A 123,905-nucleotide genomic window follows, 5' to 3' on the forward strand; every position below is an offset into this window, starting at 1 on the left:
CCAAAACCTGGTTGTGCTACTAACTGTGTGACCTTGAGCATGTTCTTAACCTCTGACTTCTCCTCTATGAATAGGCGTAAGGGCTCACATATGATTATTAGAAGGACTAAATTAATAATTATGTGATTTTCTCATCATTATATCTAGTAAAATTAAACCAATCGTTATTATTAGAAAAGCAAGTTCTAGAGTGTACAAACAGCTCACCTGGGTCATATGGGTACCTGGGACTTCTATGTCCCATTTCAGGAGACTACTCCTCTGTCTCCCTATGGCCTGGGATGTTAAATCATGGGGTTCTCCTTGCCTTGGACTTGGAATATTTGTGGTATATTGTTGGATTGGGGTGTTTATCAGTGTTGTCCTGCAGAACTTTCTGTGATGATGGAGATGATGAAAACATTCCATTTTTGCACCATCCAATATGGTAGCCACTGACTACATGTGCCTCATGAACAATTGGAATGTGACCAGTGCAACCAGGAAAGCAGATTCATTATCATGTTTACTTTTAACAAATGTAAATAGACACATACAACTAGTGGCTACCATGTGAGACAGCTCAAGTCAAGGGACGGAGGATTGGGCAGTGGGGAAGAATCTTAGTTCTTTTCTTTTTCCTATTCTCTCTTGCTGCCTGTCTCCTCTGTCAGCCTGAGCTATTCATCCCCCTCCCATAGCTCTCTGCCTCTCCCTCCTTTGTATGTGCTGGGTTCCTTGGAAGGAAGCAGCAGGGACTGTGACAGCGTTATATTTTCATACACAGCAAGGTGAAACAAGCTCTTTTGTGATTCCTGAGCTGAAAGACAAGACGAATACCTGCTATAAATACAGCTGAATAAAGATCTTTTTTCCGGATGGCTTCCATTGTTCGCTCTTCCCTTATAGTATCACACTGAGATAATTCCCAGCTTCTCAGAGCTTCCATAGTTATAAAACATACCATTACCTCATTTTCATTTCATTAGATTCACAGGTCACAAGACTTCTTTGATCCTTACCAAGTTCATCATTAATGGTTTCAAAATAATGGTTCTTTCTGTTTCAGCATGAGCCCAACACAGAGCTTCCTACTTGTGAATTCTTTTATCTCTTGCTTCCTACTTTTGACTCTCCGTCTAGACGACGATGGGGGTAGTGGAGCTTTCCAAAGGCTGGTGTGTATTTCACATTCACCAGGATGCTCCCCCGCCCACCCCCGCTGTTCTGTAACTCCACTGCAAAAGCACTAAAAGTAGTCATTTCTTTCCAAATCATCTAATCCTGATGGACACCATGGAAAGTTTGCCTGAGTCATCTATATGATCAACCTCCAGCTCCCCAGGATACGTTTCCATGGTACTTTTAATTAACTCTGCCAGTAACAGAACACGTGGGCTTTGCAGTCTCCTGGAGGTGAGTGTGAATCCTGTGTCACTTTTTAAAAAGATTAAAAAAATGGATTTTATCTTTTTGAGTCTCAGTTTCCTCATCTGTAAAATGGAAGTAAGAGGTACTTACCTTGCAGAGTCCTGGCAAGGACTCAGAGGACTTACACAGGACTCAGAGGATTTATATGTGGCAGGCCCTCCCTGTTCTAAGTGTTTGCCAAATATGTGATAGAGCACTGTATGTACTTCTTTATTAATGGATATTGAAGTTGGACTCAGTGGGCCACAGGGGTATACACCTGTAATCCCAGAAACTCTGGAGACTGAAGCAGGAGAATAGCAATTCAAGGTCAGTTGGGGGGCTGGGGGTGTAGTTCAGTGGTAAAGCACCCCTGGGTTCAATCTCCAGTTCCAAAAAGAAAACACAAGAAAAAGAAAAAGTACTTTACCTCACTAGTAAACTGCTCTGTGACCTTGGGTAATTTACCTACTCCTCTGAACCTCAGTTTTCTCATCTGTAAAATGGGGATAATACCTACTTCTTAGGTCATTGGGAGAATTAAATAAAGAGATATTCAGATATGAAGTGTTAGATTTAGATACATCCTCAGCACGGTGCCTGACTCAAAGAAAGTACTCACTGTTTCACATGCTCTCAGGAGAGCTTCTCACCCTAGTCACTACTTTCTTTAGATCAGAATTCTTTAGTGTTTTGTGTGTTCTGAACTCCTGTGACTCTCTAGAGAACCTTTTCCCCCTTGAACCCAGAAGCACTCTACCACTAAGTTACATCCCCAGCCCTTTTTATTTGAGACAGGGTCTCCCTAAGTTGCTGAGGCTGGCCTCAAACTTGTGATCCTCCTGCCTCAGCCTCCCAAATAGCTGGGACTACAGGAATGCAACACTATTTCTATGGACACTTATCGGAAAAATATTTGTAATATCATAAAATATGAGAGTGCCAAAGCAAACCAACTATATTGAAATGCATTCATCGAAATATTAAGAAAAATATGTGCTGTAACACTATATGTGCTTCCTTATTAATAAATTAAATAACAGAATCTAGTGCTAAGTCTAAAATTCCCCTAATGTCAAAGTAATAGTGAATGCAAACAGAAACTTGAGATAACTGCAGCAACCGTAATGTGATATGAAACAGAAACATCTGTGATTTCCTTTGGTGGCAATGTAGTGGCCCTGTTAATCTTGCTGTAGTTTATTACCCACATTTATAATAGAAAGAAATGCTTAATCTCAATTAGTCAAAATAAGGACAGGTTTTTAATCCAAGTGCATGGACCCCAGGTTATAGGCTCCTGCTTTATTTTTAGGACCCCTTTATCCTCAGTGGTGTCCAAAGTCACAGATTAGAAGATAATGCAGGGGAAAATGTCTCATATACCATTACATGGCCTCTGATTGGACAAGAGTCCAATTAAAGGGCACAAGAGATTGGCAAAATGCTGTTAACCTTATTGAGCACTATGTGGCAGACACTCTTCTTGGTGTTTATCTACCTTAACTCATCAACATTTGGCACAATCCTTTGGGGTAGGTACTATTACTATCCCTATTTTACAAAGGAGGAAAACGAGACACAGAGAGGTTAGGCAACATGCCCAAGGTCACACAGTAAATGGAGCAGGTAACCTGAATCCATAATCTTTTCTCCTAGCTACCATGCCATTCTACCTCACTGCAGGAGGTAAGAGCTAAACTAAAATCTTCAGGCTGAGCAGAACTTACAGAGTTGAAAGAAAAGGGAGGATAGAGGAAGGAGAGGTGGGGAAGAAGCTGGAAGATATTTCCAGCTGAAGCAGTGAGAGGGATGAAGGCCTTGTGGTGGAGAAAACATGGTGAACGTGGGGTCGAGAGAATCAGTGGGGCTGCAGAGTGGAAACGAGGCCACAGTGAACTCACCTGTAACCCAGCAACGCAGGCTGAGGCAGGAGGATTGCCAGTCTGGGCAACTTAGCGAGACCCTGGCTCAAAATAAAAATAGAAAGGGCTGGGGTGGAGCTCAGGGGTAGAGTGTTCCTGGGTTCAGCTGCCAGCACCCCTCTCCCCAACCAAAAAAAAAAAAAAAAAACAACAGGTGGAAGGGACAGCAGCCTAAAAGAAGCGGGAAGACAGACAGGGAGCAGAACTTGCAGGCCCGTGAAGGCAGCCTTAGCCTTATCTAAGGACAATGGGAGTGACAAGCAGATTTGTTTTTACAAAATATCACTCTAGCTGTAGAAGAGAGAAAAGAAAAAGTAGAAAGAGCGGGGAGATGGCCGTTGCTTGGACTAGATGGCGAGTTGGGAGGAAAGGACCTGGGCTCTGAATGTGGGGGGAGGGACGCGTCCACTCTGGCAGAAAGTATTTCACCACAAGGCCACAAGGACATCACCCTCCAAGACGCTCTGCTGAGAGCAGGACTTGGCTGTTCCTCCCATTCAGAGACAGAGGATCCATGTTCTCTTCCCTGGACTCTGGCTGAGCTTGCGTGACCCCTAAGGCTATGTCATAAGGCAGTGCAGCTCCTGCTGGTTCTTTGGGCCACCCTCAGAGCCTGGCATAGGCAGCATGATGGCAAGGCCACCACGAAGCCTGAATGGCCTTTGCAGAAAGACCACATGGAGACACGTGCAGAGAGGCGTCTCGCCAGCCTCCTGCCGCTGACTCTGAGTGAGAACTGCCCAGACAAGCCTTCCCAAAACACTCTTTCCCAGCTACTGTACACAAGATGGCAGCTTTCCACCATTAAGTCTTGAATCTGGAGCTCCTGTCCTCCCAATTCAGTCTCTACCGACTTGGCCAGATTTCCAGTTGTAACCTTCTCAGGGGAGATTTAACATTCTTAGTTTGCCTTATTTGTGAGGGACCCTGAAACTTGGTGACGCATGGCAAATGGCTTACGTTATCTCTCCAAATTTAATTACCCAGCCCAGTGGTTTGCAAATCTAGGAGACTGTATTAAAAAAAAAAAAAAAAAAGTTTTTAATACAGAGTCTCAAGTTCTACCCTGGACTCACAGAATCAGAATCTCCTAGAAATGATGAGCCATTGACTAGCAGACCTGTTTTATTTTCTGTATGATTATTATACTTATATTTTATTTATAAACCCCATGACATAGAGACAACTTAGGAAAGGGACCTTTTGAGAATTTTAAATGAAGGTGAGCACTAATCAGATGGGTTGTGAATACTTATTAAGTATAACACACTTTAAATGTTCTCACGAATATATTTCACATGGCTTTGGAAACAGAATGACTAAATATGTAACAATAATTGAAACAGTGTGAATTGCCTCAAAAGAGACAGATGTGTTATGGCAACAGTGGGAAGCCCTGAATTTGATCCTCCTATAGAAAATAATGTTATATGACAAAAAAGAAATGTAAAAATGGTTTAGAGTTGAAATCACCTTGGAAGAGAGGGGATCTAATTACACCTACCTGTGACATTACAATTAAAATAAATTTAAGTATTTATTTCTTTTTTTTTTTTTTTTTTTTTTCCGGTGCTGGGGATCGAACCCAGGGCCTTGTGCTTACAAGGTAAGCACTCTACCGACTGAGCTATCTCCCCAGCCCCGGTATTTAATTATTTCAAGGGAAATAGTAAGTCCTGTTAAAACTAGAAAAGAAAAAAAATTATTAAGTTTTCTGCAGAGAAGAAAGTGGAAAGTCACAATTGGGTCAGAAGGGCCATGTTCCTCCAGCGGGGTGGGGGCGGGTTTAGGGAATCTGTTTTCTTGCATTTTCTGGCTTCTGGAGGATGCCTGGGTTCCTCAGCTTGTGCCCCCCTCCATCTTAAAAGCTAGTTATGCAGCACCCGTGCACTCTCCTCCTTTCCTTCCATCCCTCCCACTCTTCCTTCCTGTACCCTCCCTGCTCTGCTTCCTTATCACCTCCTTCCCTGACTGTCACAAGGACCCTTGTAATCACATTAGGTCCACCTGGAAAATGCAGGGATATCTCCCCACGCCAAGATCAGCGATCATAATGCAAAGTCCTTGCTACCAGGTAAGGTGACGTATTTATAAGTATCAGAGATTAGGACTTAGCTATCTTTGGGAGACCATTATTCTGACTACCATAGTTGTACAGAGCTATACTGACATGGGTGGTGGTGATCAAAAGCAGTCTCCAAACCAGGTGACTCTGCCCAAGGGGGTTACCTGATGACTGGAAGGGACACTAGGGTGGCCATTCTGCAGTTCTCTGAGCCACCTTTCAATGTACAGCAGAGCTTGCCAAATGGGAAGAGTCCCATTCTGATCCACTTTGTTTACGGAATCTTGCTTCATGGAGTCATTAGCCCTGTTGGGGCTCATCATATCACTGTACCATTACAGAGAGTCCCCTCTACCCCTATGCCAATATCCCAGGGGACAAGGACTAAATGATCCGCTTCCACCTATGACAGTGCAGATTATGAAAACTTAAGGGCCTTTGCCTTCTGGGGCGGTCTAAATTACAGCCCAAGCAAATCTCCAGAAAGTCACAAACCATGATGTCATGAAATCCACTGAGAGAAGATGAGATCCGTGAGCTGATGAGTCCACAGTACAAACCAGGCATGCTTCTAAGCTATTTCCCGAATGAAAAATGCTACTTCATGCTGACCTAATAAGGTATGTGCTATTTTTATCCTCCTCTTTACCTGGGAAGAAAGTGAGGTGCTGGGGGGTTAAAGAACAAGCCCAAGTTTGCCCAGTTAGGAAGTGGCGGAGCAGAGGGATAAGCCACGACACTTCTGATTTCACAGCCTGTGTTCTGATCCACTGAGATTTCATAAATGGTAAGTTCTCCTAAAAGACTTGATCCAAGAAATCTGGAAGAATGGAGATCTGTTTGCATGACTTGCGAGGTAAGGCCCCCAGGAAGCGCTGGCAGGTGCTGGGGACTGTGCAGCCTGAAAACTTCAGCTGCAGCCCTTCTACCCCTGCTTTCCACGCCTCTCTCCTCGCCGCTCAGTCAGCCCTGTTGTCTCCCACCAAGACCAGCAAGAAAAGATGTGGAATGTCCTGCAAGCCCTTTGAGAATTGGATAGAAGAGATATTAATCCCTTTGCCTAGAAAAATGCATTTATACACAGAATGTGGCAGGGGGGTCCCAGTCAAAGAAGTTTTTAGGAAAAAAAAATACTGGCCAAAAATCAAAAACTCAAAACCACAATGAGATATCATCTCACCTTATGTGACCATTGCAGCCTTGTGCTCAAACATGCTCTTTTAACCATAATTAATAATATCTTCTGGAATAAGAAATTTCCTTTAAAGCCAGGGGGTACCCAATAGGTGTATATTCATATATGTGTGTGAATATGAATGTGAATATATATTTATATTTATATGTGTATATATATATACAAAATATATAAAACTATATATCTATATCTATCTATATATACATACAGGTAGATATAAAGCAAATGCTGGCAAGGTAACAAACTCTCATACACTCACCGTTGGTCAGAATACAACTTAGTACAACTATTATGGAAAACAGTACAGATGATCCTGAAAAAAATAGAAATAGAACTACCATATGATCCAGAAACTCTGCTATTGGTTATAGATCCAAGGGAACTGAAACCAAAGATCCACCTGACATGAACCAGGTAGTTTCCATTGTGGAAGATTTTTATTTTATTCACTGGTCAAATTTGGGGGCACATAAGTGAAGGGTTAGAGGCTGCACACCAATTGGGTACCCCCTGGCTTTAAAGGAAATTTCTTTTTCCAGAAGAAATTATCACTTATGGTTAAAAGAGCATGTTTGAGCACAAGGCTGCAAAGATTTCATTCTGAACATTCACAAGCTCTCTGTAGGACCAGGAGCAAGTTAATTAATTGACCTCTGTTGCCACATCTGTAAAATGGGTATGTAGAGCCTATATGATAGGGTTGTTTTGTCATGAGGATTAAATGAGATTTATAAAGGATTCAACACATGGAAAGCACACAATAGATCTTACCTATTATGTGGAGCAAACAACTAAATGGCGGAACGCCAAGGTCTGAGCACTTTCTTAAGTAAGACTCTCTCCTTATACAATTAACCTGATCATCTATCACCAAAAAACCATCATACATTATGTTATTATAGTCTGTTTATCACTTGTATTCCCTAATAGGTTGTGAGCTCCCCAGGGACAAGAATCTCATCCATCTTATTCTCCATTATCCACAAAACCAAGCACCTTGTAAACACTCCTTTGATGCTTGCTAAATTATCAGTGAGTACATCCTTTGGCTTAAGTCCACACCCAACACAAGTGCAGGATTTAAAAAGTGCCATATACCCCCAAACCCACAACATGTTCCCTTTAATTACCTTAATAGTCTAATTAGCATGATTCTTTTAAAATTTTCATATTTTAGGACCTACATTAGAAAGAATAAGTATGAACATTTGGAGGGTATCTGTTATTTGACATACTTTGTGTCTTTATCCCTAAAGTCACAGAAAAAGGGGGATTCTCATACACTGTTGGTGGGGATACAACTTAGCACAACTATTATGGGAAACAGTGTAGAAATTCCTTTAAAAAGCTAATAGAAATACCATATGATCCAGCAATCCCATTATTGGGTATTTATCTTATAAAGTAGGAATTTAATCATTACTTTGCCTGTGGGTAAACTGAGGTTCCAGTTACACCCTCTGAGAATCCCTATTTCTTTCCATCATAGCACATACCTGTTTGCTATTACACACTCGTGGTTTTTGTTTTTTTCCTAAATCCTATGTTTCCACTGGCTGTATACTCTACAAGAGCAGAGATGGGTCTGCATTTGCTTAGGACAGAGCCTAGCAAGTAGGTGTACACATTCAGTGAGTGGGTGGAGGAGTGAACCTATGAGCAGGTGTCAAAGAAACTGGGCCACCATTTTTACTTAGCAGGAACCATTATTCACAAGGAGAAAGACTAGGCCCCCTGGGGGTCTGGGGAGTTCCCTGACTAATAAAAGAGCCTACCCGATTCGTATAACATGACTGTGATTAATAGAGTATGTTTATAATTGTGTGGGCAAATTCCATTCCCTGTGACAAATATACTCTATAGATTAAATGAAAAAAATGCAACATTTCACATGCTTCACGGTCGACGGTTACATTCTGGGAAATTTGTTTTTGACATTGAATGAATATTCCAGGAAGAAATAAGTAACTCAAGAAGAACCTGTGAGTATATCTCCAGAAGACTTTTGCCTCCTGTCAGTGAAACTAATAGGGCACGCAACCTATTTAAATGTAAATTTAAATAAAACATTTTCTCCGCCTCTCTGCTCTCTTTGTTCCCTGCCATCCCGAGGGTGCAGGAGCAAATACACTGCTCTCCAACCCACAAATATACTATTCTGCCACACGCGTCTACAGGTACTGGGGGGGTTCGTTTTTAGCTTCACGGAAGACTAAACCAAAGTATTTGGGGATTTAAATGTTCTATTTCCAGAGTAAAGGAGGAGACGGAAAAAAAGGCTTGACTGAAGTCCTTTGAGGTGTGAGCAGGCCTGGGGCCCTTCCTCAACCTGGGACGCCGTTGCCAGGCAACCTCTCACATCCTCAACCGCCGCCCCAGAGCCACTTCCCCGCCCCCGTTGTCAAGGAGATCGACGCTCCAACTCAGCCCTGCCGTAAACCTTCGCGCTCTTGCGACACCGCCGCACCCGCCGCTGCGTGCGCGCCCTCTGCCCCCATCTCCACTCTCCGCCCCGGCCGCCATTGCCTCGTGCCCGCGCCGGTCGGTTGGTGGCGCCTTTGTCCTACGGCGGGCAGGTGGGCTGAGGCGGAGGGGGCAGCGGCGGGCCTGAGGCGAAGGAGCGGTCGGGAGCCCGCCGCGCTGGTAGCGGTGAGTGCCGGGAAGCGGTGGCCATCCGCCCAGGCGTAGGGCTGAGGGACAGGCGGTTGAGGGGAGGCTGAGGCGGGAGGGCCCGTTCGACGCGCGGCCGCGGCCTCTCCTCTCCGGGAGCGCGCGGCGCTGCGCATGCCCGGTGTGGGGCGCGGCCGCCTCCGGCTCCCGTCAGGCCCAGGCCGGGCAGGCGGGCCGGCGGACCGGCGGGCGGGCGGTGGGCTGTGGTCGGCGGCGCGGCGCCGCGCCGCAGCCGCCTGTCTGTCGCGAACCGTCGCTTAGCGCCCCGGCTTCTCTCGGGGTGGGGCCGCCTGCCCCGCGCCCCCTTGTCGAGTCGGCGAAGGCGCGCGCTCGCCTGCGGGCCCTCGGCTGTCGGCGGCGCAGTCGGGCTTCGAACCGGGCCGAGGCGGCGCGGCCCGGCGGGCGTTCTCCCGGGCGTGCGGCGCTCGCGGCGTTCGGAGCGCTGTCCCGCGTCGCCGCTGCCTAGCGGCCCTGGCCGCATCCTCCAGGCGTCTCCCTGTCGTGCGACTCCCCGCCCCTTTTGTAGCCCTGGACCCCGGGCCCAGAGACCCGGAGAAGAGCGACGCGCCAGCTGGCTTTGCTGGGTCCTGACGCGGGGCGCCTCCCGCGCCCCCGGCGGCAGGGTCCCCTCGTCGGTCGGAGTCCCCGCTGGAGTCCCGGCCCTGCTCCTCTGTGTCCGTGTGTGCCATCTGTACCGTGTACCGAATGTTAATTTTTTCCTTTAAACTGACTCCCCCCCCCTTTTAAATATATTTTGTTTAAGGCGGAAGTTCCAATCACAAACCGTATAATGGAAAGCCAGTTATTTTTCTAATGCTCATAAAAAATAAATACCTATCTATTAAAATAAACAGTGCGTCCTTGTTCCTCCGAAGTTATTCTGCGTTCCACGCTTTGGGAAACGCTGCCCCAGGAGTTCGGGGTGCATTGTCGTCCTTCTGGCTTTCATTCTGTGCACATGGCAGATCCCGTGAAGTGCCCTGGGGTCCTCGCGGGTGGTAATATAAGCTTTCTCGTGGTGAACTGTCCTCCGTTCTTACAAGCCTTAGTCCCAGGGAACGGCAAGAACGGTCTGCTCGAATGCATTCGCTGTGCCTCCTCAGTTTCCTTATAGCATTGTGATGTGGTAGTCACCTGACAATTCATAAAAAGATGTTTCTGCAAACGCTGATGGAGCTTTCTTGGGTTTTGACAACTCTGGAATGTTTTCTGTATGAGTCAGAGTGTGAAAACTAACTTTGTGTCAACTTTTTGGAACCAGTAAAATGCAGGCTTTGCACTGTGGAGATTAGAGATCATTTGGCTATTTGTTAACCTCAGTTTCTTCCTTCATTCAGGTTTTCTTTGTTTCGTGTTTTTCTTTTTCTTCTTTTTTTTTTTTTCTTAACCTTTAGTTCATCAGTCACCCTTCAGATATTTCTTGAATCCTCTAACACAGTCTCTTAACCTAAAACAAACACTGATTTTTTTTTTTTTTCCTCCTGGTAAAATGTGCTAGAGGAACCATATCGCAAAACCCAGTGGAAGGAATTTTTCAAGTTACAGACTGCTCAGTGTTGCATGCCTATGAACAACACGTGTTTAAAGGAGACATTGACAGATTAACTTAAATAAGTTAATAGTCTATTCCTAAGCTCTGTGTTTGTGAGAGCACATTTACTTAATTCATTGAAAGGAAACAGAAAAGTCAGCTCTGGCCATTCAAGTTCCCCCCATCCCGAGGCTGTTTTTTTGTTCGTTTGTTTGTTTTAATCCATATTTAGGGATTACCTTGGTATGATCACAATTATAGAGCTGATTTAGGGACTAATCATCTTCAAACTTCTAGGCAGCAGTCCTGTGTAGAAAAGAAAGGAGATTTTAATATTTCTTAGGAGTCAGTTTCAGAACTTCAGCAAATAGAACCTCTTCTGTGGGTACTCAGAAACTAAAAATAAACATCTTTTGGAAAGGTTTTAGAAGTCTCATGAGAAAAAGTTTGATGGTTTGAAACTTCATTTTAAATAACCATTGCAAGCATTCCATGTCTGTGGCCTGCAGATGGCAGTGCCTTTGTAACCTTGTTACTACTGTGAGAATTATTGGAATTTAGTTATGCTTTTAAGAATAGAAAAACTTATAAAAGGAAAAAGAAGAATGGAAAACCTTTGGAGGAAATATATTTAACTTTTTATTCCCTTCAGTTTACATTGTTCTCTTGTTTTTTACTCCCCATCTGAAGCATATAACCTCTTCCTAAACTCACTGCTACTAGTAATGGTAACATAACTAGCAGTGCATATGGCTAGTGCCAATTCATTTGCCCCGGCCAGTCATTTTGTGAGATAGGTAGACTGATATTATTATTATGGGTTTTTTTTTTTTTTTCACGTAAAGAAGGAACAGCTTAAACAGATTATTTACCCAAGATCACATATTTAGTGGAACACATTCAAGATATTGGTGTAATGGCTCATTCCTGTAATCCCAAATACTTGGGAGGCTGAAGCAGGAGGATCACAAGTTTGAGACCAACCTCATAACTTAGCAAGACCTCAAGAGATAAAAGAGATATCTCAAGAGATAAAAGGGATTGGGGGTGTAACTCAGTGATAAAGCACCCCAGGTTCAATCACCCGTACAAAAACAAACAGACAGACAATGCTAATGTTGGAGATAAAAGATTTCCTAGTCAGGCAAAATTGGGAAATGTGAAAGTATTTCAGAACTTCTCAGAGGCTTTTGTATGCTAAATATGTGCCATGTAGATTTCCAGAAGAGTATGATTGTATTATGCCTTTCTCTTGCAGTCCTCCCACGAACATCTTGAGATAATAGTGTTCCCCCAGACTGACTAAACTGTACTGTTTCCTCTTTGTACCTTGTATTCTATTAATGATTGCCATGTGTCTTCAAGATAAATACTTTGCAAGTTCAGTGTCAACTTTTTTTTTTTTTTTTTTGCCAAAGGACTTGTCCAATGAACATAATACACATTTGTTTAGACTGTTCTGCTTTAGCAGAGTTAAACTGTCAAGGAGTTAAAAGGGCAATACCCAGCAGAAAATTACCATCTATGTTACTCTCATTAATGAAAGGATCAGGGTCAGGCTACTGTCTGAAGCAGCAACACATTAAGGAAATATGGAGTATACTGACAACTAAATATATAATATCAGCATGCCTGCTGTTTTTTAAATGGTAGTTTTATTACCACTAGATCTGAATATTTATAGGGATAAGATGGTCATTCTTTGTTCTGTCACTAAAATTTAAGAGATAATATAGGTCAACTGGACCAATTACTTTAAGATTAAGAAAATAACTTCCCTCATAAAAATCAGAACTTTTCCAGACCATAGGACTGAACTCATTTCCCCTTATTTCATGTTCAGAGCACTATTGACTTATGTGAAAAGACCAGGAGTCTGCAAACAAGAATCAGTGCAGCTTAAGTTGCAAGGTCTTACATCTTTAGCTTTAGAGTGTGGTTTGGCTGTACAGTGATTAAATTACTGAAGATTAGGCTGATCCTGCCATTAGTGGATGAAATATTGAGAATTTTGAATTATAAGTAATTCGACTTTGAGTACACTTCGGTATGTAATTGGATAAGATCATAATAACCTGTTTTCAGGTGATATAAGTTTATTTTTAATCTTCCAAAGTTATTTTTTATATCCAAAAGGAAAAACTGGAAAAACAGGAATTTAATAAAATTTTAAAACTTAGAACTATTGGAACTATAAATGTAAGCTTTGGGAAACTTACTTTAAGACAACATTTATCAAAATCTGATCCCTGGGCTGGGGATGTACTGTGATAGAGCTTTTGCTTAGCATGCATGAGGCCCTGGGTTCAGTTCCCAGCTCTCAAAAAAAAAAAAAAACTGATCCCAAAAAACTGCCTGAGAGTCACCAGAATAACTTGTTGAAAATAAATTCTTGGATGCAGTTCCCTGTCCCCAACTCCTAACTGACTGAAAGTAGGGCCCCAGGAATTCACCTTTCAAAAGGCACTTTGGAGGAGGATTTATGTATCTTGCAGTTGGAGAATCCCTGATACAGTACATTTTAAAAAACAAGTTTTCACTGGAAAAAGGAGGTTGAAACAGATTCTAGGACTAGGCTAGTCATATCCCAGATTACTTATTGGCATTGATAACTCTGGTTCATAGTTAGGTTTGCTTTAAGCAAAAACTTGACCACAAAAATGTTTTTGACTTCATAGTTTGAACTAGATCACTTCCTGGCCTTTTGGAGAAGATCAAGTGCATAATTTGAAGTAGAAATAATGAAATATTTAAAATATCTGTGAAGCTTTAAATATTTTAATTCCTTTCCTTCATAGTATTAGAATGCTTTCACCTTTTTCAGAACAAAGAAGGTGTATCTACCAAGAGGTATGCTTATTAACTTTAAATTTTTTCCACTATATTTTTAGTGATGCTTGGGGTTTGTTTGTTTGGTATTTTTAATGGTGCACATGTGAAATTATATGTGTGACCTTTTTTCTCTTTTTGCCAAGAGTTGCATATTGGTATGAAAACAGAATGCCTCAAAGAAGAATCAAAACTTCTAGCCTCCAGAAGGAAAACCATACTGACAACTCTGGTTTGAAGAATTTAGAGAACTTTAGTTGGCAGTTTGCCCTTCATTAGCCAAATAAGTGAATAAAAAGTGATCGAAAAGTGACAATCTCAATAGTTAATATATTTCCTGCCTTTTATAACTAGGTAATTGGAAGAAGAACAACTTAACTGTTTAGTATACTTTATAAATGATCAGATGAAATTAAAAGTGGTGGATTGCACACTCCTCCTGTGGTAGGGGCCAGTAAACTTATAATTGCATATTATTAACTTCAGCACTCTGGAAACCCAGGTTGATGATTCGGTTTCCTCTGGAGGTAGCATTGTGATTGTACATTTTATACCGTTTTCATGGATTATATTTTTACAGATTTTAGCCATTGTCTTGACATTTTCTTTATAACACATTATGTTTATGGGCTATTTCCCCTTGAATACAGGCTTAAGGATATTTCCAAATGGAGGGTCTAAGTATATGTTATGCTGTTAAAGCTAAAGGAATAAATCGATTGGAGTAGTAGTCTCCAGACAGCTACCAAGAATCACCTGAGAAATTTGTTAAAATACAGATTCCTAGGCTCAATACTCAGATTCTGTGGTTTGAGACAGGGTCTGATTTTTACTTCTCTCTCCAGGTGGTGCTGATATATCTTTATTAAAGTGATATATGGAAAAAATAATTATATATAAAAGGAGAAATGGAAAGTTGTTCAATGGACATAGAGTTTCAGTTTTATAAGATGAAAAATTTGTGACACTTTTCTGGCACAGTAATGTAAATATACTTGACATATTGACTGTCCACTTAAAAATAGTTAAGATATAGCTCAGTGGTGAAGTGCTGCCTAGTATGTGGTCCTGAGCTCATACCAAAAAAAGATAAAATTTTTGTGGTTTTTACTACAATCTTTTTTTTAAAAAGAAAAAGATGTTGAGAAAATGAAGGAGAATGGTTTGTTGTCTGTTCCTTAGCAGTGAATTGAATTAATAGATTGGTGAATATTAATGACTGACTCCTGACCATAATCCATTTTATACCTTTATTGAAGGGAATCATGTCTTTCAAATTTTCCTCCCACCTTTTCCTTTAAACACCAAACCAACGTTCTTTGATGAACTTTAGTATAATGGGCAAAACTTTGAACGTCTTAGGTTTAAATAACACCCCCCCCCCTTGTAGGCTGATATCTGTACAGTAAAGCTTCATTAATTTGACTTCACTGAGACTTATTTATGGTAGTTAAGGTCATAGCTTCCTAACAGGTCTTCTTACCATGAATTTCTTCCTTTTCCATAGCAAAGTGCTTTATATAAAGTCTAGCCTAGTCTAACTCTAGCTTCCTTTGTCATTCTTTTTCTTTCTCCTATTCCCACATTCCCAAAACTGAATGCATTATAGTTTTTAATTTATATGTTCCTCATACCATTTCTTTACCTTTGCATGTTCTGAAATGAGTTCATCCCTTACGTCCCAGTTTAAATGTTTTCTTTTAGGTCTTCACTGCCTCCTCCATCACCCTATACACACTCACATTCATATTCATTTGTGTGTGTGCGTGTGCGTGCGCGCACCTGCGCCTCTCTCTCTCTCTCTGCCCCAGTTATCATTTTTGCCCTGCACCTAGTTCTTCTAATCTCTGTAATAGTCATAATTTATAATTTATCTGTACACATGTGCCCCTCCCCTTTATTAAACAGTGGGCTCTTTTAAGTTAGCGTTTCAAGCCTCATCATTTCTACTCATCTAAGGCCTAGTTACAGGTGTGACACATAGTAGGCATTTGGCAATAGGTAAAACAGTGAAGCATTTAGTGTACTAATTATAAGCTATCCTTTTCAACGGCTTAGTTTATTAGGAACACTAAGTTCTCTACTTGTACAATTTAGTTGAAATTTTGCCTGTTTTTAATTAAACCCACACTAAAATTTTTGTAATTCATAATTTTTTACTGGTGTATATTAGCTTAACCTTTGTGAATCCAAATTAGTGAGTTTTTCTTGTATTCGCTTTTCTTCTTGAATCAAAATAGTCAACACAGGCAGAATATCCATTTTATCAAGAAGGACATGAAGATTTAGAGAAATCAAGCATCTTGATTAAATTCTCCAGAGTAGGGCTGCAGCTCAGATATGCTGATCCCTGGCAAAGTGTTCTTTCCAAAGAAAAAGGAAGGATATTATGTTTGGTGAAATAAGCCAGACACACTGGACATGGTAGTGTGCACTATAATCCCAGCTACCCAGGAGGCTGAGTCAGGAGGATCAAAAGTTCAAGGCCAGCTCTTGGCGAGAACCTGTCTCAAGAAGGGTGGGTGGATGGATAGATAGATGATAGAAAGAGAGAGAGAGAGCTGGGCATGATGGCACCAGCCTCAGCAACCTAGCAAGACCCTATCTCAAAATAAAAAGTTTTATAAAGGACTGGGAATGGTGCTCAGTGGTTAAGTGCCTCTGAGTTCAATCCCTAATACCAGAATTAAATAAGGACTGGAAGGGGTAAGAGTATAGCTCAGTGATAGGTGCTTCCTAGTACATACAAGATCCTGGAGTTAAATCCCCCAGTATGAAAAAAAAGAGTGTTAGTGATGTAATTCAGTGGTAGAGGACCCCTGGGTTCTATCCCCAGTTATAGGAGTTGGGGGAACCAGGCACAGAAAGACAAAAACTGCATTTCCTCACTTATATACAAAATCTAAAGCAAACTGGCAAGCAGAGAATAGAACAGAGGTTACCACAGAGTGGAATTGGGGCAATAATGGTCAGTGGGTAGAAGGTTGCAGTTAGGAAGAATAAATGATAAAAATTTATGATGATTGATGATATTGTGATTCAGTTATTTCACACTATACATATATGCACACATATAACGTGTATATACAAACATATGTCATAACATCACTAAGTATCCTATAATTATATATGATGATAATTTATCAAAAAAAAAGAAATAAAAAATTGAACTCAAAAAAGAAGAGCTGGGGGTGTATCTCAATGGTAGAGTGCCCTAGCATGTAGGAGGCCCTGGGTTCAATCCCCAGCACCGCAAAAAAAAAAAAAAAGTAATAGTAATAGTAAAAAGGGCAATAAATTAATGTTGATAAAGAATTTTTGTCTGAAGAGTTGAAGTGCAGAGAATGTCAGTAGCATAAACCAAAAACATTGGAGTGGTGATTGAATATGTAGTCCCTACCCTATTGAGTATCTGTGAGGCATTTAAACATTGGCAAGCGTAGACTGGGACTTTTCCAGGTTCCATCAGCATTTGATCATGGAGTCCTAGCAAGAGCGTTGCAAATGGAAACCACATCTTTTTATTCCCTGTTGGAGGCAGTGTACGTAATGTTTAAGCACTTTGCGTGAGAGGGACCTGGGTATGTATCCCACCTTTGCCTCCTGATAATAGTGGCCTCAGATGAGTCACCTAATTTACCTAATCCTCAGATTTCCTTATTTGCAAAAAGAAATCATGATAGTACTAAACTCCTAGAGTTAGAATAATGAAATCAGTGTTCTTAGTATGGGCCCAGAAATGGAGCAAACATTTTGTAAATACATTTTCATTTCTTCATCCCTATTCTCAGGAATATTATGCTAATACAGTTGAAGATATAAGAATTATTTTAACTGAGAATGAAAATCAAATATGAGGTGAGCTAACTTAAAGGGTTGCTCAGCTTTGAAACTGAGCAAGCGTAGCTAACTTTTACATTTAACTCATTACAGTATCCCTGATGTCACAAGATATCATCAAAGTAATCTTCATGAATTGAGAGGCCCTCTCATTTCTCCTCCTCATTTAGGGAATTTATTAAGTGATATTTGTTGTCTTTGTCAGTATGTTTTCCAAATGGCATTACCTTTATCTTCATATAATTCAAATTTAGTCATTCCTGACTGTTAGTTGGTTTTCATTCAGCCTTTTGGGAAGTTTTATTTCATTTGTAGGTAATTACTGAAGTTGTATAGGCTTCTGGATTATTTCAACAGTCCATAGAGGTACTGTCACTAAGCATTGTTATTCATATTGCTCTGATTTCTTGTCCTGGTTGTTTTCTATTACTATAGCTGGTGAAGTATAAATTCTGGTTTTAAGATTAAAAGAGTTGTTTTATGATGGTACAATTAAAAATTAGATAGAGCAAAGCAGTTCTTGGTACTATGAATGAAACTTGCATTTCTTTTTATTTATAACATTATTCAAGGACCATTTTTGTGAACCTGTCTGGCATACAAAAATAAAATTGTACATTAGATATTATATCTTTCTTTAAGAACTCTTCACCCATTCTTTCATGGTTTAATAACAGCTCTGCCACTTCCTATATAACAATGTTTTCTAGATTGTTTTCCCAGTTTTTTCTTTTATATAAATCTCTTGAGTTGGTGCTATTTTTCTTGACTTAAAAATCTTTAACTGAAAAGTGATTTAAACTTGAGAAGGTTTCAGAAGACCACTTGGAAATTATAGCTATTCAGGCCAAGGTTAAGCATCTCATAGTGATTATAATGATTTTGAATATCATTCATGTTGCTAATATAATTATTAAAATTGTAGAAGTACTTCCCAAGCTAGAGTGGAGAAAATACTGAGAGACCAACTGTGCCTTAGAGGCAGTTGGCCAAGATATGGTCAAGCAAAAAGGATGAGAAACACCATCTCCCCTCTTCTATACAAAGGAGTCATTCCACCTCTTCTTAGAAAGACTCCTAAGTTGCTACTTGTTACCTCTTGTTGACTAACTTCTTCCCAATCATAGTTCCCTATCTAATATCTAGAAAGATCTCCAAATTGACTACCCTTTTCCCTTCTTTACATTAACATCACTCCTATTTCCTGCTGTCAATTATATAGTGCTCTAAGAATTTAATAATCTGATAAATGAATACAAATGTCCCTTTACCAGTCACAGTACTTGCAAAGAAAATTTTGTTTAAATGAATGTCGAGGTGTAACTTATAGGAGCCCAGAGGTTTTCCAAAAGTTCTGTGTTCACATCTATTAGGATTTTTCTATATGAGGGTTGGTGGTTGTATTTCATAAATGTCACTGAATACCTCCCAGCCCTACTCTAATCTGGGAAATCCTCTTTGATAGAGATGAGACTTAACAAAATTTTCTGGGTCTTGGGCTAGGGATTGCACCTCAGTGGTAGAGCACTACCTAACATGCACAACACCCTGGGTTCAATCCCTGTTATCACAAAATTATTAATTCCACTTCTCATTTTTTCCATATCTCAGCCAAGATGGAAGTTTAAGGAGTTCTTAAGTAAAGGTAAATAGACAGACACTTGACTTACCACACTAAAAGTGTGTTAGCCTCTAAAAATAAAGAAAATGTTCTGAAAGTCTTTTTTTGTAGATGAAACAAACCACATCATCCAAATATACTTGCTTTGGACTACTCAATGAAAATGGATAGTAGGAGGCAAATTACAATCCAAAAATGATTTAAGATATAATCTTGAATATTCCTTCAATAATCTTTCAACTAACTGGAAAAAAAAAAATTATTGCTGGGCACAGTAGTGCACACGTGTAATCCCAGTAACTTGAGAGGCTGAAGCAGAAGGATTACAAGTTTGAAGCCAACCTGGACATCTTAGTGAGACCCTATCTCAAAAATAAAAAGGGTTACTGTAGTAGAGTGGCCCTGGGTTCCATCCCTAGCACTGCAAAACAACAAAAAACATATATATATATATATATATATATATATATATATATATATATATATATATAGTGTGTGTGTGTGTGTGTGTTGACATAAAAGTAAAATGTTTATCTCTTTCATTCTATCTGGAACCAGTTTTGCCTCAAATAACTTGATCACTTTGGTCTCCTTGGTCCTGTATGTAGGCACTCACAGAACTGAATATAGTATAATACCCCTTTTCATATGTAGAGGACAAATTATAGCATTAATATAAATTTACCAATTAAAGCAAACCATATATTCTGTACTCTTACCTAAAAGCTTATCAGCTCTAGTCAATGTGTAGTTGAAATTGTGTTCACAAGACCATTTAATAGTATATGGAATCCTGCTGAAGATTTGACTTACTTAATAGAAATCTTTACACACACACACACACACACACACTGTATTCCAATGATACTTTGAAAACTACTTAAATAATCAGAGACTTTACATTTCTTCCTGAATCATAGCTGTCCTATATTAGAAAGTGATATAAAGTAAATGAGCAGCCTAGGTCAGTAAGCCCTTCCAAAGCTGAACTGGTATTCTTCACAGTTACATAATAAGGGATTAGATATTCCCTGTAAGGCCTGTCATTATATAATATGCAATTCAGACGTTTGGGAACTTTAAGGGTTGAAAACTATTAGCCAGAGTGCTGGTACACACCTGTAATCCCAGCTGCTCGGGAGGCTGTGCCAGGAGGAACTCAAGCACAAGACCCTTGGGCAACTTAGTAGGACCCTGTCTCAAAATTAAATAAAAATAGATGGGGATGTAGCTCGGTGATAGAGCACTTAGCATATGGAAGGCCCTGCATTAATCCCCAGTAGTGCTCCCCGGAAAAAATGTTGTAAGTGTCAAAGCCATGGTCAGAAATTACTAAGTTTTATATAGGAATTAAAAAAAGAAGAATTACATCCTTTGCTTACTTGAAAAGATAAGAAGCAGCTTAGGTGAACTATACTTCTCTGTTTAGACAAGTGTTCTTCAGTTTCGTCAAAGCCATCCCTCTCCTAGGTATCATAGAGATTTCCGATTTAAAGTGGAATTGAGGATCATTCTCACTTGAACAGGAATTCAAAAACCAGCAATGTAGCAGGATAAAGTCTATTATAACAGATCCCTAAGTTTGTTATTGCTGTAGTCTCACATGATAGGAAACTGCTGCTAGATTTTTAAAATACATAATTACTATTTTAAAGCACTCTAATTATGTGAGTGCTTAATACCATTTGAGTCATTAGATATGCTATTAATTGCTTAATGTGGAGCAAGAGGAACAAAACTACACTGCAGCAAGAAGCAGTTTACTTTTCTATTCATCTGAAGTACAAAATTTTTATTTATGTATAAGTCATATAAAAATTGTCAGGTGTTATTTTTGGGTATAGATTGGTATATTCTCTAGAACATCTCATCAGTTCTTAAAGCATGATGTTTTTATTATTAACTTCAGTTTTTGTAAAGCGGATATGCTTTGTTTTTGGTAAAGCAGGCTTTTACTGAAAAAATTGGTTTATAAGATTCCCTTATCTAGTTGTATATGCTGGCCTTCTCTTAATTAAAACTTCTATGAGGAGTCTTTTATTGCCTAACTGTACTACACCAAATGCTAATTCTTACTTGTTTACCAAGAAAAAAAATTTTTTTTTCCTATTCTACACCTTATTCCAGAAGATTCTATTTGATGGAATGCAACACAAGGCACACTAAAAGGAGACCCTGCTTCATGAAATATTGAAAGTCTTAAGACAACAGTTTCTACCGATTACTTCTTTGTAACATAAAACAGTTATTTGCCTTTACTCCTTTTTGGTTTTGTTTTTTTCCAAACTCCTTTTCTCCACTTTCTTCCCTACAAAGAAATCTTAAAACTGATTCCCCAGTAGTTTAGAAGACAACCTTTTCCTTCCTTTGAAGGGGGGAATGATAGGTTTAGGGCTTAGCAGGGTGTTATAGCAATCAGTTTTATACAAATTTTGTGTTCGATAGAAAACTGAGGGACATTCTTTACCAAGCTATGACAATGTACTGCCTTAACTTAATAATAAAAATTGCCCAAGTGACACTGTCTCTCTGCTGAATGCATTTTCTCATACCATCTGGTTGTCATTGTAGTTTTTTGTTGTTGCTTTCATTTAAAATGTGCTGATGATCTTGTTTTTATTCCGTAGCATTGAACAGATGGGTTGATTATTCTTTTCAGATATTAATAAGGCAGCGGAAAGAAGAAATATGAATACGGCTCCATCAAGACCCAGCCCCACACGAAGGTAAAGTACCCTGAAGCAGTGAGTTACCTTGGGAGAGTTGGGCTCTGGGGAGTTAAGCCCAACTTCATACATCAAGGGTCTTTTCTTCCCCCCAACAAATCAGAAACGCTCAAGCAAACAATAAGAACATGAACCTTGTGTGAAGGGCCTTGCTGCTTTTTTTAAACAATACATCAGGAGATGCAGAGGAAGCTTTGTGTTTTCGGTGGCAAACCCAGCAAGTTCACCTTGCAACATGAGTTGCAGGCAATTGGAAGAGGATAAACCTCTGTCTTTCCCCAGCACATGTGGCATTGGGAGCCTCCAGAGCAGAAGGAGTGCCCCAGGGTCGTTGGTGTGTGCCTGCTGCAATGCAGCAGGCAGCAGAGATTCGACTCTTCATTCCAAATGGCTGCTGATCCAGATGTTAACCCAGGTTTACGGGAAGAGCTGCTTGAGAGATTGCTGCTGTGCCTGTGCTGCAGATCCCCTGTTTGCTCGCATGCTTGGGTTACCTGTTTGAGGGGAAATAAAAAGGGCAAAACACTTCACCTCTCAAAAGTCTCCCTTTTTCTTAGCTTTCCTGGAAATAGAAGACATTTTCCCAATGTATTCTTTCCAGTACATACAAAAGAAATAGTCCTGATGTATTCCCTCAAGATGAGAATTAAATTGGTCCCTTTTCAGTGAAAAGCTTTTAAAATATTACCATTTACACCAAAGATGAGCATATTACATTCAAGCTTTCTGGTTCCATAACAACACACAAGTGGATGCAGTGTGTGCAGTTTGTGTGGAATGCAGACAGATATAATGTATTTCATATCTGTGTCTCTTCAAGGCTCAAGTGGATACTCATTATGGATTTGCCTTTGCCCTTAGGTAATGCCAATTTTCCACAGAAACTACATAACTAAACTACATACCATAGTAAACCTACGTTTCCTACAGTGAACTGAACAGTGCTGAATACAGTGACTTGTAGTCTATACTGGTAGTTCCAAGAGACCCAGCAATATATCCAGCTAACTGAGTTCTCAAACATAATGTAACTGCCCTGCTTTGGGGCAAAAACACCTATCTATTTTATTATAAGAAAGAATAGTTGCTATATGTTTCATGTACATTCTCCTACTTGAATGTGAAGGGAGGGTATTTTCTAGTTACCAGAAATAGGTTATATGTGTCTACTCCGTGGAGTTCAAGCAGACCCCTGGGTCAGGGTAGTGCTGCTGATTTTGGTTGGATTCTTTGTCCATTCTGCCTGGGCAGAGAAGTTGAATCCAACACAACAGTTACACCACAACTACCATGCAGATGCCCTGACCATCCATTGGTTTCACTGTAGAGGTTTGCATATACATTGGCGTTCTGTCTGTCCTCTCAAACACCAGAAAGAATGCCTGCAACTTGCAGGTAGATATCACGTTGGTTGCTTTGTGAGTATGTGAGTAGCCTGAAGAACATAAATCCGTAGAACTTCAGAGGTTCCATATGATATCTGCTTCCATTAGGCTGTATCTAACTATGCTGCAGATGTTGGGCAGTCCCATCTGTATCATTTTCCACATTGCCCCAATAACATGGAATAGGGGTGGCTACGTGTTTGCATCTAATGATCAGAAATATGGGGCTCCCATTGGAAACTAGTTGCCACATGGCTTAAAAAGAAACATGATGTGTATGTCTAATTTCTAAAGAGTTCTGATATGTATGTTTCTCAACTAAGTGGCTTATCAGAAGGAGTAGGAATTTGTAACTATAAGGTAAAATCGTCCCTGTTTCATGATGTTTGTGATCTCTGGGTAATGGTATCTGTATTTTTAAAGGTTAAAGAAAAGAAAAAAAAAAGCACACACACACACATACACACACACTACAGAGTAGAGATGAGTACTTGTTTCTTATATGCATTGAAAAAGTATTTTATATCATCCTTACAATACTTAACCAAATGCTTTTAACATTTTCAGTTTAATGTAGATAAGATATTCAACACACATTTCAGTGTTGGGGAAATCACCGACTCCCCTGGTTGGAATCCAGCATAACCATTGCTGGTTTAATTTCATCCCAACCTAAAATGCAACTCCATAATTTATCTCTAAGGGAAGAAATAATTTTATGCTTCTTTTCTTTTTTAGTAATAGTACCTTCACAAACATATAAATAGCATTGGGGAGGGCCTTTTAAAATGAGCTCCTAGCCAGGTGCAGTGGCACACATCTTAATCCCAGTGACTCAGGCTGAGGCAGGAGGATCACAAGGGCAAAGCAAACCTCAGCAACTTGGCAAGACCCTGTCTCAAAATAAAAAATAGAAAGGGCTGGGAATGTGACTCTGGTTACGCTTAAGCCCATGGATTCAATCCCTGTACCAAAATTTAAAAAATAAATGAAATAATAATCTTACCAAATATATAAATATAAAAGTCACCTGTGTATATGCCTCTTAAAAATATTACATTCCTCAGAAATAATTCTAAAATGAAGTTCTTTGGGTATGGATAGGGGAATGACTTCCTACTTTACTTAATAGGACAGATAGCTAGGCTAATTCAAATTCAATTAACAGTCAGTTTTCCCCTTGGTGATAGGTTCCTAACTGGGTTCCTCAGCATGTTATTTAACATGATGAAGTTCCATACAGTCATGCTTGCTTGCTTCAGAGAAGAAGAATGACCACTTTTAGTAAAATTTGTTCTGAGCAAAGAGCCCTAGATTTTTTATTAAAAAAAAAAAAAAAAGACAAGTTGAACATCATATTCAAAATAAAGAACCAACATTTTGGCCATTGCCCTGATCACGCCTTCTCTCTTAACCAGTAGAGCAGAAGTAAAATGTGAAAAATAGGCTAGATGGGTAAGTGATCAACCTGGAAGCGGCTGATGGTTTCTCTGAGAGTGAATACTGCATCTTTCTCTATTTGGGTACCTGCTTCCAGTCAAAGCCTTGAGGTAATCCCAAATGTACCAGTATACTGACAACAACCAAACTGCGTTTGACAGCTCTATGTGCCTCCAACCATAGTGAACACATTGTTCACAGGAAAGGGGGGAAACTATGACCACCATCTGTGACAAAGCCTTTAATGTCTTCAGTGTTGTCTACTTTTAATAAGACTGCTTTTTTTAAAGCATGCTGGCAAGACCTTTATAACACCTTGTTTTGCTGGACTTTAACCTTGAGTGTCAAAACACCTAGGTATCTTCGGGAGTTTTCACAGGATTATCACCTCTTCAAATGTCTCTGTAAAACAGTTCTGCTGGCTTTGCTCTGTGTTTCAGTATCGTACCTCCCTAATGACTCCAGCTGTCAGTGTATAATTCTGACAGTATTGACCCAGCCAAGCACAGAACTCTGCATGAAGGATCCATACTCCAGATCACATTTCAGCCTGAACTCTTGTCATTTAATCCCTGGGCCACTTCACTGGACTCCTTGAGTTCATTGCAGGTACCATAAAAGTTGTCTGGCATTGATACTGGGCATTAATCCTTCTTCAAAGACTGGATCGTGATTCTGGTTGTGCCTTAGTTCTTTTCAGGAATCATCCCCAGTATAACACCTTGGCAAACCAAGCCTTAGAGTATCCCTCTATGCAATTGTCGCTTCCAAGTGTTAGAAGTTAAGACTATCTGGCATTTTCTAAACCTTAAGTTAGTCTACACCAAAAGCTGTGCAGAGGATTTCCCCCATATATATGTGAATGATATTATTAAGCCTGGTACCTCTTTGGTGAAGAGACTGGGGGTTGGCTCATTAGACATAACCTGGCTATGGGTAGATTTCCTATGTAACCTGAGATGCTTTTCACTTGTCCACAGGGGTCTTAATTCCTTTGGTAAGTGCTTGCTCCTTGGGTATGAGACAGATGTAGCTCTAGGTGGGCCTCACAAAGATTCCAGGCTATGATTACTTCAATGCTAACACTTGAAGAAGACAAGTCATCAGTTCTCAGCAAGTGCCACCTCTACCAAGAGAAAATGTGATACCTGTGCTTGAGAAAATCATCAGCATGTTTACTAGGGAGATACATGAACACTTAAAAATTTGGATCTGCAAAGTGTGACTCATTGTACTCCATATCCTACCTGCATCTAATGGCAAAACTCTGCACAAGTCTTTTCTGTTTCTAACAGCATGGAGCCATCATGATGAGAGATCAACATCACATAGCAACAATACATTAAAAAATATTTGCAGACAGTATCTCTGACAATTTCAAAGAACCGATGAAGGATTTTTGTCAGGGTCAGAGGCTGGCCTTTCCAAAGAAAATGCCAGTGAACAGAAAGGAAGAAAGGAGATGCCAACCTCTGCAAAAAAAAAAAAAGTAAAAGACCGGCCTTTCTTTCCAACCTGTACAGCCAAGACCACAGAGCACCATGCTGGATCTAAGGTTTCAGTCTCTTGCTGAAGAAGAGAAGCTCAAGGTTCATCGCAGTCTTTCACAATGGTCCTCCTCTTGTCAGTTCATGCTGTATAGGCTCTTGGATGCCTTAGTGCTCTGCAAGCTCCTTTAGTCTCCAGCAAACGAAGCTCTCCTACCAGAAGCACAACGCCTGCCATCTGAATCATGGTTTTCCCCTTCACCCATCCCATGTTTCCCAATGATATGGCTATTTCTCTCTTGAGGCAAAGAGCATTTGCCTCCGTTCCCCCGCCCCAAAACCCCTGCTGTTTAGATAAAACAGCAGAATTTTAGTTGTTTGTCACCTTTAGTTTGTGGACTCTGGTGCTGAAATTAACTACTGTTCAATTTCTTTTTAGCCACTAGCGACATGTATCTAAGGGTGTGCTGCTTTGGTTTCCCTTAGTAAAATGCCTCTGGTGCCATGCAGTGATATCGTGAACCTTATTTTGCTCCAGGAACCTCTCTGTAACCTTATCATCAGAGGTCAGGCTTCTCATGCAGAAGGTTCTGTGTTCTCTGCACTCTGAATCCTGCACCGTACCATCCTTTTGTGAGCCTTGTTCTTGTTTTGAGAAAGATGGCAGGGCCAGCAACAGGAGCCCTTTTGTTCTAATGAGTTGTTTATTTGGATCCTAAAGTGACCCTGAAGGGTTTTTTTTGTTTTGTTTTTGTTTCCAGAAGAACAACAGTCTGCCATAGTGTTCATCTTTTGGATATAGGGAAAAAGCTCCACATTTTCATTTCAGAGAATTATTATCTTCTCTGTCCCTACTTCCAGTACTCCCTTACCCTTAGTTCTTTTCCACCTTGTGAATATCACCTCTCCTACATTTTTCTACAGCAGACAGTTGAGAGGGAATTAGCAGTTTTGTTGCACAAGTACTTTAGATTCTTTGAGAGAAGGAGAGGGACCTGTCTCAAACTGGAAGCATGGACCCAGATTTTACAAAAACAGGGTTATAGTCAAACTGCAAGGATGGGTTCTGACAGGTAAGTAAGGTTTTTCAATTGATTCAAAAGAACGAAAACCATGGGGTTGGAGATGTAGTTCAGTGGTAGAGTGCTTGCCTATGTGAAACCCTAGGTTCCATCCCCAGCATCTCAAAGAAAGAAAATCAAATACAGCATTTACTATCCTAAGTCTATGAATAACATGCTGTGACATGGTGTTCTTATCTGCATCCCCACCTCCATTTCCACCAGCTAAAGGCACTGTGCATGGTCTGTGGTCTGTCAGGTTCATGATAGTTCAGTCCTGATTGCCAAGAATACTTGAAATCTGATTCCACCCTAGTGACTACTTCTAACTGCTCCCTAAGGCAGGTTTATCCGCCGATCATTAATGATACAAAAATACTTCGCAGTTGTCGCTTCCTGTTTGATCCCGAATGTTGGTCCACATTGTACACTATAATAGGTGTTATACATGTAAGGAGGATTATGTGACATAATAGGGAAAATTGAAAATTTTGGTTAGTCTGTACTTCTGATAAAAACTGATGTTTAGCTATCCTCATTTAAATCCCCTGGTGCTAACATATGGTTGCTTTCACAAATCACAAATAGAGTGAACCTTAAGATATATGACAAAACTGCATGCCTGTAGTCCCAGCTACTTGGGACTGAGACAGGAAGATTACTTGAGTCCAGGAGTTCAACATCCTGAGCAACATAATAAAGACTCTCATCTCAGAAAGAAAAACACACATATTTCTTTTTTTCCTTTTGAGATAAAAACTTCTCTTAGAAGCAAAATTGGCATTTATATTGTTTGTGCTGTGTCCATCAGGATGAAGCAAAATTGAGGTTTTCTCTGAAGCTAATTGCATTACGATTAATGCCTCGTGTAATCACAGTAAACGATAGAAAGTAAAATACGGTGCCTACTTTTGAGAGGCTTATAGCTCAGTAGAATAATTCAAATCATTAACCATTTACTGAACTCCATGCTGTGTTCTAGGGATACAAAGCCTTCATGAGAGCTTACTGTGTGGTAGGGAAGCTATGTGGACAAGCAATGTACTATTAGGTGATTTTAATGCTTTGTGAATATTGTAGTATACTTACACAAACTAAATGGCTACAGTGCCACTATGCCATCTTATGGGACCACCATTGTATACATAGTCCATCACTGACTGAAGTGTGATTTGGTGCATGACTGTAATTACAGAACAGATTGATAAGTTCAGCAATAGAAGCATGTACTGGAGCAAAATTCAGCATATTTATAGAGCATCTGTTGTGTGCCAGACGTTCTACATAAAGGAGGATCAAACTGACATAGCCCTTGTCCTTGTGGAGCTTGCAATCTAGTAGGTCAAAGAGACATTAAACACATAAATGTATAATGTCAATTTGTGGTAAATTAATAAAAAAGTACTTTGGGGACTGCAGATGTAGCTCACTGGCATGATGCCTGCTTAGCAAGTGGGTGGCCCTAGGTTCAATTCTCAGCACCACAAAAATAAACACCAAAGTACTTGAAAATTTCAGGATACAGGTAAACTTTTTTAAACTAATAAAACCAGGTAGAAGGGATATTTCTATGCCAAGACCTAAAAAACAAGCCTGGGTTCATTCCTGTTGTTCAAGTAATGGAATCAGGAAAGTTCTGGGCTAATTGTAGATAGAAGTTTAATATGGCAAGAAAGTAGTGCACTAGGGAGAGACTATGACAGGATTGGAATAGATTGGAGCCAAGATTGTGTAGGACCTTTCTAGCCTTGGTAGGGATTATGGATTGAATTCTAAATAAATGTGAGAAATCAGTGAAGTTTTTTTCAATAATCACTCTAGAGTGATCTTTTTGGAGAAAGATCAGAAAAAAGGCAAGACTTAGCAAGGTTCTAAGCAACTTCGTTAAGACACTAAAAAAAAAGTCCCGGGATGGGGAGACATTACTGGGGATTTAGCTCAGTTGGTAGAGTGCTTGCCTAGCATGCACAAGGCCCTGGGTTCAACCCCCAGCACCATCCAAAAAAAAAAAAAAAAAAAAAAACTCTGGGGATGTAGCTCAGTGGTAAAGCACCCCTGGATTCAATCCCCAGAATAAAAAACAACAAAGAAAAAAAGGAAAGCGCAGAAATGGAAAGACTATCAAATGTTCTTACTGTGGGTTTGGGGATGAAACGATTATGGGTTGACTTTCAGTAGTACTAGTGGAGTGGTAGTAGTGGACAGGACGATGCTAACCTCAGAACAAATGAACAGAATTTGGAAATGTGGATGAAAGAGTGGATGCAGTTTTAGGCAAAGAACAACATCTATTTTCCTGGTTTGAGCAATTAAGTAGTTTGGTGTGCCATTTACTGAAATGGGAATTCCCTGAAGGAAAAACCTGGGTTTTTTTTTTTTTGGTGGTGGAAGGATCAGAATTCAGGGCCGGTTTCACAAAGGAGATAATCTTTAAAGTGGGTCTAATATAAGACATTGTTAAAAGCAAATCTATTACAGATCAAGATGAGTAACGGAGATATAAAGAGCTCTGAGAGTTGAGCAGGAATAGAGCTCAGCAGTTAATAGGAAGGTTTCTTGGAAGATATGGGATGTGAATTTACCTGTGAGGATTGAATGGTATTTGGATTAGTCTAGGAGAAAAATTGCAAGAAGAGAAACCATATGAACAAAAAGCAAGACAGGCATGTTATATGAATTAAGTCATAAGAACAATTTAAGTAGAACAAAGGAGATTGAACCAGGAAACAAAAAGGAGGTAATAGGGACCAGATTTATTTATTTATTTGAGATGGGGGTTCCCAGGGACATGAAAATTATGCTGAGATTATAAAGGGTGAATATTGGCATTTTCGGATGGTTAGGATGTTGGTTATGCGTCAAATGAATTAAAATAGAGAAGATTGGTCTTTGTTTCACTTTTTTTTTTTGGAAATTCCTAATAGTGCCAGCATAGAAGTAAGGGCTTTGGTTGGATTTACAAATCTAGAGGGAATGAAAGAAAAAGTGAACAGGACTTGGATGATTTAATGGAACTAGGGGTGGGGAGAAACACAGTTAACTTTGTAACTGAGTAGTTGATTTTTGACCAAAGTGAAAAAAGTTGGGAATGGGACTAATTGAAATAGAAAGCTTGATTTTAAATATGGTAGGGATGGGTAATGGAGTAAAGTGTTTCATGAAGAACATTAAGTCAGAGCAAGCCAAGTGTACTTGTGATTTCAAACACTGTTTAAAAGCAAAACCTTGGGCAAAGAAAAAATTGGATTCCGTATAGATCAAGAAAGACCACTATTCCATACCTCTGTAAGACAGGGAAACTAATTGTTCTTGATTCTTTACTCTGTATCATATTGTGCTTGCTCTTCTTTCCCTCAATTTGATTATCCTGCTATATATTTTAAGTGAGGTTTTCTGTACTTTAACAACTTCTTTTTTCGCTTTTTATGAGATTGTGCCATTTGCTTTCTTTATCGTCATGAGTGTTGGCCCTGACTGTGTCCCTTCTGCTTTTTTCCCCTGCAAAGAAATCCAATGGGAGAAAATAGTTTTTAGGGGAAAGGCACTTTCACTTTAAAAACCTGTTGAAATTGAGATAACAGTTTGGCATGTGCAAGGAATACCAAATTACCCCCTAAAGCGTGGTCAACACTGTTACCCCAGTCAAAACTTTTGGCTTTTGATCATACATTCCTCCTTTGATGTCATAATCTTTTGAGATTCTTCTAAACTAGTTGCTGACCAGATGGATGAATGTCATTTTAGTCATGTTCTGTGTGTTATTGTGTTTTAGGAAAAAACTAGAGGGTGGGGGCTTCCTCCTATAAAGAGCTAAAGAGTTGGCTACCTGCAGTTTCTTTGTCTTAACATCTTCTTACTACCTCCTACAGGGATCCATACGGCTTTGGAGATAGTCGAGACACAAGACGAGATCGATCTCCAATCCGAGGAAGTCCAAGGAGAGAACCCAGGGATGGCAGAAATGGCCGGGATGCCCGTGATAGCAGAGACATTCGAGACCCCCGTGACTTGCGGGACCACAGAGACAGCAGAGACATTCGGGATCACAGAGACAGCAGAAGTATGCGCGATGCTCGGGACATGAGGGATCTTAGAGACTTTCGTGACCTAAGAGATTCTAGGGATTTTCGAGATCATCGGGACCCCATGTATGACAGATACAGAGACATGAGAGACTCCCGAGAGCCTATGTACAGGTACTTACATAGCCATCATGCTTCCTTGTTTGTTAACAGCCTTTGTGTGTTTTGCTTGAATTAAGTGAAAGCTCTGTGAGAGCAGTGACTTTATCAGCCTTGCATTTTCTGTGTCTATCAAATAATAGACATGGGGGTGCTCAATAAATTTTGCTAAATGTGTGAACAATTAATTAGTTATGCTTAGTGAATGAATCTGGATCTTTCTCTGTCTTGTAAAAGACAATAAATATATGAAATATATGTATAATAGCCAATAAATATATGAAAAGATGCTCCATATCATTAGTCCGCAGAGGAATGCAAATAAAAACCACAGTGAGATACCATTTTATATCTTATGTGAATGGTTACAATATATATTTTTTTTAATACAGAAAATAGTATCTGCAAGGTATGGAGAAATTGGAACCTTCTTACATTGCTGGTAGACATGTAAAGGGTATATGGCCCCTGTGGGAAAAAGTTTGGTAGTTCCTAAAAAAGTTAAATATAAAATTATCATGTGATCCATTAGTTCCATTCCTGAGTACATACCCAAAAGAATTGAAAAGAGAGGCTCAATTATATATGAATGTGCATAGCAGCACTATTTATACAAGATAAGAACTAGAATCAATCCAAATGTCTGTCAAGAGACAAATGGTTTTTTAAAATGTTATATATACATACAATGGAATATTATCTGGCCATAAAAACTCAAGAAGTTCTTGTTTTTGTTTTGTTTTGTTTTGTTTTGTTTTGTTTTGTTTTGTTTTGTTTTGTTTTGTGCGGTGTAGGGGATTGAACCCAGGACCTTGTGCTTGTGAGTCAGGCATTCTATACTGAGCTATATTCCCAGTCCAAGAAGTTCTGATAGATGTTAAAACATGGATGATCCTTGAAAACATGCTAAGTGAAACAAGCCACACACACACACACACACACACACACACACACACAAAGCCCAGTTATTGTATGCTTCTACCTGTATAAAATATCTGGAATAGGCAAATTCATGAAAGACAGAAAGTAGAGATTACCAGGGGCTAGGGAGAGGAAGGAATAGGGAGTTACTGCTTCACAAGTAGAAATTCTGTTTGAGGTAATGAAAGTTTTGGACATAGAGAATGGTGACAGTTGTACAACACTGTATTTCCACTGGATTTTACACTTAGAAATGATTAAAATGGCAAATTATTATTATATATTTACTGCAACTTCTACATAGCATAGAGAAGAGAGGTGGAGGCATTAAAATCATTCCTAAAAATTATTATCAGTAATTATCACTGGGTCTTTTGCATTTACTGTATACCAAGGACTATACAAACTACTTTCTGTAGATCATCTCTGTTCATCCCTCTGTCCTTAACTTAATTACAGCCACAGAGATGATAAGCAGTTAGTTCCAGATACAAAGCTTTTTGTCTGAATCCAAAGTCCTGTGTCTTACTTAGAGGGACCTGGGTCTTGAAAATTTTTCTAAACCTGATTTTTGCAGGATAGGACAGAGTTTTAACTTGGTGAAAACTTCCCTAACTTTTCAGGAGAGAAGGCTCTTATGATCGATACCTGCGGATGGATGACTATTGCAGGAGAAAGGATGATTCTTACTTTGACCGTTACAGAGACAGCTTTGATGGACGAGGCCCTCCTGGCCCAGAAAGTCAGTCTCGTGCAAAAGGTAAAGTACCAGAAATAGTCCATTCCTGTTACCATCATAAAACACTACCAAAGAAAGGTGATACTAATAACCAATACCCCAGCTGGAAAGGGGCTAATGTGTTGGCCAGGCAGTTCATAAAAAGAAATATAAATAGCTTGTTAATGTTTAGAGAACATTGAGTTTGAAAATAATTTCAAGTTCAAATTAACACCATCGTCTTGTTTAGTCATCCATCAAGAAATATGAAATTCCAGAAATGAGAAATGAACAAAAGATTGGAGCTGAAGACATTAAATGCTTGCTTTTTCGCTCATTGACGAGAAAACTATGACTGTCTGCAATATCTATACAACATGAAATTTTGTTTTGTTTCTTTATCATTTTTACCTGATCACATCTCTCTTTTAGGTAAAGACAAACTCCGTTTTTAAATTTAGTTTTAGAAAAAGCATAAAGGGTTTATTTAGTGAAAAGAAATATACCCCAGGGAAATGTGCAGTGAGCTGTCTCAAGAGAGAAAGTGGATTTTTCTCAATACATTTAAAGTTTTTTAAATGAACTAGGCACAGTGGCACATGCCTGTAATCCCAGAGACCCAGGAGGCTGAGCCAGGAGGATCACAAGTTTGAGGCCAATCTCAGCAATTTAGAGAGACCTTTAACAACTTAGCAAGACCCTGTCTCAAAATAAATAATACAAAAACTGGGGCTCAGCGGTAAAGTGCACCTGGGTTCAATCCCCACTACCAAAAAAAGTTTGTGCCTTTTAATCAGTTTCATTTTTATAAACTTAATAATAAAAAAAATTATTATAAAAATTATTATTTTTAAGAAGTAGATATAAGAATTACTTTGGAGAGTCCTCTGGCTTTTTTTTAATAGACAGTCCTTATTTCAGATTTCTCTTGATGGTATCTTGCAGAGCGTTTGAAACGTGAGGAACGGCGTAGAGAAGAGCTTTATCGTCAATATTTTGAGGAAATCCAGAGACGCTTTGATGCTGAGAGACCTGTGGATTGTTCTGTGATTGTGGTCAACAAGCAGACTAAGTAAGACCCCTTGGATATCTCTCTCTATAAGGAAATGTGTCAGAAGAGAAATTCAGGTTCCTGCTTAGCTGCTCTACCCCACTGAACTTGGGCTGTGTATTCTGGTATTGTTATGAGGATTAGCTGGAGTTCTTTGAGTTGTAGGTGACAGAAACCCCAATTCAATCTGCCTTAAATCCAAAAGGGAAATTTTTAGTTTGCTAATTGGAAGTTTGGTCATGGCCACATTCGTGGTCAGACTGTATGATCAAGACTTGGTCTCTGTGTTGGTGTCTCAGCACAGCTTCCCTTGGTGTTCTTATTCTCATACAGGTTTTCTACGAGACAAAGTAGAATAGCTAGATATGTGAGCTTATTAACAAACCCTTTGAAAGAGAGCTTCTCTTTTCTGATGCTTCCACCGAAAGTCCTGAATTGTTCTCATTAGATTGGCCTGGCTCACTTTTCCTTTCCCTGATCTTGTCACTTGCCAGGGGTGTTAGAATGCCATATGTCTTGTGCCCATCCCTAAAGCTAGAGGTGGAATTAGTCCTGTGGACCCATGTGAACTGAGAGTGGGAGACGGAGTAGATATTAATCAAAGCAATAGATCCCCCTTCATGGGACAGTCCCAAACCCCTAATACTTTGGGAAGTACGGCTCTGTTTTCCAGCCAAAAACTATGCCTACTTTGTGAAGGGCCCTGGCCTTGCAGAACTGTTAGATGACCATGTTAGCCATGCCAGAGTTGATAGCACAATTCTGTTTCACCTCTGTTTACATTCTCACCTGGGAAGAGGCAGAGCAGAGAAACAGAAAGGGAGATAGCAGCTGCAGTCTTGACAGTAGCTGTGTTCCCTTTCCCCAGTTGGTTAGTAAATAACATCATGTATTTTCTAGTAGTTTGGGGTTAAAGAGCTAATTTCAAGTCAGTGACTAGGGAAATAGGTGTTGAGACACCACGCAGCAGGCAGAGTTCACAGACTCTGGGTAACTTGTTCAGAGATAGATGCTGCTTTAACTATAGCTTTTTCTGGATACATGATAATAACAGCTATCATTTTCTGACCACCTACTTTGTACTACCCCATGCTAGGTGCTTTATGTAAATTATTTTTAATCTTCACAGTAATCATATTATTGACTGTATAGTTGTATTCATTCAGCAAGTGTAGATGCTAGGTTCAAGGACTATCTGATAGCAACAGTAAGCAAACACACACAGCCCCTTTCTCTTGTTGATCTCACAGCCTATTTGGAAAATGAAAAAAAATAATATGTGGTGATGAGTCCTATGAGAAAAGTAGAGAATATCAGAGCTCTAATTTAAATTAGAAGGAAAGTCAAGGAAATGACAATAGAGCTGAGCCATATTATTCCTATTTTATTGGTTAAAAAAAAACAGGTTGGTAAGAGGTAATTGGATTTATTTAAATGGTTACAACTTTGCAAACAACTGTTGGGGCTGAGATTCAAACATGTCTTTCTAGCATCAAAGCTCATGTTTTTCCCACTGTTATGCAGACTCCCCAAAGGCAGATAAGTGCTACAAATCTTAGGCAGCAGGACGATGTTAAGGAAGGACCACTGGACTAGAGAATCAACAAGAGTGTATCAAATAATAGACTACTGTCAACTTCCTGTGTGATCTCAACTAGATCACAGCCATCCTGGAAAAGCTAGCGGAAGGAAGGCGGTCTAGATCCTTGGAATCTCAGGAGGGCACTGGGGAGCTAGAATTTGAATTCTCTACAGGCACATGTGCAGCTGACTGAGGTACAACAGTGTGCAGATTGAGAGTTGGTCAAGAAGCACTGATCTGGATCCTCTTTATTCTTGCAGAGATTATGCTGAATCTGTGGGGCGGAAGGTGAGAGACCTCGGCATGGTTGTAGACTTGATCTTCCTCAACACAGAGGTGTCGCTATCTCAAGCCTTGGAGGATGTTAGCAGGGGAGGGTCTCCTTTTGCTATTGTCATCACTCAGCAACACCAGATTCACCGTTCCTGTACAGTTAACATCATGTTTGGAACTCCACAAGGTACGGAACCAAGAAGGCCAGAATCTCAGAGGGCCATTGCTGGTGCTTTAACTCTTCTATGCCTTACTTCTACAAAATAGGTTTTGGGCAAATGACTCATATATCTGCTCAAATACAGTAGGGCCCTTCCCCAAGTTTAATGCACTGGAGGAGACTTACATAGTCATTTATTAGTCTGATTTTTTCTCAGCAATATAGTTCTGGGTCTACTTTAGCCATTAGGTGTATGCAGTAAATATGCTGACAAATGTTAAATCAGCTCTGAGGTAAGGGTTTGTAGCATTCACTGATCTCTATGGTGTAAGTATTCCCATTGGGTCCCATATCAAGTCATGAAGGTGAAGAACTGAATGGAGAGTTGGAAAGAAATACATCCATTGAGCTCTTGCCAGTGAGAGCTGACTTCAGCATACCTCTGGTGCACGCTGCACTGAATGCAATAAAATCCTTGCTTTTGCCTAACTCTCTAACGGGGAACAGAGAATATCACAGACAGAATCCTGTTAATGTGCTAGAGAAATGAGCAGACGGATTGTGAGAATGGGGAGGAGGTTCTGATTCCCTAGATGTCCTTCAAGTCCTTCTCCAAAGTAGCTTTTAGTATTTTGAGGCCCAAGTGTTGAGACTTAGCCAGCTGATGTCGTACTCAAGGCTCTTATAGCCTGGACTTTCCTTTCCCACCACACCCAGGATCTCTATCAGCCAGACTAGTTATGCTCATAGTCTCAGAATATGTAGGGATCTCTAGTGAGTCAGTTGTCTCCCAGGAAGTCTTCAAGATTTGTGAGGACATTTATATAAAGTTCTGAGAAGTCTTCCCTCCATCCTGCAAAACTGTTGCCCACTGGTAGGAGGAGGGATTATTTGGGGTCACAATTTGATCTTAATCCATGACTTTTGAACTGACGAATTACAAAACAGTAGGCCAGCTCTGTCCTCAGGAGCACAGTGGAGAGCCAGGCTTTACAGAGGGCTTTTTGGCCTCCTGCTGCTGGTCTAGAGGCTGCCGGCCTGCCTCCTATGGTTATTCCCCACATGATCTGTTTGAATCTGTGGGAGGCTGTCATGTTTCTTTGGGTTTTACTACAAGTCTGTGATCTAGGAATTTCCCCAAAGAAAGAGCTCTATACAAAGGTGTGTATTTCCCACCAAAGATATCCATTTACCTCTCATCTCCCTCCCCTCCCCTGCCCACCCCACCTCCCTCCTAACCTCAAGGCTTTTTGTCATCGAAATGGTTTTCTTGCTAGTTTGAGGCTAAGAAAGGCTTGGTAGAGTACAGCAGGTGGGCACTCGGATCTGTCATGGGAGAAAATAACTCATGTCGTTCCCTCCTACAGAGCATCGCAACATGCCCCAGGCAGATGCCATGGTACTGGTGGCCAGAAATTATGAGCGCTACAAGAATGAGTGCCGGGAGAAGGAACGTGAGGAGATTGCCAGACAGGCAGCCAAGATGGCTGATGAAGCCATCCTTCAGGAAAGAGAGCGAGGAGGCCCTGAGGAGGGAGTACGTGGGGGGCACCCTCCAGCCATCCAGAGCCTCATCAACCTGCTGGCAGACAATAGGTACCTCACTGCCGAAGAAACTGACAAGATCATCAACTACCTACGAGAGCGGAAGGAGCGGCTTATGAGGAGCAGCACCGACTCTCTGCCTGGTGAGCTACGTGGCAGGGCCGAGGTGAAGTTCTGACTCTGCATTTCTCTAATCCCAGGCTCTGTTGGGAGGGTGTCAGGCCCAAGGCTCCTTAGGGTGGGTAAGGGAGATGAACCCATCCCTTGGGTTCTCCCATGGGCTACCCGTGCTAATCTGATTAATGATAACTTAAGATTTGAGTACTGAATTCTGATCCCTAATCTATAATTACTGTAGTAGAGTAGTATTGCTGCTCCCTGGTAACCAAAATGGATGCTACTCTTTTTTTTAATTTTTCCAGTTTTCTTTGGGAACTAGGCTGTTGTCTGTAAACAGCACATATATACCATGAAGTGACCCCTTTGGGAAATTGATGTCATTGTCTGTGTACTGTGTGATTCATGTGACTCAGTGATTGTTTTTCTTCCCTTGGCTGCTAGGCCTCCTGCCCTTGGGGGGTACTTTCAACCAGATGCCTCCCTCTTCTGTTTTCCAGGCCCGATTTCCCGCCAACCACTCGGGCCGACCTCGGGTGCCTCGCTGAAAACACAGCCAAGCTCCCAACCGCTCCAGAGCGGCCAAGTGCTCCCCTCTGCTACACCCACTCCAGCTGCACCCCCCACCTCCCAGCAAGAGCTTCAGGCCAAAATCCTCAGCCTCTTCAATAGTGGCACGGTTGCGGCCAATAGCAGCTCTGCAACCCCCTCAGTTGCTGCCGGAAGCACCCAGAACCAGAATTTTTCCACAGCAGCGAACAGCCAGCCTCAGCAAAGATCACAGGCCTCTGGCAATCAGCCTCCAAACATTTTGGGACAGGCAGGATCTGCTCGGAACATGGGTCCCAGGCCTGGGGCCCCTTCCCAAGGGCTCTTTGGCCAGCCTTCCAGTCGCCTGGCACCTGCTAGCAACATGGCTAGCCAGAGGCCTGTGTCCTCCACAGGTATCAACTTTGACAATCCAAGTGTACAGAAGGCTCTGGACACACTGATCCAGAGTGGCCCTGCTCTCTCTCACCTGGTTAACCAAACCACAGCACAGGTGGGGCGGCCCCAGGGCCCCATGGGATCTTACCAGAGGCATTACTGAGGCTAAATTGTTCAGCCATCCCTAGTCCCCTCATCCCCTGGCCTCCTTCCACTTCATTCTAAATAGAGTTGTTTGGAAGATGTTGTTTGCGGCTCCAGGTCTACACCGAATGTCATATAAGTTTCTACCACCTGCTCTCTCTTCTGCCCAAGGCTGTGTTGCTTACTCCTTACAGAATCAGAGTTTATACTGCATTGGGGGTGTATCTTTTTTGTTTTTTGGTAGAAAATAAATATCTCTGGGGTCACTTAGGCAGTACAGGTGTCTGGGCTGTTTATATTTGATGGGGTTTCCCTGGTTCCTCTGTCTGCTGGATTGTAGGGGAAAGGAAGAAGCCACGCCCGAGCTGGCATCTGTCATGACAATAGCCACCACCTTTGCTTATTTTGAACCTGCCAAGTCTTTTCCACCTTGCATATGTTGGCCAGAGCTGGAGCTCCTACCAGTGTTGACAGAGAAGCAGCCTGGACTTGGCAGGCACAGTGTTGTCACTATGCCCCATCCCATGTGTATGGGGTCCTGCTCAAGGCTTGGATCAGCACCCAGGATTGGTGAAGAATGACCGTGACAGCCACAAAAGGAGGGTCTCCTGCCTGCAGCAGGGTGATAACGAACTGGGGGTTTGGGGGGGTATTTGTTTCCTTTTTTATTTTCATTTTGTTGGAGAGTCCCCAGTGGAGGACTGAACAGCTCCAGTCACCAGCAGTTTGACACTAACTGTGAATCTGGGCCCCACCACTCTTCCCCGGAACATCTCTGTCAGCACCTCCCTCTCCAGCGGCACTTCATGGAGTTGGATTTGAGAAGGCAGCTCTAGACTCTGGCAGTGGACTCCCATCTTTTCAGTGATTTGTTTTGAACCTTTGGCTCAAAAACCCAGGCTTTTGTTTCCATCTGGACTCTTGTTCTGTTATCTGAGCAGCAGGAGGTAGGGACCATTTTGATGTCATACTTTTGGTAGCTGGACATGTTCTCAATGCAGACAGTGTTCATAACTTTTGAGCCAGAGTGAGATTGTTGGAGGGCTTCTGGCTGCTGCTCTGAATGGAGCCAAAAGAAACCACCCTTTCCCTAGGGACTGTGCTCATTAGAGCCCAGTGGATCAAGTCTCAAGGGGCCCCCGGCAGAGCTGAGGGCAGAGACTTCAGCCGAGTCCCTGCCAGTGGCTGAGCAAACAACAGTTTCAAAACTCAAAGGTCCCCAAATGACAGCATTTTATGTTCTGACATGTTTGTGTTATATAGTGGTTTTTTTTTTTTTTTTTTTTTTTTTTTTTTTCCTCTTTGGAACTCTTGTGTTGTTAATAAAATGAAATGATTACTTTTTAATTAAAGTGAAAAAGTCAAAACTGTGTTCATCTTTCTTGGGTGTGAATGACTATCTGCAGCACCTCTTTGCAGGGCACTTTTTGCCAGGGTTAGGTGAGGGCTGCTTCCTTGAGGACTCCAGTCTGCCATTGCTTGTCCTCAATTTAGGGTCAGGCCTCAACCTCTTCACCCAGCCTGAGCCTTTGTGTGCAGCTCACCATAGTGAGGAGCTTTCATAATGGTTCAGGGCAGAAGCCCACTGCCTAATTATGCTGTTCAACATCCTGCTCTTGGCAGGCATGCAGGGTCAAAGGTGTGTCCTCTTGTTCTAGGAAAGGGACATGGTTGTGAAGGGGTTTTCTCTGGCAGATAGGGGGACATTTCCGTTTTGATTTCATCTCAATTGGTACTCTGTCCTCATTATTGTGCAGATAGTTGGTAAAATCCATAGTCAGGACCTGAAAGCTTTGGAGAGCTTTTAATAAGCAGAGTGAGTGACAAGAAGCCTCTGATGGGTTAGGAACCAACATTCCATCAGTGCTTTTTTTTTTTTTGCCTCCCCTAGAGGGCTTGCCACCTCCTAGGAGAGCAGATACCTCCCAGGTTGCAATGCTTGCTGGGACAGGGCCCCAGTGCTGTCTGCACACAAATTGGACAACCAATTGGACCTAGGGCATCTGCTCGTCTCTTCTGTCAGCAGAGTTTAGTGTTTCTGACAGTCTGGGTTCCTCCTGGAGGGGCCCCCTGGATTTCCAAACAGCACACCTCAGGCTGTGAAGGGTATAATAAAATTATTTTTATTGCATTTTGTGCAGACGGGAGTCTAAAAAATTAATACAGTAAAAGCCTTAAAGCATTAAATGGGAGCATTCAACAATAAAGGAAAGAACGAAGTCTCTCCTTTTCATATTGGCACAAAGAACACAAGATCAATACTGAGGCAGGATGCGGAATACTGAAACACACTGAAAATTAAAGGCAGGCCTAATAATAATAGTAATAATAGTAATAAATACTCTGGATTTGGTTTGCAACCTCTCTATTTACAAGGTTTTCAACTTCATTGCATTGCCCTGCACATAGACCGTCTAAAACAAAAGCAACACTAGTTAATCACTACAAGGCTATTGAAATATTGCACTCAGAATAAAGTCACTTGAATGAACATGAAACATCTAACTACAGTGATTATAAAGATAATTTGATGAATGACGTGATAACATTCATAACAAATATTGCACATGTAGCACAGAAAACTTGGGTTTTTGTTGTGGGATGTTTGTTTCATCAACGGAAACTTTGCTCTTGCCAACCAGACGGTCTGGGCCCAGATAGTGCAACTTTGGTTCCCTAATTGGTGTTGACAACCACCACTGCCCAGCCCCACCACTTTAACCTAGAATGCTCAGGTCCCCAGAAAGCAGGACCCATGGTTCTCAAAGGGAGGTCTTTAGAAAGATACAGGGGGCTGGTGTCTAAACACTTCCAACTTTCTGACTAGTACCTGGAAGAATCTATCCAGGACCCGATTAAATCTAACTGGCAGACCTCCAGACCTATCCCCAACCACACCTGACCCTGTCCAGATGGCACCAGCTGCAGCTCTCTGCCTTGGGCTCAAAGGAAAGGAGGTGGTGAGGTCAGTGGCCCCAGCTCTGGGAGATGGGCAGAATGTCTAACTAGGTGCGCAGTTCAGGGCCCTGGGGCTGGGGATGCTGTACCCAGTCCCAGAGGGCGCTGGAACGAGCATGCAGTGCCTGTATCCCTCAGTGTCCTGGGGGAAGGGAACTGGCCAAACGCCTTCTCTATGGGCAGAATGCCCCTCTGACAGGGCTCATAGGGAGAAGCGCCAAGGACGAAGGGGAGGAAGCCAAAGGCCTTGGGTCCTAGTAAGAGGATAGGCGCTAAGAACAAAGCCCAAGTGACGCCAGCCCTCCCCCAGGCCCGGATGCCTGGGAGATGCAGCTAGAGGCCGCTGCTAAGCAGGGAGGCCTGGCCCCAGAACACGGAGTAGGCAGGGTGATACCCAAGACTGGAGCTGTGGATTGGGACAGGGGAGGGAACATCAGGGGCGGTGCTGGGGCCGCCCAGTGGGTCTGACCCCTAAACCAGAATTGCCCCCTCCTCCCTCAACTGACCCAGGGAGGAAACTGGGGAGGGTGCGCCCTCCAACTCCACGATTTCAGTCTTTGGCGAGGAGCCATGGGATGGGGGAGCAGGCGACAAGCCAACTGAGGAGAGACGCCTGCTCCCCAGCGAAGGCACCGGGGCGGGGCTTCCTCGGTGGGGCGCGGGCCGCTCTTGGTTTCTCCGTCTTGAGGAGCGCCCCTCCCCTATCCTGGCCCCAACTTGCATAAGAGCCGAAGAGAAGAGGTTGCGCACGCGCCTCTGCAGCCACAGTGGAAGCTCACATCCCGCTGGGAGGCGAATCCAGGGGAAGCTGGACACGTCTCACTTGTCTCGGAAAAGAACTGGAGGGAAGGGAAGGAAGCCAAGGGCACGCGGAAAGGACGAGCAGGCGAGAGCGGACGGGGCGAGGGTGTCGAGGGACCAGGACCACGACCCCCGCCTGGGCCTAAAGCACTTTTGCTCTCAAACTCTCGGACGTCAAGGAAAACTCAGCTTCCCGAGGCCTCCGCCTCCCCTGGGCGCCCCCAGCGGGAGAGCTGGACCGTGGCGAGAAGTCCGTTGCGCTTCTAGTTACATAAATATGGGGACTTTAAAAATACACGCGATGTCTCCTGTACACTATGTATAGGCTCGGCCGGCCCGCGCCCCGCGGCTCGGCGGAGACGTGGAGCGCCGCCTTCCCAGCCCGCGCGCCCGGGGCCGCTGGGAGCGAGCAGCAGCGCGGGGGAGCGCAGCGCGAGGACGCGGCGGGCGCGGGAAGGGGACGGGGCCGCGTGGACTGCCTGCGGGTCCTCAAGGCCCCAGTTCCTCTCCTTTCCGCACCTGCTCCCGAGCCTTATTGCAGCGTCTCCTCCGGCGGGGCGAGACCGGGCTTAGAAAACGGGCAGCGCAGCCGGGCCGACGGACCCGCAGGCCGACCGGGCGCTCGGGGCTGTATTTCCGCACTCCGGGCGCCCTTTCCGAGTCAGCCCCAACGGGCGTGGCCTCCGGGCTTCAGGCAGCGGGGAAAGGGGCCAGGGCACGGGCACAGGGTCTGTATGTAAACGGTGACAGCGGCGGGGGGCGCGGCGAGGGCTCCGGGGCCGCGGGCCGGGCGCGCTGGGGCCCGGGTGGAAGGTCCTGGCCCTCAGGAGTAGATGGTGATGACCTCGCGGCCGCCGCCGCGAACCAGCATCACCCGATCCAGGTGCTCTGTGAGGACCTCGAGGAACTCCATGTCTGCGCGCCGGTCAAGGAAAAAGGCTCGCCCCTTTTCTCCCTACGGAACAGGGTCTCCAGGGCACTCGCGCGCCTGCGTCCCTGTCCGAGGTGCTGTCCTGAAGCACGACGGGCTCAGACCTTTCATCCCAGGACTGGGACCAGATTCCCTGAGCCCGCCTCCCTGCCCAACCCCCAAATTCTTAAATCCAGGATACAGTTTTCATCACCATTGCGGTTTCGGGGAGGTCCAGGCATGTTGAGTAAAACGAGCTTGGCGTCCCGGGATTTCTTCACGATGACCTCGTTCAGCCGCACAGCCGTGTGCATGCGCCGCACGTTGGATTGGTTCCTGCGGGAGCAAGGAGAGGGGAACGCATGAGCTGGGGAGGGAAGAGTTGGATTCAGTTGCCCTCCCAGCCAGAACCGGGCTGGTGGGGGCTGGGTTCTTGCAAGCCCGTGACCACCAACCCCAGACCTCTCCAAGCTGAGCTATTAAGAGACTCCAGAGGTCAGGGCACCCCTGGGGGCTCGTGGGAGAACGAGGAGAGTAGAGACCCTAGCCAACCTGGGGGATAGAATGAAAAAATGCTGAACCACTTACAAGTTCTCCCACTCCCTTGAGGAAACACAGAAGCAAAGAGAAAGACAAAGAGGTGTCAGGAAAAGAGGAGGCTGGGTCATGAGCCACCGTCATCCACCCTGAACCGACACTGGTCCCGCCCCCTCGGCCCCCACATCCTTTGCCTTTCTACTTCTTGAACCTGGAAGTTCTGATGCTTAGAATTCAGGCCAAACCCTGCAAGTTCTCAGATGGGGAAAACGAGACCTCCTTCCGGACCTTCGGACTCACAGACCAGGACCCCTTCTGCTTATTTTTTCTGCCATGGTGAGCAGGACCCTTTAGGCTCACCCCACCCCAAGCCCGTAGCCCCCAGGCCCATACGGCTTCATGCTGAAGAAGTCCTTGATGCCCTCCGAGGAGACAGGACTGGGGCCCTTATTCTTCTCTGCCACGGACTTGTCCTTGGTCCAGGTGAGATGCACCTTCTCAGGATCTGTCTCGCCCTCCCCCTCAGGCTCCTCCCCTGGGGATGGCGAGCTGCTGGGGCAGCTGGGAGCACTCTGATCATGGATCAGCTGCACCTGAGGGTGAATGAAGCGGAGAAGGTGACTCCTTTGGCAGCCAAGGGTCCCGCTCCACCGGTTGGGGCCAGGCCCCTGCAGCTGCCCACCTCCTCCTCTGGCTTCTCCTCGCTGTCACCAGCCGTCTCTTCTGGGACATTGAGGCGGAGCCGAGTGTTGGCTGGATTCTTTCTCCGGATGGAGCCTCGAGACTCATCTGTGATGCTCTGAATCTAAGGAGTGACACAAGTTGGCACCACTCGTGCCGGCCGAGAGCTGCCTCCAGAGCCCGCGTTCCGCCAGGAGCCAGCCGCCTGTCAGAGCAGCGCAGGACCTCACGCCCCAAGAGCGGCTGCACCGCTGACTGTGCCACTGCTTTCCGGAGCCCGGGCCCTCCCCATCCCACAGCCAAAGGGCTAACCCTGCCCGGCGAGGTTCCAGCGGAGCACGGTGGCCCACCTCCGTCCTGGCTGGCACGTGCACATGCCATTTTTACTATCACCCGGGGTAACCCCCCAACTTTGGAGATCCTGCCTTCTCAGACAAAGGGGCACCCATTACTCATCCCTCTGAGGCTCCATCACCCACATTCTTTCTGGGGGAGGGGGCGCTGGGGGTTGAGCCCAGGGGCTCCTTACCCCTGAGCCCATCCCCAGCTCCCTCTACTGTTTTTTGAGACAGGGTCTCACTGAGTGGCTTAGAGCCTTGCTGAGTTGTGGAGAATGGCCCTGAACTTGCAGTCCTCCTGCCTCAGCCTCCCAAGTTGCTGGAACCACAGTCATGTGCCCCCGTGCCTGGCCTTCAGCCCCATTCTGAGAAACGTATTAACCACACCTGGGAGACTCATAACCCAGGTTCGGTCCCCCTCACCTGTACAATCTGCCACCCAGAGCAACCTAGCGCCACCTCCAGGAGTTTTACCCCCAGTCCTGGGGTGCCATCACTCATTTCCCTAAGGACTCCCTGGGTGGGTCTTTCCCCACAGCCCCAGGACCAACGGCCCACGCCTGAGAGGTCTCACATCCACACTCCACGGGGACCCATCGCTGTGCTTACAAACATCTGTCATCCGCTTTCTGAGAGTGTTACATGAACCCTTGGCATGTGGCCCACGCTGGCAGCCCACAGCCCCGAGGGTTCATCATCCCTACACGTTTAGCATCCATTACTGCCCCTTGGGCCCCAAAGTCACATAGAGAGGACAATCCACTCCACATGCCAAGGTCCCTCTGCCCTGTGACTTTGGGACCTCCCAGTGCCAGGAGGTGGGGTTGAGGGAGTAAGGGTGGTGGCAGCCATGCTGATGGCCAGGGGCACCCAGCCTGGGCCACCCTATGCCTCGGCAGACCCCGAGCTGGCAGCACTGCAGGCTGAGCCCGCCAGGGCACCTCACCTCCCGCTCGCGCTCATTCTTGGTCAAGTGCATCTGCTTGAGGATCTGGGAGCGCTGCTCCATGACCAGCGTCTTCTCGTAGGTGTAGGCGGAGATGTCGCTCTCGTGCTGTGGGCAGCGGGGCGGGGTGAGGGGAGCGGGAGGAAGCGTGAGCCCCAGGCCGGCTGCAAGGGCAGGGAGGCGGCCCCTTCCTCCGGCCGGCCCAGGGCTTCCCTGCCCACGCCCTGGCTTCACCCCTGGTGGTGGAAGGAAGGTTGGAGCGGAGAGGGCAGCAACCTAGGACAGGAGGCAGCTCAGGACCAGGCGGGAAAGACCAGCGAACGCATGAGTTGATCAATGAGTCGCCTGGTGAATGAAGAAGACGTGACAGAAAGAACGAAGGGCCACACGCAGGAATGAGAGGGGCAGGAGTGAGTAGATGGGTCCATCAGTGGATATGAGGGTAAATCAGGGGACACAAAGAGGGAGCGGACAGAGGAACAAGGGGCTGGACAGTGTGACCATGAGGAACACACGCTCTCAAGCCAGCCTGCCTGGGTTTGAATCCTGGCTCTGCCACTTACTGTGTGTTGTGGGACAAATTACTTAACCTTTCTGTGCCTCGATGCTCTAATCTGTAAAAAGGAAATTCTGATAATTAAATCTATCTCATTGGCTGTTGGGAGAATTAATATATATGAAATGCGTAGAACGACGGTGTCTGGCGTAGCCTGAGCTTTATGAGACAAGCCGGTTCTAAAAGGAGCGAGGGATGGGTGGATGGACGGAGGGGTGGACACGTGGGCACATGTGTGAGAGGCTAAGACGGGGGTGGGGGCGGAGCCAGCACCCTCTGCTGTGGGTACTGGGGCTGTCCCAGGTGGCGCTGGGGCCAAGAGGAAAGAGGCCCAGGCGCTCCTGAGCTTGCAGGAGCCCCGGGGACTCACCATCTCCACCACCTCCACCTCGGCGGTGATCCGTAGGTGGTACAGAAACGTGGTCAGGTCCTTCTTCATCTGGATGCTGTTGTCGTCCATCTGGGCCACAGTGAAGATGCGCATCTTGCACTTCCGCCAGACCTGCAACGGACGGGCACCCAGAAAGGTCCAGCCGGGACACGACGAGAAGACCCCGGTCCCTCGACCTTCCCTCCCACCCCTCACACACTCGCGGCCCGAAATCCTCGGCCTCCGAGGCCGATCCCGACAGGTACTCCTGCGTAGGCCTGAGGTCCCCACGAAAACGTCACTCGCTGTCCTTTACAGCATGCGCTCTAAGGGAGACACCACCTGTTCCTCACCTCCCAGTCCGAAGCAGGGATCAGAGCCCTTTCCCAGGAGCTTCCTGGGGAGGCCCAATGTGGAGGCCCGCCGAGGCCCGACGTGGAGGCCCGCAGAGGCCTGGCGTGGAGGCCCGGCGGCGCGCACGCGCACCACACTCACCTTGTGATGGCGCAGCAGGAAGGGCAGCAGCATGAGCATGCCGCCGTCGTGCACGATCCACCAGACGTCGATGCTGCCCTCGGAAAAGCGCTCGGGGTTCCCAGGAAACATGGACACGTTCTTGGTGACCAGCAGGGCCAGATGGCCAGCTGTGGTTTCCCGGACCAGTTCTGGAGGAGCCCAAGGAAAGAACCAGACAGGGAAAGGGTGACTCTGGTCCCTCAGCCCAGTGGCAGCCAGGGGCCTCCTGGCACCCAGACTCTTCCCCACTCCACCTGGCCTTGGCCTTGGACTGAGCCATCAGAAAACCAACATCTACCTGGTCCTGGTCGCATAGCCTTTGAATCTGAGAAAGTCCCTCAACCTGTCTGGACCTCCGCTGTCCCACCTGTCAGATCACAGTGACCACCACCTACCCTTTCTGATTCTTAAGAACCCACCAGGCTTGGCCTCGCTGGATCTCAAAGGAGACAGAGCTGCTTTCAGCGAAGAGTGCAGCCTCTGGGGTTGTTCAAACTTGGCTTCTCAGCTGTGTGACCTGGGGCAAATTCCTTAATCTCTCTGTGCCTCAGTTTCACACCAATAAAAGAGAGATGAAAATGCCTAGTCCTCAGAGGACCCTTATGAGGTTGGAGAAAGCCACTTGTCTGGCAGCAAAACGCATTCTAGAATGTTAGTTATTGCACTGCTATTTCCAGCTGTCACCAAGGATTCAGATGCTCAGAGAGGGTGAGTCATTTAGGCACTATCCCACAGCCAGGAAGGAGCAGAGTTGAGATGTGGAGGACTCAGTCACTGTGACTTCAGAGCTGTAGCTCTTCCCCTGCTCTGCCCTGTCTTTCTCTCAGGGTCTGGAAGTCATGCAGGAGCCAGGATGGTCTCATTCACATCCGAGTCCCTAGCACCTAGCAGTGGCTGGCACATGGCCAGCCTTGGCCACGTCAGCTGCGTGTGCCAAGTGACGCTCCTGGTGCTGGGCCTGGGCAACTCCTCAGGCCCAAAGAAGCAGAACCCAGCACCCTGGCCCCGGCCCCGGCCTCCGCAGTGTTACCGATGAAGTTCCTCCACGTCTGATGATCTTCCTTCTGCCGCCAGTTGCGGGGCCAGCCGACCAGCACAGTGTTGTGCTGCAGACCTCCGAGGCCCCCGGACTGAATCAGGTGGGACACGCCATCACGCAGGTTGGAGGAGATCACTACCTGGCAGAAGCCTTTCACCTTCTCTGCCTCCATCAGGCGTCGGATGGACTGGGGGTGGGGAAGGACCAGCCTCAGGCCTTCCTGGCCCTGGGCGAGGCCCTGCAGCCTCCCTGCCTCTGTCCCTCCTCCCCATCCAGCCCCATCTTCCTGAAGCTCAGCTCCGATCACGTCGGGCTTTGGCACAGAATCTCACTGCCGTCACCCACGACCCCATCCCTGCAGATCCTCCGTGTGCCCCACCCTTCCCACCACCCTTCCTGGCTCACAGTCCCCTGCCCACACCATCCCAGCACACCCCTGCCCCTGCCCTACTCAAATGTCACTTTCTTCAGATAGACCCTCCACCCAGACTGAAATCAAACTGCTCCGCAGGACCAGATGGTTTGTTTTAAGAATTTGGGGTGGGGAGGGTATTGGGGATTGAAGAATGGGGCACATTACCTCTGAGCCACATCCCCAGCCCTTTTTATTCTGTATTTCGAGACAGTCTCACTATGTTGCTTAGGGCCTCACTAAGTTGCTGAGGCTGGCCTCAAACTTGCAATCCTCCTGCCTCAGCCTCCTGAGTTGCTGGGATTATAGGCATGAGGCACTGCGCCCAGCCTGGCAACAGTTTTTTAAAGTAGCAGAAGGATAAGCATTTTAAATGCACATTTAACCTGCATTATAAGGGGAAAGTTCTTATTACTCCCATTTTATCAATGAGGAAATCGAGGCTTGAAGAAATGAAGACTTGCTTAAGGACACAGCTAATGTTAACCTGGGACCGAAGACAGGGAAGTCCCACTCTAGACCCCACTCTCTCGACTGTGTCCTGCGGTCCTACAGAGAGAGGTTACTTTCCATCCCTGCCACTCCCCGCTGTGACCTTAGGGAAGTCATCTAGCCTCTCCTCTTCTCTGTCAAATGGAGGTCGTGACAGCCACCTCACCTGCAGCAGGGAGCATTTCAAGCATGAGGCGCTCAGTGCCCTGCCTGGTGACCCGGCCCTGCCTCCCTCCACGGTCCTTGGCCCTGACAGTCCTCATCGACCGCTGATGGGTCCGAGGCCTGCTGTGGACATCCCTTCTCCCGCCAGCCTTGGCCTCCCGGAGGGCTGGCACATGCTCTTAGGCACCTCACGGCCCCATGCCTAGCCGGGTGCCGGGCACACGGCACATCCGCAGCCGCCACATGTTGGACTGCACTGGCCAGCGAGGCCTCCAGCTCTGGGCCCTGACAGATCGGTGTGAACGGCTCAGCGAGGCGGAAACAGCAACTGTCACAAGCCATTAGGGCGCCCCTCCCGCCTGCCCTCCCTGCAGCTGACTTCCTGCCTCCACTCCCGCCGCAGCCTTGAGGGGAGAGAGGCCCCACCATGGTGGAAGCCACTCTCTCCGGGTTCACGCTGCCCACTGGCTCCACAGCTCTTCCTGCACACACGGTGGCCCTAGCCTGCCCGGATGCTGCTCTGAGGACGCTGACCCGTGGACAGGGATGAGCACGTGACAAGGAGCCACGGACCCCTTCAGGTCCTAACTGGGCTTTGTGACTTTCACCAAGCTGCTGTCCCTCTCTGGGCCTCAGTTTCTTCCTGGGCCAGATGTGGGTACTCACCACGCCAACTTCATGCAGGGTGGGGGTGGAAAGGGTCCACGGATGTGAAAACAATTTGAAATATTTGTACTTCGGCAGAAAAACTCTGAGGTAGGAGTCGAGCAGTCCTAATTTGAATCTCTGTTTTCTGTCCTTAGATAAGACCTGACTGCTCTGTGCCTCAGTTTCCTTATCTACAATATGGGCCCTTCGGGTACAGTGGGCTTTGGTTTGGTGGGTTGAATTCCAAGGAGCTCGCTACCTGGGCCCTCGGCCTCCTCTTCTAAGGGAGAAGGCGGGAAGCCTGAGGCCGACCTGGTCCCAAAGGTTTAAGGGCAGAAGGCAGAGGGGCGGAGACTGTCTTCCGGAGTGTGCTGGCCGGCGCCACCCACCAGCGCCCCGCTCACCTCCTCTGCCCGCTGGGCCTGGGGATGGTTGTCCAGGAAAGTGCCCTCGAGGACCGAGCCAACAATAGTCAGGCCCTTCCCCGCCTTGAGCTGGGAGGTGAGGGAGAGCAGCTGCGGGTGCACCACATTCTGGTCCTGGTCCACGCGTACCAGCACCAGCAGCTGGGGCCTGAAGAGGGTACGGGGTCACGTGACCCGTGTCCCTCCCCACCAGCCGCCCGCCACACACCCATCACAGTTCCCTTGCCCACTGTCCTCGGTAGCCCACCCCCTGAGCCCCACCACCCCGTCTGTCTGGACACTAAACCATCCATTTCTCCAACCATCTCCCCAGTGTCCACCCACCAGCCCCCACCGCCCATCTGTCCATTCACCTCGCTCATCTCTACCCGCTCAACCACCCACTCACCTACCTTCTCCTCAGTCATCGTGCACCCAGGTGATTCACCTGTGCGTTCTTCACCCCACGCCCACCCACCCCCGTCCATTCACACACCCCCCTCCGGTCTCCCACGCACACGCATCCCGCCTGCGTGCGCCTGTCCACTCCGTTCCTCCCCTGCAGCCAGTCCTCGTCCACTGAACAGCACCCTCCGAGACCTACTCTGAACTAGACCCTGTGCTGATCATTGCGAATTCAGACAAACAGCGTGAAGCCCTGGTGTCCGGAAGTCCCAGCTTATTCAGCGTGGGCAAGGGCGAGCAATAATGTCCTGGGCGTAGTTAGAGTTCTTGCCTTACTCTTGGCAAAGTGGGGCCTAGGGAGGTGAACGAGGGGCCCGGCCTGCAGAGCAGCCAGGTAGAAGGCACCTGGGCTGAGAGGTGTGCAGGGAAGGTTCTGGCTGCAGTTTTGCCTTCTGTGACCCTGAGGCCCTCGCTGGCCCTTGACCTCCATGCAAAATTGTGAGCTTGCTACCTCCCAGAGACTGGGAGGGCCCTTGCCAGGTGTCATGTGTTCACAGATTTTGGAACAATCGGCTGAATACGTGGTCAGGAGGCGGGCAAGGTGGGTGGCATTTGGAGAGCAAACGGAAGTGATCGGGCGAGGCCACTCTGCAGCAAAACCAGTGCGCGGGATGAGTCTGGCCCCTGCTCCCATCCTGCCCCCGGCCCCAGCGCCTCACCAGGCGCCCTCCTCACTTGCCTCCAGTTCTTGGTGTGCGGGGGCCCTTCCTCCAGGCGCAGGAGGGCATAGCGCGCGGCGCTGAGAGACAGGCCTCGGATGCCGTCGCCCCACTCCTTCTCCGCCCTGGGGGCCGGGAGAGGATCTCGTGAGGCCAGAGATCCCGGGAGTGGCAGCGAAAACCGTCCATACAGAACTGGCTGCCCCAGGGTTTGGGCATCCCTCTGTCCTCTCTCAGGCTCAGGAAGGGCAGCAAGTCCCTCCAGCCGGTGGCCTCCATCCAGCCTCTCCCCCTCCCCTCCCACTTCTCAAAGCCCCCGACCCATCTCCCATCTCCCAGGCCCACCCGGCTACCTGCGCCCTCCGCTCGGCCGCTCATCGTCCAGTCACCCTCCCCACTGCCCCTCGGCCCTCCCAGCCCCCACTCACCCGCGGTACTCGATGTACTTGTAGATGAGCCCGGCAATGAGCATGGCCACCAGCGCGTAATACCAGGAGCAGATGAACATGAGGGCCAGGCAGAGGCTCATGCCCAGGAAGGAGAGGGTCCTGGACAGTGGCGAGAGAGCAGGCGTGGGCAGTAAGAGGCCAGTGGACCAGGGCCTGGACCAGACCTGGGTGACTTTGGCCAGGTCTGGAGCTCCCGCGGGTGGCACCATGAGCTCCGTGGGGCTCTGGGGCCTTCTGGACGGACAAGCAGCCACAGACGGGGCCCACTCCCGAGCCCCCAGGCCGCGCCTGTGCCTCCGCCCGGCCAGACAGCCCCAGCTAAACGGTTGAGACAAGTCTCTGAAGAGGCCACCAGCAAAGTGGGAACGTGGGGAGGGGGGTTGGCAAGTCCCAGGAGGCTACTGTCCTCCTGGGTGGCCTTGGGCAGAACTCAGTTTCCTCTTTCTAGAATGAACAGGGTCATTCCTGCAGTCCTACTGTGGGCATGAAAAGTCATAAAGTGAAAGAATAACAGCAGCCTCCTTGGACTGAGGATCCTCCCTGTCCTGGGCAGAAATGCTCACCAGAACCCCAGGAGAGGGCACAGGTAGCAAGCCCCTCCCACAGCAGAGACAGAGGTTCAGAGCAGCTGCACCATCAGCACGAGGTCTCACAGCCGGGAGGGACAGTCACATCTTGGATTTGCATCAGCTGCTCTAACCTCTGTGCTTCCGGACAGGGAGGATAGTGCTGAGCTGCTTCCAATGGCGTTTTACTATTATCACCGGTTACAAGGAGACCCTCTCCGGGATCTTTCTCATGCTACTTGGGCTACTTGGAGAATATGGGATGTCCTATTCAGGTTTGGGGGAGCTGGTCTGGGGGAGAGGAGGTCGTGTGGAGGTAAGAAGTGGTTGAGGGGGGTGGCCTGGGGGACAGGGCACCCACCAGTGGTAATATCGAAAGCGGGGCCTCCAGTTGGGTGTCCTCAGCAGCGTCTGCACCGCACAGGCCAGGTTCACGAACATGTAGCACATCAGGAAGAACCTAGAGCACAGAAAGCCCCCAGGAGCGACCGATGCAAAAGGGGAGCAGAAGCAAAAATGGAGACATGGGGAAGAATGGGAGGAGGGGCATGTGATCCTGAACGGGTCCCAAGAAGGGCCCCGAGGCCGAATCCCCGCCCAACACACTGAGGTGTACGATATAACAAAGGACGGGCTTCTAAGACCACAGGAAAGTTCCTGGGGTGGTTAAAGTGCTCAGGTGCCTTGTCATGGGTCACGACTGGAGAATCCAGGTAGAGGGACACAGCGAGCAGGGGAGGCCCGAGGTCAGGCACGCACATGGACAGGATGGGGGCCACCTCGTCCAGGGAGGCAATGAGGATGCCGATCTCGCAGATGCAGGCAGTCAGCAGCAGTGCCCACGTCGGCTCTCCATTGGCCTTGCCATGGCCAAAGACCTGGGGACAGAGCGGCCATCATGGGGGACTGAGACCACACAGTCTCCTTGTCTCTCCCTCAGTCTTAGAAAAGAGTGGACTGGAGGCGGGAATCCTACAATGAGGCCATGGGAGAGGAGGCTGCGTTTCCACCCTCTAGGACACCCCGGGAGTGGCCAGGTCTTGCCCACCTTGACATTGGCACCCCGGTGCAATGAAGCTCCAACGACCCCTGATGTGAAAGGAAGCCGGTGGGCAGATGGGAGAGGGGCTATCAGGAGGCCGGCAAGTGACCAGGACTCGTGCTCCATACAGTTTTTTTTAAGCACCATGGAAAGTCGCCTTTTCTTGCCATTTGACTGCTTCTCTGAGTCCCCAGTCAAAAAAAGGGGCCCGGGGAGAGCCATTTATTTTTCCCCTAAGAGCAGAGAATTCCCCCCAAGATGGCACTGACCAAAATCCAAATCCCAAATAAGGTCCACCCTTCCTCTTAGTGCAGTGCCAGGCAGAAGGGCCCAGGAGCAGCTCTAGGCTGCTGGTGGCCCTGGAGGCCATGCAGTCTCTTCCGCAGCCTCCAGGCAGGGGCCTGGCCGGCTGGCCCACTGGGCAGGGCTGCTCTCCTGCCCACACTGACCTGCAGGAAGGGCACTATGCCATCCCGAGAGATGGCCTGTAACAGACGTGGGGCCCCCGTGAGGCTCTGAAGCCCAGCCCCACAGGTAGAGAAGAAGGAGCCGATGACAATGACCCAGGGAGATGGCCAGGCCAGTGTGCCCACCACCAGGTTTCCATTCACAGCTTCACCAAACCTGGAAAAAAGCAGTAAGGGAACAGAAGATGCTGGGTGAGCAATGCCACCTGGATTTCCAGGGTGCAGTCTCCCCACACCAGCTGCAGGGCTGAGCAAAGCCTGAGGCTCTGCAGGGTCAGAGGAAAGGTAAGGCCTAAATATCCTGGGCACTTCCTGTCCGTGTGTAACCTTCACAGATCATGTAACCTCTCTGAGCCTCAGTTTCCTCAACTGTAAAATGGGTATAATTACGAACCTATTTCATAAAATGAATGAGAGAATTAAAGAAGATACAATAAAATGCTCACAGTGCTCACGATGGTGCCCAGAACCTGGGCCTAAGGTGATTCCAGCAAAGGGTGCGTTGTGAGTACTATGTCATCCTGAGAAAATCTCTTAGCTTGTTAGGATCTCAGGGCCTCCGTGTGAAAAATGGGGTTCTGGCAGCATCATGTGGTGATGGCGTAAGAATTAAAGACAAAAATCTTCAAACAGGAGACGCGAGCTGGGTGTGGTGATGGGCACCTACAGTCCCAGTTACCCTGGAGGTGGAGGCACGAGTGTCACTGGAGCCCAGGAATTCAAGACCAGTCTGGGCAAGACAGCGAGACCCCAACTCACAAAAGGGGGGACACTGTTGAAGGACTCCAAGACTCTGATGAAGAGCTGCAGAGGGTGATCTGCTGGGACTCTTGCCATCTTGTGGGAGGTCTATGATTAAATGAGCTAGAAGGAGACCAAAGTGACCTGGAACTAATTGGTGTAAAATGTGCAAAATGTCCATTTGGCCAGGTCGCTCCTCTGTGTAACATTTTTCAAGGTTTCCTCCATTTTTAAAAACATAAGGAAAGCTTCAATTTCCTGGAATGAATGTCAGACCTCGATCGTGGCTCCAGCCTCAGTCTCCAGCTCGGGGGGCCCCACCAAATCACCTTCCAGAGGCCAGGTGCCAGTGGAAAGGGACTCTATGATAGGACCTTGTCCCCGCTGCTCCTAGTGCACACACACCCTTAGGAACTGACTGCTCCAGGGGCTTCGAACTACCCACAGCCACACAGGTCACACACGCAAGTCACTTCTCCCCTCCACCCTTGTTCATGCTGTCCCCATTGCCTGGAATGCCCTTCCCCCACCTAGCCACCTAATTCATCTCTACTCGACATTGGAAGTGGGAAGGATGAGCGAGATACAACCACCCCTCTGTATCCATGGGGGATTGGTTCCAGGACCCCCCAAGGACACCACAGTCTGAGAGACTCGAGTCTTTCAGATATTGCAACACAGTATTTGCACATGACCTGTGCGCATTCTCCCATCTATTTCAAATCATCTCTAGATGACTTCTAAGACCTAATGCGACGAAGTCCTGTGTAAATAGTTGTTATGCTTGTTGCGAAGGGAATGGCAGGGGAGAAGGCCCCCCATGTGTGGCACAGATGTAATATTTTTCCAAATCTTTCTGATCTGTGGTTGCTGGAGGACCGAATGGTGCATAAGACATTCCCAGCCGCGCCCGGAGGACTGGAGGCAGCCCTGGCACCCTCCCACAGCGCCTGCGCTCTCCTTCACGGCCGTCCTACCACTCTGCACTTGAAGTCTGCTTGCAAGTGGGGCTAGCACCCCAAAAAGCTCCCCTAAGACAAAACTGTGTGCTATTTATCTTTGCTCCCCCAAGAACCTGGACAGTGACCGACACACAGACATCCAAATATTAGATGAATTACTGAGTCAATAGTTTTTTTTTTTTTTTAAAAAAGGAAACTATCATTATCCTAAGGGAAATGAGATATGATTCAAGCTTCTTGAACTGGAATGACATGAAAAAGACAAAATATAATACAGTCAGTGTGCAAGCAACCCAGCGGCCCCTCACAGGGGCCCACACCCCTGAGAGGTGTGCCTTCCAGAACTCAGCCTCCTAGGCCCCGCCCTCCCCCAGAAGAGGTTGGACCCCGGCTCTCTCACTTACTTGTCCCGTAGGACGACTCCTTCGATGCAGGCTCCAAACAGGACAACAGAGCTGATGTCTGCAGCAGAGGATGAAGGAGAATCCCCCACACGGAGGTCGCCCCACGCCCCTCCCGAACCAGCCAGGAAAGGTGGCAACCTCAGCTGCCCTCCTTCCAGCCCTACCCTCCCAGGGTGACCCCAGTCCGGCAATGCAGGATACAGACAGCAGAGGTGGTGGCAATGGCCAGGATGGTGCCAGTGGGGATGGACTTCTGGGCATCCCGCAGGTCCCCAGAGCGGTTAGAGCCAGCCATGATTCCTGCAAATAGAAGAATAGCTCAGACGAGTGCCAGGGACACAGGAGACCAGACCGACCAAGAAGCAAGGACAGAACGTGTGGTTGGGAACCTGGAACCTGGTCCCACAAACTGACTTGTGTGGGATCCTGGCCATGTTCTGGCCTTAATCACCTCATTGTCCACTGAGGACTGAATTGGTGGCTCTGCTTACGTGATGGAGTTATCAGACTAAGAATTCTGATAACCCCATCGCTGACTCTCTCCTACCCATCCAATCCCAGGCCGAATGCACCCGCTCCGAGCTCCCTTTCACCTGTGACTGAGGGGAAGTAGATGCCAACCAGCAGGGTGAAGTAGGAGGTCATATCACTGAAGACATAGGGGTGGTCCATGTCGATTGGAGTGCCATCTGCCAGGCCCACTGAGGGCATGCCACGCCTCTCCACAATCACCCCCTTGGTGAGGTAGGAGCTCCACAGGTTCTCTGTGGGCAGACAGGCTGCTCAGACGAGTCCAGGAGTCAGGGGACCAGATTTCTGGGGCCAGGAGGTGGGATGGGCCAAAAGTAATGATCAAGACCAACCACCTCTCTCTCCCTGGCTTGGCTACATTTTATTCCCAGCAACATGTCCTAACTTCCTGCATCATGCTAGACCATAGATTTCACAGGCGAATCAGACCCAGTCCCTGCCCTCGAACCGTCCAGTCTAGTGGGGTAGACACATAAAGACCTGACTCAGACCGACTCCACGTGTCCCAGTTAATCTCATCCCTGCCCCCAACCTTGCCTGCATCTCTTATCTCAGCAGTGATACCACCGTCGATGCAGACTCCTTGGCCTTGCCCTCAACTGCTCTCACTCTCCCTCCCCACTTCAAAACCTCGCCAGCATCAGCCCATTGCCCTCCTTAACATCCTCACATGCCCTTCTACTCATTCCAGGTTCGTCTGCCCTGACACGAGTGACTGGAGGGCTATCCACAGCACAGTAGGACGTCGGCAGCACCCGAGTCTCTACCCACTAACTCCCAAGGGCACCTCTCCAGTTTTGACAACCAAAAACATCAGATATGACCAAATACCTGTTGGGTGGCAAAACACCCTGGTGAAGACCCCCTCCTATTTCTGCTGTTATTCCTCTAGCACTCTGGTTCAGAAAACTGTCATCTCTCTGGGGGTCTCGGAGTATTGCCTCCCCCTGGCCCCGAGTGCCTTCAGAATAGAACCTAAACCCTCCAGTGTGGCTTCCAAGGCCTGCCACAATCTGGCTCATGCCAGCCTCTCCAACATCATTGCTTGCCCTCTTTCCTTTGCACTTCATGCCCCAGTCATACCAAATTACTTGTGGTTGGGAAGACACAACATGCTCTTCTGTGTCCGCAAGCGTTAAGCAAGCTGTTCTTTGCTTTGTAATTCCCTTATTCCCCTGGTATAACTAGCAAGTCTCTCATTTGTCCTTCAAAAATTGTCCTAAGGTGAGTATAAGAATCCACATCTCATCACCTGATACACGGGAATCCTCCCTCCCCTGAGAGTTCTCCATTCACTGAACACACATCTATGTGGATGGTAATTTATTTGCTAATATGTCTATCCCTGTCACTAACTCCTTGGGGCCAAGCACTGTGACTTTGTTATTTTGTGTTACTAAGATTTAGCACAGTGTTAGGCACTTAGTAGGTATTTAGTGAACATCTGTTAAAGTGGTGACTTTCTTTCCTACTAGTGGTGAGATAGTTTGCTCCATTTCACTTCCACCCCTCCATGAGGTTAGGACAGAACAGGGCCCAGAGTAGGTGCTCAATTAAAGCTGATTGAATTTAACTGAAATCCAAAGAGGGCCCCTTTATCCTGACCACTTAACTACAGTCCCTGCAGCGCTCCCTGGACACAGCCCTCTACCCTCCCCCAGACCTTTGATGAGGCCACTGGCAGCACCAGGAATGCCCTGGATCTCGGTGACATTGTTTCGGGTGAAGTACTCATCACAGGTAGCATTGAGAAAACGCGAAGAGCAGAAAAGGCCCCAGAGCCGCGTGGTCACTGTCTCGTTTCCTTCCCAAGCCAGCTTGGCACAGACATCAAAGCCATGGCGAGACAGTGTGCGGTTCCCCAGGAGGCAGATCCTAGGGAGAGAAACAAGCTAGGAAGATGGGCAGGGACACAGTCTCGCCTTGGCCTCACGAGGGAACCACAGGGGGTGCTTTTTAAAACACTGATGCCGGGGTCCCGTGTCCAGAGAATCTGATCTCATCTACATGGAGCCTGTGCACGGCACTTGTTTGTTTTCAAAGCTCCCCAAGCAATTCTAAAACGCCGCCAAGGTGGAGAACACCATATCAGTGCCGCGCTGTTTCAGCACCGTGGACAGCAGCCTCCGGGCCCAGAGGGCGCCCTGTTACAGAGCCGGCGGCAGAACCAACGGGGACCTGAGCCCGGGTCCCTCTGCTCTGCGTCCTTTCCCATCCTGGAGGACTCGTCCAACACCAAGGCTGCCCCATTCTTGGAGGCTGTCCTCTCCAGGGAAGGTTCCCCTACCGCAGTGTTAATTCTCTCAGGAGTCATTCCCATTTAGTTCTTCCTAAGACCACCCCACCAGCAAGCAGTTGGCCCTCACAAGGGAAGTTGTTGCCCTTCCCTTATAAGTTACCCCACCCCAAAGAAAACACCCAGACAAGGAGAGGCCTCCCTCCAGAGAGGTTGCTCCCACCCCACACCATGCATTGGAGAGGCGGGCGAGGGAGCTTGGCAGAGACAGTGCGCAGACTCTAGAACAGGGCCAGCGAGAGCGGGTGGCGGCGCCATAGGCAGCACTCACGGAAAGTTGGGTGGGTCGAAGGCAGACTTGATGACTCCAGCATAGATGGCCAGGATGGAGAGGATGACACAACCCAGGAAGACCAAGGCGAACTTGTTCACATACTTGACACCCACAAATACCACGGTAGCCATGCAGGTAAGCACGCAGGTGCCATAGACACGCATGTTGTTCAACATGGCTGCTGCCTCTCCACTCGCATCTTCTGCCTTGAAGATAGCCATAGCTGGGAAGAGGTAAGCCTGCAGGAAGCGGGCAGGGTGGTCAGGCGAGGGGCCCAGTGAGAACCAGCTGAGACTCCCCCAGGGAAATCATCTGAAGTATGGGCATGGCGGTGGGGCAAATGAATGATGCCCGTCACAGCACAGTTACAGTGGTGCACAGACTCCGGTACGGTGGGCATGCCTGTCCTGCAGGGGCCAGGATGCAGCCATTTAAAATGGCACTGCAAAGACATCAGGAGCAATTATTTGTTTCTATTATTTTTATTATTAATTACAATTATTAGTGGTTTACTGTTTTACTACTTCTAGTAGGAAGGTGGAAAGAAGTTGGATGTTCATTACTAGAGGCTGGATAAATGAATCATAGTCCTACATAAACTACAGAGCTGTTAAAAAAGATGACATAGGGTTAGAGACATGGCTCAGCAGTCAGGCATGCATACAAGGCCCTGGGTTCAGTCCCGAGTGCACGTGCGTGCGCACACACACACACACACACATACACACACACAAATCATGGATTTGTATAGGCTGACTAAAAAAAGTTATACATGTTATATTAGCAAACTTACTTGGGTTTAAAATAAGAATGTTGTATGATCTCATTTTTGTAAATCTGTGAAGAGACATATATGTGTGTTTATGTCTGTAGTGTGTTTGCAATACATAAAATGTTAACTATAGTTTTCCCTGAGTCACTAAAATGTGGATATTTATTTCTTGCACATCTGCACTTTCTAAAATTTCTATGCTAAACATTAGTATGTTTATATACTTACAAAAGTTATCTTTACATTTATAAAAGAGTTTTCAGTTATTCAGGGAGTTGCTTATAGTGTGAAGGCACATTTACAAAGATTGAATACAAGATCCCATACCAAAGCAAAAACTGGAAGAAAGTCAACCAAAAAAGATTTTCTTTGGGTGACTGTTTTTCGTTTTCTTTCTTTCTTTCTTCTTTTTTTTTACATTTTTTCTTTAATATTTTTCCAGTTTTAGTGAATCATGTGTGTGCATGTGTGTGTGTGTGTGTGTGTGTGTGTGTGTGTGTTGCTGGGGACCAAACCCAAGGCCTCATACATGCTGGGCAAGCACTCTATCACTGGGAGCTGGGAACTATACCCCCAGCCCAGAATTTATTTTAAAACACATTTTAAAATGTTTAATTTTGTTAAAGGCACAAAGGTCTGTTACTCTTCTCTCACCATTTGTCTCCTCAGGTCTTCTAGTCCCCCTTCATCTTCTCCATCCCTGATTTCTTCTCTCCTGCCCCTAAACTAGAGCTGTGCACCTTGAGTAATAGTTCTCCAAGGCAGTATGGTGTGTACAGTGGACAAACACAAACTTTGGGTGTCCAAAAGACACAGGTTCACATCCCTCCACATGTCCCTTAAACTCTCTGAGGCTTGTATTCCTCATTGTCAAGTGGTCATCATCGATCTCGTGAAAAAGTCACAAGGATAAAATTGATTGATACCCAGCAAGTCTTGGGGCCTGTGTAGGCAGGGGCTTAGGAAGTGTCAGCTCTACTTCCTATAAACCAGGCGTCCACCTGTACTAGAGGGGTCTAGTGTCCTGTCCTTCAGACACAGCCCAGGGACCTGGTTCCTTCCCATCTGCTACTGCTCCTAGCAGATCTTTTCCCAAGGGTCCCTCATGTATGTGGCTCTTCTCTCTTGACATCCAGCAGTCATCAGCCCTTTACAGTGATCATTCCTAGAGTCCTTGACACAGTCCCTGGCATGTTGGAGGAAATCACAAAGTGGTAGCTACTGTGTGGCTTTACTATTATTGATTCCACTAAGATTTAACTCTTATCAACTCATCTCTGCCACCTTCCTGATAACTGAGAGACCTTGGGCAAGTTATCTAACCTCTCTGAACTTCTCATTTGTGAAAGGGGCATCATAACACTTAAACCTCGTGAGGATTCAAGATAATGGCTGTAAAGCACTTGGAACTGCGCAGAGAGCTCGGTGGGTGCCTGATGAACGACAGTTGTTTGTGTTACATAATTATTGTATCTTGTCTCCCCAACTAGACTGGGGACTGTCAAGACAGAAGAACACCTGATTCCTCTTGGGCCTTGCTGAGCGACCTGGCCTATGGGAGGTTTCGGGGAGTGCAGGTTACCTGGCTGCCAGCCTGGGGCCCCACACCTCCTCCTCAGCCCCGCTCACCAGCAGGATTTCGATGGTGCCCAGGATGTACATGGCCCCAGCAAAGGTAGTGCCGAGGTAGAAGCAGAGGCCCACGGCGCCCCCAAACTCTGGGCCCAGAGACCTGGAAATCATGTAGTAGGAGCCACCAGCTGCAGAGAAAGCCTAGTATCAAAAGAGGGCACAGGGCACTGGGCTGCCCTAGGCTATGACAGGGCTCAGCGACAGAGGGCCCTGCTCTGGGCCTCAGGCTGCAGCCCCAGAAAGGGGACCGGTGGGAGACCCAGCCAACCACTCTGTGCAGATTTCGCAGCACTAATCACCATGTTGCTAACTACCCCTCTAAGGAGGTCATGGCTCGGAAACTAGGATGGTGAAGAGGGTCTCAGGTCAAAGGGTTGGGCTGCCACTGCCCTTTCCAACCCCAGCAGTGGTCGCCCTCTCCCACTGCCAATGGGGCTGCTCCTGCCTCGCCCATAAGTAGTCGGAGCCCAGGCCCCTGGTCTGCAACATTGCCTCCCTTAGGTCCTGATGGTCCCCAAAGCCCAGGGCACCATCCCTCCTTCTGATCATCAGGGCCCCCCTCCCTGGAAGCCCCCAGCACATACCAGGTACAACACCGTTAGTTGCGATTGCACTCATGGAAATGGCCGTGAGCATCGTCTGTGAGGAAAGAGATAGTCAGCGTGGTGGCTGCAGGGGGCCGCAGTGGCCTGGGTGGAGGCCAAGCGTACACCCCATAAACACCAGCCAAACCCACAGGTTCTCTTCTGCTGAGCTTCTCCCTGGGCCCGTTCCAGCTGCTATGTGTGCCAAGTCCTTCTTCTCAAGAAAAACTCTTATTCACCATGTGAGTGGACGGAGCAGGAGCTGCGGCACCAGAGAGCTCTGGAAACCCCAGTGTGGCCCCTAAGCAGCCACATGACCTGAGCCAGCTCAGTTTGCTTCTCTGGCCTCAGTTTCTTCATCTATAAAATAGGTGCAATAACTTCTGCCCTGGGTACATTGCCTGCAAAGCTGTCTCAAGGTTCTATTTGAGGACATGGAAGCGTGTCAAGAATTTGGTGATCAGTGAATATTTGACTTTTGAGAGAGAATGGGAAGAATCCAGTTGCAGTGTTATTTGTGATATATAATTTCATTTTTGTGTGTTGGAATCTACCAAAATGTTAACTTTTATGGGATTATAGGAGAACTCTATTTTCTTTGCTATACTTATCATTTTATCAATGAATCTGCATTTAATTACTGAGATCCACATGAAACCTGGTCAACAGCCATCAGGGACGAGCCCATGAGATGTGGAAGGGCCAGTCAGACCTAATCTACTCTCCAAGATCACAAGCAGAGGTTCCTATAAACAGCTCAGGTCCCACGCTTCCACCCTCCCTCCCACCTCCCACCCCCAGCCTCGGCCCAGCCCCACTGTCAGAGGCGGTAGCGTCACTCACACAGGAGCAGCAGATGAAGACCATGCAGAAGGACTCCATGATGCCCGCTATGCCCACCACCCAGGTGAGCCGCAGGAAGAGGATGACCCCAAAGATGTTCTGCAGGCACGGGAGGTACACGCCCATGAAGGTGCCCATGCGCGGGGCCTGCCAGGGAAGCCAGCGTCAGTATCCAGAGCCCCCACTCATCGCCAACCCCTGCCCACTCCTCCTCTCTGTGCCCACTTTCCTTTCCTTACCTTCCTCATCTCTTCATCCTTCTGCTCTGATTGTGTGTGTGTGTGTGTGTGTGTGTGTGTGTGTGTGTTGCGGGGACCAAGCCCACAGCCTCATGCCTGCTAGGCAAGTGCTTTTCTACTCTGAACTACATCCCCAGCCCTTTTTATTTTCTTCCCTTGAGACAGGACCTCACTAAGTTGCTGAGGCTGCCTCAGGCTTGCCGTCCTCCTGCCTCAGCCTCCCACGTTGCTGGGATTACAGGCGCGCACCACACTGCCGGACTTCCTTCAGATTGTACGCTCCATCTCCCAACTCCCTTCCCACCACCCACCCTTCGAGCCATGTCCTTCCTCTCCCATGCTGTCGCCTTCCCCTTCCCGACTCCCAGATCCCGGCCTCTGTCATCATCCCTCCATCCACGCCCGTTCCTCCCCAGGCCCCACCTGCACCGGCTTCTTTTTCCCGCCCTCGTTGTTTTCTGCCTCTTCATGCTCCCTACTTCCCTGGGGCAGGTTGGTGTAGTTGGCCAGGCCACTGAGCAGGGAGGACACCATAGGGCTGGTGTCCATCTCCTCCTGCAGAGGAAGGGTGTCAGGGTCAGGAGCCTGGGGCCAGGGGAGGAGTGGGATGAGCGGGACGGTAGGGAGCAGAGCGAGAGGTGGCGCAGGAAGGGGACCCCTGAGGAGGTGGCATGGGAGGGGGGCAGAGGGGGGTGAGCCAGCGAGGGAGAAGGAGAGTGGGGGGCCCGAGGCAGAAGGCGGCCCGAGGGCGGGGTGGAGAGGGTGACCAGCTTCCTGAGGGAGGGCGGCAGCAGCCACGAAGGAGGAAGGCTGATGCTGGGTGGGAGTGAACAGCCCGAGCGGCCCACCTCGAACAGGGCCATGTTCTTGCCGTCATACTCCTTCCCCCTCTCCGCGTCGGTGCTGTTGATGAAGGGGCTGCTTTCCTTGGGGTTGCCATCACCTGAGGAGGCAGAGAGTCAGGGTCTGCCACCAACTGCTTGTCCTCCATCCATCTGGGCATACAGTTGTGTGGCCACTTTAACTCTCTGCACGTTGGTCTGCACATTAGAAAAATGGGCTCATACTGTCTCCTTTGCAGGACAGAATTATAAAGAGCCTAACACGCTGCCTGGCAGAGTGAACATGTGAGTGCTTCCTTGCTCATGAGAGGTCCTACCTCATTCAGCGTACCCCAAGACTCTCCAGAGTTCCCATTTTTTTTGAGGTGCTAGGGATCAAACCCAGGGCCTCACACATGCTAGGTAAGCACTCTGCTGCTGAGCCACTTCATCAGCCCTTTTATTTTTTATTTTGAGACAGGGTCTCACTAAGTTGCCCAGGCTGGCCTCAAACTTGCAATCCTCCTGCCTCAGCCTCCCAAGTAGTTAGGATTACAGGAGCATATGACCATTCCACCGAGAGTTCCCTTCTTGAACGTAACCAGGGCCGTCCTGGTGTTTCAGAGTGGATGCATGTTCTTCCTGGGGAGAAAGGCCAACCATGCTGTCCGAAGCCCCAAGGACACTCCATGTCTTGGAGAGGTAGACCCCTCCCACGCCCTTCATTCACCGTCAGTCACCTGGATGTCTACCGTCTACCAACGTGGGGAGTAAAACACACAGAATAAGATACTGTCCTTGTCCTTCAGGAACCAACCCAAGGCCAGGGAAGAAGACCCGTAATCAGGAATTTCCAATCTCGAGTGGGAAAGTCTATGAAAGAGGAACGAGGCACCATGGGAACCCAGGAGGGCACTCGGCCCAGCCTGGGAGGTTACGGAAGCCTTCCCAGAGGAAGTGACGTGTCTGCTGAGGACTGAAGGATGAGTGAGAGCTGGACCGGGAGGCAAGCAGGGAGGGCGCTCCAGGCCGAGAGAACAGAGAACAGTATGTCCCATGGCCCAGAGGTGAGCGAGAACGGGGTGGGCTAGAGAAGCAGGACCAAGTGTGACCTGCTGGATTTGAGGAAGGGGGCTGTGGGAGGGCTGCAGAATAAGAAAGGCGAGGCTGGGCCGAGGGAGGTAAGCGCGCAGTGAGCCCGCAGACAACTAGAGATGATCTTAAAGAATCTGGGGGACAGTGGGCAATCACGAAGAGTTAAACACAGAGAAATGTCATGAACAGACGTGTGTGTTTTAGAGCAATCACTATGGCCTTTAGGCGAGGAATACAGGAACTGGAAATTTGGTAATTCAGGCAAGGGCTGATAATGACCCAGACCAGAGCAACGTGGCGCAACGAGCAGACTCAAGGGTTACTGGCACGTTTCTGTGTCAGATGATTGGGAAAGGGGAGAGGAAAAGAATCTAAGATCATGCCTGTTTCCACCATGGGTGAATGGGTGGCAGTAGTGCCACCTTAATAAGCTGGGAGACAAGAAAAGGAGCAGCTGGGGGTGGGGCACCTGCTGAACTGAGTTGTCGGTGAAGCACTATTGGGAGCTCAGGTGGATGTATCCAGAAGCCACCTGGATCTAAGGATCAGATATACCAAGGACAGAAGCAGGGCGAGAGACAGGAGATCAGGGCAACCCGTGTAAACGTGTGTAGGACGTGTGCTGAGCCACATGCCTGGCTCATGCCTTTTTCAAGGAGAAAGTCCCTTGGCATGAGAAAAGGGGGCCTCTGGGAAAGACAAGAGACCTCCGTAGACAAATTCCATCTCCTCACCACCCGTCCCCAGTTCCCAGGCTGAATCCCCAGCAGCAGCATCTCTCTGGACCTTAGAGAGACTCCCCAAATCCCAAGTGAAGTTGAGGCCCTGTGTACCCTGGAATCTCCAGTCCTCTCCTCTCTTGGAATCCCTCTCTTCCCATCCCCATCTGTTCAAATGCTCTGCATCCTTTTCCTTACCTCCTGGAAGCCTTCCTCAATTGCCATCCAGGGCCCATTTCCAGAGCACAACCTGGCCCTCCTTTAAACACACTTCTATCCTAACTAAAAATTGGGGCACAGGAAAGAAGTAATACCCACCTATTCCGGGAAACCCACCGCCATCAATCTCCTGCCTCCACCTCCACCTCGCCCATCAAGGTGAGGTTGCCTAATAGAGAACCATCATCAGCTCTTTCTTCTCAATATGAGTTCCTGGGGAAAACACACCCATTCCCTCCCGCTTGGGAGCCCAGAACATAATAGATGCTCAGGAAATAGTCTTTGGAGGTAAATTCTCCAGGTCTCCCTTTATGACCCCAGGGCCTCAACAGAGCTGTCCAGAGCCACAGAACAGGAGAAAAAAGTCAGGTGGATTCCCCTCTATTTAAAATGCTGACACAGTGTCTTCTGCTGCCCCCACACCATGGTGAGCACTAGAGAGGCTGAGGGGCATGGAATGAGAGGACATTTCCTAATGGTTAAGGGAAAGGGCTGGCGTGGGGAGATCTAGGTTCCAGCCCCAGTTTCACTGGCTGTCTTCACCTCTGGCAAGTCTCTCTCCAAGATTGCCTTCTCTTTGCAAAGGGAAAACTAACAGTGTTTCATTCATAGGGTGGTTGTGGGATAATGCATGTTGGGTGTGCCTGGCACAGAAGTGTAACTATTAGTGCTACCATCGCAGTTACAATTATTAGCACCCCTGGGGCCTACAAGTTGGGGCTTCCCATCCCTTAGCCATCCCTCAGGCTCAAGATTTTGGGGTTGCTCTGTCTTCTGTATGGGTCCCTCTCCCAGAAGTGTCCCCTCTTAGGACCAGGACCAGAAATGACAGATCCTCCAATCTGCCTTTTACGCCCCCTTTCTAGTCCCTCTTCCTTAACTGGGGGTAGGAGTGGGCGGGGACCCTATAAAAGACCCGAAGGGGGCATGCAGGCCAGAGACCCCTTAACTTGTCGGCCCTGCACCGGTCTCCATGGTGACCGCGCGGGCCAAGAGCGCCGCGCCGAGCCGAGCAGGCCACGCGCCCGCAGCCGCTTATGTAACGCGGCGCGCAGCGCAGAGCCAGACTCCAGGCCGGATCCCGGCCAGGAGAAGAGGGCAGGGGAGGGGGCGGCTCGGTAGGCTAGTCCTGAGTCCCGCCTTTCCACCCGCTGCCCGGGCGGGACGCCAGGCTCCTGGCCTTGTCAGCCAAAGGCTGATTTTGTCCCCTCCCTGGAACGCCCAGCGCACTAGTTGAGGGGGGTGGGGAATGAGCTCCTGAGTTCTCAAAGGAACAGGACAGCTAAGGGGAAACTCGTCCTGATTCCCCAGAGCCAAGAGTCGGGGTGCTGGGGGAGCGCCGAGCGGCGCGCGCGAGAGAGGCAGGGCCAGACCGAGGCTGAGCCCTCCCCGCCCCCGCCCCCGCCCCCTGGGAGCTCTCAGCCCGAATCGGCTTTCAATTAAGCTGCGGCGGCCAGAGCTCCCGGGGAGGAAACAGGCGAGCGGCGGGGCTAACGGAGCCTCCCCCGGGGCCTGGGGCCGGGCCTGGGGGAATCCCCGAGCCCGCTTGAGGAGGGAGAGGGGGCGTAGACCCCAAGGGGAAAGGAGATCTGGACGCTAGGGACAAGACCCTTGCATTTTTCTTTAGCCCAGAGGAGCCCTCTTATCCGGGCCATCCTCACCTCCCGGAGGTCAGCATCCAGCTCTTTCCATACAGCCCCAGAATTTAGAATCAGAGATGCCAGGGATTCTTGGTCCCTCTTTCCTCAATCCCAGGAAGTCCTTAGCTCCTCCTACCACCTTTCCAGGCTCCCCTGGGAGCCGTTCTCTTTGGGACCCAGAATGCCTGACACAGGTTCTGGCCACTCTAGTTCCGGGTCCTGCACCCAATACATATAGGGGAAAGGTCTCCAGATGGACCGGTTACAATAGCATATAGAAACTAATGGGGAGAAGCGAGAACTATAAAGAGTTCCTAGTTCGACTCCTGCTTCAAACACAAAGATGCCTCTTTACCAGGCCTCCAAGACCCCATGAAAACCCCGAGGCCCGACGAAACCTTGGTAAAGAAAGTGGGTGCTGAGGGATTGGGCCATATCCCATGTCTAGGGAAGAAAAGAGATTACTTTGCAAGCTGAGCCCCTGTCACAGAGTGGAGGCATCTGAAGGGGATCCCGGTTGGAAATAAACCACCCCCCCCCACTTTGCTTCCTGAGCACCACGTCTGCATGCCAGACGCTGCCGCAGACTCGACTTTGCCAAACCCCCTCCCCCTGCAGCCAAAGCCCGCGGGGGGAGGGGGGCGGTTGCCCAATGAGGTGACCCCAGGGTCACTGGAGAGATGGATGAGTTGGTCAACTGGTAGTTCTGGCTTCTGTATACCACTCAGTCCCCAGAAAAGAATGGGGAAGGGGGTGTCTCAGACAAAGGATCAGGGACCCCGGTGTCCCCAGCCTTCCTTGAGGCCACTTGGCCCTGACTGGGATCCAGGTTTGAGAAGCTACTGGAGTCTGGAAGACCCCAGTCTTTCAGCTCTTGGGGCCTTCGGTCACCCCCGGGAGAGGTCCACGGGAGTCTCAGCCCTGAGGGTCAAGAAATTGCCGGGGGGAGCGTTCCAAGGCGCTGAGCGCAGACAGCAGGCGCGGGAGGCGCGCTAGTGCGCAGGGGACGCAGCGCCGCTGGAGGGTGGGGGGTGGGGGCGGCTGACAGCCGTGATGGATGGCTGAGACCGCTGGGGGGCGGCGGGGGGCCTGCGAGCCCGAGGGGGTGGCTGGCCCCAAGACCTCAGAGCAGGAAAACCGCGAAGGAGGGCGGGGGAGAGCGGGAGCAGCAAAAGGACTTGGTCTGAGCCCCTCTGCTCCCGGCCAGTCTCCGCACCCACCGCAGCGCGTCCGCAGTGTCCGCGCCGCGGCGCCTGGGATTCAACTGCTGGGACCCCATTTCTGAGGCCTCACTAGGAAAGCTAGCAGAGCTAACTAGAAAGACTACCCCCCTGCCCCGCCCTGGAAACCACACTGTCGCCCCAGGTTACCAAGGGGAGGGGGGAAGGGAAGAAAGGAGGGTGATCTTGCTTCCCGTCCTGAACAGGAACCCACGGGGAAGCGAGAGGAAGAGGGAGATTCCGCAAAGTAAAACTGAAAAATCTACGGAAGAGATAGCTTCAGGCTGAGGTCGGACCTCGGGGAGCCTTGGGGGAGGGGGCCCGGATTGCACCAAGTGATACCGTAGCCCAGACGGGGTCTGTCATATGTCCCCAAATCCCCATAGCTATCTTTCCCCCCACCTTCCAGCCAGAAGTCTCAGAGCAAGAGACTGCAGCAGACTGCGCCCCTCGACACCGCCGGTCCCTGCTCTGCGCTAGGACGCCAGGGTCCCCTCTCGGGGAAAGGAGCCCTCCCGCCCGTCGAGCTGCATGTCAGTCCATTCTGGCCCTTCCATCCCCTTCCCACCTCTTTCTCGGCTTAGCTAACCTAAGTCTGTCCCCAGGCCACGGGTAACGACAACCCCTCGGCCCCAGCTCTGCCCCCGGGCGCGGCGCATTCCAGCACCTCGGACAGCGCGTAGCGCATTCCAATGGAGCTAAGCTCCAGTCCGCTGCCGGTGTCCACCGCCCGATCAGTCCTAAGATCTTCCCTAAAGGAAGCCGCCCCCGCTCCGCCTCTCAGCCGGGTACTGACTCCTTTCCTCGCCGCCCCCTCCCCCGCCGCCCCCGGACCACTGCTTACCCGGGTTGGCTCCCCCATCGCCGTCCTCGCAGTCCGTCAGGTTGTTTAGCATGGTGGCGGCGCGGCGCCGGGCCGGGGATGGCTGCGCCGCTTCGCTCGCGCCCCTCTGCCCGCCTTCGCCGCTCTCTGGCTCGCTCTAGCTCTCTCGCTCGCTCTCTCGCTCGCTCTCCGCTCCACAGAGGAAGAAGCTGCAGTGCCCGCCCGCCCGGCGCACACACACTCGCACACGGACACACGCTCACACCCGCGCGCGCCCCCTCTCAGCAGCGGCGCTGCTCACCTCATCCCGTATGCAGGAGGCGTGAGCCACTGGCGGGGTTTTTTGGGGGGGAAGCTGTAGGGAGGGAGAAGAAGGGACGGGGGGCGGGCAGAGCGCGCCTGTTGGCCCCCCTGCAGGAAAACGGGGGCCCTGAGCGGGTGGGATAAAGGGGTTGCGGCGGGGGACGGGCCCTCTCCTCCCTTGAGCAGACGCAGCTCCCCCCACTCTCCAGCGCAGGCGGGGCCCGGCACGTGGGCAGGTGCCATCCCGCGCCCTAAAAATAACGGCAGGGAACTAGGTCGCGGCCGCCGGGAGGCGGCCCCGCAGCGGCTGCCTGACTGGGGGTCTGAGATGACCCCCAGAGGGAAGATGAGGTGGCGAGGGGGGTGCGCCATGGAATACGGGGCCCTAGGGAGCCTGTCTGCAAAGCTGGAGAGGCCAGCCCTGAAGGGAGGAGGAGACTCAGACTCTTTCCGACTGGAGACATCTAGAATCCAGGGCCCCAAAGTGAAGCACTGTGCTATCCCGCGCCTGGAGGGGTTTGGGTCACTGGGCTGACTGGCCCACCCTGTCTTAAAATGGGGGGGGCGGGGGTGGAGCCCAACTAGTTACAATGCACTCTCATTATGCTTAGACTGACAGGAGTCTCAGCACACCCACCCACTGGCCCACCCAGGACAAGTCCCTGGAGTCTGAAGACTGGGAGGCTCTGATGTTAGAATGATCCCAGGATGAGAAGTGGTAGGAGGACAGCAGGCAGCAATGATGTTCCAGGGAGCACTGACTTTCCACCAGGGATGGTGCAGCCTCTAGGGAGGGCACTCTGGCCTAAGGTTGGCCAGAGACAGAGTGGGGGAGGGGGGATGAGGCCACCAGTTGGTTGGGGACCAGATTTTCTCCTGGGGCAGGAGTGTCTAATCCCCTAATCCAGGATTGCTTTCTGAGGCTCCCACAGCTAACATGCTCTCTGTGTTTCTCCCCCCTCTCCTGAGATCAGATCCCAGAAGCTTGATCATCCCAACACCCCTAGAATACAGGTTTGAGTCAGTAGTGGAGAAGTCTCAGAAAGTGGTCCTAGAACGTTAAGACCTTTGAGTCTCTGGAAGATCTAAACATGTGAGGGAATGAACAAATGAAGGGAAAATATTTTCAAACTCACCCTAACTCCCAACACTATTCCTCTAAATTCCAGGAGAGTTACAGGACCAGAGAAGGATCATTTATCTTATCTGATGCACAGCTTTCATTTTACAGATGAAAACACTAAGGATCAAAGAGGGAAATGACTGCCTATTGCATAATTGCCAGTGAATGGCAGAATTCAGTCTAGAATCCAGTTCCCTTTACTCCAATTTAGGGCTCTTATCCTTGAAAGAACCTCACTTTAATCTGGTCTTGCCTTCAATAGAAGAGACAAGGATACAGTCATATCTAAGCTGCTCAGTGGCCTCTGGCTGTTGGTTCCTAAAAAAAGGAACAGATACTGGGTCTGATATGAGCCTTTTCCCTTTTATGCTCAGGCTCCAGAGATACAGAGCTGGAATGCAATGCACTCTTGATTTTTCAATGGAAAGGAGGCCCAGAAGACCTTCAAGGGTCCTAAAGAGCTTTCCATATCCATGAAGGCCCTGTTATAAGACAGGACCATTCAGAACCATGGACAGGGTTCACTGCGCCCATTTTGCCCATTCCGATACAAATTTGTCCATGACTCCAGATTGGGTCAACCACGGAGTGTTCAGTTACGGACTCAAAGATACTTCTGAGGGACCCACCAACAACTGATCACTGCCACTTGGTTTTGTAAACACCCAACTAACTAACCCTTTAGGGTGGAGAGTGAGCTATTAGTCAAGGTGTGCACATTGGCATTCTTGGGTCTGGGGTGGGGGACACAAAAAAGTGAGGTGATTTTGGATTGGTGACAGGGATTAAGAGGGTAGTAGTTGGGGAAGGCCAGTGTTCAAGGAATTCAGTGCTCCACACACACACCACTTGCAGTAGTAGCACCATGGTATTCTATTACTCTGTGAAGATGTGTAACATACTAAAAGCATGTCAAGGATGTTTGTCATACTTGACAAAAAGCGCAGTGGAGTAAAGCCTATGCTGAAGTTTTCAGCACCCCAGGTCTGGGATGTTCCCTGGGGTTATTTCCCTTAATTTGTGGCCCAGAGCTAATGTAGCTCTGACCACTTGGAGCCAAACCATGGGGAAAACCAGATCCCTAGGGAGCACAGGTGAAGGCAGAAGTGATTCTTCCTCCCTCGACACCCCATCTGTCCGCCCTCACCAGAGTTCTGACTTCAAGAGCCATATGGAATTCAGGAGCTAGTGGTTCTCTCCTGTCTTCTTCCCCAGAATTCTGTGTATTTCTGGGTAAAACCAAGTTTATCTCTCTGAGCCTCACTATCTCATTTGTAAAACGAAAGGGCTAGGCTCCATAATCCTATTTCCTCCTGCTCCATATTAGCCTCAGACTAAAGCCACAAAGCCCAAACCAAAATGGGACATCCCAAGGAGAGACATCAATCCTTCAATTTATACCCCTTACCTCCCAGAGAGACAGGACCCTAATCTAGCCTCATGCCAACCCTCTGTGGTGAGGGTTTGAGAAAACACTTTCAGCACCTCCTACACTGCCAGCCTTGTACTGGCCAGTAAGAATTGGCCCCCATCTCTGAACCCCAGGGACCCAGCTGCCTGCTCAGCAACTCTGCCTCACCCAGAGGAAGATCTGAGGCTGAGGAACCCTCTCATTAAAGCAACACAAGATGCAGAGCTGGGCAGGGTCCTATTTTTGAACTCTGAATTGAAAACTCATACCCCCTCCCACCTTATGTTTCTCAGAGAGGAAAAGAAAAGCTCAGAGAAGCTGCCTCCTGGGTATCGAGATTTGGGAACCGGAAGAGACTTTTTAAATTATTTTTCCACTCACCACTTATGATGAAATTGGAGACTGGAAATGGAAATGGAATGGAAAGAATTTTCTTTATGGGGTGAACTGGGGACTAGAATCCAGTCCCTGACCTCTATCCCAGGGCTCTGTCCATTGAACCAGGGTAGGGAACCATCTGGAGGAATCTGGAACCACCTGACTGGGTCCTTTTCCCACAGAAGGCAGACAGTGTTCCCCCACATGGCTCAATTCCTATCCTTCCTTGTCTTCATGACATCACCCCCTTGACCTACCCACCTCCCCTTAGTCACGGCCTCATGGAGCCAAAGCCCTGAGCCCTTTCCTTCACCTTCTTCTCTCCCACCTGCATAACCCATCTTCCAGATCCCAGACCCTAGCAGTGACTTGGTGAGTCCAGCACTCAGCAAACCCCACACACAGGGCTCGCCGCAGAGCACGTCAACCACCACTGTCTCCGTGGCAACCGGGGGCTTAATTAACAGGCTGCAGCCCCGTTGCCATAGAAACAGCACCCCCAACAGCCCCCCATGACCCTGCAGATTCAGCCCTTCTTCCCTCTTTCCCAATCTGAACCCCTTCTCACTGCATCCACCCCCCACTCCCACCCCACTTGGAAAGCTAAGGCCTGCAGATCTCTCTGGTTCATTGAGAAGAGAGGAGGGGGATGAGAGAGGAGAGAGAGAGAGAGAGAGAGAGAGAGAGAGAGAGAGAGAGAGCTGTCACCATGGCAACTGCAGCCCGTTCATAACCAGTTTGTTGCCATGGAGATTCCTAGGGCTCACCTTGGGCTGAGGTACTGGGCAATGAGGTTCTGAGTCTTGGCTTGGGGATGGAACGACTAGAGAACTCCTTGGACAGAGGATCTCTCTCTCTCTCTCTCTCTCTCTCTCGCACACACACACACACCAGTGATAGTAACAGCATCATTCTTCACAATTTACAGTTGAAGAGACTGAAACATAAGGTTTGGGTCTGGGGGAGGCAGATAACTCTGCACTTCTAGATCTTTAAAATCACTTAGCATCTCTATGGCTAGAAGGGTGTTCAGAAAGCTCGTCTTACACTACAGGTATGTGAACTGAGGCCCGGAGAGGGAAAACAGTGTTACCAAGGCCACAGAGTCTGAGCTGGAGTGTGGCTGGGTTATCTTGCAACCTTGCCCCCTTCCCCTAGCATCAGAAGCTGGTTCTGTCTCCATCCGCGGGCACATAGCCCAACTCCTGTTAGTCTCACCAGGTCCGGAGTTCTTCCCAGGGTCCTGCCTCCTCCCTGAGAATGAGGCACAGGGGGAGGTATAAAAGGATGGGGGAATAGCTTGGTGTTGTAACACCTCACCCCAAGTTCAATTCTATCCAACCAGGTCACCACCAATCTTCCATGGTGGGCCACAGTCTCTGGCTTGCATCTTTCACCACCTGTAAGTCAAGTTGTTGATAACTGATCCCCTGGAAGCAGGAAGCACCCCAAAGGGAAACCCTCACTCCCTTGAACCAGAGTAACAGACAGCATTCCCACACATGTGCTCTGCAAGATCTCCCCCAAACCTTCCCAAGTCTGCATGTGCCGCCACCTCTCCCTCTGGGTCCAGGGACAAGAGGTAGGGAGAGCATCTCTCTGGAACTGACTCAAGAACAACTGTGGAAAAGATACCACCAGATGCTCAGTTCCCCTGAGGAGCCTCATCTAGTTCCCATGGAGTGACCTTCAAGCAGGAGCTGTGCGAGGCTGCACAGAGCTTAACAGGTTTAAAGTCACCCACTCTCAAGATGGAACTTCGAATACATTCAGGTGCCCACCCCACGGAAAGACACATAGATATACACACCAACATGCCAATCAACCTACTGGCATTACAGTAACACACATCAGCTCTGACTCACCGAGCACCACAGGGAGGCTCCCTTTTCAAGACTCTAACCCTCTACCACAAGCCCACGGCATCCCAGACTCACACCCACTCGGAGTGCACACCCAAAGCCTGGGGGCTATGTCTTACTTCAGTGGTGTAGAAGCTTGGGAGTGTGAATGGGAAGACTAAGCTGCCATCTTGGGACACAAGAGAGGGCCATCTTATTCCCAGAACAGGGATAGAGAAGGAAGCAATAATGTCACACTCTCACCCCGTGGTTATCAAACACCTACTAAATGCCAAGCCCTGGGCCTGGAACTCAGAACACAAAGATAAAAGGCTATGGACCATGTCCTTGAGATGCTCTAGTGGAGGAGACACACAAGTAAATAATGCCATCCACCGGGATTTGTGCTCCAATGTGTGGGTCAAAGAGAAAGGAGTACCTCTGCCTGGGAGCAAGGGAAAGTGGAAAGGATTTTCAGAAGATGTGAAATGAGCTATAGCTTATAGAATGAGGAGGAAAGTTGTCCTGGCTTATGAAGTGGGGAATGAGCACTGACAGATATACCAGGAAAGGATGAGGAAAAAGTTTGAATGACAGACTAGAAGATTTGGCCTTTATCCTATACCTTATGTGGGGGATGGTTGGAGCAAGACTGGAGGCAGGGAGACCACCTGAGAAACATTGGAGGTTTGGGCCAGAGTGATGCTTACAGACAGGGAGAGATGTAATCCAATTCAGGATCCGTTTTGGAGGTCAGTGGCCAATGCACGAGGACAGATTGGATTTGGTGGGAAGAGAAAAGGAGGCATTAAGGACTAACTACAGGTTTCTGGATCTGGGAGACTGGTAAAAGGGGCAAACATTAGGGGAAAGGTGTCAAGTGGAAGAATCTCGAGAAATTCGAGTGGTCACATTCAGAGGGGGTCGGTCACGGGACCAGAATTCTGAGGAAGTCCAGGGCTCCACATATTACTCTATATAGTAAGGAGTTTTGCTAAAAAAAAAAAAAAAAAAAAAAAAAAAAAAATCTGCCGACCACTCTAGGGTTCTGGGCGACAGGGCAAGTTCACCTGCGGCTCAGCAGCGACCCCTGGTGGTCCGGGGAAGTTCTTTCTCCTCCCCTCACTGGGGTCACTCCAAGTGGATTCTCGTCGTTCCTTCCAGACCTAAGGGGCGCAGAGCTAGGGAAAGGATGCCTGATAAATGGCCCCTGCAGCGAGATTCTGTATGCGACCAGGATGCTGCTGAAGTGTATGTGGGGTGGGGGAGCCTCGTGCATGTAGGCAAGTGCTCTATCCCTTAGCCACACCCCCAGCCTAGTAGGATGCTACTTCTTCATGGAAGACCAGAAAGATCCTTCCCCTCCTGTCTCCTCTATACCTTGACCAAGACCATCGCATTGGGCCCGTGAAAAAGATGCCCCCAACCCGGCATGGGCTGGTTCCTCCCAATCCTGCCGAAGCTGGAACCGAGAAGGAACAGAGACCCCCGAGGATCCGGACTGAAGTTCCTTTGGGATCCTCCCCGGATCTAGCTGGCCAGGATTCAAACCAACTTCCCTGTCTCCCGTCTCCTTCTAGGGAGCCCCAGGGTTCGGCGATGCCTCCAGGGAAGGAGACGATTGGAGGATCCGCCAGCCATCAATGGCCCTCTGACCTGGCACCTGTCTCAGCGACCCTGACACACTTTCCCTCCCGCCCTCAACCCCACCCCACTCCGGCCCTTCTCCCCTATTCCTGGTCCAACCCCTTGCCACTGGTCCCTCCCTTTCCTGCCCCCAAATGGACCTAGTCCCGCTTCCTGTCCTTGGCGCTGGGCCTTGATCACACAGTAGTCCCCCTTCCCTCGCTCCTCTCTTCCCGCACCGACCCGAGATCTGCCGCCCGCTGCGGGGCTCTGGGCCACCCCCGGGCGTAGCGCGCCCCCAGCACAGGAGCGCCCCGCTTCGCCTGCGCCCGGTCCCGGCGCCGCGGCGGCCCGCCTGCCCCGCCCCTCTCGGGCCGGCCTCCGACTCCCACTCCCCCGTCTCGCGGCCTCCCGGGGCCCCGCGCCCCGCCCGGCCCCGCCCCTTCCAGCAGAAGGCCCGCCCACGGCCCCGCCCACGGCCCCGCCCCCTGCGGCCTCTACCTTTGACGTCTTCCCCGGGGAGGTGGCGGGGGTCGGCGACCGAGTGCCGGCGGGACTCTGCGTCCGCGGCTCCGGCGGGCGCCGCGGGGGGCAGCGAGGTGACAGTGAACCTGCGGCTCATGGCGCGGAAGGGGCCAGGCGGCGCGGAGCGGCCCGGATCGCACAAGTGGCCGCGCCGGCCTCCAGGACCGAGCCGAGCCGCTTCCCCGCGCCCGCCGCCCCCCGCCCCCCGCCCGCCGCGCGCCACTCAGGGTCCTAGTGCCCGCTGCGCCGGGTCCCTGAATCTGGCCACTGGGCTCTCAATCCACCTGACGTTCCTGAAGAGCCCACCCAGCTGAGAGTCCTCCCTCATGGAGGACCCCGGTGTGTGACTCTTGGAGCCCGGGCCTACCTCTGCTGGGGTCTCCTAAGCAACCGGGGTACACTCATGCATTGAGCACAGTTAATAGCGCGCCCGTGTTTCAGACAGTGGTGCGAGGAGAGGCCACTGGGGATAGGTACATCACTGATGGAACCGACTGACTTCTTGCCCTCCCGGGGCTTATGTTCCAGTGAGAAGACGGGAGAAAGAGTATAAGTAAACAGACATACATAAGATCATTTGAGGCTGTGGTATATGTTAAGGAAAAAACAGGGCCATAGGAAGAGGCCAGAACGACTTTAAGGGGTGGCCTGAGAAGGCTTCCCAGAAGATTGATATTTGAGTTGGGTCCTCACTGATGAGAAGAGCCAGCTATGCAAAGATTTGGGGGAAGAATTCTCTGGCAAAAGAAATAGCAAGTGCAAAGGCTCTGGGGTTAGAAGAAACCTGGTCTGTTCAAGAGGCAGCCATTGTTTCTAGAACAAAGTGAATGGAGAAGAGAGGGATAGCAGATGAAGAAGAGAGAAAAGCAGATCAAATGGTCTTATGAAGTCTCAGGGGAGGAGTCTAGATTCTTTTTTAATCCACAAAGGAATCCATTAAAAGGTTTTGGGGATGCTGGGGATATAGCTTATTTGGCAGAGTGCTTGCCTAGCATGCACAAGGCCCTGGGTTCAATCCCTAGCACCACTGGGGTGGGGGGTGGGGAAAGGTTTTGAACAGAAGAATGCTGTGATATAATTTATATTTTAACAAGATCACTCTGACTGCTGGATGAACACCGCTAAAGAAGGAAAGGTGTGAAGGCTGGGATCTAATTAGGAGTCCCCTGCAGACCCCCAGGTGGGAAGTAATGGTGGCCAGGCTAGAGTAGTGGCCGTCATCTGTTTTCAGGTAAGTTATGGAAGCAGAACCAGCAGGATCCGCTGATGGGTGGGACTTGGCAGATGATGGTAGCAGTGGAGTCCAAGAGGAATCCTGTCTCACTCCTGCTGAGGCTGAACATGCACATATCGTAGGTATACACTCAAAACAAATGGCTGCCATGTGTATCAAAAGGCTTTTCCAAGAGTCTTCACAGTGACATTGCTCAGTATAGCCCCACACTGGAACCTACCCAAGTGTCTGTCAATAATAAAATACATAAATAGCACATTCACACAATGGAACACTACACAATACTAAAGAAGAAACGAGGTACAATTTACAGAATAAATATGGATGAATCTCACAAATAGAACATTGAGCAAAAGAATCCAGACACAAAGAAGTACATATCTTATAACACTTAAAGCTTAAGAAATGATCAAAATCTATCTAAGCATTAGAAGCAATCATAGTGGTAGCTTTTAGAAGAAGTGATTGCAAAGGAGACCGAGGGTCTTCTGGGGTGATGGCAAGTGTTTTGCTTCTGGACCTAGTTGCTGGTTGCCTTCAGTTTGTGAAGACGTATTGAAACGTATGCTTGTGATAGGTGTACTTATCCGTAGGTTTATTATATTAAAGCAAGGTCCTCGCCTGGGGGCCCTGTTGACCATCAGGGGATATTTGACAATGCTTGGAAAGATTTTCAGTTGTCACAGCTGGAGGAGGGTTGATACTGGTACCCTGGCTTTGTACCAAGACTCCTGGGTGATGAATCACAGGCCCACCATCACTCCACTGTACCTTGCCCCTACATTGGGGCCTGTCATAGGGAAGAGGCTGACCCTGAGTGGGCCTAGCATCTGACAATGGATTGGACTACTTTCCAGAGGAAGATACCAAAGCTCCTATCATGTATAGAATTGTCCCCACAGCAAAGAGTTATACAGCCTCAAAAGTCCGTCATGCTGAGTGAGAAACCCTATACTAGAATCAGAAGTTTAAATAATTTGTTCCTAGATTTTAGGATGATCAGGTTCTAGGCTTAATTGAGGGGGATTGAGATTGTCCTTGATTCATGTGGTCATGACTGGAGGAGGAGGAGTTTTGGAAGATGGCGCCCAAGAGTTGGTTTGGACCTGATCGGTTGAAATGCCTCGTAAGCCAATGTGGAGTAGGCAGCTGAGCATATGCATTGGAGCTCAGGGGAAAGGTCAAGGCCAGGGATATAAGTTTGGAGTCCTTAGCAGAGAGATGCTATTTGAAGCTGTGACTAGATCACAGGGAATAAGTGTACATAGAGGAGAGAACCCCAAGGATTGAGCACAAAGGTGCCATCATTCAAAGGTTGCCGAAGGAAGATCCAACCAGTGAGTGAGAGGAGAACCAGGTGTCAGGGGTGTCCCCAAGACCAAGCAAAATAAGAATTTTAGGAGGAAGGGCAGATCAAGCCCATCGCATGTGTGATGCACTGGCAGCTGTGGCCAGAGGTGGCTTAGAGAGGGAAACCAGGGTGGTTTAGTGGGACAGGACCAGGCGGGATCACTGGGGAGAGCCTGGGAATTGAGAAGGGGAGTCCGTGAGTAGAGACCACATAGGGGGAGCTTTTCCTGGGGAGAGGATGGAAGTAGAGAAACAGAAGAGTGTCTGGAGGGAGACAGGACTTAGGAGGGATTTTAAACAGGCTGTGTTAAGGAGTATTTTTATGCCAATGGAGCGTCATTCCTGGGCAAGAAGCAGATGACTTAGGAGAGTGGGGGTCCCCCAGAGAAAGCCAGGGGGCAGTTCTCTAAATTCCCACTTAGGCTCCAGGTCCAGGAGATGATCCGATCTGATGAAGCCCATCACCTCCATTCGCCCACCCCAACTCTCCAGTCGGGTGCCCCGCCCTCCTGTGAGGTCAAATCCACACTCCTTAGCCTGGCATTCAGGTCTCCTCTCAGCTAGCCCTACCCCAACTCCTGTCCCAACCATTCCAGAATCCTCTTTGTTCCCTTCATTCCACCTGCTACCATATCGTAGCGTTTCTGACCTCCTGCAGTTCCCCTCAAGCCGCCCTGCTTTTCCTCGTCTCCCAATGCTTGTATCAAGAGCACCCATTCCAATGCTCCCTCGCTGCGGCCTTGGGTGAATTGGGCCATTTGACCTTAACTTCTCATCGGTAAAAGAGGGGGCTGGCGAGGACCCTAATAGTACCTAGAAGGCAAGAGGATTGTTTTAATTCATACGAAGCTCACAGAACAGGGCCTGACACGTAATGATGTACAAGAGGTAGCTACCGTCATGTTCATGTGCATATTTTACTTACCCACTGCCTCCCTCCGGGGCTTCTAGGCTGTTGCCATATGGAAATGCTGCCAGCAATACCCGTGTATCTGTTGTTTCATGCACATGTGTGAGGGTTACAGAATGGTTCATAGCTCGTGGCAGATTCCCTCTATGAAGACAGGCCCATTGGCACAGGAAGGTGCCTTGCTCATCCTCCCCGTGACTGGTGACTGACTTCCAGGTGAGAAGGCACCTGGCTGGTAATGTTCTCCTACTTCAACCACGATGCACAGAATCAATCAATCTCTCTCTCTCTCTCTCTCTCTCTCTCTCTCTCTCTCCCTCTCTCTCTCTCTCTCTCTCTCACACACACACACACACACACAATAAAGGATGATGCGCTCTACACCTTTCAAGCATAATCCCACCCCACCAACTACAGAATCTCCTGTAACTCAGTCGGACCTTCTGGTAACGGAGCTTGGGTCTATGTTCTAAGCAAGCTCTGAGGAGTGAGGACCACTCTGAGGTCTGAGGACCACTAGGAGGTCCTTGAGAGAAGGACCAGTCCAACTTATTCCTCAGTCTCCAGCGCCCAGCACAGAGCCTCACTCCATGAAGGGGTTCCATAAATATTTGATGGATGAATAAATAGCTTGGTCATCTCAGCTATGAAATGGAAGTGATCACATACCTTTCTAATAGGAAGGATTGAATATGTTAATATTTATGGGGATCCCAGAACACTGCCTGGCACCTAGAAAGCACTCTATCATCTAAATATACACATCCATCCATATAAATATGCAAACATACATAAATGAAAGCTGCTCCTAAGGTTAGAGAATCCAAGTTTATTAGAAACATTCTGACCAAAAAAGTTGTGAAGACAGGGCCCAGCCCACCTCCACTCCTCTCCATGTTCTAGAAGAAAACACCAGTTTGTATCCTGCAAACTGGCTTCTTCCCCGCAGGGATGGTCCCGTGAGGACCCACACTGCACTGCTGAAGACGGATGAGAGCCCTAGTCCTAAGGGCACTTCAGGATGTCCACGGTCACAGAGCCCACTTTGTCCACGTGGTTCCCCAACTTGGAATTCACACGCCAGAAAAAGCGATCCTGGCAGAAGTAGGCATTCTCTGCAGGGGACGGGCAGGCATGAGAGGAGTGATTCCTACCCCACCTCCACATCCAACTACAGAGACAGGAGCAAGATCTTTACAATCATTCCCTCCTGGATTTCTAGATTTTTCCAAGGTTTTTACATGACACTTCCACCACCACCTGCCTGTGAGATGCTGGAAGTTACAGACCTTGACGCCCAAAGCACTGGCACAGAACCTGGCACACAGTAGGTGCTCCCTACACATTTTGTGAATGAACTAGCAAATGAATGGATGCCCTGTCTTAATACTCAGAGAAATTCACTCACTATTATTCATTGAGAAAATCCATGTATTCATTCAAAAATTATTTCCTGGAGCTGGGGGTGTGTCTCGGAGGTAGAGCACTTGACTAGCATGAACAAGACCCCAGCACTGCAAAAAAAAAAAAATTACTAGCTCTAATTTTTTAAAAAGATAAATATGATAAAAAGTTACTGAGTACCTACTATGTGCCAAGCACTGTTGAAGGTGTTAGAGATACAGAAAAAAATATATATATAGGCATGATCTCAATTCTTTTGGTGCTAATACTTTAGTGGGGCAAGAGAGAGGACTAAAAAGCAAATATGAAAACAAGTGAAATTGATTCTGGCAATGTGGAAAGCTGTGAAGGAAATACAAACTCATAGTGAATAGGTAGAGTTCTCTGAGGTGGCCAACACTGAGAGCTGAAGGATGAGAGAGAGGCAGCCCGGTGACAATGTAGGGAAAGAGACTTCCAGACAGAGGGAACAGAAGGCACAAAGGCCCTAAGATAGGAATGACCTTGATCTGTTGAAAGAGCAGCCAGTGTAGGTGGAGTACAGAGAATGAGAGGAGTAGCAGAGAAGCTGAGAACACAGAGGCATAGAGGGCAGGGGATCAAATCATGAACATTTCTTTGACCTTGGAATGAGTTTGGTGTCATGCCCAGGACCATTCCCCTCCCTACTCTCAGGGAATACACCAAAGGTTATTGGAAATGAATATGGCTTGGACTAAAGTGTTTGCAAAGGAGATAGTTTTTTTTTTTTAAATGCTAGATTCAAAAACCATTTTGTCTGTAGAGTCAACAGACCTTGTCAACTGATGGCCTATGAGCAGTAAAAAAGAAAAGTCTGACTCTAGCTATCATCCCATTTTACAGATGGGAAAATGAGGCTCCAACAGTAGCAGTGACTTGCCCAAAGATGCACAGCTACAAGTTGTCTTTTCTCTCACTGTATTCCCAGTGGCGGCACAGTGCTTGCCACATTGAAGGCACCTGACAACTACCGTCTAACTAAGGAACAAGCCCCCTTGCAAAGCATACATCCTGTGCTAAAGGGGAAACAGCTTCCAGCTGGAAATGCAGTCATTCTGGGTCCTGGTCCCTGCCTATGCTGCCGACTCCCTGTATGATCTGAGGGAGTCTCTGCCTCTACAGAGCGTCAGTTAATTAGTGCTGGGGCATTCCCTCACGCTCCCAGGACCCTTTTCCGTCTGGTTGAGAATTTATCCAATCGCTAAGGCAGTGGAGGGAGTGTGGGCATGTCTCATAAGGGGACCCTCTGTGGCTCGCACCACAGCCTCACCTTGGTATTGGAAGATGTTGTGCGAGTTCGTGGGCACTCCGGAGAACATCTGATCCACCCAAGTGGGCATCTGGGTATCCACTGTCTCCGACTTCACGTCGAACCTGCAGGAAGGAGGCGAAGGGACAGGTGCTGAGCCAGCGGGCGGGCGACGGCGCCCGGGCTCCCCCTGCCGGCAGCCGCGGTAACTCTCACCTCCAGAAGAGATGCTTGCTGAACAGCAGCGCCTTCCCCCAGTTAAGCCAGAGGACCCCGGTGATTTGGGTCACATCCTGGGTCAGACCCAGTTTGTCCAGAGGCTGCGGGCCCAGCACCGTCGTGCCTACGTACACCCACACTTGGCGCCCTGCAGGGGAGAAGGGTCACGTCGGTCTGGGGGTGCGGGGCAGGGACAGACATTCTCCTGGAATGTCAGAAGGGAGAAGTCAGCGAGGCCTTTCCTAGCCTGGCATGCCCGCAGTCTCTGCATCCAAGAGGTAGAGAGATACTAGGTATGATTGTGCAAGGGATGGCGAGTGGCCAGACCAAAATTCAACCCCCTAAAAGATTAGTTAAGTTGCATATGCCAGGAAGGGGTGCCCTTTTCGGATCGTGTATTTTTATTTTTTATTTTATTTATTTAGGCACTGGAAATTAAACCCAGGGACACTTTAATACTGAGCTACATCTCCAGATTATTATTATTATTATTATTATTATTATTATTATTATTTACTTTGAGACAGGGTCTCAGTAAGTTGCTTAGGGCCTCGATATATGCTGAGACTGGCCTCAAACTTGCCAACTTCCTGCCTCAACCTCCCGAGTTGCTGGAACCACAGGCGTGAGCCACCGCATCTGGTACTAATCATGTGTATTTCACCAGTAACAGTGAGTCTCTATCTTCCCTGCCGGGTGGGGGTTGAGAAGCTGCGGAGTGAGAGAACAGAAAACTAACCCGAGAAGAAGAAAATCTTATTGGAGATTGGCTCCTTAAAGGCAGAATCCAGTCGAGCAGGCAGTGCGGGCCACGTGTCGGTGATAAGGAAGGGGCCCTGGCACCCTCTGTCCTCAGAGAATTGCCAATACCGTCTGAGAACGTGAGAAAGGGCAGGACAGGGCATTGAGCACTGAACCTAGGGCCAGTGGGCGGAGAGGGTGGTTCCTCCTCCAAGTCCCGCCCTCATCCACACATCTCTGCCCACTCACCCATCCTTGAATAAGTGCAGATAGTTCCCGATCTCCACAATGGCGTCGAAGATGCTGAGATTGCAGGCATTGTCCACTTGAACCGAAGACACGCTAGAGACCTGAGAAGAACTAGCTGTGGGGAGATATGTAGGGACAGCTGAAGGGGGACCTATAGGACCGGTTGTGGGGAGCACCATGGTGAATGGGGTGGGGCAGGCCATCAGGGGAACGGTGGACTGCAGTGCAGGTGTGATGATGGGTGGGTCATATTCAGGTGGAGGACCTGAAGAGACACTGGCTGAGACTCCTCTTCCACTCCCCAAGCCCAGCTGAGCCCCGCGCAGGCGCAGCTCTGCTCACTACGTTGAAGCCTGCCTCCCCCAACCACCGACATGCTTCCCATACACTCAGCTTTCATTCAAGTCGTAGTTTTCCTGGGCTGGGCCCTAGGGAGAGAAGGCAGAGGGTTCCCCATTCCAAACAGTGCTGAGAGCTTTAAAAACTCACAGATTTGCTCCTTTGATCCTAAAAAACAAAACAATGATTTAGATTGTTTGATAACCCCCAATTGGTTTGGGTGTTGGGTTTTTTTTTTTTTTTTTTTTTTTTTTTTGGTGTTTTTGGTGGTGCTGGGAATTGAACCCAGGTCCTTGCACATACTACTCTATCACTGAGCTATACCCCAACCCTCAATATCCCCAATTTTTTAAAATGAGGAACTAATACTAGATCATGACTAGTGATTATAGCAATGAAAATTTCAAACACATGGTGCTTACTATATGCCACATAGCGTTCTGACCCAATAAACTTCATCATAGCCTTTGAGGCAAATACTAAAAGTAACCACTTTACAGATGAGGAAACAGGGTGAACTGACCTACCCAAGGTCACCTGGCTATGAAGTAGCTTGCCTGGCTTTTGAACCATATCTCCCTCTCCCTAGAGTTTGAGTTCTTTAGCACCTTCTCCAAGCATTGACCAGACAGTGACTGATCCCAGACCCTACCCCAGATGGCTATCGAGATCCCGACTCCTCCCCACTCCTGCATTCCCTGGTCCTGTGACTGAGCTACACCCTTCCCTCTGCGGCTTCCATTCCTGTCCCACAGTCTCACCATAGAGATGCTGGATCGCTGTCACGTCCTCCTCGTGCAGCAAGGTGCCCTCCATGAAGTTATACATGGGGTACATGAGTGACTTTGGCACCGAAGAGTGGCCTAGGCCCAGTGCATGACCGAACTGGTGCGCTGCCACAAGGAATAGGCTGACTCCTGGAGGGAAGGAACCTGAGGTGTAAGTGCCTTCCAGAGATTCTAGCCCTGGCCACCCCACCACCACTACTGCCCAGCCCCCAACAGGGAAGCCTCTGAACCACCCAGTTCACCTTCATTTGGGCAGAAGCCCCACTTTTTGTCAGTGTCGAAGTTTGAGGTGGTGGCACACCAGAGGCGATTATCAGTTCGGCCCTGGACGGTACAGGCCGAGTACTCCTGGCCCAGGAAGGTAAAGGGGAAGACGCACATTTCCCCAGCGGAGTTGCCTCCAATCACAGCTGCATCAGCTGGAGAGACCAAGAGCCTTGGGTGAGCCAGGGGAGTGGGTCCAATAAGGGGGAGCCAAGCAAGGAGCTAGAGAATTTTGGTGATCTATTTGTAAAGCCTAGGGGGCGCTATGGAGCAGAGCACAGCAGAGACCAGGAAACCCTAGTGGTCAGAGCCTAGGTCACCAAACCAAGGAAGAGGCCTCAGGCTGAGCAAAGAAGACCCAAGCCGTGGTGTTTTGGCTGGGCAATTGGAAGTTAGGGCGAGGGATGTGGTAATGGTGTGCCAGAGGAAGGAATACAGAGACAAAATAACGGGTGGAAGAGCCTCATTTCAGGAACCAATGCAGAACGGCAGAGGAAAGCTGAATCAGGTAGGCAGGCCAGGTACCTCGGTTTGGGCAGAAGCCATACAGCTTGTCCACATCATAGTTGGGGGTGGTGGCACACCAGTGGCGGCCATCAGAGCGACCTTGGGTGGTGCAGGCAGAGTAGGATTTGCCCTCGAAGACGAATGGAAACACGCAGGGTTTGCGGTCTGCATTGCCTTCATAGGTGTAGAGTTCTGGGGGACGCAAACCATTCACCTTCAGGTGCAGCGCAGCACGTAGCTTGACCCATCCACCACGAGTGATCCAACCCTCCTCCCTTCAGCTCACAGATGAGGAAATTGGGCCCAGGAAGCGGGAGAGTGACTTGCAGGCCACACAGCACTGGTGGCCAAGATTCTGAGCCTACGAGGGTAGTGATGCCTGCAGCCCTCACCATGACCCCACACTCACTCTCGCTGGGGCATAAGCCATACTGGTGGTCGGTGTCATAGTTGGCGGTGGTGCCGCACCAAGGACTGCCGTCAGAGATGCCGGCTGTGATGCAAGTGGAGTAGGAGCGGCCCTCGAAGGTGAAGGGGAAGTGACAGGGGGCTCCATTTGCGTTTCCGCGGTAGGTAGAAAGCACTGTGGGAAGAAGGGGACTAGTGTCAGGATCACTGCTTATGGATGTGGGAGAAAGGAATGCGGGTAGGGAGTGTAGAGGCGCCGTGGCGGCTCAAGATCTCACCGGCGCCCTTGCCCAGAGACCACAACACGTCGTCGTCGAAGTGGGCGTCTCCCTGAATACCGGGGCCAGGAGCAAAGGCGTGTGCCAGAACCCCGTTATTCCCGTCTAAGGGGTAAGGGTCTCCATGCTCTAAAGAAGCAGAAGGAAGGGAGTCAGAAGGAAGGGAGTGTCGCTGGGCAGGTTGTGCGCTGTGCAAGGGCGCCGACCAAACGCCGCCTGCAAAACCCCCTGCGCACCGCTTTCCCAGCCATGAGCCCGCACCCTGCCCTCCCGCAGGAGTGGGCGCCTGCGGGCAAGCGGCGGGCAAGGCCGCCAGGGCAGGCAAAAGAAAGCTGGTCCACCACCCCTCCTCACTCTCCTTGGTCCTCCTCCCGTGCCTCTTCCGGAGTCCTGGCTTGTCCCTTCTCGAGTTCTCACCCGCGAAAGTAAACATGATGGTGATGTCCGCCTCCTCGCTATAGACGCGCGTGAAGGTGAGCGACGTCACTGCGCTCCACGCGTCGAAGGCACGGATAAAGGCATCATCGACGACGTGGGGCGGCAAGTCTTGCGTGTAGTTTTGGATCCTGTAGGGGAAAGCAGGAGGAAAGAGGTCAAAAGTGAGAGACTGGAGCTCGACAGCAGTGAAGACACCCCCCCCCACCCCCTCGGAGTCTTCAACATATGCTATGCTCCCTGCGGTCCATACTTTCATCCATAAAGTGCCTTCGGGGACATCTCCCCCAACCGTTTGGGACCCCACGATGTCCCTGACAGAAGTTCCACTCAGAAGGGGACACTGAGTCTCAGAAGTGAAGCCTTTTGCCCCAGGCCCTACAAGTAATAAATCCAGGACCTGAGATAGGATATGTTCACCTCACCACAGTCTCAGATTGGCCTCCCAGCCCCACCCTGGTCACCCACTCTGATCCCAACTGCTCACCAATATGTGATGTTGTTGTGGTCCCACTTGGGTTGACCTGGAAAAGCTTGAAACCTGCCCGTATCTGGGACACCGCAGCGTGGGGTTCGTATGGCCTTCAGGGTGGTGTTGTCCAGCTGACCAGTCTCGGGCAGGGACAGCTGCTTCTGCAGATGCAGCAGATGTGATTGCAGGGACACCTCAGTGCTCGCATACATGTGCATCTCAGTCTTCTGCACCTCAGTCTTCTGCGTCTCCGACGTCTGCACCTCAGTCTTCTGCGACTCAGTCTTCTGCATCTCAGTCGTCTGCATCTCAGTCTTCTGCATCTCATGCTCAACAGTGTAACCGTAGTGTAACAGGTATTCCTGTGGATGGAGAGCGGACATAGCCCAGAGCCCCGAACCCATTTCTCTGCACGTCTGGCCAGGAATTCCTTGAGGTGCTCAGGGACCTCAAGGAATTGAGGCATTAAATTCAGGACACTAGTGCTTCCTACCCATTCAAGAATACACCCCCTGCAGATGCCCTCAGCTCCTTCCCATCCCTAGGCCCCGCTTCCCCCAGAGGCCCCTGAGGTGTATCTTTGTCCACCCCAGAATCCTCCAGTGTCCCATACCCCACACCACTTTCCATCACCCACCTAGCAACCCCCATTTCCTGTTCCTGGCCATCACTGCTCTGAACATCTGCAGACCCCGGGGCCTTACCCTGGACACCACTGTTCCCTTCACCCCCACCACATCCCCAAACCATCGCTGAGGCCCCATGCTCCCTTTGGTTCACTGCATCTCTTCCTGGTCAGTCCTCCTCAACTCCCCACTGGGGTGTTTGCCTACCTGTGCCAGCTGCGATTCAGTGAGGGTCATGCTTTTCAGGTCTCCGGGGAAGGTCATCATGTTGGCCTGGCGGTAGGCAGGGGCAGCAGAGCAGCATCCCAGCACCAGGAGCGCCAGGACCAGGGGCTGCCAGGGACTCATGGTGAGAGTAGTAGTGTCTGACTGTAGCAGGGTCCTAGCAGGGCTTTAAAGAGTCTCCACTAACTGAATCGGTGACCCCGCCCCGCCCCTCCAGGAGAGTGCTGACTCAGGGTGTGTGTGTGTGTGTGTGTGTGTGTGTGTGTGTGTGTGTGCGCGCGTGTGTGCCCACTGAGCAGCCCCAGCACTAGAAGGCAAAGAAAGGACTTAAATCACCTGCTCCTGTCTCCCCTGCCCGCAGTCTCCACTGCAGAGTTAGGCAGGACCCCAGGCCCACAGGAAACCGCAGGCACTCTGGGGATGGGTTGGTTTCGCAAACTGCAGAGTTTGTGGGAAAGGGAGGGAGGGAGATGGGCTGCAGGACTCCCCCAGTCCTCAATCTGAAGGCCTCAAGTGGTCAGCTTTCCCAGACTCCTTGATTGGACTCCTTGAGATTCCCAGCCCACCTCTGACCATCTGCTACGTCCCCCCTTGGATTTCAGTCCTGGATCTCAGCCTCTGCCATTTTCCAGCTATGGGGCCTTGGCCAGAGCCCCAGCTCGAGCCCCTCTCGGCTCTGACCTCTCATCTCCTCCCTGAACACCTGTCTTGACTCAGCTTCTCTCCCTGCTCCAACTGGGGACCGAAGGTCTGTCTTGGGGGGGTTCGCCTGGGGAACCCCCTGTCTTCAGGATAGCAAAGGTAGAGTTAATACATCTGCAAACCTGTAGAGTTGGCTTTCCTCTTTTCTTTCAAGCCCTCAGGCAAATGTCCTCACCACGCTAAATTTGTTTCCTCGGTGGTAAAAAAATGGACCTTTGGTCCCTAAATTGATGTGCGGATAAGATAAGATCAAATACATAAAGTGCTTAGTACAGAATGTGTTGTAAGTCCCCAGTAGATGGTGGTGATTTTTAATGACGAAGGTCAAGACCAGAATTATGACCTGGAATGAGGAGACTCCAGTCTTGGGTTCTTTCTAAGGCCCCCTGTGACCTGTTAAGTGTCATCCCACTTCCTCTTTGGATACCTGACCGCCCTTTCCCTTCTGCAGCCCTGATGCATCCAGGGAGAGCTTCAGCACCAGTTCTCCCATAACCAGAAGCCTCCCCTCTCCTTCTGCCCAGCCAGCCGGTGTGGAGCAGGGGCCATGTTTTTTGCCTTCTCCAAGGTGGTATTTAGGAAGAACAACAATAACAATTCAAAAGGGCTTACCAGTTCGGCATGAGTGGTATAATACCAATGACCTGGGGAGCTGAGGCAGAAAGACGGCAAGTTCAAGGCCAGCCTGGACAATTTAGCAAGACCCTGTCTCAAAATAAATAATATAAAGGGATGGGGAGGGACTGGGATTGTGGCTCAGTGGTCAAGCGCTTGCCTAGCACATGTGAGGCCCTGGGTTCGATCCTCAGAACCACATAAAAAAAATAATAATAAAAATACAAAAGTATTGTATCCATATACAACAAATTTTTTTTTAAAAAAGGCTGGGATGTAGCTCAGTGGTAGAGTACCCATAAGTCCAATCTTCAGTTACAATTAATTAATTAACTAATTAATAAAAGGGTCTCGTAGCCGGGCATGGTGGAGTACACCTGTAATCTTAGCCACTCAGGAGGCTAAGGCAAGAGGATTGCAAATTCAAGGCCAGCCTTGGCAACCTATTGAGACCCTGTCTCCAAATACAAAATTTAGAAATAGAATGTAGCTCAGTGGTAGAGGCCCTTTCGGTTCAGTACTACAAATACATACACACATCCATAGCCTACTAGGTGCCAGGCATCTTACATACACCTAATAAATGAGTTTGTGAGATAGAATCAATTACTTCCCTTACGGGAAAACAGAAGCTCTGAAGCTTCCTATTTAATGAGCATTTGCTTTGGAGTCCTGCCGTCCTGGGTTTCAGTCCAAGCTCTGCCATTTTCCAGCTATGTGATCTTGGGCAAGTCTTCACTTCCAAGTCATAATAATGGATTTGTGTGTGTGTGTGTGTGTGTGTGTGTGTGTGTGTGTGTGTGGTACTGGGGATCAAACTCAGGGCCTTGTGCTTGTGAGGTAAGCACTCTACCAGCTGAGCTATCTCCCCAGACCAATAATGGATTTTTTGAGATTGACTGTTCTGAGCACTGTGACTAGCTTTCTATCTGTGAGGTATGTTTAATGGGTAACCTTCTCATATTCAGAGAAGGAAACTGAGGCTCAGACAGTTAAAGAACTTGCCTGTGGTCATACAGCAAATTAACACATAGAGCAAGGGTTCAAGCCCTAGGCTGCCTAGTTCTGAGGCTTTCCATCTTTAGTACTAGTATTAGTAGTAGGGATTGAACCCCTAGAGGCACTTTACCACTGAACCCGGTTCCCAGCCCCTTTTTAAACTTTTCTTATTTTTATTTTGAGACAGGGTTTCGCTAAGTTGCTTAGGACTTCACTAAATTGCTCAGGCTAGTCTTGAACTTGCAACCCTCCTGCCTCAGCCTCAGTCACTGGGATCACAGGCACGCACCACCACACTTGGCTCATGTTTATTATCATTTACAGGGAACTGAGATGACCAGGGTGCAGAGAGGGGCAAAGGGTGGGCTTGTGGGGCGCTTACAGCTTGGACCCTTCTCCTCTGATTGTCTGCCACCCAGTGAAGATAACGGAGGAGGCTCGGGCATTTAAGAGATCAGATGGGAAGATGCGGACCCAGAGGAACTATGTTCCTGACTTGGGGGTATGAAGTCAAAGACCAGTATGATTTTAGAGATGAAAGAGAAGTAAAAGATCCTCCAATGCAAAGGATCTTCCCCTGGGTAGCAGGCACAGACTTTAGACGAAGCCATGAACTACTGCCAACTTGCCCTCAACTGTACAGAATATGTCACATCAATACGTGCATGTCATATTCCTCAAACTTGGCCTTCTCGGTATTTGGGGCTGGATCATTCTTTGTTTTGAGGGGTTTCTCTGTGTCTTGTAGGACGTGGAACAGCATCCTTGATTGTTCTTCCCACTAGATGCCAGTAGCACCTCCCGCTGCCGGTTGTGACAACCAGAAATGTTGCCAAACATTGCCAAATTTCCCCTGGGTGAGCGGGAGGGGCAGGACCACTGGTATAAGTTGATTTTTAAAACAAAGAACCCAAGATTTTCATTAGATACTCAAACAATTGGTGATGAGCCTCAAACCCTTAAACACTATTCACACAACAAATACTTGTTGAATTTTATGGGCCAGGCATTGTGCTAAGAATTGGGACTACAGTCCTCTTACTCATGGAGCTGAGAGTCTAGTGGAGGAGAATTTGAATGAGTGATTATCGGAGAGACAAGCATCCTAAAAGGGTGGTGTCTTTATCTACTCCAAGCACCTCTATTGTACAGATGAGGAAACTGAGGGCCAGAGTGTTTTCAGAGCAAGCAGGGGACAGTATGTAGGACAACAAGGAGCAGAGGGTGAGAGCCCGCACTGTGGAGCTGGGTTGCCCAAATTCAAACCTCAGTTCTGCCACTGACAGGGTGCATGACCTGTGCAACTAGCACAACTTATCAGTGCCTCAGTTTCCCTATCTGTAAAATGGGAGTAATAGTACTGCTTTCATGGGACTGTTGTAAAGATCAAGGGTGAACAGGTACAAAGTGCCTGGCACATGGTATGAAGTGCTTGCTGTCACTCTGATTGTGATTGCCTTCAAGATAGCTGACTGTTCTCACCAACTGGGGAGCAGGGACAGAGTCTAGCCAAGGCCCCAGAGCTTGACTCCTGGAGTCCATCCAAGCAAGAACCCTCATTTCCTCACACCTCAACTTCCTCCTCTACCCCTGGCTCCCCTAGCCCCATCAAGGGGAACTTGGGGGAAGCTTGGTTTTCAGCACAGCAATGGCAGGAAGTAGTTCTGTTTACCACATCCCCTTCCCTGCCTCCCAGCCCCTCCTTCCAGTACCACAACAGAGTTCAGCCAAGGCCCCAAGAGAGGAGGCCGAGAGCAAGATGCACCCCTGGGTGGCCCCCAACAGTCCTGACCCCCTGACCGGACTCATAACTTGCACTTTAATCCTGTCTCTCAGGCGGAAGCCCATCAGGATGGGGAGGGGACCCTGGATCCCCGAGTTGCAGTCCAGCAGGCTGCTATTAATAACTCGAGGCCCCCAGTCCAGGCCCAGCCTCATGGTATGGGACATCTGTCCCTCTGTCTGGGATGGGGAACTCCAAGCCGGTTTCTCCTCAACCTGACAGAGAAGCGGGGGTTATGCTCAACAGGCCTCGGCAGGATGTGGGGGAGACACTCCCCGTCTGTCTGGGATGGACCATAAAGGTGTGTATACTCCAGGCTTTGCCCCAGGGGAGAGCATCGCCCACTGCCTGCCTTCCCACAGCCACAATCACACCGACCATTTCTAGTCCCAGGGTGAGTGGTGGCAATCCCACGCTGACTCTTAGAGTCCCCATAGATAATAAGTCACGCCTCCCACTTACCTGTGAGCACCTTCAGTCAAGAATTCAGAGCATACACTTAAAAATCAGACCCCCTGAGTTCAAATTCCAGCTCCTGCCATTGACTTGCTGTATGACCTTGGGCAAGTCACCTTGCCTTGCTGTGCCCCCATTTCCTCATCCGTAAAGTGGGGAAAAGGCTTGTGGGGTAAATAGTTCAGTAAATGGTTCAGTAGTGAAGCATGTGCTTAGTATGTGCACACACATGGCCCTGGGTTCATTCCCCAGCACCAAAAATAAAATAAATTAAATTAGAGAAACAGTCCTCACTTGAAAGGGTTGGAATGGGGATTAAATGAGATTATGCATTGCAAGTTTTTAGCACAGTCCTGGCACATAAATAGGTATAAAAGAAAAAAGCAAGCTAGCTAGTTATCTGTGGTGATTCCATGACTCCAAGGCACTCACTGCAACTTTACAAATTAGCATTCATGCTCGTCACCTTACTGGCGAGGAGACCAAGGCTCAGGGATTTGCCCAAGTGCAGACACCTAGCAAGGGAGGAACTTGGGACTCAACCCAGATCTGGCAATAGCCCCTGGATCTTTCCGCCACAGATTCTGCACATGTCCTCAGCTCCCTCAGTCTGCAATAATTCTAAATCAATGGATGTAGGGGATACGGGACAATTTTTCCAGCGCTGTCATGTGCCCCATAACCTCTGATTTGCCCATATGGTAGCTCCTCTCAAGGTTCTATTTGAATCTGAGCTTTTAGAGCCCTTGGAATTCATGGAAGAGCATGATTGTGAACCATTTTCAAGGTGACAGAGACTCAGAGAAGTGCTGTAATTTGCTCATTGTCACACAGCTGAGTGACAGAGTTCTGCGTAGGCCTTCTGACTCCAAATCTCATGCTAAGGTCAGGTCAATGGCTCTGGCAAGAAGGAAGTCAGTGGGGGAAGCCATGTGGGGCCAAGAGGGTGCTGCTCAGAAGCCAGGCTGAAGGGGATCTGGCCTAGGAACCAACAGAGGGAACCCTGTATTCGGCTGGGCTCAGAAGAAAATCAAGGGTTGGTGATAAAAAAGGAACCAGAAGAGCCAGGCAGCTGGAAGGGGCAGTGAACAGCCAAGTGCAGTGGAGTTCCCTTAAGGCCAGAGGGTCTTGTCTCCAGGAAGGGTGTGCTGGTGAAGCCAAAATTGGGGACAGAGAGTTAGTGTAGAAATACAAACTCAGGGTCAAATCCAGGAAATGGAGGCCATGAAAGTCACCTGTATCTGGAAGTTGGAGACTGCCCCTGGGAGAATGGAATGTCAAGGATCTCCGGAGCCCATTGAGTATGCCCTTGTCAAGGACTACAGGCAGGGAGCTGCTGATTAATGCCCCCTGGGACCTTACCTGCCTGAATCGCTTTGGCCCTCCCCCTGCCATCTGCTGCTCACCTTTTTTGCTATGTCACCAGCAACTCCTGGGCCTAGTCTTGTAGGCAGGAAGGAGAGATAAGGCAGGAGAGAACAGAACAAAGGAGACACTAATCTAGAAGAGATGCAGGACACGCTCACTTCTCTGGGACTCTAGAACATCAGCCGTGGTCCCCTTCTCCCTCCCAGGAGAAGTCTGTGTTATTACCTTTAAATAAAACCTGCATGATATGCTTGCCTTGGCGTGCTTCTCTAGTGTTCAAACTTCAACATTTAGAGGAAGCAGAACTCGTCACCGGTAAATGGTGGTATCAGATTTGGAGAGTCCCACTGAGACCTACACCAAGGTAAGCTTCTCTCTACGCACCCCACATCTGTTTGAGGTGCATCTTTCTGTCTCTTTATTTCTGGAGGGCAAAATGGGCACCCATCGGCTACTTAAATGCAGCTAGTGCAGCCACCATCCTCCAAGCCTCGGGTGAGAGGTTTCCCAGTGTAGGCAGTTCCCAATCACCTGCTCTGTGCAGACCAGGCATGTTGGACTCTGCCGAAGCTGTTCCCTATTTTTCTGTCCAGACCTGGAGTGCAATTAGTTCTGATCTATCTCAGATGCATGGAGGCAGATGAAGGGTTGGAACAACTTCGGGATTCTCTGACCCAGGCTACTCTCCAGCAGATCCCAAAGGTTCCTTCTCCTGGCTCCCTCTCCCAACCACCCTAAGGGGTATCTAGGGTGATTGGTTGATGAATGGCACTGAGGGAAAGCGCCAATTACCTTTGCCTCCATATGGGCCATAACACACCCCCACTTTCACTCCCTCCTGGATGCTCTCCTTCCCTCACTGATTAGACAGTAGGAATTCAGATTGTAAGATTAAAAGAAAGACCTAGGATGATTAGTAAAAAAAATATCTCCAGGTTCCCTTTGTTCGCATAGTTAGCCTTCACTAGTCTATCTAGAATCTCCCCATTACTATTCCTGCACTTAAATGTGCTCACTGTGTTCTCTTTAAGCTGCAAGAGGGAGGCATTTAAAATCAACCCCTCTCATCATCCCTTCCAAGAAAACGGTGTTATACACCAACAACCAATAGGTGTCCCCTCACCCTCCAGAGATTCCTTTAAGTTTACAGGGTAAAAAATAGGCAAAAATGCACAATTTTACTTCTGTCATGTTTTTTTCATAATTAGGAGTTTATAGTGACAGGGAGGAAAGCAGTAATGCCCTTAAGTCTGAATCCTCCAAGGGTCTCTAGCACAGGGCAAGCTGGGACCCTAGCACTTTGCCAAAGAAGGACAGAAATAACTTGGGCAAAGCCAGGTAATGAGAGATGGGTTTTTCTGGACCCTAAGGAAGTTCAAACTTAGGGAGATGTCCCTAATACTACTTCTAACTCAGATGGAGCTTCTCTCTCAACAGTATTGCCAGGTTCACCACTAGCCTGCATACTGCAAAATTACAAATGATCAAGAAAAGTGCCTTTCGAATGTTACCAGGTTGGCCTCAATAATCTCTACAATGAGAGGAGAAAACCTTGAGGAATCACCTACTAAGGGAGAAAATTCAAGGGGACCTCCCCCAACTTAAGACAGATAAAAATAAACTGAGGGAGGTTTTTGGAGGATCCAAATAAATATATTGATGTTTCAAAACTTATGCCAGGTCTTTGACTTCACCTGGAAAAATTATGCTATACTTAGCCATCTAGAGCACAGGCAATTCCCAGAAACCATCCTCACTGGGATTCAAATAATGAGTAGGATGCCTGGAAAACTATCATATGAGTCCTTCAGGAAAGTCCTGCTATCTTCATGGAGAGACTCAGGAAGACAAGAAAACACACCACCCTGAATCCTGAATCCATAGAGGGCCACCTACTTTAAAAAAAATAAACTTATCTTTCAGTCAGCCCCAAACATTTAGAGAAATTGCAAAAATTGGCACATGGCCCTGATCAATCCTTAGATGGTCTTTTCCAGCTTGCATCTTCCATTTTTTATAACAGAGATCAAACTGAAAAGAAAGGGAGCATAAAGACAAGAAAAAGGGCTTATTAAAGATCATTCAAAACCTCAGACGACAGAAACTTTTAATGCCTTGCAACACCTCATGCAATACACCCATTTTAGGAGTTGAAGAGCAACCTGCCTAGTCCAAAACCTTAGAATAATTTAATGAAGCAATAATTTTCCCCCAGCCTATAGTTCTTACTCTGTTATCTGAAATTCCAGCTGCTGCTTGGTTTACTATGTTAGATTTAAAAGATGCCTTTTTATGTATACCCTGGACTCTCAATCGCAATATCCATTTGCCTTTGAGGAACCGAATAGTGATCTCATCTAACCTGGAGAGTATTGCCTCAAGGATTTGAAGATAGCCATCACCCGTTCTGGACAAACTCTAGCTAAGGGCTTAGCAAAATTCAGAGAGAAAACATCTGTTAATTGTTCTCCAATATGTACATGACATACTTTATGTGCCTCCACCCAGGAGGAATGTCAAAAGGCCATTACAGAGCTCCTAAACTTCTTAGCTGATAGGGATTATAAGATCTCAAAGAATAAAGCTTAATTATGCCATCAACAGGTTCAATACTTAGGATTGCAACTGTCTGAAGGAACCCACAATTTAGGACAGGAAAAAAACCACCATAGGACAATATCCTCTGCCCCAGGAATATAAAAAAAGGGGGCCTTACTTCAAGCCCCTGACTTCAACTTACCTATGGAACAAGATTTAACCTGTTTGTCACTGAGAGAAAATAATCCTAAAAATATTCACCAAAAAATACTGAAGAGACAGTCTTGGACAAACGAGCTCAATAGCCAATGACATATCTCAGTAAGCAGCTTAGCATATTTGCTTCATTCTCAAAAGTAATGGAAAATAAGGTCTCATAATTTTCTTTGACATCCAAAGCTGTCCTGATAAAAATGGTTAAAATGCCCTAGGCATCAAATTTCTGCTGGAACTAGATCTCAAGTCAAGGCTACATTAAAATGTAAATGGAGAAGCCTGCAGGCCCAGTAGGACACCAGTCTCAAACCCAAGAAAAAGGGGGAAAAAGAGTCTTTTACCTGAACTCCAGCAAAAGTTAATTGTATGGTGTGTTACTAAAATAATCAACGGCAGTGTCATTTTTCCAGGACTTTTGTTTTTTCCTTAAATTCTTTTTTCGAGCTCATGACATTAACAATTTTTGATCAGTCCTATTTTTATTCAACTAGAGTTTCTGAACATCCGTTAACATCGTAATGGAAATTCACCTATAAAAAGCTACAAGGCCTTTGCTTTTGTGTTATGTGTATATTGTATTGTCTGATATCGTGTTGTCTATGCATGTGCATCTAAATGTCATGTACATGATATCAAAATTGAGGAATGAGCACTCATAAAATTAAAATTTAAAAAATGGATCCAGATACCTTTAATTCAAGTGATTTTAAAAAGGTTCAATTTAAATTGGTTAAACAAAAAAAGGTAAAATGTCTTTAAAATGACTTAACATACAAATCTCTCTAAGTAAACTAATAAAATGTTGATATTTATAAAATGTCTAATATCAATTGTTTCTACGACTTTTTGTTTTTCTTTTCTTTTCTTTTTTTTTTTTTTTTTTTTTTTTGCGGTGCTGGGGATTGAACCCAGGGCCTTGTGCTTGCAAGGCAAGCGCACTCTACCAACTGAGCTATATCCCCAGCCCTCTAGGACTTTTTCAACAGAAAAGAGACAACAAATACTGTTCAATACACTTGTCTGATATCTTGGTTTTTACAGAAAAATAAGTGAATTAGATCTGACATGTAGGATTACTCAAATGTGTTTGTTAGAAACATCTGATTAATTTACAAAGTTAAAATACTAACTGTTAAATAACATCAAGTACTCTTAACACCTTAAATTCCGTGGGGAATGATACTTAAACATTATTGGTGTTTTCGTAGATTGGTAAATAAAAAGGGTTCCAAATTGCTTTGTGTCATCATTAAAAACAAGGTTACTAAGAGTTAGGTCCTGACAGGTACAATTCTATACACAAAGGGATCCAAAAGTTTCAACTGTGTTTCAATTAGAGTACTATGAATAACATAAAATATTTCATCTTATTAAAGTGGGGTAATTTATCTAAATTCAAAATTTCATACGAGTTGTTTCAAATGTGAACAAAAAGGGGTCAACAGATAGGAAAGAGAAAATAAAAGGATGTAGGTACGGAAATATATTTAGTAGAAGGGAAAAGAAAATGTTTCTAGGTAGGGAAGTCTTTGTGTGATGAAATACATGAGGGTCTAAGTAACTACTAAGAAAGTCTGTGTGTAAGTAAAGGGCAAATTTCAACAAGTTTGTATGTAACTAAGTTGGTTATACATATGTGAGATAATCAGTTAGAGCTATTTAAGTTTTTTTCTAAGGTTAAATACTAATATACTGATATAAACCAAGGTTTAATCTATATGTTAAAATGACAAGGATGTCTTAAAAACACTAATTTACTCTTAACATTGTGTCTGTTAAGTATTATTCTTTAAAACAATTGGCCTTAAAGAAATTGGTGTTTATACAATCATGGTTAAACAACTGTTAGAGTATTGTACTATGTTACAGAGTCTAAATTTTTCTTTAAAAACTAAACCTGGTTAATATAAAAGTATCAAGGTAATTGTCAAATGGTCACTCTTCTTGTATATTAAATGTGTTCATATTTTCCAGGCATACAAGTCTTTAAAGCAGAAAATTTATCAAGTTGCTTTTCTCCAAACTAACCTTGTCTGTAATGGTAATTTTAAACTTATAAGAACAGTAAATTTTATTGGGGACTTATTTATATCATTGAATATTCTATAACAGTACCTGTTATCAACAGGGTATATGTAAAATTTATGTTACTTTTTACACTGAGATAATAAACTTAATTGTAAATGTTATTCTAAAAGTTAGTGAGAACCTGATTTATTTAAAGGTTAATATCATGAAACATGAAAACATAAAAGCATTTTACCACACAAAAGGAAAGTTAAAAACTCTCTCAGCCTCTCCTTGATTCATGTTTTAGATGTAATGTCATATTTTGTTGACTAACATGCATATAGACTCAGGAAACTATATTTGTAAACTTTGTAAAATGACATTTAGAGAGAAGGCAAAGATCAGCTTCAGAACTAGAACACTTTACCTAAGATTTGTAAAAAACCCCACCTCACTCGAGATAAGGATCTGCCTCCCACCTTACTACATATCAGAATGGCTCCAAAATAAGCCAGACTCCAGCTTATTTAGAGTTATATTCAAAAGATTGGTTTTTTTTGTTGTAAAATTACTGTGATCTCAAACAGGGGATATAATGTATAGCTCAGCCAAAGTTCAGGATAGCTATCATGCAAGCTAAATATATTTTTACTCTTGCTAATTTCATTTTGCAAAACTGTTACCTGTTAATGCTTTGCAGAGGTACTGCTTCAAGTAAGCCAGCACCTACAGAACAGATAGTATATAATGGTAACTTCCAGTACTAATACAGATTCCAGTTAAATAAAAGGGTAAATGACTGTAAAGTTATAGACATTGAAGTTAAATCACAGTACTCTTACTTTTATGACTGGTGAGACTGGTTTGCTGGATGTTTAAGATCAAACTTAAGAGATTGAGATTAAAATAATGGGGCCAAGAAAACCAATACTTGACTCTTGCTCTCAGAGTCAGCCTGAACCCAGGTAATAAAAGAACTTCTCTAAGGAGCTTTGCAATTCTGGGTCACAGAGTTGCATTTCCTCCTAATCAGGGAAATTGATGAAACTACTAGAAGATGAAAAGCCAATCAGTGCACTTGCTGCAGAGGAGGGTCATTGAAAAAGGGAGACATCCCTGATGCTTCCAAGGAAAGCCACCTCATCAAGGAGACCCTACCTAGCAAATGTCACTAAAGGAGCTAAGAAGCTCCTCTCAAGTTCCCCATGAGTGACCCCTGTGGGAACTCAACTGAGTCTTTAACAAACAGGAACAGATCAATTTGACCAGCTTGATCTTAAATACCTAGCAAAACAGTTAAAACCAAAATATAGCCATTCTTGGGCATTTAAAAGAAACAATAGCTAAAAGTAACTTAAGATGAACACTTGTGTTAGCCCCCTAGAATAAGTAAGGACTGGAAGTTACAAAAGAGATTCTTAGGCAGGAGTGTCTGATAACTATCAAGAGAAACTGCCAGAGTCAGAAACTTTTATTCAGTTTAAGGCCTAGAGATATTCCTAACATACCCAGGCAGGCTTAATCTATGTTTGCTAGTATGACTATCTAGCCCTAAGTAACAGAAATATAGAGATCTCTACTAAACACAGGTTATACCAATAAAAGGATATTTTACAAAAATCAGATGACATTAAGTAGCTTAACTATTTTCTGGGGACATCAATGACATTAAGAATTAAATGTTGTGCTTAGATTCCTGATAACTCTGACAATGTTAAAGTTCCCAAATAAAGGACTTGTCCTCTCCAGCCTTTGTTTTGGGAACAACTTCTCAGTTCTTCCACCTCCTGGTGAGAGATTATTGACTTCTGTCATCTTCATGATATTCATTGACATGTTCCAGATGCTGCAACATTTATTTTGTATTAATCTCATATCAGCACTCACATCCTTCTGTTTCTCTCTCATAGAAGCACCACCCCCAGATGACTTTACAACCTGTCCTTCCCCAGCCAGATTTCTACTGTGAACCCCTCGATCAACCTGATTTCTAAGAGAGAACTCCAAACTGCTCAAAGCAGCCAGAGTGGCAGTTGCCCCTTTTCCTTATAGCAATAAGGAATTCCTAAAACTAGAGAGGGGAATGAAGCCAGAATTGGGGACGGGCAATTAGTATAGAAATAGGGAATAGGGTCAAATCCAGGAAATGGAAGCCATGAAAGCCATCTGCATCTGGAAGTTGGAGGCTGCCCCTGGGAGAATGGAATGTCAAGGATCTCCGGAGCCCATTAAGTATGCTCTGTCAAGGACTACAGGCAGGGAGCTGCTGATTAATGCCCCCTGGGACCTTACCTGCCTGAATCGCTTTGGCCCTCCCCCTGCCATCTGCTGCTCACCTTTTTTGCTATGTCACCAGCAACCACTGGACCTAGTCTTGTAGGCAGGAAGGAGAGACAAGGGAGGAGAGAACAGAACAAAGGAGACACTAATCTAGAAAAGATGCAGGACACACTCACTTCTCTGGGACTCTAGAACATCAGCCATGGCCCCCTTCTCCCTCCCTGGAGAAGTCTGTGTTATTACCTCTAAATAAAACCTGCATGATATACTTGCCTTGGCGTGCTTCTCTAGTGTTCAAACTTCAACATTTGAGGAAGCAGAACTCATCATTGGTAAATGGCAATATCACTGGGAGAGAACTGAAGGGCATGAAGAGAGCTGGAGGTTGGCACCGACCAGTTCTTGGGGCATTGGATTGCCCACCACCAGCAGGTAGGAATATGTTTGGAGTCCCAGCCAAGCAGGTGCTGTCCCAAAATACACATTTAGAAAGTTGATTTTGAAGTTTGGGGGAAGAAAATCTTTGACCAGAGCCCAAAATTCAACCCACCAGTTGGACTTCCTTGTGTGGTCATCTCAGGAGTCAGGGTCGTTGTTTTACTCTGGATGACACAGGGGGAAGGACACCATATTGCCAGTAATCACAGATCCTGAAGGCTTAAACCTAGTCCTTTAGATTTAGAGGAGGAGGTGGGGAAGGTCTTTATCATCCCCAAAACCAAGGTCAAATATTCAGAGTGGCTCAGTCCTCGCTGGCAGAGTGTATGGGGAGGGGTCTGGCAGAAGGCCCAGGAGTGTGGGTGCACCCGGGCGACTGGGAAGAGCTTGCCCCTTTGACAAGCCCAGGTTGAGTGCCTACTCTTGGCTATGCTCCTTCCAGTTCAGTGTTCTCCTGGTGTGGTCTCTGGACCCCAGTAGCAGCAGTACTTGGGAACTTGTTAAAATGCAGATCTTGCTGGTGCGGTGGTACAGGCTTGTAAGTTCACTGAGGCTGCAGGATCACTAGTTCAAGGCCAGCCTCAGCAACTTAGTAAGACCCTGTCTCAAAATTAAAAATAAAAAGTGCCGGGGATGTGGCTCAGTGGTAAAGCACCTCTGGGTTCAATCCTCAGTATGAAAGAAAGAAGAAAAGAAATGCAAATCTTCTCCAGCTCCCACCCCGGAATGATTGCCTCAGAAGTTCTGGGGTGGCGACCAGCGATCTTAATAAACCTGTCAAGTGATTCTGATGTGGGCTCACGCTTGAGACCTCTGCTTTAGAGCAGCTTCATTCCTACACTGAGAGAGAGGATTTCTTATCCCATCTGTTACTTAATTTCCAGATGAGGAAACCAAGGCTCAGAGAGACAAAGTCACACAAGAGTAACAAAATCAGGTGGCAATATAGGTCTTTCTGACTATAAAGCAGAGACTCCTCACTGCACTATTAGAACTGGGAGTGACATTCAACTTTAATACCCAGGACCCCAGGAGTCCTGACCACTCAGAACTCACTCAGTCCAGGAGTCCAGGGGTAGGGCACAGGACTAGAGCACTGGGCACTTTGAAAGTCCAAAGCAGCGCCTATTACAGACAAGTAGGGCAATGGTACCCTATTTCTAGAATGGCTGGTGCTGTACTCATTATAATATAAAGCTGCAATCATCTACTGCTCCCCTGCCTTTCAGTGTAGCTAACCCTCCCATCTTACCACCCAGATCGGCAGTCTGCAAACATCCTAGTCAGCCATTGGTCTGCTCATCAGCCTGCGAACATTCTTGGCAGCCACTGGTCCAATCGTTAACCTGCGAACTTCCTCGTTGGCCATTGGCCTGATCCCTAAACCTCGAACTTTCTCGTCAGTAACTGACCTGATTGTCGTTAGCCCGCGAAATTCCACTGCTTAGGAGCAGCTCCCCACCATTTTCTCTCTCTCTCCCAGCCCTGAGAGCGAACACTCTGGTCATCCGCCTAATAAAATCTCTTGTGTGAGTTCTCGTGTCCAGAGTGGTTTTCTGGGTGCATTCACTGGGGCCGTGACTCAGACCAGGCACCCCAGAGTGCTTGCTCCCCTGAATTCAAGGGTCTGAGCTGCCTTGGGACCCAAACTGAGCCGTGTTTTTCTTACGCTCTTGTTTCCCGATGCACACCAAAACTGACTAGAGGAAACTCTGGAAGCCTACACTGGCTAGTGGTCCTGGAGCTCAATATAACCCCAAAGAGAAGACAGGTATAGCAGGTGTCTTATGGGACACATCACCTGTTCAGCAAGCCTTCTCAGATTTGGCTGTACATTGGAATCACCTGGGATTTTCTTTTACTTTCTTTTGTGCAGTGCTAGGGCCCAAACCCAGGACCACGCATGTGGATGTGCCAGGCAAGTATTCAGCTACTGAGCTGCATGCCCAGCACCCAACCTGAGATTTTCCTTTGACTGACTGTTCTTGGATCCCCCACCTCGCCCCCAACCTTTAGATTCTTACTACATTGGTCTGGGGTGCAGCCTGAGCCTTGGGATTTTCTCAAGAAGCTTCACAGATTCTAACGAGAAGCCAAGGTTGTGAACACAGGGAGCCCTGGAACTTGTAAGAGACTCCACATTAGGAGCCTCTGGGGACTGCAGTAATAGCCCAGTGGCAGAATGCTTGCCTCACGTGTGTAAGGCACTAGGTTCAAACCTCAGCACCACGTAAAGATAAATAAATAAAATAAAGGTATCATGCCCATCTACAACTAACAAGAGAAAGAGAGAGAGAAAACTTCTGGTTTGTTTGTCAAGGCTAGGGACTGGGGGTGGGGGTGGCAAATAGAGATTCTCAAAAAATTCTGATTCAGTAATAAGCAAGGTCCAGAAGTGGCCGTTAGCAAGATCTCCTGGTTTAGAAATCACAACAGGGACAGCTCCCAGAGAGGTTCAGACACTCTACGCCCTCTCTCCCACCCCCACCCCCCAACATAGCTGAAGCAGTTGAGAACATTTGGCCAGGAAGTATCCAGAACCAATTTCCGCAGCTCTTCCTTCCCCTGTGCTGCGGAGACGTGTTCTTCAAAGAACACGGTCTGAAGGAGCCCAAGATGCCCTCCTGGGAGAGCCATTTCCGCTGCGAAGCTGCTGCAGAGCTCCAGGGCCGCGGCCCGGCTGGGCCTGCTCTGATTGCCTGTTCTGCCCATTAATCCCGGGATACCCTCATTTAGATGCGATCTGCATACATTTGCATATTGAGTTCCAGCGCTTCCCCCACCCCTGTGGCATGTTAGGAGAAAATAAAACTAATGTATTCACAAAGCCTGCTGAGATGTGTTCTAACCTGTGCTTCCCGCAGCGCTGGGACTTTGATACACCTGAAGCTGGAGGCACCAACATGAAGGGAGGGTGGCACAGGCCTGCGTGGGTGCAGCAGGATGGCGGGCCAAGGGGGCACTGGAGACCTGGGGGGTCTGGAAGCAGGAGCCCAACTCCTGCTGAGGGGTGATGCCGGATTTCTCTAGGGGGGAAAGGACGGAAGCACGGGTAGAGAGTGTGGGAGCTTCCCCTTTCAGGGGATTCCTTCCCAGTCACACAGAGACCACCAGCAAGGCTCTCCCAGCTCCAGCTGGGGGTTCCGCCAAGATGCCAGTCAGGTGACACTTGAGGCTGTACAGGGGCCGGGCCCTGGGGTCTGGCAGATCTGGATTTGAATGGTGTGCTCCCAGGTTAATAATCTGCCCTCTCAAAACCTGAGTTTCTTCTTTTTATAAAAGAAGTACTAAGCCAGGTGCAGTGGCCCACACCTGTAATCCCAGCTACACAGGAGCCTGAGGCAGGAGGGTCCAGTTCAAGGCCAGCCTCAGCAACTTAGTGACCCCCTGTCTTAAAATAAGAAACAGGGGCTGGGGAGATAGCTCAGTGGTAGAGTGCTTGCCTTGCAAGCACAAGGCCCTGGATTTGATCCCCAGCACCACAAAAAAAAAAGAAAGAAAAAAAAGAAAGAAAAGAAACAAAGCCAAGCACAGTGGTGCACTCCTGTAATCCCAGCAGCTCAGGAGGCTGAGGTAGGAGAATCTCGAGTTCAAAGCCAGCCTCAGCAAAAGCGAGGTGCTAAGCAACTCAGCGAGACCCTGTCTCTAAAATAAAATACAAAATGGGGCTTGGGATGTGGCTCAGTGGTCGAGTGCCCCTGAGTTCAGTCCCCAACACCGGACCCCCCCTCAAAAAAAAAGAAACAAAAGGGGCTGGGGATGTAGCCTAGTTTTGGAGTCCTCCTGGGTTCAAAACCCAGTACTGAGATAGATAGATAGATAGATAGATAGATAGATAGATAGATAGATAGATAGATAGATAGAATAACAACTCATTACATGGTGAGGTGAGTCACGACTTCATTCGGTTACCCAATAACTGAACATCTTCCCCAGGCCCCTCGAGGCTGGGAAGGAATACTAACAGGTGCTCCTATAATCTACACCTGCATGACATCTGTGACAAGTGACCTCAAACTTTAATGGCTCTAAGCAGTGGCAGGTACCCATAGTCTCAGCTTCTCCAGGAAGGAGAATGGCTTGAGCACAGGAGTTTGAGGTCAGCTGGCAACAGAGCAAGACTCAAGCTCAAAACCAAAGAAAAAGAAAAAAGAGAAAAGCAAGCAAACTGAATGGCTGTGAAGCAATAATTTATTGTATCTGTATCTCACTATTCTGTGGGTCAGGAATGTGGATAGACCACAGCAAGCCAACTGGAGTCTCCCTGGGAGTCAGTTGGTGGCTGAGGGTTGACTGAAAGGGCCATGGTGTCCACGCACCTTCTGGGTGAAGTGATCACCTTTCTCATTTTCTCTATATATGATGCTTTGGTATATTGGGTCTTGCAGGCCCAGGGAAGGACTGGGGTTGGAATGACCCAGGGTTAGCTAGTTCCTAGAGAGAGTGACCAACTTGCCCGTGAGCACCCCTTTGACATGCCAGCCACCACTCCTGAGCCCACATCCTCCAGACCTCCTTCCGTCAGGGTACCATCCCCGTCCTCGATCTTCCAGGCCCAGGGGCTGGACAACCACTGCAGGTCCACTACAGTAGGTCCACTACTGTAATCAGAGCCCAGGGGAATTATTCAAATGTGCCAGTCCTAAATCTACTCAGATGACCTGCCTTGCCCCACCTGTCCCTTCTCACCAAAAGCACACTAACGGCTCTGACCCCTGCTGTCCTCTCCCACCTTCTGCCTCCTGACTGAGCTTAGTGACCATGTGGCCCCGTGTGGTATGGCACCCTCTCCCACTTGGGAATGAAGAGTGACAATCTCTCCGGGGGCAGTTATCTTGAGCTATGAGCCTAACCACACGTGGATAAAACCAAGATCCCAGGTATATTTTCAAACGCTGGGGGCTGGCGGGACGGCTGGAAGGCTGGGCTCAGCTGGGCCTCCTCCTGCTCCACGTGCTCTCTGTCTTCGCACAGCGCTGCCCAGAGCTCTCAGACCAAGGCAGAAGCTGCCAGTTCCCTTAAAGCCTGGGCCTGGAGCTGACGCAGGGTCACCTCTGCTGCATTTCATTTACCAAAGCAGTCACAAGCCTGCTGGATCCAGCTCACTTTCCAAGTCTAGCCCAGAGCCTTCACATCACTGCCAGGAGGGCCCCAAATCTCTTTAGCACATTGCTGCACCCAAGAAACCCAATTGACACAAGGACGATTCTCTTCCTTCTGCTCAATCCGGAAGACCCGGCTTTGAAGGCTAGTCCCACCAGCCTCACTTCCTCCGGCCTCCATGAGAGCATCACCCAAGGTCCCAGTGGTCCTTCCAGTGTGACGGGGCCCAAAGCCACTCTTCCATAGCCCTGCTGCTCTCTCTGGGTTACCTCTTCTGCTTTCTATTCACAGAAACTTTGCTTCCTAAGTCACCCTGACTACCAAACTATCTGCGGTAAAAGCCAGGTGCGATGGTGCACACCTGTAATCCCAGGGACCCAGTGAAGCAGGAGGAGCACAGGTTCGAGGCATTCTCTGCAACTTTGCAAGACCCTGTCTCAAGAAATAAAAAGGACTAGGGATGGGATGTAGCTCAGTGATAGAGCACCCCTGGGATCAATCCCCAATACAAAAACAAAAAGCCAGCAGCTGATTTATCTGTATGTCACCCCACAGAATCCCTCCCTGTCCACATCCTCTAAGTAACTGATAACCCGGACAATTTCGTACATCCATCCCTCTGAATGTATTAGTTAGCTTGGACTGCAGTCACAACAACAAAACCCCCACAGATTGGGGGATTTAAGCAGCAGAAAGTTTTCCTCAGTGTTCTGGAGACTAGAGGTCCAAGATCAAGGCGCTGGCTGGGGCTGGTTTCTTTTGAAGCCTCCCTCCTTGGTAGGTAGACAGCAGTCTCCTCCCTGTGTCCTCACGTGGTCTTCCTTCCATGCATCTGTCTGTGCCCTAATTTCCTCCTCTTAGGACATCAATCCTATTGGATTAGTGACCAGCTGAGTGACCTCCTTTTAACTTAATTACCTATTTAAAGACCCTATCTCTAAATGCAGCCCTATTCTGAGGTGCTGGGGGTTAAGTCCTTAACGTTTGAATGCGGTTCAGCTCATTACACTTCCTTCCTCTGCACTCTGCGGCCTCTGCCTGAGCACCCTCCCTACCACCTCCCTCCTGTCACTGCAACAGCTCAGCCCCACTAGTGCCCAGTACCCACATTCCCAGAGCCATCTGCTTGGTCGGCTCTTCCTGACCATCCTCTGAAAGTCCTGTAGCTCCCCAGTGCCTCCAGAATTGAGTCCGAACTCCCGCCCAGTGCTGTGGCGCATGCCTGTAATCTCAGTGATTCAGAGGCTGAGGCAGGAGGATCACAAGTTCGAGGTCGGCCTCAGCAATTTAAGGAAACCCTAAGCAACTTAGTGAGACTCTGTCTCCAAATAAGAATCAACTTTCAAACTTGAGAAGTCTGAACTCTAGCCTGCCAGCCAAGGTCCTCCAGACCCTGGCTTCAGTATACTTCGCAACATTGATATCATTAAGGCCGGGAGAAATGGCAAAGTTCTGCAGCGCCTTGCTGCTCCAAGTGTAGCTCGTGGACCTGCAGTAGCGGCATCACCTGGGAGCTTACTAGAAATGCAGAATCCTGGGCCAGACCTGCTGCATTGGAATCTTCATCACCAGCACAATGTCACATGGAAGTTTGATTTGGTGGCGGGGGGTGTACTACCAATTGAAGCCAGGGGCACTTTACCCGTAAGCTACAGCACCAGCCTCTTAAAAAAAGTTCTTACTTTGAGACAGGGTCTCACTAAGTTGCACAGGCTGGCCTCGAACTTGCCATCCTCCTGCCTCAGCCTCCTGAGCTGCCATACCACACCAGGCCCTGCGTGGAAGTTTGAGTGTTTACAGACCTCAGTAGTATCCAGAGAGGGACTCCAAGGAGAGGACTCAACTTGCTGGGTCAGAAACTTGACTTTGCCCTGAAGGAACCACTAATTCCCAGGAGTCTGGTGTGCAGCAAATAATGGGCCCTGACTTCCCACGGCGATTAAGAATTGTGACTCCCAGGTATGAAAAGTCTGCTGGAGACGGCTCCCTGAGGGGCGAGGCAAGCTTCCCACGGCTCGCTTCCTTTTGGCAACGCTTGTTGAGCCCCTGCGGAGTGGGAGGCAGTGCCGAGTGCACAGAATCAAAGGATGCGGGTGCCATGACCCATGCCTGTGATTCCAGTGACTCCGGAGGCTGACGCGGGAGGATCACAAGTTTGAGACCAGCCTCAACAACTTAAGGTAGGCCCCAAGCAACTTAGTGAGACCTTGTCTAGAAATAAAAGGGCTGGGAATGTGGCTCGGTGGTTAAAGCACCTCGGGGTGGGAGCTTCCAAATCAGGAAGGGAGACAGACCCTAAAGCCATGCATCGAACAACTGGGGACCCACACTCCGCACTCCCTCCGTGGCACGCACCATGACCTCAAGCCAAGGAACGCTGGAATTCTCCATCCTGCTGCCTCAAGCCCTCCCCACTCCTCCCCTCCCGGCCTGTCCCCTTTGCCTGGCTAAATCTTATTTATCTTTTGGATTTTAGCTGAGATCATTTCTTCCAAGGAAATGGTGCTAGCCACTCCCACCTGGGAAGGGGCCACGTCTGTGCTCCGGGGCTCCCTCAGCCCACCCTTCCCTGATTGTGGCACTTCTCATAGTTCAAGTGAATTTCTTACGTATTTGTCCATCGCCCCGCCAGGATGAGAACGTCACCAGGGCAGGAACTGTGTCCGCTGTGTTCACGGTATTCTCAGGTATTTTTTAAATGCAGAAACATAATAGTAATAGTAGTCGACTGTTTTGAGCTTTTACCAAGTGCCAGGCACTGTCCTAAGCAATTTTTTTTTTCATATTACTGGGGATTGAGCTAACCTACACTTCCATTTATCTTGAGACAGGGTCTCACTAAGTTGTCCTGGCTGGCAATCCTTCGGCCTCAGCCTCCCGAATCTCTGGGATCACAGGTGTGTACCCCTGCATCAGGCATATCTTAAGCACGTATATGTAAGAATTCATTTAATCCTCACAACTCTCTCCCAGTGAGGTGGGTCTTGTTATTTTGTCCCATTTTCCAGACGTAAAAATAGAGGCACAGAGAAGTTAAGTAACTTCTAGGGTTGCACAACTAGGGATTCAAACTCAGGCAGTCTGGCTTCAATGCACACTGGAAGAGGAGGTGATTCACTGGTGGGGAAAGGTTAGAGGTGGGGAAGGCAGGAACAACACCCGAGCCAGGCTTTGAAGAGTGAACAGGGGTGCGCCCCAGGAAAGGAGGAGCGGGATTTGCAAATTTAACAACCTTCAAATCCAGCCCCACCGGCAGTGCCACTGCTTCTTCCTGAAGGGAAAATGGAAGCAGCTGACACACCCAGACATTGGCAGAGGAAGCGTGGACAAGGCGAACCTCAGGAGAAGGCCTCCCAGCTTCCGCCTGAGTCACCCTGGGCCGGGTAGGACAGGTCCTTCCCTCTGGCTCCAAGACTCAGGCTCACTCCTGAGCTGCCACTCCTTCCTCCCTGGGACGGTCACTCAGGCAGGTGTGGTTCACAGCTGACCTGGCACCTGTGAGGAGTCAGGAATCTCCTCTTCTCTACCAAGCCCCCAGCCTCACCCGGCCTGTCCTCAGCCTGACCTCAGAGACTCTGGGCGCCCCCTCCGACTTCTCCATGACCCCTTGGCAAACGGGATCTCAAGGAACCCTGCTTCTGCATGGGAACCAGATTCAGAGGAGGTGCTGCCCACTGCCTGTCCCTGGGCGGGCCCTGGGGCCCTGATCCAGCCCGCCACCACTTTACTACCGGGGATCAGTAGTACAGACTCAGGAGGAAAAGCACCTGAGAACACGGAGCGTCTCACTCTGGGACGGGACTGGCACCGTCTGCACTAACCAGCCCCACCCCCACCCGCCCTGGCCTCTCCCTCGCGCTCCATTCACTCAGCAAACCTTTACTAGGCTCCCTCTAACTACCAGGCCCCGCTGGGCTCCTGTCCCACATCCGCAGACCGCAGTCGGCTCTGGCAGAGACCACGCCTGCTTCCCTCCTCACCACACCCCCGGTACAGAGGAGATGCCGGTAAATTCCCAGGAGCACCAAGCAAGGGGACACATGGCGGGCAGACAGGCAGAAGGGCCTTGGGAACTTCAGGGCTGTCCCTCTTCTCGGCACTCGGCCCTCCTCCAGGAGCTAAGGACGCAGTCCAGGCCCTGCCAGAGCCCCAGCTGGGCCCTGACTTGGACCTAGGCTGTCAGATTCAGTGACCATGAGACCCAAGAGGCCACTTAAGTTTAAAGTTAAGTAAAATTAAAAATTCAATTCCCCAGTCTCACTAGCCATGTTAAATTATTTTATTATTCTGTTTTAAACAGCCTCGGAGATAGGAGCTGGGGTCTCTCCACCCATGCCTTGCCCCCTGGGGATGGGGTGGAGGCAAGGGGAACTCAGCGAGGTGGGGACAATTCAGGCTCCTTGTCCCCTGGGGACCTAGGTCCTTCTCAAGAAGGTGGCCCTGTCTGCTCCCAAGGCTTCGGCATCCAACAGGGAGGCCCGCTGGCAGAGGCCAGTGCATCACTAGCCACATTTCAAGTGCTCAAAAGCCATGTGTGGCTAGTGATGGCCCCACTGGGCTGCACAGGTGATAGAAAATTTGCATCTGAACAGTGCTGCTGGGCTAGAGCAGCAATTCCAGGTTTTGAAATTCCAGGACTATTGCATTTTCAACAGTATTTGGAAACCAATGTAAGTTTTGTCAATCGTTCATTTTGCCAGGAACTTTTAAAAGGAGTAATAATGACCATGGGACCCGATGGTGCATGTCTATAACCCGAGATTCGGGAGGCCAGCCTCAGCAACTTAGTGAGACCCTGTCTTGAAATAAAAAAACAAAATGGCTAGGGATGTGGCTCTGTGGTGAAGTGCCCCTGGGTTCTATCCCCAGTACCCAAACCAAACAAATCAATAAATAAATGGAGTGATAATGACAAAGAAAGAAAGAAAGAAAAAGAACATGATCACTAACGTAGTATACAATTCTGGGGTGTGTGTGTGTTGCTGAGAAATGAACCCAGAGCCTTGCACATGCTGGGCATGTGCTGTACCCCTGAGCTATATCCACAGCTCAACATGAAATTCTTCACTGGGTCTTGGGTTGTTTGGTTTGGTTTTGGTATTGGAGACTGAACCTAGGAGCACTTTATCACTGACCTATGTCCCCAGCCCTTTTTGTTGACACAGGGTCTCATTAACTTGTCCAGGCTGGCCTTGAACTTGCACTCCTCCTGGCTCAACTCTGAGTTGCAGGGATTACAGGCGTGTGCCACAGCCTTCAGCTTTGGGCCTTGAGTTTAAAATATACGTATAGCACACATTAAGGGATATTAGTGGGACGACTGGAGAAATTGTGTATGGATCATGTATCGGGTCATTGCGCTGCGGTGTGTAGGGACTGCTCTTGTTCTTTGGAAGCTTAGGGTGGAGGACTTATGAGTGAAAGGTGACAGTATCTACCAACTCCTGTATTTAGGAAAAAAGTTATAGTTTGGATCTAGAATGTCCCCCCCCCCCAATCTCTTGTGGAAGGTTTGCAGCAGTGTTCAGGGGTGGGAGGTGTTTGAACCATTGGTGGATTCATGGCTTAACAGGCCACTGGGAGGTGGTGGAAAGTAGGAGGTGGGGCCTAGCTGGAGAAGGCAGGTCTCTGAGGGGTATGCCTGGTCCCTTTCCCTTTGCTCTCTTGCACTTTCTCTGCTCTGGCAGCCATGAGGGAACAGCTTCCCTCTGCCGTGCCCTTCCGCCATGATGTTCTGCCTCACTACACGCCCAGAAACAACCAAGTCAAGTGAATCCATGAGCTAAGATAAATCCTTCTTTCTTTGAGTTGATTTTCTCGGATATTTTTGTCACAGCAACAGAAAACTGACTAATGATATGAGTAATGATACTCTACTAACACAAGTGTCCTATGTATAAATATAAGTAAGTACATATTGAGAGAAGAGGGAGCAGATCTGGCCATATGTTAACTGGTGAATGAAGGTGATGGTTATAAGAGTGCTTTATTGTATTATTTCTGCAACTTCTCTGAAGATTTGAGAATTTTTCAAAATAAAAAGTTTGAAGAAAAATAAGTCAGGGCAGTGGTTATGTGGGTAGTGGGCAGAGCGTGAGGGAGTCTTCTGGGGCCTGTGATGTCCTAGTTCTTGATGTGGGATGTTGGTTACATGGGTGACGTCATGGACTTAATTGTGCCCCATCCCGTCCTTACCCTACCCCCATTCACAGCCCTACGCCATGCACAATAAGATACCCATCTGGAACCTGTGAATGTGACCTTTCTGGATACAGGCTCTTTGCAGATGCAATTAAGTTAAGGATCTTGAGTGAGCTCATCCTGGATTAGGGTAGACCCTAAATCCAATGACTTACTATCCTTATAAATCAAAGGCAGAGGGAGATTTGAGACACAGAGATGAAGAAAAGAAGGTCATGTGAAGATGGTGATAGAGAAGGTGCCATGAGCTTCCATAGGCCAAGGAACTCCTGGAGCCCCCAGATCTGGAGTCCCCAGATCTGGAGTCAGGACAGATTCTCCTCTACGGCCTTCAAAGGAGTGTGGCCCTGTTGACACATTGACTTTGGCTTCTGACCTCCAACTATGAGAGAATACATTTCTGCTGCTTTAAGCCACCACGTTTGTGGTAATTTGTTATAGCAGCCCCAGGAAATTAAAACAGATGTGTTCGATTATTGAAAATTTATCAAGCTGTACACTTAGATGATTTATGAACATTGCTCTGATACATACTTCTTTTAAAATGTACTCAAAACAAACAGTAATAAATGTACTCAAAATGGCCATCAACTATCAACATTTTAATTTTTTAAAATAAAAGTATAGTAAGTACATTTTTTCAAAAAAAAGATGTGCCCTTGAAATGTAAACGAACTTTATGATACTCCTGCTTTTTTCCTTCATTGCTAAGAATCCACAAAAATATCTTGTCATAGATAAGCACCATCTGCAGACTGGCTGCATCAGAATCACCTGGGGAGCTTTAAAAAACACAGAATCCCAGACAGAGAGATCACCAGGACAGGATAGGGAGTCCAGAAATAGACCCGAATACCTGTGGGAATTTGATATATGCTAAAGGTGGCATTTCAAATCAGTTGGGGGAACACAGATTTTTCAATATGGTGTTGGTCCAACTGGCTAGTCACTTGGAAAAAATTAAAGCTGTATCTCTACTTCACTCCAATCACCAAAGTAAATTTCATGTGGTTGAAAATATAATTAAGAAAAAATACTCTAAAAGGATGACAAAAGAATATGAAACGCTTTTCTTCTGTAATCTCTAGGTAGGAAGTGTTTGAAAGCAACACTTGCCGAAGGCGGTGTTCCCCCTAACTCTGATGGGGGACGAGTGGAGATCCCTGTCCTCCAGGAATTCATGTTCCAGGGAGCTGATCTAGAACAGCGGCTCCGGGGTCCAAAGATTTCGTTGATCATTCACAACACTTTTTAAATTCTTTGCTTCTTAATAATCTTAATGCAGGGAAAGCACTCCTATATACAATATAACATCTCAGTCACAAGAGGAAGATCAATGAATTTGACTACTAAAAACAAATGACCAGGGCTAGGGCTCAGCAGTAGAGTGTTTGCCTTGCAAGTGTGAGGCGCTGGGTTCAATCCTCAGCACAACATAAAACTAAACAAATAAAGATAGAGTGTCCATCACGACTAAGAAAAGATAAAATAGAAACAAAAAAGCCCAAATGGTCAGCCTGGCATGGTGGTGCACACCTGTAATCCCAGAGGCTCAGGAGGCTGAGGCAGGAGGATCACAGGTTCAAAGCCAGCCTCAGCAACTTAGTGAGGCTGTAAGTAACCTAGTGAGACCCTGTCTCAGAATAAAACATAAAAAGGGCTGGGATGTGGCTCATGCTTAAGCGCCCTTGGGTTCAATCCCTGGTACAACAATGACAACAAAAATGGCCCAAACAAAAACAGGAGCTCGTTCCAGCGGTGCACACCTGCAGTTCCAACAACTTGGGGGACAGAGGGAGGAGGATTTGGAGGGGCACTGGGGATTGAACCTGGGGTGCGTCACCGCTGAACTACATCCTCAGCCCTTTTTTATTGTTTAAAAAATTTTTTTTAAATTTTGAAAGGAGATCTTGTTAAGTTGCTTAGGGTCTCACTAAATTGCTGAGGCTGGCCTTGAACTTGCAGTCTACCTCTGCCTCCCATGTTGCTGAGATTACAGGTGTGCTCCACCACACCCAATGAGGCTTTCTTCTGAGGTGATAAAAATGTTTTAGAACGAAGCAGAGGTGATGGTTTTACAACCTGATGCATGTACTAAATACTACTGAATTGCAAATTCTAAAATTAATTTTAAGTCGTGTGACTTTCAATTAAGAAATGAATAAGAATATGATTTTTAAAGTTAATTTTAAAAAAATGCCCCACTGGGAAAAAATCTGTAGTAAAAAGGAGAAACAATTTCCCTAACGTACAAAGAGTTCTTACAAATCAGTTAAGACACAGATGAACAGCCTAGTATTGGTGAGGGCATGGACCAGCGGACAACCTCATATGTAACCGAAAAGAATGTAAATCAGTATAAAATTTTCATACTATAATTTGGAAATAATTTAAATGGATATAGTTTTTGACCCAGCAATTTCACTTACAAATACAGTCACACAAGTACTCACTGTATTATTATTGTAACTCAAGCAAACATGTCAGTTCAAATATATTTATTATAGCACTGTTTCTAATAGCAAACAACTTAAGTGCCCTTCAGGTTGAATACGGTTCATCCACAAAGTGCGATTCTATCTGGTCATTAAAGAGAATGAGATGTAGCTACATGTACTTGTAGACAACCATCCAAGACAAGAACAATTAAATTGTGGTAGTGAAGAAATGTCAAGTCATATGATCCAGTGTGTGCAGATCCTTAAAACAGTTCCAGAAGGTACATAAGGAACCAATAACCATGTTTACCTTTAGGAGGATGTGGCATGAAGACTGGAGGACAGGAGGAATTTGATACCTTTTTCTACTTCTTTGAATTTTTTAAAAAGCATGAACATATACTTTTTTTTTTTTTTTTTTTTTTTTTTTGTGGTACTGAGGATTGAAACCAGGGGCATTTATCACTGAGCACTGAGCTACATCCCCAGCCTTTTTTTTTTTTTTTTTTTTTTTTTTTTTTTTTTGCGGTGCTGGGGATTGAACCCAGGGCCTTGTGCTTATGAGGCAAGCACTCTACCGACTGAGCTATCTCCCCAGCCCCTTTATTTTTTTTAATTTTGAGACAGGGTGTCAATAAGTTGACTAAGCTGGCCTTGAACTTGTGAGCCTCCTTTCTCAATCTCTGGAGTTGCTGGGATTACAGAAGTCCACCACCACACCAGCCTCATCTATTACTTTTTAAGATTAATTTGAAAATTATAAAAATAGTTTAGGCCTAGGAAAAGTATCAATAATAATGAAGCAAACCTGGTCCCACCACACAGATTAAATCATTTAACATGGCAGACACAATTTACAGACCTGTGTACTTTTTTTGTAACCCTACTCCCTTCAGTCACACCATTCTGAATTTGGTGTTCTCAGACATGCCTGTTTTTATTCCCATGTATTTTTTAAAAGTATTACTTACATATGTAGTACCAAAAAACATAACGTTTTGCATGTTTTACCCCTTATCCAAGTAGCTTTGATCTCTCACACCTGGGCACGGCAGGCCTTGGACCCAAGCTTTAGAGGGTCTCCTTCTGGCCTCCCACCGTCTGTGCCTTCTCCATGGGGCAAGGAGTCCAGGGCTCCAAGGATGGGTAGAGCTGGAGTCTGTGGGACTCCTTGATACCACACTCAGGGTACCTAGGACCCCAGAACTCTGGGTCCAAGTGGCCTCAAGTCTGCCTCCAGAGCCCATGCAGGACTCTCTGCAGGGTCCACTCTCTTGAGGGTGGAAGACTGTCCAAGGGGCTATTTGTGGAGTAGCCAACAGACCTGAAACTGGGCTACAGCGTCCCCACACAGGAGGAGGGTGAGAAGGGTCTCCACTTGTTAATCTCCTCCCTGGTTCTGGGATGGAATCCAAGTATTCAAGCATGCTAGCAATTGCTCTACCATGTTGAGGATAAACTACACCCTCAGCCCTATATTTTGTATTTTATTTTATCCCATTTTATACTGTGAGACAGGATCCCTCCAAATGCCCAGGTTGGTCTTGAACCTGTGATCCTCCCGCCTCAGCCTCTGGAGTCTCTTGGATTACAGGCATGCGCAGGTTAGTGGCCTTCATCTTGCCTTCCTCCCGCTCCATGTTAAATTCAATGCATTTGACAACCTGCTTTTCCACTTAACATTACCTTTTTGTTCAACATTCCACTGTTAATTGCTATATATGTTTACAGCTTTAGCTCCAGCTTGTTGATTTTCACTCCCATACAATATTTCATTAAAGTTTTCAAAGTTTCAGATCCTGGCCCATACTCAAAGATCCTGATGACCCGAGGGTTCAGATGGGGCCGAGCACCTGCTCTTTTGGAAGGTCTGTGCAAAGCGACTGGCAGTCCAGTTTGGGGAATAGGGGAAATAAGCTCCTGGCTTTGCACAGGCTACCAATGCCTCTCCTTTCTGCCCCTCCATGTGGCCCCAGGGCCTGGATGCCCCCTGCACAGGTCTCCAATGGCCTCCCGATTCAAGACTTGAAGGCCTGGAGGTGGCAGTGGCCGCCCCCTGGTGGACGCCAACAGGAGCTGAGCAGACCCAATCAGCAACCCTTGACCATTAGCACCACTGGGGCTCATTTCCTAAGTCCTACTCCACATAGAAACGAATAATTGCCATCTCCTCTAGTTTCAAAAAAAAACCATCCCCCACAACACAGACATTTCTAACAACTCTCATTCATGGAGGCTTGGTTAGGGACAGAGCAGCTGGGAGTCTGTAGGACTCAAATCCAGGTCTGTTCACCAATCACTGTGACCTCTAGCAAGGCGGTGGACCTGAGTAACTCAGAGCCTCCCGGAGAGCCTATCACCTGCCTCGGGACTGCTCTGCGGGTTGGTCAGAGTGTGAAGTGTTTCCAGCAGCTCCCAGCACGCCCAGAGCTGGTGAATTCAGGACGGGAGGGCGTACCTGTGCCAGATGCTGGGCTACACTCTTTCCGTTGATTCCATCAGTTAACATCACAACTCCATGAGCTGTTCACCCCTACCACACAGGGGAGGAAACTGAGGCACAGACAGACCAAGCTACTCAAGGTGGTGGGTGTAATTTGAACCCAGGAAAATGTACTCCAGGGGCCACTCTCTAGCCACTCTGTCCCCATGATGAACTGGTGAGACAGGCTCTATCCCGAGTGCGTAGATGGGGAAACTCAGGCGCACAGAAGTGAAGTGACTTGCCTTGGGTCATTTAGCAAATTAGTACTCGAGCTCTGGCCTGGACTTGACCCAGTTCTGTCTCCCGGCATTGTCTCATGTAATACCTTGACAACCCGGCAGGGGGGGATGACACCGTGTGACAAATGAGGACACTGAACTGAGTGAGATTGTTGAGTGACTTGCTCAAGGTCACAGAGCAAGTAAGCAGGGAGCTTTTTGTTGGGGGCACAGCCCAAGGACATTCTGTTCTGGGCCCAGCACCTCACTGGCGCCCTGCTGCGGCTCCTGGCCATCTCGTCTTTGTGATCGTGGCTCGACCTCCCAGGCGTCCCAGGCTAGCACCACTTGCTTCTGGGCCAGCCTCAGCACCGCCACCTAAGCCTAGTCTCAAGCTGTCACGCTGCCTGCGCCTGACCTCCGCACCGGCTGTGGGGGCTCGGCTTCCATCCCCCGCTTCTGGGAGGCAGCGGGTGCCATGGAAAGAAAGCACAGGACTGGAGCTCAACAGTCCAGAGCTGGACTCCAGCTGCGCCCCTCCATTTCTGTGCAGCCTCCTGCCTCCTGGCACTCACACTTCACGTCTAGAGTGGGGGCAGTGACTTGTGCCACACAGGCTGAGGATGAAATGCAAGGGTGTTACCCTCTGGGACATGGGGGTGCCCCGGACCCTCCTCTCCTGCTGTGCACATTTTCCCCTGCCCTAGGCCCAGAAGTCCTCGCCTTCCCTTCCAAGATGATCCAAAATGTCTCAGTGCCAGGGCTGGCTGCTGTAGGACATATGTCCTCTGATGCCAGGGACAAAGAAGGTCACAGAGCACTGGGCAGAATAAGGTTATGTGAAACTCAATCATAGTTCAATGGCCCAACAAAGATGGATTGCGCACCTACTGTACACCGTGACTATGCCTGATAATGTGGCTACAGTGGTGCACGAGAGACAAGATCGCTGTTTGAAACATGCCACGAGGGCTCACCTGTCCCATGTGCAGCTGCTAAGCTAGGCACCAGTCGATGCTACTGAGCAGATTCACCAAGTACGTGCACTGTTTGCCACAGAGTTCCATTTAATCCTCAAGGGTGCCGTGTGAAGCATTAATATCATCCCTAATGTACAGGTCAGGAAACAAAGGAATAGATGGGAAGGCCTCGGGATGCAGGTGGGGGAGATGCAGACACGGATTCCAGAGCCCGTGAGCCCGGTGGAGCTCCGCACATCCTTTCACCCCTCAGCATTCCCTGTGAGGGCTATCGTTTTCCCATTTCTCAGATGAGGACACTGAGATTGGCAGGGAATGAAGCCTGTCCAAGGTCAGAGAGCAGACAAATGTAGGTGCTAGGATATTTGGATCCTCAGTTTGGTCTGACTCTGGAGTACTTTGTCCCATGTCATTGTACCAAGAGAAAACTAACTGACAACGAGTTTCTGTCCAGCAGAGAAACAAATCAGACTTGGGTCTGGCTTTGGTAGGCTCAATCCATTGAGGAACTGGGCACTGTGGCATATGCTATGACAGAGGCATGCAGAACTTACCAAAGGAACTGACCATAGGGAGATAGCAACGGTACTGGGAAGGAATCTCAGAGGCTTCCTGGAAGAGGTGATTCTTAAACAGGACATAAAAATGAAGAGCCTAAAAAGATCACGTGGATACGGAAGTGGGCTTTGTCTGACAATGCATACAGGATGCGGTCCTTTCCTACAGCATGGAATCATCTGGGTCGTTAATTTTTGTTTATCTCCTTCTGTTTATCTACCCTTCTCCTGCTCTGCTCCACTTGGCAAAGGCTGACCTCTGCAAACCACGTTTCCCAGGCTCCCTTGCCAATTGGCTTCTGGCTAGGGTCAGCCAATGGGAAGCCCTGGTGAGAGACTGGAAGGGAAAGTCGGGAAAAAAGAAATCAGGGTATCGCTCCCCATCTCTCAGTCCTGGGAAAGGGGTGGAGTGTTTGGGCAGCTTCAGTGCCGCCTCTAAGGAGTTAGCTCCTGCCAAATGGGCCCTTAAGATTCCCAATTCCTGGTCTCTAGTAGTACATCTCCTCCCCAGAGAAACTGGGGTTTCTTGAAGTTGCCATTCTCAGGTTTGCCTCAACCTCCCCTGTTGCTATTTTTGCCATCAGACAACTGTGATGTTTTCCCATATTAACTGATTGCTGGTTCCCCATATTAAATTCCTTTTTCTTTTCTTTTTGGTGGTACTGGGATTGACCCCAGGGACTTTTATCACTGAGCTAAATCCCAGCTCTTTTTTTTTTTTTTTTTTTTTTTTTTTTTTTTTGAGGCAGTCTTGCTAAATTGCTGAGGCTGGGCCTAAACTTGCAACCTCCTGCCTCAGACTCCCAAGTCTCTGGAATTATAGGTATGCACCACTATGCCTGGCTAAATTCCATTTTTTTTTTTTTTTTTTTTTTTTTTTTGCTGGTACCAGGGATTGAACCCAGGGCTGCTTAACCACTGAGTCACATCCCCAGCCCTTTCTTATATTTTATTTAGAGACAGGGTCTCAAAGAGTTGCTTAGGCCTTGCTAAGCTGCTGAGGCTGGCTATGAACTCCCAGTCCTCCTGTCCCAGCCACCTGCATCACCGGGGTTACAGGTGTGTGCCCCCATGCCTGGTTTAAATTCCCTCTTTGAACCATCTGGTATGGTTCTCATTTTCCTGATTGTACCCCTCATCTTCTGTTTACCTGTCTGTAAAATGAAGGATCATTCATTCATTCACACAGCAAAACTGGGCTAAATGTTGAGATACCATAGGAAACAGGCAGGGTAAAGGAGACAAAAATCCAGGCCCTGCCTATTCCTCGCGTCTCTGTATAATCAGATGAGATGCTTTGCATACATGTTACCTGCTACCTGGATATCAAGAATTACCATCACATACACACAGGCAAACGTTATTTGACTTCAGCCTGTTTTCTGAATTCAAGCATGAGATGTTAGGGACTTTCCCCACCACCCAACCCACTTCTAATCCTAAAGATTTAGGACAAATGAAAGAAAACCCTAATTTACACCCCAGGGAGTCAACTTAAGGGATTCATTATCCCATGTGGTAGTACAGTTTTAAGCTATAAATAGGTTTTTAAAAACAGGTTTAGCTGAAACCCTAGATGGCAGTGACAAGGAGAGAGAAGGTAGAGATAGCCACAAAGCACCCACCTGCTAGTTGCCTACTCTCAGCTCTGTTGCCCTCTTGGGGCATCTGGGCATGGAAGGAGACTGGTCTGGGTCAGAAACCAGGGTTGAAATTCAAACAGTGCTGACCATCAAGTGCATGCTTGGATGAGTCACTCCACTGCTCTTGAGCCTGTCTCCTCATTGGCAAGGTGGGAACACCGAGAATGGTTGTCATGATCACAGCTTAAAGCCCCCCATGCAGCTCTGAACTTGGTAAGTGCTTAATAAACATTGGCTAGTATGATGATCTACTACAGGAGATTTGGCCCGGACTCATGCCCTTTCCAATGACCAGGAAACTCTCTGTATGATCTTGAGCAAGTCGATTCCTTTCTCAGGGCTTCAGTTTCCTCATCTGTAAAAATACCTGAGGAAAAGACAAAGTAGCCATCCAAGAGCCAGCTATTATTAGTAGTACACGAGAAATGGTACAGCCATACAAAGGTGCGGAGTCTGAAGTCAGGCTGTTTGGCTTTCAACTCAGTTTCACTTCTTCCTTAGACAGATTATTGTTCTGTGCTTGTTTCTTCATGTGCAAAATGGAGATAATAGCCACAACTTCTTATAAGGTGGTTCTGAGGAGTAAACTAATTCATATAAAGCACCTGGAAGTGACTGGCAAAGGGTATTTTAAATGTCAGTATTACTAAGCATACTTCACAAGGCACCTAAACTCCACATGCTTTGAAATCAGACACACCAGGTCTACATGCCAGCTCCATGCCCTTGACCTTGCAGAAGTCACAAGTCACTTCCCTTCTCAGAGTCTCAGCTTTCTCTTCTCTACATGGAAAAATAAGCCCTGCTTTCTTAAGATACCATGGCTATGACAAAGCACACCTCCTCCTTTTTGCCTCTCAGCTCCTCTCCTCTGTGTTCTCCTCAGTGGTCTACTTTAACACCCTGCCAACCCAGGGCCCCTTCCTTCACAGCTTCTAGAATTCTTTCCAACAGCATGCCCTGGTGGGAAGAACCCCGGATTGGCAGTCAAAAAAAACCAGGATTTGCTTGCTTAACTTCGGAATGGAATGATTCTGATGCGTTGTTTCCAAGGAGTCCCAAGATCTCGGGCCAATGAGTTTTCCCTCTCTGGGCCTTGGTCTCCTCTTCTGTTCCATGATACCATGATACCCTGCAATCTTGTGATGCGGTGGCTAAAGCCAAGGTCTCCTGCTCTATTCCCTCTACCAAAGGAGGAAGCCTAGGAAAGGCAAACTTTACTTAGGAAAGGACCAGGGAACCTCCTCATACTCAGGTACACGAAAACAACTGCTCCAAACACCTTTTGTCCCTTTCAATATGTTTTCTCTACAGGAGTATTCTGAGATTCTTTCCCCAAAAATGTATTTTCCAAATGAGAAAAAAAAAAAAAAAAAAAAAAAAACTTGTGCAACACAAACTTAAGAGCAAAACCAGGGTGACTCATTCCCTCTCTAGTGCTCTTCCATTGCAAATGCTAATATAACCTCAACGGAAGGTGGCATTTGGGGCATCCAGGGGGAGGGGCATACATTTTCTGAAAGGTTGTAGATAGGCTTTTAAATACACGTACGTTATTTATAATAAGCACAGAACGGCTGTGGGAGGACGTCTTGAACTTCAGCCCTATTAATGCAACAAATACATGTATACGAAGCTCATTAAAGGCCACACATTAACTGCTCTCCAATCCACTGACTCCCGCCATCGGGGCTTGCCTACTAAGTTCCCTTACTTGATAGGAAATGGAACCAGTCTTTCTCGTCTTCAAACCTCAGTTTCCCCACCTGTACAAGGACCACGTGCTCCCCTCCGACAGGACACATCAAATCTAATCGGGCAAGATTCTACAGGCTCGAGGACAGCGTTGGGTAATCGGTAAAAGCCTGGAAAAACCACTGACAGCATTTACTCTTCTCTCCCGCCAAGACCAAACTTCCCGCCACCACCC

General features: G+C 47.9%; 3 protein-coding genes across 6 annotated transcripts; 1 reads left to right on the forward strand and 2 right to left on the reverse strand.

Annotated features, from left to right (window-relative positions):
* The first annotated feature begins 9,066 nt into the window (after positions 1-9,066).
* Ncoa5 (nuclear receptor coactivator 5) lies at positions 9,067-40,044 on the forward strand. 2 transcript variants are annotated; one of them, XM_047541271.1, is made up of 8 exons: positions 9,067-9,223; positions 21,725-21,791; positions 31,034-31,360; positions 32,890-33,026; positions 33,930-34,056; positions 35,878-36,077; positions 37,418-37,761; positions 38,213-38,401. In XM_047541271.1, exons 2-8 carry the CDS (start codon positions 21,754-21,756, stop codon positions 38,258-38,260), a joined length of 1,221 nt encoding a protein of 406 aa, XP_047397227.1. In that variant the 5' UTR covers positions 9,067-9,223; positions 21,725-21,753; the 3' UTR covers positions 38,261-38,401. The 2 variants fall into 2 exon arrangements, with proteins under 2 accessions (XP_047397227.1, XP_047397226.1); XM_047541270.1 differs by having other exon boundaries at positions 9,068-9,223; positions 37,418-37,738; positions 38,213-40,044.
* Positions 40,045-40,887: 843 nt separating this feature from the next.
* On the reverse strand, positions 40,888-77,399 carry Slc12a5 (solute carrier family 12 member 5). Of its 3 annotated transcripts, none has more exons than XM_047540427.1 (26): positions 77,203-77,398; positions 64,331-64,425; positions 63,906-64,037; positions 63,244-63,390; positions 62,401-62,455; positions 61,814-61,944; positions 59,410-59,651; positions 58,506-58,717; positions 56,905-57,075; positions 56,513-56,611; positions 56,312-56,369; positions 54,187-54,361; positions 53,455-53,573; positions 53,057-53,155; positions 52,109-52,228; positions 51,701-51,805; positions 50,557-50,725; positions 48,427-48,622; positions 47,376-47,545; positions 46,881-47,012; positions 45,955-46,062; positions 44,672-44,794; positions 44,383-44,582; positions 44,041-44,055; positions 43,655-43,788; positions 40,888-43,457 (listed from the first exon to the last, which is right to left on the reverse strand). In XM_047540427.1, the coding sequence occupies exons 1-26, from the start codon at positions 77,321-77,323 to the stop codon at positions 43,366-43,368; spliced, it is 3,420 nt and encodes a 1,139-aa protein (XP_047396383.1). In that variant the 5' UTR covers positions 77,324-77,398; the 3' UTR covers positions 40,888-43,365. The 3 variants fall into 3 exon arrangements, with proteins under 3 accessions (XP_047396383.1, XP_047396385.1, XP_047396384.1); XM_047540429.1 differs by lacking the exon at positions 77,203-77,398 and adding an exon at positions 70,041-70,342; XM_047540428.1 differs by lacking the exon at positions 44,041-44,055 and having other exon boundaries at positions 77,203-77,399.
* A 4,142-nt stretch (positions 77,400-81,541) lies between these two features.
* On the reverse strand, positions 81,542-89,608 carry Mmp9 (matrix metallopeptidase 9). The gene is made up of 14 exons (XM_047541017.1): positions 88,928-89,608; positions 88,110-88,456; positions 87,605-87,753; positions 87,188-87,316; positions 86,911-87,084; positions 86,520-86,693; positions 85,973-86,149; positions 85,704-85,859; positions 85,093-85,110; positions 84,604-84,718; positions 84,353-84,486; positions 83,611-83,761; positions 83,416-83,519; positions 81,542-81,835 (listed from the first exon to the last, which is right to left on the reverse strand). The coding sequence occupies exons 1-14, from the start codon at positions 89,066-89,068 to the stop codon at positions 81,726-81,728; spliced, it is 2,079 nt and encodes a 692-aa protein (XP_047396973.1). The 5' UTR covers positions 89,069-89,608; the 3' UTR covers positions 81,542-81,725.
* Between the last annotated feature and the right edge of the window lie 34,297 nt (positions 89,609-123,905).

Source organism: Sciurus carolinensis, chromosome 2, assembly GCF_902686445.1.
Source record: "Sciurus carolinensis chromosome 2, mSciCar1.2, whole genome shotgun sequence".
NCBI classification, from domain to species: Eukaryota; Metazoa; Chordata; class Mammalia; order Rodentia; family Sciuridae; genus Sciurus; species Sciurus carolinensis.

What these genes read in the sequence shown, in the direction of transcription:
- Slc12a5 (XM_047540427.1), bottom strand. Translation starts at nt 77,323, where the DNA reads ATGAGCCGCAGGTTCACTGTCACCTCGCTGCCCCCCGCGGCGCCCGCC. An exon ending in TGCCACCACCTCTGCTGTCT is followed by an intron (nt 56,370 to 56,512) that starts GTATCCTGCATT and finishes CCTCTGCTGCAG; the next exon opens with ACATCAGCTCTGTTGTCCTG. An exon ending in GGAGTCGTCCTACGGGACAA is followed by an intron (nt 54,362 to 56,311) that starts GTAAGTGAGAGA and finishes GCTTTTTTCCAG; the next exon opens with GTTTGGTGAAGCTGTGAATG.
- Ncoa5 (XM_047541270.1), top strand. Translation starts at nt 21,754, where the DNA reads ATGAATACGGCTCCATCAAGACCCAGCCCCACACGAAG. An exon ending in GTGGTCAACAAGCAGACTAA is followed by an intron (nt 34,057 to 35,877) that starts GTAAGACCCCTT and finishes TTATTCTTGCAG; the next exon opens with AGATTATGCTGAATCTGTGG. An exon ending in CATGTTTGGAACTCCACAAG is followed by an intron (nt 36,078 to 37,417) that starts GTACGGAACCAA and finishes TCCCTCCTACAG; the next exon opens with AGCATCGCAACATGCCCCAG.
- Mmp9 (XM_047541017.1), bottom strand. Translation starts at nt 89,068, where the DNA reads ATGAGTCCCTGGCAGCCCCTGGTCCTGGCGCTCCTGGTGCTGGGATGC. An exon ending in CACAACAACATCACATATTG is followed by an intron (nt 87,754 to 88,109) that starts GTGAGCAGTTGG and finishes TTTCCCCTACAG; the next exon opens with GATCCAAAACTACACGCAAG. An exon ending in TAAGATTTTCTTCTTCTCGG is followed by an intron (nt 83,762 to 84,352) that starts GTTAGTTTTCTG and finishes TCTCCCCTGCAG; the next exon opens with GGCGCCAAGTGTGGGTGTAC.